The 107947-nt window shown below is 41.6% G+C and overlaps 3 protein-coding genes and 1 long non-coding RNA gene across 7 annotated transcripts; 1 reads left to right on the top strand and 3 right to left on the bottom strand.

Moving 5' to 3' along the window:
• Positions 1-1785: 1785 nt before the first annotated feature.
• On the bottom strand, positions 1786-16668 carry LOC140121737 (amine sulfotransferase-like). Of its 2 annotated transcripts, none has more exons than XM_072141729.1 (7): positions 16650-16668; positions 14533-14708; positions 9913-10121; positions 9498-9624; positions 6124-6218; positions 4162-4342; positions 1786-2314 (listed from the first exon to the last, which is right to left on the bottom strand). In XM_072141729.1, the coding sequence occupies exons 2-7, from the start codon at positions 14690-14692 to the stop codon at positions 2187-2189; spliced, it is 900 nt and encodes a 299-aa protein (XP_071997830.1). In that variant the 5' UTR covers positions 14693-14708; positions 16650-16668; the 3' UTR covers positions 1786-2186. The 2 variants fall into 2 exon arrangements, with proteins under 2 accessions (XP_071997830.1, XP_071997829.1); XM_072141728.1 differs by lacking the exon at positions 16650-16668 and adding an exon at positions 14794-14951.
• A 281-nt stretch (positions 16669-16949) lies between these two features.
• Positions 16950-61424, bottom strand: ZUP1 (zinc finger containing ubiquitin peptidase 1). 2 transcript variants are annotated; one of them, XM_072141725.1, is made up of 10 exons: positions 61190-61424; positions 59167-59801; positions 58713-58814; positions 56423-56532; positions 55479-55647; positions 49442-49630; positions 43614-43782; positions 36347-36501; positions 34755-34975; positions 16950-17252 (listed from the first exon to the last, which is right to left on the bottom strand). In XM_072141725.1, exons 2-10 carry the CDS (start codon positions 59753-59755, stop codon positions 17205-17207), a joined length of 1752 nt encoding a protein of 583 aa, XP_071997826.1. In that variant the 5' UTR covers positions 59756-59801; positions 61190-61424; the 3' UTR covers positions 16950-17204. The 2 variants fall into 2 exon arrangements, with proteins under 2 accessions (XP_071997826.1, XP_071997827.1); XM_072141726.1 differs by lacking the exon at positions 61190-61424 and adding an exon at positions 60907-61093.
• Positions 61425-70803: 9379 nt separating this feature from the next.
• On the bottom strand, positions 70804-96618 carry FAM162B (family with sequence similarity 162 member B). Of its 2 annotated transcripts, XM_072141724.1 has the most exons (6): positions 96425-96482; positions 94563-94625; positions 89034-89106; positions 87247-87355; positions 79174-79282; positions 70806-71548 (listed from the first exon to the last, which is right to left on the bottom strand). In XM_072141724.1, the coding sequence occupies exons 3-6, from the start codon at positions 89104-89106 to the stop codon at positions 71465-71467; spliced, it is 375 nt and encodes a 124-aa protein (XP_071997825.1). In that variant the 5' UTR covers positions 94563-94625; positions 96425-96482; the 3' UTR covers positions 70806-71464. The 2 variants fall into 2 exon arrangements, with proteins under 2 accessions (XP_071997824.1, XP_071997825.1); XM_072141723.1 differs by lacking the exon at positions 94563-94625 and having other exon boundaries at positions 70804-71548; positions 96425-96618.
• On the top strand, positions 96524-99583 carry LOC140121734 (uncharacterized). Its single transcript, XR_011854170.1, has 3 exons — positions 96524-96750; positions 97315-97437; positions 99128-99583. It is a non-coding gene; the product is annotated as an uncharacterized lncRNA (long non-coding RNA).
• The last annotated feature ends 8364 nt before the right edge of the window (positions 99584-107947 follow it).

Genomic DNA, 107947 nt, shown 5'->3' with positions numbered 1-107947 from the left:
AGAAACCCCCAACTTTTTTACTTTAATCCAACAGCAGGTCTTCTTTGGCCATAGCAGGTAGGTTATCCGCATCCGTGAAAGTGACGAATAGAAGACCACCTACAATACTCGAGATGGGCACTTCAAGTACCTTGCTATGCCGTTTGGACTCTGTAATGTACCAGTCGTGCTCCAGGAGTTTGTGAATAACATTTTTCAGAGACTTACATTATACCTGTGTTGTGGTCTATCTAGACGATATCCTGGTGTTCTCCATGGACCTTGAGTCCCATCAGGCCCATGTACAGCAAGATCTCAGGTGCCTAAGGGCCAATTGCCTATTTGCCAAACTCGAAAATTGCCAATTTCACCAGAAGAGTCTTACTTTCCTCAGATACATCATTTCTGACAAGGGACTACAGATGGATCCTACCAAGTTGTGGGACTTCAGTGGCCTCGCTGACTTTGTGCTTTCCAGAGATTCCTTGGCTTCACTAATTACTACCGGCAGTTCATACCACATTTCTGCTACCTCGTGTCTCCCATTGCAGCAGTGTCAAAGAAGAACGCCAATCCTAAACACTGGCCTCCAGCGGCTGAAAAAGCTTTCTCCAAGTTGAAGTCTGCCTTTGCCGGGGCAATTCAAGGCCAAAAGGAAAAAAACCTTGGAAAATGTATTTGCATACTTCCCAGAATTCCCTAGTGGAGCATCTATGGTTTTAAGTCTCTACATGCCTATAAGGTGGCCTTAATTGACAAACTCCCCATAAGGAGAACTCTTACCTTCTGGCCACCAATTTCTATGAGGTAAAAAAGGTCCTCGATATGAAGTTGGTAAGAGAGAATTGGTTCTTTCCAGTGTCGACTGGAAGGGGTTCGGCTTGGAGGAGAGATCTTGGGAGCCTGTGGACAACATCCTGGACCATGCTCTTCTGCAAAGGTTCCTTCAGACCAAAAAGAGAGACTGAAGGGGTGGGGGGTACTGTAACAGGTGCTCCTGTGACCCACGCCCCAGATGAACCCATGTGTTCTCCCTGTGCCCCTCCACACCAACAGCTGCTTCTCTCATCTGTCCTTGGTCCAGCAGCGGGCCCCACGCTTAGGTGATCAAGTCCCAAACTCCTAGGGCGCGAGGGCGCCGTGTCTCTAAGATTTAAAGGCCCAGAGCGCCGATGATTGGCAATGGCCAGCCGCCTTCCTTGTTAAATATCCGGCCCCTTCCTGTGTCCCCTGCCAGATCTTTGTGCCTCGAGCCCTAGAGAAAGCTTGTTCCTTATGCCCTTATGCTTGTATTGTGAATTCTTCTGCTGCCAGCCCTGACCTTCTGCTCTGCCATTGACTTTGATCCTGTGCTGTTTGTTTGACCTCTTGCCTCTTGGCCACCGCCGCGAGCAAAATCATGCCTCTGGAGCGCCCTGGTGGTATTTCACTGCAGCAAGCCCAACCTACTTTGGGGTGGGCTCTGGTGAAAACAGCTTAATAAGTTCACTACACTACCAATCTTATAAATCCACTACACTGCCACTATAATAAGTGTGTTACATTACCACTGTAATAAATTGTCTATACTCCTTGTCCATGTAATACATACCCTACACTGCTACAGTAGTACATCGGTCCAAGAAATTCAGACAGAAAACGGTCTGTGATTCAGGGACCAACCATAGTAGTGCACTGCTGGCTGATAGCTAATAGAAAATCAGTGGCTGACAAACCATTCCCTATTGAATGCCTAATAAAATATGTATTGGATATTGCATACTATATATTGAGTAGATTTGAAAAGTACAAGAATGTGGACATCCATTGTAAACGTAATGCATAATTGCATTTAATTATGATATTAATATTTGGAAGGGCATTTTTCTGGTGTTGTTTTTATGGAGATACAGAATATACAGAATTGTTTATTAGAACACCTTTGGCATATTATATGAAGGCTTTAAGTGAGAGTTCTCTTTATTTTTAATGCGTTCACTCTGATAATGTCATACTGTTAATGAAAGCAGTTTAAAGAAATCATATGTTCCAAGGTAAATAGAGACAAATTAACACATAGATAGTACAGATAATAACCTGCCTACAGTGAGCTAATGCAATCAAACTTACAGAATGCCTATACATCTAACTCTTTCCTACGAATAAGCTTGAACACCTGCATGAAGCTTTATGTATCTGACGGTAACACTTCACGGCCAAATTGATCTCTAGGATGCAATTTCTTTGATGTCCCAGAGAAACCTTACTGGCAAATCTCCCAAATTCTCTTTAAACATTTGATCAATCTTCTCACTTTGTGCCACAGTCAATAGATTTTTCCAGTCTCCAACAGTACCTGGTCAAAAAGATAGGAAAATGCTAAGCCACATTTATGCAAACAAAGTATGGTATAATAAGGGAAATAGTGAAAAGATTACAGTAATAGACTATAACACATTTCTTAAAAATGATATATTGCACTTTAATGTAACAAGAGTGATTTTCTTTCCTTAATAACTATATAAACTTTCTCACAATTTGTTCTGGCATTACTACTACTATTTACTACTATTTCCAATGATGTTCAACTTAGATGCGATCTGCATTTTTCAAACAGTTATGTTGGATCCTGTGAATATGCCATCTATAATGGCAATATATCTTTAACAGTAAACTGAGTGGAAGGTGTCAGTGAAGTGGTTTTAAAGGGTTTGTCCACTTTCAGCTGATAATTGATGTTGTTTGTGTAAGCTATACAATTTTTCTAATTACTTTGTACATCAATTTCTCACTGTTTTCTTGATCTCTGGTTGCTGTCATACAACAAGAGGCTTAGTTATTTACTTCCTGTGGATAAAATGCGGTCATGTTCATGTGATTTAAAACAGAGTAATCAGAGCTGTGTATTTAAATAATATGTTATTCATCTGTTATTACATAAACAATATTTCATGTGGCCACTTAAATAATTGGGGTGATTTATAAAGCCCCATCCCCACCAGTTTCCTGGCTTTTCCATTTTGCACGCCACTTTGGGCATGATGGGGAGAGGGGTGGACAGGGGGCCTATTTACTAAAGTCACCGCCAGAAAACCAGTGGAGACTATAGGTAAAATATCAGTCATGTCAGACCTAGTCTAAACAAGTCCAAACTGGAAGAGATCCCATCCAGATCTAGGAGGAGGCCGGAGCCTCTCTGGAATTTCTAAGACTGGTATTAAAAATGCCAATCTTAATAACTTTCCCCATATAATACATCATCAGTGTAAAAGGGTCCTGTGCAGCAGATGTAGTAAAGTAGTAAAGTAGTCTGTCTTATGAACATGTAGGAATTCTATGTAACTTTCTGTGGTACTCCATTAGACACTGTATGAGGGCCGCATCTACCATGAGACGGGATGAAGATTTTGGACTTGCCTAAAAGCCAGAAAGTCTGTATCATCAGAGAAATCTCTTCAAGGCACTGATGCAAATGTTTGCATCGCTCTGTAAGACGTAACACTCGGCCTGTGTTTAATTAAGACGCTGACTGCGGGTAGGGGGGTGTAGGGGGCTGTATATATATGAAGACAATGGGGGTTGTGTGTATACATATATAAATGCTAAAGGAACTATATGTATGTATGTATGCATATATATATAACAAAATCACTGAGGAGCTTAAATGGTAAGCCACCCTGAACTATGAAATTCAATTGGAGTCACTGGCATAGTAAGTGGGAGATAAAATATAACTTTTAATAGTAATGGTTAAAATCACTCCAATGTGTGAACATATGTTGCTTCTAAGAGCATAGTGTTTCAACTAGTTCACAAAAAGTTTTTTTGGGACTAAGTAGTCCAGTGAGTACACTTCACCTGCATATTTATATGCAGTGCCAGGGTATATGTCTATTTTTGGGGGGCATTAGATTAACCTCCGAAATTCAGTTGGAGACAATCTCGCAACACTGAACTGACATGCCGAGTAGAACGGGCCTTGGAATCAGCCCTGCAGTGTATTGGCCTCTTAGCATAGTTTTGTAATAAAAAAAATAAATAGGGGCACAGTGAGGTATATTAGGGGCCACACAGAATTCCTGAGCATGCAGACTTACTCAGGAAGCACCAGGGCACCTCATTTCTGTTTAAGACCTGTAGTAACTAATTAAGTGCTTATAACGAACTATACTATTTTGTTTTCTATAAACAATAGTCATTTACCTTTACGTAAAAAATCTCCTTTGCTTTGGTCTAAAATATCCCTTGGGAAAAATGTATAATTAGCAAGAGGATCATGTTTCATGTTTTTAAAAGTTGCTTTTTCCACCACAGTATCTATTGCTTTCTCATCAAGATTAACATTCAGAAATTTGCATATTTTGAGGACAGCGGCACGTAAGTCCTAAAATAAAAATAAAAAAATACACAAGTGACAGAGTGGGATATGTGGTTTGGTGCTTGCCATGTTGTACTTTACACATCCAATCCAATCATGCTATCAACATGTATGATGCCACCTATACATTTTCACAAATTGTAAACTTAAATTCTACATCAGATCTCAATTAAAGTTTCAAGTTATGTAATTTGTCAAGAAAACAAGACATTTCAATGATTAGTGAAAACTGTCACCACAATGTACAAACTTGTTACATAGGGCTTTTCCCACACAAGTTACTCATACTTATTTTATTTTCCAGCTGCTCCTTCCATGCTGCAAGTTTATAAATATGCAAATGACACTTAAGAGCAGTAACAGCACCTCTGCTACAATCGCTGGACCCTAGAATCACTGAGGGGGGAAGAAAGGAGTTTTGCTGTTAAAACACAGCCTTGAGGTACTCTTCTAACACCTCATTTGCATATTTAAAAGTGAAGTTTTGCACAGAAGGAGAAGCTGAAAAAAGACATGAAGGGAAAGAATGAACTATACTGCTTCTTGAAGTAAACCCTGAAAAATTGCTTACTAAAGGAAACCTACTGCCACAGGTCTACCTAATAAGGTAGATCTGGTGGTAGGTTCCTGTATTTAGTGGCAGCCCAATACTTTATTTAGTAAAACTTTTAGTGCCTGAAATCTAAATAAAATGTTTGTTATCAATATGCAAATTTTCTTTGGAGGCTATAGGGGCATGGAGTAGCCACGCTGTGGAGCAGGAGCTATGGTTACTCCATGGTCCAGGAGACTCTTCGAATCCCTCCTAAAGGCAGTCTTCAGGGCGCAGCTCGCTGTAGCTGCGCACACTCATTTTCTAAGCCGTAGTTCTGCACATGTGCAGTATCTCCAGCTTCAGAAGCGAGGTTACATTGCTGCAGCTGAGTGCACTCATCCACGAAGCTGGAACCTTTGCACAGAACTCAAGCTGTGCACCTAAGACTTCCTGTAGGACTTATTAAAAGAGGCTACTGGGGCATAGCTCTTGCTCCACGGCGCGGCCACTTTACTTTTTATACACCATATATATTTGTGCATAAGCTGGGCTTTTTAGCATAAAAAATATGCTAAAAAAAACCCAACTCCACTTGTACACGAGTCAATAAAAAAATTTACGTACATATTCTCCTTTCGCTACTCGTCGATGCTCCGTGGGGCTCCTCTTCTTCCTTCTCTCTGTGCCAGCCTGCGCACACAAAGGTGCGGCGGTGTCGCTGCGTGTTACAGCAAAGAGAAGAAAGAAGAGTAGCCATGGGGACGGGAGCATCGGGGAGCCACACCAAGCATTAGGACCACTGGAAGGCGAGTATGTACGTTTATTTTTTTATGTGCTGGGCAAACTGGGGGCTGGCTATATACTACACGGGGGCTGACTGACTGTATACTACACGGGGGCTGGATAGCTATATACTAAAGGGGGCTGTCTATATACTAAAGGGGGTTGGCTATGTACTACAGGAGGCTGGCTGGAAACATACCCTATCATTGCGCCCTTTGGATGCTGTGGAATACTGACAAAGGTCACTTGGAGGATTTCAGCTGCTACAAGCAAAATTTTTCTTTTAATGCACATTCTTTCTTGCACCAAGTGAGTGCATCTATTGATTTGTCTGTCACCATATCCCACATAGAGATTATTACACTAGGGTTTTGCACCCTTGCCTTCCTCTTTTGTCATTTCCCAACTACCTCTTGAGTACATTTGTGCATTCTACCTACTTTAAGTAACAAAAAAAGCTGCAAATTACCTTTTTCATTTCTTCGAATGTTATAAAAAGAATGTTAAAATCTTCTTTATGTGTGTACCACCCCCGAACATGATCAAACCATGAGCCACTAATCACTGTAAAGTAAAATATAATGTAAGAATTTTTTCTGGCAATTCAATTTAATTTAAAAGACAAGTATCTATATACTTTGTAATTTAAAGAAGAGGGTGAGGGGAGCAGCACAATGAAAAAGCGAATTTAAAATTCAAGGTGGGTGCAAGCTTCACAAGGATCCGGATCCAAATCCCAAATATTGTTAATTGATCTATGATGTCACTTCCTGTGGGGGATAAATACCCACCTTGTACTACCACTCATTTATGCTTGAAAATGGCTGCATACAGACAGCCGAAACGTTGCATCTGCCCACTGGCGAAATAAAAACACTGAATTTTCCACGGAGTGCTGCTTCCTTGTCTTGTATCTTCTACTTTGTAATTTAACATTTAAAGCTGTTCCCCCAACTTTTAAAGGGAACCTGTCATCAGAAATTGGCCTAATAGACCACTACCAGTATGTTGTCAAGCAGCTGGACAGCTTTTAGTTCATGTGTCTTTCATGGCCCAGTGTCGTGGCATCATCTCGAAAATCAACTTTGAAGTGAGATGTTAATTGGTTGTATAAAGTCAAGGAGGTGGGGAGTTTAACACTGAAGTCAAGCTTTCCCTGCCTCTGAACACCTCCTCCTATGTGCTTGACAGTATGTGCTGGACTTCTGGAGCTCTTGTCGATGATGTCTCTGGACGCAGGTCCATAATTACAGTGAAGGCGGTGTTCTAAGGCAGGGAAAACTTGACTTCAGTTTTAAACTCTCCACCTCCATGGCTTCTTAAAACCAATTTACATCTTTATTTAAAGTTGATTTTCTGGATGATGCCACCATACCAAGCCATGAAAGAAACATCATCTGGAAGCTGCTTTACAACATTCTGGTAGTGGTTTATTAAGGCAATTTCTGAAGAAAGATTCCCTTTAATGTCATTCTCTATCCAAAATATAGCTGAGGCTGCTAAAATCTTTACAACTGCTTGTTGCTGCAATGATTTGGTGCAGTTTTTGCCATGGTTTGTACATATTGTACAGTAAATTAAAAAAGAACAAAATTTTTCATTGCACATATTATGCTCTGGAAAAAACAGACAAACCATACAATACTTGGTATTTATTTATGCCGATATTCTTCTACATATGTGCTTCTTTATCGAAAACTGTTGTTCACTCAGGCCAACCACTGTCCATATAACTTACGGATATTATAACATAAATTAAAAGGGTATTCCAGGAATAAGCATATTTAATATTCAAATGGCTCATTAAAATACAAGCCAATATGTAATTAGCTGTTATTTAAAATGTTTCTTCTTAGCAGTGTGTAAGGTAAAACCGGACTAAATATACAGGGGGAATGGACAAAAGTGATGTCATTTATTGGGGCTGAATGGACAAAGGGGATGTATTTACATGGTGCTGCTTATTATGAGGCTGGAGGACAGGAGGGATCCAATTACATGGGACTGCATGTTATGAGGCTGGAGGGACAGGAGGGATGTATTTACATGGGAATGCATGTTGGAAGGATTCAGGGAGTGCCTTATTTATTGTATTGTATTTTGGGCAGGTAAATTTGTTTAACTTTGCTTGTTGGTGGATTCAAAGGGGATGTTTTGGATTGAAAAACATATTTGCTTCTTCCCATAAACAGGTAATAAATGGTATGGCAGCTCAAGTACTATAAGTTTTCCACAGCACAAACTGTAGCCAGGTGTGAAATTAGCCATGCCAAATAGAACCTTTTATGGGAGGAGAGTGTGTTTAGTACATGGGGTTGTATGTTAGAGGGGAGAGATGTTTTTGAATGGAGTGGACTGGGTCATGACTTACATGGAGGCAAGCAACATATAGCAGGCTATACTATTATATGGAGAGGAAGGAGCTGTTGCTGAAAACTGAGGGTTCACGGGAGTTGAAGTTACCCGTGATGGCCATCTTGGCAATAACTCCGCCTTCCTTAGAAAACCCATAACATTTTGTGAATCATAAAAGCCAACTATTTAAGCTTAATCTTTTGATTAATGACATTGAGTTTTGTTGTATTTATTTATTCATAGCAATATGAGTTTTTGTATCAGACGTTCATATTCAAAGAATACCCATTTAACTAAGTATGTTGCTAAAAGTGTCATATTGTAGTGGGGGACTCATGGTTACTACTTACACCACTGATCCATAGGATTGGATATCAATATCAGATTGGTTAAAGACACCCACTTACCTGATTCTATACTGCATGAATTACTTTATACTTTTTAGTACTGTAAGCAAATCCAAACATTTCACTGGGTAAGACCTGCACTAATTCACTGATACAGTAATAATTACTATAAATAATGGTAATAAGCCTCTTTTAACCCATACAGGACAGGACTTTTTCATTTTTGCCCTTCTATCTTGATTTGCTCCGCTCCTTAAAAAAACCTAACTTTTTTTTCAGTGTACAGAGCTGGATGAGGACTACTTATCTGCGGGACAAATTGTACTTCCTAGTGTCATTATTTAATATTCCATGTAATGTCTAGGCAGTCCCTGGGTTACGTACAAGTTAGGTTGCTTGGGTTTGTACCTGTAGTTGAATTTGTAGGTAAAAGTCAGAACTGTAGATTTTAGAATTGTAGCTCCAGACACATTTTCTTTTTTCTTCCCTGTGACAATTGGATTTTAAAATTTTTTTGCTGTAATGGGACCAAGGATTATCAATAAAACTTAATTACAGACACCTTCCACTGATCATTGCAGTCTTGGAGCAAAGTAAAGCATCCAGAGAGCTTCACCAGAAGTCACAGTGGACAGAGAGGACGTCTGCAACTAGGGGTCATCTGTAAGTGTGGGTGTCCTCAAGTAGGGGACCGCCTTTACTGGAAAGCTGGAAAATTGACCCAAAAAAAAACCAAAAACCAGTTGTGCTATTTTCTTGTATGCAGTGTTTTTACAGCTTGTACTGTGTACGCCAAATGACACCTCCCCTTTACTCTCTGCGTCAGTACGATTTTATAGGTTATTGGATTTTTGTATTTTTTAAAAACCTAATAACTTTTACATACTTAAGTGTATGGACCTGTGTAAGGTGTTTTTAGACAGCATTGTTATTTACTTCAATTTGGGACCTATATAACATTATGATCACTTTTTATTCAAATACTTATGGACGAAAAAATGGCAAAAAAGTGGCGACATTTCGTCGTAAGATGTTTCAAAACAAGCCCTACAGCACCACACCGTACTATACCACTGGGGTTTGCTGAGGGTATAAAGTAATCCAACAAATCTGCATAACCAGATAGATGCTACTATATTACCTCTTCCTGACATATAGAGGTCTACAAATGTTTCCCAATCAATACTATAATTTAATTTAGGAAACACTTTGTAGAAGTGGTAAAAAGAGACCATGGCATCTTTTGGGTTTTGGCACACATATATTACCTGAAATAAAATAAAAAGAAAACATTATATTGTACAGCAATAGTTCAACAAAATCACTTACTCACTGAAACATGCTGTACTAATAATTGGGGGTCAGTTCATTTACATGATTTAAATGCCAACAGCAGCAAAACCCGCAGTAGAGGTCAGTGTTTCGGGTTTGGTACCTTAACAGCTCTGCTCACCCTAGTCCCGATCAATGGTATATAAACACTATAAAGTAAAAGTCGAGCACCACATAGCAATAGATACAGAATATTATTGTAAAACAATACTTATGTGATATACTTTTCCCATCCTGAACTTTAAATCTTTTGGCATTAGGTAATATGGCAGGTGAGATGAGAAGAGACGAGGAGATGGACGGCTGTTATAGTCGTAATTGCGAATGTTATATTCAATCCATGGCGCTCTTTCCAAATTGTCAATATTTTCTGTTCCATTGCGGTGGCCTTCATTTAATATTAGACTTAAAACTTGCTGTGTCCACACTGTGCCTACAAAATATAATAATAATAATAGCATTATTTAAAAATGTGACCAACTCATTAGATTATGCGCAGATATGTCAAAGTACACACACACATTATATATATATATATATATATGTCTAAGTCCACACAGTGTAAAACAAGCTACTCAATTAGGAGGGGTACAAAAGCCTCTACAGGTCCTGTCTGGGTCCTTATAAATAGTAATGGGAAAAATGCAGACAGCACTCCAGAAGTTCAAATCAAAGTAACAAATTTTAGTAATTTGATGTTGTCCTTTTTCTTGGACCATATGCTTGACACAACATAGAACAATTTACCCTGGTTGATGGATGATGGCTCAACCCCTTCCCTTCCCATGGATTTACATCTCTGCTCTTTATTTTTAAATTTTTTTTGCCAAATTTTTGTTATATCTGTGATGACTGTTTGACAATAAATATTACAATTGATAGCAACTATACTTTCATCTATCCTGTAGGTGCTGAACAAATGTCACAGGATAACCAGTTTTCTCTGGCAAGGGTGGTGCTGTGTTCTTCAAGCACGGCAGGTTTGCTTTGGCATCTGGTGATATCTGGGTGAGGGATGTAACCATGATAGATGTTCCATTTTCTATGGTAAGATCCACTGGTTAGGGATATGATATGTAACCCCGTTATATTTGGTCCAGATATAGCATGCATTATTATATGCTACACCCATCTCCATATAGTGACCATTATTGGTTAAAACACCTTTTAAATGGCACCACATTTTTAAGAGTGGTTAATGTGCCCTTTAGAATTACCGTAGTTACAGTTGATAACTTTGTCCCTGAGTCGATACTGCACCTTTAAGAACAAGTTTATCACTAATGCACACTGGTGTGTTTGTTTGTGTGTGTGTTATTTTATTACATAAATCATACAAAAGCTAAACCATATGCACAAAAAAATTCTGTGAAAATATTTTTTTTACAGATTTGTTATGCAGGGACTAGTTGCATGCAAATTGCCTTTTGGAATCTTATTATAAAATATTGAGTTAAGATATTATGACTGGATATTGACCATAAGACACAGCAAGCAGGTGTAGCTTTTTATGCCTACTATAGATCATGGCAGTTAAACCATAGTTTAAAAGGACACATTACTAGCCCCCTCTTTTATGTGAAATCTCACCTGTTTACCAATAAAAAAACATTTTAAAATAAGCAGGAAAGAGTCATATTTTGCCAGAGATTAGTTACATTTAAAGGCTGCAAGGGGTGTGCAAGTCCAGATGTCTATATATTAGGCTCTATGGTACCTAGAACCATGCTTTAAAGTTAAATTAAAGCTAAAAATATCCTCTTTCACATTGCATCAGGTTTGTGGTTCTGTGAGCTACAATACCATATATATAAATAATATATAAATATATATTATAAAGGCAGTTATCCCTTTCGCAACTAATCAATATAAAATGACATAAAATGGGTCGTGAAGGGGTGTATTGAGAGAGCTCATAGATTATTATATTTTTAATTTGGCGCTGGCTATCGGCCTGCACTGTCCCCAACTGTGAAACCTAATCAGCATTGCGCCATATTGACCATTAATCGGCGCCCCCTGTGACGTTGGAAGTCTCTGATCAGTTGCCATAACATCTGGGAGCCTGTAATAGCCACAAATAGTTGTCATTTGACACTATTTCAGTATATCTATTATAGTGCAGTGCAGTTGTATTGGAAAAGTGACCAGACCCCTGAAGGTTCAGGTACCATATGGTCCAGAAATAATATTAATACTATTAATTCTGGAACAAATTAAAACTACCTTTCCCTAGAACACATATATACATAAAGAAATGAAATCATGTTAGAGCTCTCATAATGGAGTGCAGACTCTGGATATTGTACCCAGATATTAAGAGAGAGGGAGAAACATTGAATACGTTTACTTTGCTCGGCCAGACTCCATATTTGAAGAGCAAATGGTGTATTCAGTCACAAGAAGGTGGTTACGCAGAGAATCCAGCAGCTCGGTGTGTCCTGTCAGACAACTTTGAGGGCAAAAGAATTGTGCTGATTGATAATTCCATGGCACATAAGAGTGGCTTCCCCACCAACAAGACATCTCTGTTATATGGGAATTAATATCCCTACAAAAGAAGAACTGATTGCAAATCGCCCAGAGTTTGCTGACCTGGCAGGACAGGGCCGGCTCCAGGTTTTAGTGGGCCCCTGGGTGACAGAGCCCTAGTGGGCCCCTTTATGGGCCGTCCTCCAGTAGTCAAACTGCCCCCCCTCCTGTATACACACTGCCCCCCCAGTAAGTAATGTGCCCCACACAGCCCCCCAGCAAGTAATGTCCTCACACAGCCCCCATGTTCTCCTCCTTCCCTGGGCCCTGTCATGTCTCCCCCTCACCTCCCTGATGCAGCTCTCTCCGTGTGTGCACTGCTTTCCCCGGCAGGTCATGTGACCATGACATGATCAAAGGTCCTTCAGCCTCTGATGATGCAGCTCATGCCGGGGAAAGCAGTGAATACAAATGTTCTCATCAGGATCTGTGTCCAGAGGAGACAGATCCTAATGAGAGAGGGAAGGAATCTCCCGGGCAACGGGGGCCCGAATGGCCCCTCCAGTACCCCGGGGCCCCGGCGCTTGCCCGGGTTAGCTGGGTGCTGGCGCCGGGCCTGTGGCAGGATATATTGATGCAAACTTTGGGGTTTACCTCTCGGTGGAGGGGCTCACTTGATTCTCTCCTTTTTGTATTCAGTGCAAAAAAAGACTGCTTAGGGGAGACCGTATTACAATGTACAAATAGCTATACAGGCAGTACAAGGATCTCTCCAAAGATCTTTTTATACCTGGACCTCTGACCAGGACAAGGAGGCATTCTCTACGCCTAGAGGAGAGGCGTTTAGATGGGCATCGCCATAGATGGGAATACTTTGATGGACTTGCGTACAGCCTTATATACTATGAGCTGCGCTGCACTTTTGTTGAACTTTTCACGTTCTTGTTGTGGAAAACGGCTTGTACAGGTATTTAAGAAGCTTATGTGCTGCTATTGTGTCATAGAACACAGAAACAGAACAGAGTTAAAAGTCGCAAAAATGGTGCAAAAACGGCAAAGGTCACTAAAATTTGATAATTTGCCTAGCTGAAACTATGATACATGTGCCCGATTGTGTTATCTGGAGTGCAACAAAGCCCATCAGAAAAAAGTGCAACTTCTATTTTTGAGAATTCCATTACATTTGGAATTTCTTTCTGCTTCCCAGTACATGGTGCAGAATAATGAATAAAAATACTAGAAAATGACCTGTCTTGCAGATAAGCACCCATACAGTTTTGTAAAAATAAAAAGGATACGGCTTCTGGAAGGAGCAGAGTGAAAAACAGAAAAGCAAAAGCTGCCAAAAAAGTCTTGAAGGGGTTTAGGAATGTAAGGGTACATTCGCAAGCTGTATGCCCGGCCTGTGCTGGAGAGGAGGAGGTGACCCCTCCTCCTTCCACAGAAAACAGCGGCGCGCGGCCGCACATCCGCAAAAAGATAGATGCTCTATCTTTTTGCGGTGTACGACGCGGACCGCCGCCGGGCCACCATTGCCGTCTATGAGGCCGCATGTACATCCCCCAGACGGCTGTGTGAATGAGCCCTTAACTGGATCTTTATCTGCAGCTCGCATTTCCAGCACTGTCTTTGACTGTATTTTCTGGTTCTGTATCTCTCAGAAAAAGATATTTTTCTTTAATATGACACAAAAAGCATGTTTCAAGGGTTCTATAGAAGCAGAGATAGGGGCGTCTGAAATGTCAATCCCCCTGCAGCCTCTAAACTTGTCTCATCTCAGGCGATAAATAACTTTTCCCTGCTCACATGACTTTATTGGAGATTTTTTAATGTATTTATGCAGGCAAAATTTCACATTTAAGGGGGAATACAAGAAAAGATATTTCAGACCATACTTGGGAGAAGGGTTTGTAGTTTAATGGGGTATAATCTGGTGACAGTATGTTAGTTATGAAGTGCTTGATGTTTCCATAGACATCTTCAGAAATGTTTGTGCGAAAATGAAAGCTGGAAAATGTGAGGGAGCCACCAGTGGCAAAGCTACTGATTGTAAAGCCTGACTGTAATTGTATGTATATGTTATGTGTGAATGTTTGTTGTGTATAGCGGTTACTGGCAGCTGCACTGTTATTCTCTTCTGGGAGGAATATAGTTGTACCTTATCTTACCTTATCTTAAAAGGGTAAAATCCCACCAGGAGTTTTTACCAAGATTAAGATTAACAAATAATAGACTACATGTAAATTTAATAAAACTACTTTAAATACTAAATAAAAGTTACTTTAAATAAAGTGCTAAATAGTGTCTTGAATTATCGTCACTTCATTCATCATTCATTCCTGCAATCACTTCTATTTATTAAACTAACTTACCAGACTTTGGGTAGGTAACCAGAAAAACATCATTTTCCCTAACTTCCATATGTTCTATAGCATCCACAAATTCCGGAGAGGTCAAATCCTTCAGAAAGTATGTGCCTTTATATTTGAATATGAAAGCATTTAATGCTTCCTCCAGCAGTTCTTGAGACATTGCAGCTTCCTGGTGCCTAAAAATATAGAATTTATATAGATGTTCAAAAAAATATCTGCAATAAAAGGTAAGACAGCAGATGTTTGTAAAGAAAGTTTTACCTTCGTCCTAAATTCTGTGGTTCCTTTGCTCAATTAAAATGAGGCTGGTCAAATGAAAACAATGGATTTTATGTCTTTATATAAAAAGGGTACAACCTCAGATTTCTTCAATAAATCTATGTTTTGCCTTTTAACTCAGATTCGGGGAAAACAAAGTACTCAGATGTCAACTGATTACAATACATTTGTCAATTATTAATCACATTAAAGTTAACTTCTTGTGTTTAACAATTTCACTGCCTAAACATAATTTGCTGTTCTGCATTTATATCTTTAGGGCAAGGGCATGTTACTGAACTTTTTACCGATTAGTAAATATGTAATTGTGTAATAGAACTGTGAAAACAGAACATCTAGCAAAAAAATGACCCTTTAGACATGAAAGTAGAAAAAAAATCTGTGAATATGGCAATACAAAGATACATTTTTAATGGTATTGAGACATACCAAACCTTTACAGATTTGGTATCTCTGTGATTATACTGACTAGAGAATAAAGGCTATGGGGTATATTTATCAGGGCCTCTGTGCTACGTCAGTGGCGTAGAAGCCCTGAAATAATCACAAATGTTAGCTTATTGCTAGCTCAGTTTAATTACTGTCTTAGTTCCTATCATTTCCTAGGCTGGTCGACTCTAAGCAGGCACTTCATAATTCCCCTAGTGCTGTGTGCTGACAATGTGCTTAGATTATCAAGGTACAGGTTTACATACACATTCTTTTTATGTGTAAGATACTGATGAATGTTCAGAAGCGAAATGAGAGATGAGACAGATTAGAGATAAGCGATGATGAGATCCAGATTACAATATCAACTCTTCTATCACAGCCATAAGATACACAGTTATGCTATATAACTCTTTCCCCCTTCCCTGGATAAAGACCTTATCTGCCTGCAGCTTTACTCTCCCCAGAATGTGTTGTTGTTTGCCGGCTGGAAGTTAGTGTGTGTCTTTGTGAGTTTTTTTCTGGAATTCAAGGGTGGGGGCTAGAACTAGAGAGCAGAGAGGAGCTCTATGTCTGCCGGCCCTAAACTCAAAAGATCCACTGACAGTTCTAGGGGCAACCAAAATTGTGTACACCAGGACGGAGACAAAGTTGGAATTATTTCTGTGAACTGCTGAATTTGGTTAATAACAGTGAATTAAAGAATGTGTTATTTTGTTATCCTGGGTACTTTTGAAAAACTTGTCTTTGTGGGTGTATGCTTTAACCCCTTAGAGACACAGGGTTTTTTCGCTCATTTGTCGCTCTCCACCTTCAAAAATACATAACTTTTTCCAAATTATACCTCTGCTTTGTGCTTTGGTTCAGTATGATCACGGTGATACCAAATTTATACAGGTTGTATTGTGTTTTAATACATTTTCAAAAATTCAATGAATATGTACAAAAAAGAAAAACATGTTTTGGGCACCTTCTGAACTTTTAGATTTTTAACTTTTTTTTTTTTTTACAATTTTTTTAGACTCTCTAGGGTTCATTAACCCTAGATGGTCTGATCATTCCTACCATATACTGCAATACTGCTGTACTGTATTGCAGTATATGGCATTTTTACACAGTATACATTAGCCTGTCAAAGGCTGTCATGGCAACCGACTGCCTTTTTTTAAATGCCGCCGGCAGTGGCATTGGAAGAGTTAGTAAGCGCGATCGATGCAAGCACCAGCCGTGGGTATTAGAGTTGGGGGTTTGCTGCAATATGTAACAAACCCCACCTGTGTATGAAGAGGGGTCAGCCCGTGAGCCCCCTTCATACACCCCCCGCACCTCTGCGCAGTACAAGTACAGCGTGAGTAAAGGGGTTAAAGGAAATCAACAAATGAATAAACAAAAAAATAATAAACACCTACGATTACTCAACTCCACTCCTCTTCATCTCGGCGCTGATTGTCACTAGTCTTGACGCACCGGGGTCACCTTGAAAAGAAAGTTATAAATAGCATGACCTTGCACAGGGTCAAGATGTCCAGCTCCACAGGCTGCTTATTATGGTTAAGGCTCTGCAGAATCAAATGGTATAATATAAAGATTTATTATGATTATAAAAACAGAAATGAATACACTCAACAATAGATTTTTTTTGGACACTGCAGAAACAATGGAAGTAAATTACAGTGCCAGGCAAAACTGATTTCCAATACAGAAACAAGTTAATTGAAAAAGCTGATTTTAATTATATTACATTTAATTACACATTTGAAAAATAGAAAATAGAAAAAAGTGCTACATTTTTTAAAAATTTTATTCAAACAAGTATACATATATAGGAAAAAATTATAGATATACATAGATAAAAAAAGCTGATGCTTGCCAACAATTATAAAAGGACAAAAACTGTGATGAACCCATCAATAAGGTTGAGGGGGGTATTTCCACTGAGCATTATTGCACAACAATAAGTTTCTTCAAGGAATCCGTTCAGCTCGAAAGACTTTTGACATCTGTAAACGAACCTTTAAATAGAAGAAGTATCACATATTAGATTTGCAGTGTCTCCTATACAAGAACAATGTTACGTGAGGTACCAAATCCTGCAGCCAGTTTTACAGGAATAGAAAAGAATGGCAGTTTTTTTACCCAAAAATAGTGAAAATAAGTCCATTTCAGGCCAACTATAAATGGTGAAACTAAATGTGTATCAGATAAGAAATTCATGGGGAGTCAAAATGTTTATATGTATTATGCGGTTGAGATGATTATGAAAATGATAACAGGGGTTATTCTCTAAAAAAGTACCTGACTTAGTACAGTTATGTGTCAGAAGTCCAAATTAAATGGGTATAGGTAGCATCAGACGAATCCCCTTTGATTACGTAGCACATCAATGTGCCATTCATGTGTGACTTGTGCCAATGGTCATTGGTGCCAGAAAGACCAGGTCAATTTTTAATGCTCTGCTATGTACTTCGTTAAATGATATCTCTGCAAAAGCTTTACATATCATAACAAATTTAACTTGGTTTTTTAAGACTTTTGAGAATTTTGTTTAAATAATTGCATATTTCAAATTTGCCAATAATTGACTACAAATGTGAAAAAATATGATTTGTCATTTTTCCAATTAAAGTGTTTTTGAAAAATTAATAACATTTACCAAACTATGTTTTAAATATGTCCAGCATTATTCCATCACCCTTTCCAGGCTCAGCTACAGATGCAGGGGGTGCATGTACTTCTGCAATTCTGTAAAGTTAAATGTTTCCTGCAGCTTCTTCTATATACTGCCTTCTGCTGACTGTCTGGAGGGGGAGCACACTTAAAAACGCCAATATCTCCTGAACCCCTGCACCTAGAAACAAGATTCCAGTCTCATATTAAACTGGAGAGTTTCCCCTTTCATATGATATATGTGTCTAAAAATGTGTATGGATGTTCAACAGAACCTGAGATATCAACCCTTAAAAGTTACAATCGGCAATAAAAAGCTGTACATAAAAATCTATTTTTCTAGTTCAACTTTAAGGGTAGATATCTCTGGCTCTGTGAAGCACCCATACACAATACAAATATCATATTAAAGAGGAGATTCCCCTGTTTAATTTGACAACACAATTTGAATCGCGTTGCTAGATGCCAGGGTTCATGAGATATAGCCATTTTAATTTGGCTACTGTCATGGCGTAAATTTAGGTACTATCTGCAATCTGTCACAGTGATGCTGCTATAAATGTGTGTGGAGCGGTAGTGAAGGGGTTAAAGGACATTACCAAAACGATCATGGGCCCCCTCTGGCAGGAGCTGCTCTTCTTTAAGATTCTTCTGTTCTTATTTTTTTTAAAAAAAACTTGAAAATTATGCAGCTGAGAGATAAAGGAACCTATTAAAGTATCAAGGGTATCAAGAGTATCAAGTATGGAGGGGCGTAACGGCATGACGTAGGCACGTCGCGCTGCACGAGCCGCCCACCGCCCATCCCCGCTCCCTGCGCTGATCATGCGATGGATGCCGGAGGCTGCTGAACGCTGCTGAACGCCGAGAGCTGACGCCTGGGTGCCCGGGAGGGGAGCATTTCTGACCGGCCGAATCAGCGCCGCATTGGCCCTGCGGTGCCGCGGGGGTCCCGTTGCCTCAGCGCCTAGTTGTCGGCGGCCCAGTCCTGGTTCGGAGGTTTTCCATGAGGACGGAAGTTCGAGCAGTCTAAAGGACGAGTGGGCTCTGCTGCTGCTTGGTACCGGATGCGTCCTGACCCGGAGGAGGCGTTTGGGGGTGGCTGTCGAGGCGGCGTAGCTGGAGCGCTGCTCACGAAGTTGGCATGACCGGCCGCAGAGCTACTGAGAATCCCTGATGCCTGTTCCCTGCCTCTATGTGCCTTGAGAAGACGGAGGTTTGGAGTCGCTCGACCGGATGGGTGATAAGTATCTGGCCCTGTTACCTCCTTTCCCACGTATTAAGCTGCCTACAATTGATATCAACTTTAACTTTCTTCCAATCAATCTAACATGTGCCTCTTGTCAGCTTGCTATTGACCTGATATCTGCTCGCTATTTGCCTGCAACTGTGTCTCCTAAGCTATCCAACTGAATAACAATTACGGGACATTAGCTAAATACTAACTGTGCTTTGAACCTCTCACTAACTCAATGTTGCGCTAGGTGGAGCGGGCGGAATATCGGTTTAACCCGCTATTTGCCATTTTCCATCTATATACGCAGATAACCCGGGTTTTTGCTAACTGTCGGCAATAACTTTGATTTTGGCACTATTATTCACTCTTATGCCTGTTACCCTCCCAATTATGGCTTACTATTGGTCTGTTATCTGACAGCTGCCTGCATCGCTTAATTCATTTAATCTAATATGGTGGACGGTAAAACATTCTGTGGCTACCTCATTTCCCACGTATTAAGCTGCCTACAATTGATACCAACTTTGACTTTCTTCCAATTAACCTAATATGTGCCTCTTGTCAGCTTGCTATTGACCTGATATCTGCTTGCTATTTGTCTGCAACTGTGTCTTCTAAGCTATCCAACTGAATAACAATTACGGGACATTAGCTAAATACTAACTGTGTTCTGAACCTATCACTAACTCAGTGTTGCGCTAGGTGGAGCGGGCGTAATATTGGTTTAACCCGCTATGTGTCATTTTCCATCTACGTACGCAGATAACCCGGGTTTTTGCTAACTGTCGGCAATAACTTTGATTTTGGCACTATTATTCACTCTTATGCCTGTTACCCTCCCAATTATGGCTTACTATTGGTCTGTCATTTGACAGCTGCTCGCATCATTTATTTCATTTAATCTAATATTGTGGACGGTAAAACATTCTGTTGCAAGCTCCGAGATAACAGCTGTGAACTAACCCTATATATTAACTCTTAGTTTGTTGCTTATTGTGCAAATTTTGGGTCTGCGGTTTCTGATTTGTAAGCAAAGTATTTGTGATAAAGGGGTATATATATTGGCTAGTGATTGAAGTCAGCAATGCCTCCTAAAAATGCTTCAAGGAAGTCTGTGGGGGCCTCCTCCCCTAAAGAGAAAGAGAAAGGAGGGGCTAAAGGGGATAATGCTACAAAATTGGATAAATTATGGAAGTCCCCCCCAGTTAAAACACGTACTGGTTTGCTTACGCAGAAAAATTCGGAAAATGAGGGTCAAGACCCTAAGTTACAGGGTTCAAGATCCGCTAGGTTAGAGGGAGAGGAACAGGATGGGGAGGACGCAAATGTCGGTGGAGATAACGCTATGTTAAAAGAGATTTTAGACTCCATAAAAAATTGCAACTTAGCAATATTGGGCCTTACAGATCAGGTGGGAGCTTTGAGAGGTGATGTCTCCCTCTTGAGAGAGGAGTTGAATAGAGTAAGAGACAAACAGAACATTACAGAGGATAAAATGGCCAATATTGAGAAGGAGGTAGGCACTCTCAAAAAAATTACTTCTTTGTTGGAGGTAGAGAATAAGGCCCTAAAAGGGAAAATTGCGGATATGGAGGACCGCTCAAGAAGAGCCAATTTAAGATTAATAGGGATACCAGAAAAAGCTGAGGGAGAGAACCCTGTAAGTTTTATCAAAGAGTGGCTCTTAAAGGTAATGGGGAAGGAGCATCTCTCCCCGAATTTTGATATTGAGCGAGCACATAGAATTCCGGCGGGTCCTCATATCCCGGGGAATACTCCCCGTACCCTTATATGTAAAATCCTACTCTCGAGAGATAGGGATATGATATTGAAACGAGCACGTGAGTTAAAGGAACTGTCAATCCAAGGTGCTAAAGTTGCAATATATCCGGATTTTTCTAAGGACACGCTTCAGAAAAGGAAAAGTTTTCTGGAGGTGAAAAAAAGGCTTAGAGATAAGGGTATCATCTATTCATTGATGTTTCCGGCTAAATTAAAAATTATATTCCAGGGTCAGTCCCAGTTTTTTAATACGCCAGAACAGGCTTCAGACTGGTTAGATTTGAAGGGACTATGAACATATACATATATTTCACTTTATTCTTGCACAGGTCAGCGATAGGGGTGGCGGGGTTGGGTGGGAGCGGATAAGTGGCTGAAGTAGGAAGAGTTCTACCATGGTAGGACAGGACGGGGGGTCAGGGGGGGGAGGGTTGGTTCGATGCTGGGGATGCGGCCTGGTCTTAGGGTGTTCTCTAGTTTTGCCTGCTGTACTCCTTTTTTTTTTTTCCCTATATATATGGGTACTAGGTTTATATCGTGGAATATAAGAGGGCTAAAAGATCGCCTGAAACGTTGTATTATCTTTGACTATATTGTTAAACAATTACCCGCAATCGTGATATTATTGGAGACACATCTGGATAAAGAGTCCTTGGTTTTTGTAGAGAGGAGGTGGGCTAGCCATGTTTACAATTCAGTTTTTTCCTCTTTCTCTAGAGGTGTCTCTATATTAGTACATAAATCAGTTGACTTCCAAGTCTTGGAATCAAGGTGCGACCCAGACGGGAGATACGTATTCCTGTTAGGTATACTAGAGGGTATCAAATGTGTCGTGGCAGGAGTTTATATACCTCCCCCTTTCAGATACGATGTCTTGATAAGCTTATTGCGTTTTTTGGAGAAGGTGGGCGACTGCCCCGTTCTGGTTCTTGGCGACTTCAATGCCGTAATGTCAGACAAGAAAGATCGAACAGGGAAAAGAAACCTGGCAGGTATAGAGGGGGTAGATACACCCTTTGCTAGGTTCTGCCAGGAGGTGGGTTGGAGAGATGTGTGGAGATCTATAAACGGGGAACGTCAGGTATTCTCATGCTATAATCGCTCCCATAATACCCTTTCCCGGATCGACTTAGCCCTGGCCAATGATCTAGCTATTGATCGGGTGAGGAAAATTCGATATGACAATCGCTCTATTTCTGACCATTCCCCAATGGTCCTCGAGCTCTCCGGTCCTGGGAAATCGGTCCGCAGGTTCTGGAAACTAAATGCGCATTGGTTGACTCTGGTGACAGATGAGGATAAAATTAAGGGAGAGATTTGTAGATTTATTTCGGCCAATAGATCCACGGACGACCTGGGGCTTATGTGGGATTCAATGAAATCTTTTCTTAGAGGGATACTAAATTCAGAAATTATATACCTGCGTAAGCAATGGGCCAGACAGGAGAGGACACTTAAAAAGGAGGTGCAAGAAAAAGAAAGGGCTTTTCTGGAGAACGGTTCGAAAGAGCGGCACGATAGTTTTAATAAGGCACAAGAGGAATACAATAGATTAATTGCAAATAAGGCGATGCAGAAATTATTTTTCTTGGATCAGAGGGCACATTGTGAGAGTGGAGCACCTTCAAGGGGACTTCTTCAGAAAGTTAAAAAACAACAAGAGGTAAATAGAATTGCAGCTATTAAAAATGATTTTGGGGGGGTAACGGTTAACATTCAGGAGATCAGAGAAATCTTTTTAAAATTCTTTCAAGGCATCTACTCCTCAGATTTGGCGGTGTCACTAGGGGAGATAAGGCAATTTTTAGATCATATTCAATTCCCATCTCTTTCGGCGGAGAGAGCAGATAGGTTATCGCGCCCGGTAACTAGTATGGAGCTTGAGGAGGCTCTTGTATCCTCCAGACGAAATTCTTCTCCGGGTCTGGACGGGTTGCCGCTGGAAATATATAATAGATTTAGGACTATTCTCCTACCTCTTTTGGTGGAGATTTGGGAATTTGCTCTAAGAAAGGGTAGGCTGCCTGATTCGTGGTACGAGGCAAGTATAGTCTTGATACATAAAAAAAATAAAGACCCTTTGGAAGCAGAATCCTATCGACCGATATCGCTTATCAACGCGGATGCTAAATTGGTGGCAAAATTAATGTCAAATAGATTAAAGGAGTACGCGCCATTACTTATACATGAAGATCAATGTGGTTTCGTTACTGGTCGCCAGAGTAAAACCAATATTAGACGGTTGTTTGCGGGCCTGCAGATGGGCCGGGGGGGGTCCCGCTCCATCCTGTCGTTGGACGCTTCTAAAGCCTTTGACAGGGTGGAGTGGGACTTCCTCTGGGAGGCGCTGTACAGATTTGGGCTCGGTGGCACGTTTGTAGATTGGCTTAGACTATTTTATAGGGCCCCTAGGGTCTGTATTAGGGTGAACGGCGATTATTCGGATTTTTTTACATTGTCTAGGGGTACTAGGCAGGGATGTCCCCTGTCTCCGTTGCTATTTGCGTTGTTTATCGAACCTTTGGCAATTAAGCTTAGGGCAGATAGGGAGATAGAGGGGGGAGGACTTGCTGGGCCTATGGATAAGATTATGTTATACGCTGATGATGTCCTCCTCTGCCTAAAGGACTCTGATATATCTGTGCCGAAAGCCTTGAAGGCTATCCAGGAATTTGGAAGATTTTCAGGTTTTCAAATAAATACCCATAAGTCTATTCTGGTCCCTCTAGACACCGACGTACACCTCAATTATCTGCAGTTTGATCTGAAGGTCTCAACCTCATGTGATTATTTGGGCTTAAAGATCACGCCCAAGGTCGACGACTATGTTACTTTAAATCTTGCCCCCTTGCTAACAAAAATTAAAAACAAGGTTAATACATGGAATACGCTCCCATTAAATCGTGCAGAGAGAGTTGTCCTCACAAAGAGTGTATTGTTACCTCAAATATTGTATATATTATGTAATTCCCCGTGTTGGATAGGCAAGAAATGGTTTGGGTTTATTCGTGCGATTATAAATAAATTACTCTGGGGGAGGAAAAAGGTGCGTATTAAACAAGAAACTTTAATGTTAGATAGGGAAAGGGGCGGTCTTTCGCTCCCTTCCTTCTACCATTACTTTCTGGCGGCACAGGCACAGTTTATTCTGGAAAACAGACAGACTTCTATATTTCATGCGATCACCTCGTGGTTGGGGCGAAGATTTGAGTCTTTGCCTGCACTTTTGGAGTCTGGTCAATTGAAGAGTCTCAATGAAAAAAAATTCCCTCTGACGAGGCTATTGGACTATACATGGAGAGACCTCAGGAGGCTATTCGGTATTAAGGGGGGTTTTAAATTTACGCCTTTGTGGGGAAATCTCAACTTTGTAGAATTATGTAAAATGGAAGATATCGAGTTTTGGGAAAAAAAGGGGATTAAGTCTCTGGAGCAGTTGGGGGAATATGGTTCACTCCCTTCCTTCCAGTTTTGGTGCGATAGGGGTATTCTGGAGGAAAGGGATCTTTTTAGGTATTATCAAATTGCACATGCATTTAGAAAAGAAGCACATCACGATAGGTTTACGCTACACGTAGGGGGTAGTTTCACAGATCTATTAGATCTAGAATTGTCACGACTCAATTTATCTAATATTTATCACCGACTAAGGTCCATCATTGATCAGAATTGCAGTCACGTAAGCCAAGAGAAATGGACAAAGCAGGTCGGCTTTATCACAGCGGCACAATGGCGAGACATTTATAGGAATGTGGTTAGATCAACGATAAATTTAAATCATAGATGTACACAACTTAATATATTATATAGAATTTATTTTTCACCGTATTTAATGTTTAAAGCCGGCTTAAGCGAAAATGCTAACTGTAAGAGGTGCAAGAATCCCCAAGCCGATATTTTACATGTTCTTTGGGACTGTCCGAAGATCAACTCCTATTGGGAGGCGATATTCACGAATTTGGAGGATCAGCTTCAATGTGCGTTTCCCCGTGTCGCCACGTTTGGGATTTTGGGCTTGCTCCCGATATCTTTAGACGATAGATTAAAAAGTGACTTGGCCTTAAAGATTATCTTCCTTGCAAGACTAGTATTAGTCAAACATTGGCTTGATAACAAGTCCCCAACAGTAAATGAATGGAGTAATCTAGTGCATCATATAAAATTGTACGAATGCGCCTACGAGAAACGATATAGGAAAGGCAGCAGACTTAATAAAATCTGGAACCAGTGGAGGCTTTAGAGGTTTATCCTCTACCCCACTGCTTCCTTATTATGACTGTGCAGACATCCCCAGCATCGATAGAGGGTGGAGAGGGAGGGGGAGGGAGAGGGAGAGGGGGAACATATACATTGACATCCTTTGTAATAAATTGATGGCTTGTATTGTCTGGAAGTTAAGGATATGCTGTTAGCTGCAAGATGCTATGTAATGATGCATTGTAATATTGACTTAGGCTGAATGTGAAAAGATGCCATGTATTATATTATTGGAAAAATGAAAAAAATTATTAAAAAAAAAAAAAAAAAAAAAGTATCAATACAATGTCATTCTTATATCAATGTCTTTTTATTCCTTATCCAACCTTTTCATGAACGCTTCACTTAAAATTATATTTATCCGTCATCAAGGGTGCATAATAGGGCACACAGGCTCATAAGTGTGGATGGTCGTGGCATGTCCATCCAACCATTAACATTTTGTAATCTGTCTTTGTATTCTTGGCCCCCCTATTCACCTAATAATCTTGGTTCGTCTCCTGTACAGCCATTCCAGTTCTACTTTGTCCTTTTTTACACTGGTGTCCAAAACTATGTGCTTATCATGAGAATCTATTCCTCTCTTGATACATCCCATCATTTTATTTGCTTTAGAAGCAGACAACTGGTTCTGGTCACTAAAATTAAGTTTACCATCCACCAAGTCTTTTTCAGCTGCAGTTTTACCAAATAATTGGACTGTTTAGAACATAATTGTACTCTTTGTTTCCAAGTGCATAACTTTACATTTATCTACATTAAACCTTTCTCCACCAACTCAAGCTTCTACAAATCTCTCTGTTATCCTATATTATTAGCCTTGGTATTAATTACTTTACACAGCTTAGCAAATGTTACTATTTTGTTCATTAGTGAATAAAATAGTACACAGTGCAAAACACGGAATCATCACATTTTAGTACTAGTACTGATGAAGTCAATGAAGGGTTAAAGGGGTTGTCCAAATTATTTGAAAAAAGACAGGAAATTATACAAACTGATTAAAAATATGATACATATATGAGTTATTTACAAAGAGGCCAGTGATTGCCCATAGCAGCCACACAATGACAAATGGGACTTCATTGCATGTGGACTAACAAGGACTCAAAATGATTGGGCTGCAAGCGAACATTTTTATTACATTTATCATTTTCTACTATTATGACACAGTTTTCTTTCCACTTAACAGCATATTCACACGTAAGGCCACATTCACAGTTTTGTAAATACTCTGCATAAGTTGTATACACTTTCACGGGCCAGATGTGAGCACAGTCTAACACTCATAAAATGTTTAATTCCCCCATTTGTTTTTCTTTCACAACATCAATTTATTGGAATATTATGAAACACGCATTTTACAATCTCGTTTGCCAATGGAAGAAGATCAATAAATAAAAGCCGATTCGACAAAGATCAAATGAGGGTGAATGTCATGTCCTTTATATTCCAGGAGAACTTGTTAATAAATAACTTTGCACATAACAAGTACATTTAAGAAAGTCGAACTATAAAATAAAAAGTGTGTGTATACCTATATCTATCCATAGCCTTGAAACATTGCTGTAGTCTGTTTTGGAACAAAAGAACCGCTGTTTTCATCTGCAACTGGAGTGCTGATATTTCTTGGCTACATCATTAGAAGCCGATTTATCAAGGATACATATTTTATTAACATATACAACAAATATCAATAGTGCGGTCATCACGACACTGAAATCAACCCATAAAAAACAATCCACATATCACATAAGTACATCAATGGTCAATCGTATTTGAAAGTAAATACTAATCAGAATCCTATATTGGCCACTCAAACTGCGAAATTTACAAAGAAACCATTTTTACATATGAATAAAGAGCTAGTGCATATTGATCAAGTATTAGAGCAAAGTGCAATGAAACTCTGAAAATAATTAGCAACATGAAATAGACACAGGTTTTAGTCGGTGGCAATATCAATACAATACTGGATCAGACACTGTATCAATTACATGTATACAAATACAATAAAAGTGCATATCAGAAAGTGTTTAAATATACCAACCCGGCTGCATAGTGAGATGGACACAATTGATGGGGTTTCTGTGGTACATCAATTGTGTCCATCCCACTATGCAGCCCTGTTGGTATATTTAAACACTTTCTGATATGCACTAAGCACTTTTATTGTATTTGTATACATGTAATTGATATATTGTCTGATCCGGTATTGGATTGATTTCAGAGTTTCATTGCACTTTGCTCTAATATTTGATCAATATGCACTAGCTCTTTATTCATATGTAAAAATGGTTTCTTTGTAAGTTCACAGTTTGAGTGGCCAATATAGGATTCTGATTAGCATTTATTTTTAAATATGATTGACCATTGATGCACTTATGTGATATGTGGATTGCTTTTTATGGGTCGATTTTAGTGTTGTGGTGACCGCATATTTGTTGTATATGTTAATAAAATATATTTTTATCTGTATAATACCCTCCTGGACGTTAACCGTTTTATCAGCACATTAACTGTCAAGAGAGATTTATTTTATTTATCTGGAAAAAATATCGGATCAGAGACAAAATACATGTTAATGAATTTAATAGGTTTATGTCCTTTACGGAACATTGTGCTTTGCTGAATTTACAGCATCTGTCTAGTGATGAAAGCAATAGGGCTAGAATCAGTTATAGCGATATAAAGCCTTTAGATGTAAAAAAATCCTAAATTTCTACCCCATTGTTTCCAGAACATCAGATATGAAAGTTTTTCAGACGTTGGTAGAACGAGAATTAAGGGAACTAAAAGAACATGATGTTAAAATTACTAACAATTTGTCTAATAAAGCATGCTGTGCCCTTGATACAGCAGACTATGCATATCAAAGTCAAAAATGCGGATGGGGGGGCGATTGTGATTTTGGACAAAAGTTTATATGAGAAGGAAATTAATAAGATGTTATCTATTAAAGAGGTATACAAACCTATAAGTAAGGATCCAACATCTAAAATAACTGACATAGTGGATCGTCCCGTAAAATAGGGCGTTTCCTTAGGGGACTGTCACAAAGAGAAGCAGATTTTTTTTTTTTATACCAAATACACCCAAACCCCCTATTTTTCATGCCCTCCCAAAGATCCCTAAAGGAGTTTTCCATCCCCCCTTACGCCCAATAGTATTAAGAGTTGACTCATTGACAGAAAGGTTAAGTTCATGGTTAGATTGCTTCCTGCAACCTATAGTTGATCCCAAGTTATTTGCAAGATTCCAAGGCGGTGTTGAATGCTGTATCCAAAATGGGGCAGAATTCACACTATAACTGGTGTGAGAAAGTGAGAGGTGTCATTTGGGAAAACCGCTATCTGTCCTACAGGCAGATGAAATGCATGAGGTAAAAGCCCTGGGTTTGTCTGCAGTAACCCAAGGGTTAATGCAGACATGTGATAAGCAAGAATAGTCTGTTTTGTCTGTGTTGGCCTAGCTAACACAGACACATTTGTAATGTCCGTACTGGGCCTGCTTATTATGGAGTAGGGGTAGGCTGGTAGTGGGACTCCTACTCCACCCGGGCTTCGGTCCTGGGTTTGTGAATTGCCCACAGGTGCGGGTCACAGGCCTCGTTAGGGCCTGATTTAGTCTGCAGGCCAGAAGCAGTAGGTGAGGCCCTACCTGGAGAGCTGAAAGCGAGATTGCATTCTGACAGCAAAGGTAACTGAGGGTCTCCTGTCTTGCTGCTGGCCAAGAGCGGGTGCCAGGCAGCCTGGTACACGGATAGCTAGGGTCCGTCAAATGTATTAGACAGCACCTAGCCGGGCAGGAATTACTTTTGTAACGTTTTTGCATGTGCCTAAGCCGAGGCTGAATTTGTGTTCTGTTTTGCAAGTGTGAATAAAACACTTAAGTTGGACTTTAAACCGGCGTATGTCCCTGCTTCCTGCACTGCTACCAGTCAACTACCAGAGCAATTCCCCCCACTGGTTATCCTGCAACATTTCGGCATTGTATTCTTGTATCCCCCACACCAAGGGTTTATTAGCCTTAGAACATTAATTGAGGAAATATACTGATTTTTCTGAGGATTTGAGACAATTTTTGTTATCAGCTACAGATTTTCTATTATGTTACTTTTTTTTTCTTTTGCTGGAAAATTTTTTAACCAAATACAAGGCTGTCCCATGGGATCGTGTTTTTCCCCGTCATATGCCAACATCTAAGTTTCCTGTTGGGAGAAATTTTTGATGTACAGTGTGAACAACCCTTTCCATGACCATATGTTTTGGTATGGAAGATAAATAGATGACACCTTGATCATCTGGCGAGGGTCCACACTGTACATCAAATCCTTTATAAAATATATTATTACCAATAACTTTAATCTACAGTTCACTCACAATACAGAACGAGTTAATATCCCCTTCCTGGACACACTGTTGACATGGTCCATAGAGGACAATATGGTGAAAACTTCTCTATATCGCAAACCCTCCTCGGGCAATTCCATTTTACATGGTGCCAGGAACCATCCTCCACACGTCAATAGGAATTTCCCATTAGGTGAATATATCTGCACACAACGTGCCTGTAGTGATTAGATGTCTTTCAATACAGAGTGTAATGTCATCAACAAACGCTCAATGTCGAGAGGATATAGTGATCAAACACTTCGATATATATTTATAAGCAGCCTCCAGAAATCGCCTCAGAGGACAAAAAATGTAGCAATGTGAACAAGGTCAAGGACAAGGTTGTCTTTTCCACTACCTTTAGTCAAGACTATTACAATGTGATCAATGTTCTCAAAAGATACTTACCGATCTTATCAGCAGACAATACAGTCCATGAGATTCTCCGCAAAGGATGTGTCTTTGTAGCACGGAGAACCCAGACCATTGGTAATATGATATCTCTGTCTTTATTCTCTAGTAAAGATAGAGTCCACAAAGCCACATGGCTTTGAAAGTGGCTATAGAAAGACTGACACACAGCCCAAAAGGGGAGGGGACAGAACCTACAAGTTACATAATCGCGAGATTTATTGATATTACAATTAGATACTAGATGCCCTAGAGGATTAAATAATCGCACTGACACCATGTATTTATATTGAGATAATGTTATTTTTATATTTAGTGTACAGTCATGGCCATAAGTTTTGAGAATAACACAAATATTATATTTTCACATGATCTGTTGCCCTCAGGCTTTTATGTGTGTTTGTCAAATTTTTTCTGTATCACATACAGAAATACAAGTGCAATCATATTATGAGTAACAAAAGCTTTTATTGAAGTTAGAATGAGTTAATGTAGCAAGTCAATATTTGCAGCGTTGACTCTTCTTCTTCAGGACCTCTGCAATTCTCCCTGGCAGCTCAATCAACTTCTGGACCAAATCCTGACTGATAGCAGTCCATTCTTGCACAATCAACGCTGACATTTTGTCATAATTTGTTGTTTTTTTTTGTCCACAAGTTCTTAATGGGATTAAGATCTGGGGAGTTTCCAGGCCATGGACCCAAAATCTCTATGTTTTTTCCCTGAGCCATTTAGTTATCACCTTTGCTTTATGACAAGGTGCTCCATCATGCTGGAAAATGCATTGTTGATCATTAAACTGCTCTTGGACGGTTGGGAGAAGTTGCTCTTGGAGGACATTCTGCTACCATTCTTTATTCATGGATGTGTTTTTAGGCAAGACTGTGAGAGACTATTCCCTTGGCTGAGAAGCAACCCCACACATGAATGGTTGCAGGATGCTTTACAGTTGGCATTGTGGTATCGCTCACATTGTCTTCTCCGAACAAGCTATTTTCCAGATGTACCAAACAATCGGAAAGGGGATTCGTCAGGGAAAATGACTTTACCCCAGTCCTCAGCAATCCACTCCCGGTACCTTTTGCAGAATATCAGTCTGTCCCTGATGTTTTTTCTGGAGAGAAGTGGTTTCCTTGCTGTCCTCCTTGACACCAGGCCTTGCTCCAAGAGTCTCTGGCTCACAGTGCGTGCAGATGCACTCACACCTGCCTGCTGCCATTCCTGAGCAAGCTCTGCACTTCTGGTAGCCTGATCCCCAAGCTGAAACACTTTTAAGAGACTGTCCTGGTGCTTGCTGGTCCTTTTTGGGTGCACTGGAGCCTTGAATTCCTTGATGATGTGATAGATTGACGACTGAGGTGCAATCTTTCTAGCTGTGATCATCTTCCCTGTTAGGCCAGTTTTGTGCAGTGCAATGATGACTGCACATATTTCTATAGAGATAACCATGGTTAACAGAAGTGAAACAATGATGTCAAGCACCAGCTTCCTTTTAAAGTGTCCAGTGGTGTTGTTCTTAATCATGACAGATTGATCTCCAGCCCTGTCCTCATCAACACCCACACCTGTGTTAATGGAGCAATCACTGAAACGATGTAAGCTGCTCCTTTTAATGCAGGCCTGCAATGAAGTTGAAATGCGTTTTGGGGAAATAGTTGATTTCTAGGAAAATATTGACTTTGCAATTAATTGCTGTTAGGGTGACGCCACACATGGCATTTTTGGTTCGTTTTTAAACATCCGTTTTCAGTCCGTTTTTGGCAGTTTACCATGCATTTGGCTGCTTACAACCTGTTTATCTATTAAGATAATTGGGAAAAACAGACCAAAAACGCCATGTGTGGCATCACCCTTAAGCAGATCACTCTTTATAAAATACTGGAGTATATGCAAATTGCCATTATAAAACCTGATGCAGTAGACTTTGTAAAAATTAACATTTGTATCCTTCTCAAAACTTATGGCCAAGACTGTATTTTGTTTACTCTATATGCCTTTGTCTTCACTATGGTCCGCCTATACGTGGGGTGTTTTACTTTTACCAGGTGATAATTAGTATATATGTGAGCTGCACAAACATAGGTTTGTTAGACCATGAGTAAGGACATGAATTTTCTTTTTGTCCAAAACGCGTAGGTCGTCTAAGTGCTTCTTTCCTGTATTCCATGGATACATATTGGTTTTTAACCTGGCATACTGATGTTTTTAATTTTTGGATGAAATAAAGGAATTCACTTTTTTTTAATATATTCATTGTATACGGTCTACTATTTCCATACCGAAGTTAGCATGGCCATTCTTGGATCTTGGGCACCGTTCACACTGAAGGAGGACGCATGGAGTGAGAAAACCATTCCCATTGTGGTGAGCTGTTGTATCCATTATTTCTTTTTTCTATATTTGGTTTTATGGTTACAATAATGGAAATCATAAAAGGTTCACACTACAGTGATATCATAAAAAAAAGTCATTTCGGTAGAAGGGGGTAATAGTGGTTTCTTAATGTCAAACAATTTATGGAAGCAAAAGCCAACAACAACGTACCCCACAAAAATATCAATGTCATGTGGTCATGAGCACCAATCACAGTTTGACAATGACGTTTTGTTCTCTTCACAGGTTTAGGCTACATTCATGGAACCATTGTGGGGAACCTGTATACGCCGGCATATATATTGCGGGCGTATATATGTTCCCACAGATGTCAATAGGCATAGGCGGTGGTGCTGTACAGTACCGTACATGAAAGAAAGCTAGAACATGTTCCATCTTTTTCTGTCTGTACGGCCATCCGCCGCTATCTCCTATGGAGCGAGGAGGGGGTCACCCCTCCTCCATGCACCGATGTGTTCTCGTATCAGCTACGGCCGTGTGAATGCGGCCTTACTAGCTGTCTGCTGATGCGGCGTCCAACTTTTATTGAAGGACAGCCCCCAGGTCATTTAGATCTGAGACTCTATATGGCAATTCAGCTTATCCCATAGGTTTTCAATGGGATTTAGGTCTGGAGAAAGTGCAGACCACTGGATTTAATGTACTCCATTCTCCAACCAACCCCTTATGATTCAACCTTGATGAGCTGGCGCATTGTCATCCATGAAGATTGCATTAGGCATGTGCTGTTTATGCAGAAGCACAGTGACTTAACTCCTTTGTGACAGAGGGTCATTGCTGCCTTAATGTCCAGGTCAATTTTTTCAGTTCTGTTATGCACGTCTTTAAAAGGGAACCAGTATCCACATTTTCAGAAATACAGATACAAATTGTTTCCCTTACATCCCCATAAATCAACTTTATCTCAAATTACTTGGTATCAGAGGGGGGGTGTGTCCTGCTCGGCAGGCCCCTCACATTTGGTCCTCCCCATGCCTTATAACTCCTTACTATTCAGCAGTTCATGTCATGTGACCAGGGTGATGTCATGATGTCATCTTAGGTCTAATACCATTTGCATAACGTACCCCAGTCTTAAAATTGCAGTCGGAAATATACTCCTTTCGGACAGCAAGTCCGGAGTCTGCAGATTTCTTCTTCTCTACGCTAGTCGCGGGAGCAGAACTGAGCCTCCGGTTGGAGAAGACAGGAGCTGTTTATTACCATTATTATTATGTTCCTCACAGCATCGCCCTAAAGTAGTGCGATGCTGAAAGAAGCAGAGCCGCCACTTCCGCTGGGAGTATAGACCCGGCAGGTTAATCAGAGCTGCTGGGTCTGATCAGAATCCCCAAATACAGTATATTATGGTATAAATAACAATGAATTGCAGAAATGTTTTTAGGGGGCTAGGGATTAAATTAACTGTAGTAGGAGAGGTGGGAATACCCCTTTAAGGGGTTAAAATAACAGGAATTGTACAAACTAGGCACACCAGCCCTTACTTTACCACCAGCAACAGTAATCTGGTGCCAACAGTGGTTAATGCACATCGTTCGCCAACATGTTCAGTGGCCATTGTTTATGCTTACCATGATGCGACTTTCAACAGTGAACATCCAATAATTTTTTAATACTTGGGTGTACAAACCTGTGTAAGGTGTGAGTTTAAAGCAAGCAAAAAAATGTATTGGTACATGTACTGTGGGCATTTAAACAGATAACAACTGCGATTGGTACCAGCACTGAGTACCGAGTGTTTTCAGCATTATGCACAGAACCACGTTCTGTAGGGAGAGCCCATGATCCCTCTCCATAGTCCCTTAAAGGAAACCTACCACTTAGAATGGCAGGGGTAAACTGTAAGTACCGAGCACCAGCTCAGGGTGAGCTGGTGCCGGTACTTACTTTCGTTAGGGTTATAAACCGCGGTATCGCGGTTTTAACACTTTATAAACTTTAGAGCAGAAGACGCTTCGGCGCCTCCATAGGAAATAGCGGAGATGTTTCGCAAGCACGGTCGCGCGCAGCGCCGAAGCCCCTTCTGCTCTAAAGTTTAAAAAGTGTTAAAACTGCGATACCGCGGTTTATAACACTAACGAAAGTAAGTACCGGCACCAGCTCACCCTGAGCTGGTGCTCGGTACTTACAGCTTACCCCTACCATTCTAAATGGTAGGTTTCCTTTAACACCTGCTGACATAATAGTAATGTGGTAAGGGGATAGGGACGCCGACTTGTTGTCCTGTTCTTGAGTGCATGGTTGCACTTTAACGTGTGGTTTTAAATGTTTAGTGTTCTTCTTTATAGGATATGTTTATAAATAAAGATGCTAAAACCAAATATTAACTAAAGCAGACAGTTCAAGAGTGATGTCACTGAAATAATACTTACTGCCTTTTCCTCTGGGGAGAGAATGCCCTCTACTGCCACAATCTGGTACTGCTTATGTTTTAGACCACCTGTATATTTGCGGAGGGGTTTTAGATCGGCAGCATCTAGATTTTTTCTGGTCAATCTCTGCATAGGTTCTGATGGACATCCAGGATCGAATAGCAGTAAACAGTAGGATTGATTTTTGCGCTCTTCTATTCCCACAATTGTGCGACTGTGGCCTGCATTAAAACCACAAAAACAATACAGAGATTGTTAATATTTGCCACATGCATATCAGGTCAATTTGTGGAGATACAGCCTGAAAAGTTAAACAGCTATCAACAGGGTACCGTCTCAGCGGTACTAGCAATGGCTGATATTTGCATGCAAGACAACCCTGCAACAAACAGACAGAATTGTTAATGGCTAAATTACACCGTTGTGTCAGTCTTTTTCTTTCATTTTTCGCTCACCTCCTTCAAAAATCTATAACCTTTACATTTTTCCCATGATAAAAAAATGTGAGTAGGCTTCTTTTCTGTGTAAAAAATTGTACTTCTTAGTGGCAGGATTTATGATTCCATGCCGTGCACTGGGAAGCTGGAAAAAAATTCCAAATGTGGAGAAATTGGCAATAAATGCATTTGTTCCATTTTCTTTAAATGTCTTAAAATTGGCGTTTCGTACAGTTCAGCGCCATTTTCCATTTTGGGGGTCACAATCTGAAATAATCATTATAATTTGATGTATCAGGCATTTTGGGACGCGAGGATACCCAACATGTTTATTCCTTTTTAAAATGGTTATAGACAAAAGGGCTGATTTGAATTTTTAGGTTTTTTAAACATTTTTTTTTTTCACTATTTTTTTAGACCCTCCAGGGTACTTTAACCCTAGACAGTCTGATTGTTCCCATTATGTGGCATTATGAATAAATGAATACAATGTGCCACTGAACAAATCTGCAGATACCATACAGCCTTCAGTGTTACAAAGACCTGAGGCTGTCATGGCAATTGATTGCCGCTCCCCGACGACAAACAAAGATTGGTGTTTGCATGATGAAGGATCACGCCACCCCCCATGAGAACTCTTTATACATGCTTAACAGCTCTATGCCATAATAGAACAGCATGGAGCATTAATAGGTTAATGGTGTCCATATTCTTTAGAAGTGTATTGATCAATCCAGCCGATTTAATCGCATCTGGAGACCTCCAAAATCTTAATGACACATCTAAAGTGTATCGTAACTTAAAGAGAACCGGTCAGCATAAATTGACCTAATAAACCACTACCAATGTGTTGTAGATGACTTTAAAATCATGCAGATCAGGTTTTGTCATGGCCCAGTGTTGTGACATCATCCTGAAAATCAACTTTTAAGAGAGATGTAAATTAGTTGTAAAAAGTCACAGCGGCTGAGAGCTCAGTACTGAAGTCATGCTTTTCTCACCACAGAAAGTCTCCTCTGCTGCGATTGAAATCAAGACTTGGGGAGCGCAGGTTGGTGATGTCCTTGGATCCAGGCCCAGCAATTACAATAAAAACCATTTTACATGTCAATTTAAAGTTCATTTTCTAAAGCACTTCACAGAGCTTTAGATTACCTTGGTGCTGAAAATAAATGGCAGGTTTTGAGGAGCACACAACCTTGCCTTCAACGCCTCTCGTATCAGATGCATAATAATTGAGAACCCATTCAAACAAGAGAGGATGCGTTCCCGATGGATTACTTGGTTTGTGAAAGTCGAGAATCCGACACCTGCAAAAGAGATTTTAAAATAAACATGAATGCACTTTGTGGCAGAATATTATTTTGCTGTCAAGGGTGTATTTGTCTAAAATAAAAAAAATACTTACTCTGTACTTTCTCTGCTCTGACTCCCAGTTCTGAGCACCTGAATGTTGAAAGGGTCATGATTAAATTCCCTTGTCCAACAGAAAAACCAAAGACTGCCTAAGTGTTAGAACAAGGAGCCAGAGCAGTGCACTGTATATACTGTATATACTTGTGTACTTATACACGAGTCAATAAAAAAAAACCCAAACTTACCGTATATACTCGCGTATAAGCCGACCCGAGTATAAGCCGAGACCCCTAATTTTACCACCAAAAACTGGGAAAAACTACTGACTTGAGTATTAGCCGAGGTTGGGAAATACATTGGTCAACCCTCCCCCCCAGTAGTATACAGCCTGCCAGCCCCCATGTAGTATACAGCCTGCCAGCCCCCATGTAGTATACAGCCTGCCAGCCCCATGTAGTATACAGCCTGCCAGCCCCCATGTAGTATACAGCCTGCCAGCCCCCATGTAGTATACAGCCTGCCAGCCCCCATGTAGTATACAGCCTGCCAGCCCCCATGTAGTATACAGCCTGTCAGCCCCCATGTAGTATACAGCCTGTCAGCCCCCATGTAGTATACAGCCTGCCAGCCCCCATGTAGTATACAGCCTGCCAGCCCCCATGTAGTATACAGCCTGCCAGCCCCCATGTAGTATACAGCCTGCCAGCCCCCATGTAGTATACAGCCTGTCAGCCCCCATGTAGTATACAGCCTGTCAGCCCCCATGTAGTATACAGCCTGTCAGCCCCCATGTAGTATACAGCCTGTCAGCCCCCATGTAGTATACAGCCTGTCAGCCCCCATGTAGTATACAGCCTGTCAGCCCCCATGTAGTATACAGCCTGTCAGCCCCCATGTAGTATACAGCAGCCCCCATGTAGTATACAGCCATCATCCATGTAATATACAGCAGCCCCTATAGTATACAGCCTGCCAGCCCCCATGTAGTATACAGCAAGCCCCTAGTAGTATACAGCAAGCCCCTAGTAGTATACAGCAAGCCCCTAGTAGTATACAGCAAGCCCCTAGTAGTATAAAGCAAGCCCCTAGTAGTATAAAGCAAGCCCCTAGTAGTATAAAGCAAGCCCCTAGTAGTATAAAGCAAGCCCCTAGTAGTATACAGCCAGCCTCTCCCCACAGCCCTTAAAAAAATAAACTTATATACTCACCCTCCGATGTCAGCGCAGCTCCCCGATGTCAGCGTGTTCAGTCTTCTTTCTTCTCCGCGGCTCCTCTTCTTTCTCATTGCTTCTGTCATGGACACGGCCATGTTTTCTTTGTGGCCGTGCATACTGTGACGTCAGCAGCGGCTGTGTCATAGTATGCGCCCGCTGGAAGAAAACATGGCCGCATCCATGAAAGAAGCAAGAAGAAAGAAGAGGAGCCGCAGAGAAGAAAGAAGACGGAACACGCTGACATCAGGGAGCCGCGCTGACATCGGAGGGTGAGAATATAAGTTTATTTTTTTTAAGTGGGTACCGTATTTTCTGGACTATAAGACGCACTTTTTTCCCCCAGAAGATGGGGAAAAAACAGTGGTGCATCTTATAGTCCGGATGTAGCTGCAGGAGGGAATGGAGGGCACCCGGCTGCGCTCTGCCAGCTAATGCTGGCAGTAAGCGCAGCCCTTCACAGTGAAGCGCAGCGGCTGTGCTGAGTGCCGCTGCGCTCCTCTCCTCCTCTCAGCGCTCCGCTGCTGGAGGGAATGGATGGCAGCACCCATGCGCTCTGCTGTCCACAGGGCACCGATATACAGGGGCTTTGTGGCAGAGCATGAGCGCAGCAGTGGAGAGAGAGGGGGAGGAGAAAGGCACGGACTCTGTGGCCAATCCCCGCTCGGCTTGTAAGTAGCCCAGGAGGTTCAGAGGGGAGAGAGAACATGAAGGCTGCTGGCAACTTGAGAAGAGGAACCTATACAGAGCTGTGTGCAGTGTCTGACCTGTAACTTCTCACAGGATCAGATAAGTGTTAGTGCTCCCTTCCCCCGGGTCTCTGCTCTCACACTCTTAACCCCTTGTTGCCTCGTATGTAGTGGCTGCTGTCTTGTAAAGGTACTTTATCCCACAGACCAAGCTCTTGTGGCCATTGTACAAGGACTGTCATCTCCTGTGTCCCCTCCTCATAGATTGTAAGCTCTTGTGGCCATTGTACAAGGACTGTCATCTCCTGTGTCCCCTCCTCATAGATTGTAAGCTCTTGTGGCCATTGTACAAGGACTGTCATCTCCTGTGTCCTCCTCCTCATAGACTGTAAGCTCTTGTGGCTATTGTACAAGGACTGTCACCTCCTATGTCCCCTCCTCCTTATAGATTGTAAGCTCTTGTGGCCATTGTACAAGGACTGTCATCTTCTGTGTCCCCTCCTCCTCATAGATTGTAAGCTCTTGTGGCCATCGTACAAGCACTGTCATCTCCGGTGTCCCCTCCTCCTCATAGATTGTTAGCTCTTGTGACCATTGTACAAGCATTGTCACCTCCTGTGTACCCTCCTTCTTATAGATTGTAAGCTCTTGTGGCCATTGTACAAGCACTGTTTTCTCCTGTGTCCCCTCTTCCTCATAGATTGTAAGCTCTTGTGACCATTGTACAAGCATTGTCATCTCCTGTGTCCCCTCCTCCTTCTCATAGATTGTCAGCTCTTGTGGCCATTGTACAAGCACTGTCCCCTCCTGTGTCCCCTCCTCCTCATAGATTGTAAGCTCTTGTGACCATTGTACAAGCATTGTCACCTCCTGTGTCCCCTCCCCATAGATTGTAAGCTCTTGTGACCATTGTCACATATACTCATACCTATGCAGCCCTGGTAACTCTTGAGACCCCTGACTACGTGTCAACATAATTCTATCTAAAGATAGGTGCCCGGGAGAAGCCCGGGAGAAGAGGAGGGGGTGACCACTGCTTGCCCCTGCCCCTCTCCAAAGAGAAACATGGCTGCACTGCACCGCCCAGTTACTTTACTGTTACTTTATTAAATATTTTAGCATACTATTTGGGGAAAAAAACATTTTTTCTTATTTCTCCTCTAAAACCTATGTGCGTCTTATGGTCCAGTGCGTCTTATAGTCCGAAAAATACGGTAATTTTTTTTTAAATAGACTTGGGGTGGAACCCGATCCTCAGCACAGTTCCTGGCGGCTCCTCTTCTCTCTCCTCTAGCTGGCAGAGTCGAGTCCGTGTGATCTCCCAGTCAGCGCACACTATGATGCAGCAGTGTCGCCGCTGATGACGTCATCAGCGGCGACACCACCACATCATAGTGTGCGCCCGCCAGCAGATCGCACGGACGCAACTCTGCCGGCTATTACAGCAAAGAGAAGAAAGAAGAAAAGTCAGGTCGAGCATTGGGGGTGAGCGAGTATCGCCGGAGGGTGAGTATTAAGTTTTTTTTTAAATTTAATGTGCTTGCCATACAGGGGGCTGGCTGGCTGTATACTACGGGGGGCTGGCTGGCTGTATACTACGGGGGGCTGGCTGTATACTACGGGGGGCTGGCTGGCTGTATACTACGGGGGGCTGGCTGGCTGTATACTACGGGGGGCTGGCTGGCTGTATACTACGGGGGGCTGGCTGGCTGTATACTACGGGGGGCTGGCTGGCTGTATACTACGGGGGGCTGGCTGGCTGTATACTACAGGAGACTGGCTGGCTGTATACTACAGGAGGCTGGCTGGCTGTATACTACAGGAGGCTGGCTGGCTGTATACTACAGGAGGCTGGCTGGCTGTATACTACAGGGGGCTGGCTGGCTGTATACTACAGGGGGCTGGCTGTATACTACAGGGGGCTGGCTGGCTGTATACACCCTCAGCTTATACTCGAGTCAATAGGTTTTCCCAGTTTTTGGCGGTAAAATTAGGGGTCTCGGGTCCTTTAAAAACTGTATGGAAAATTTAAGGCAGGAACAAAGACTGCAAGTTTTTTTTCCTCTTCCTGGTACCTGTGGGCCGATGCTACACAAACAATTTTTGTAGAAGCTGCAGAGGCAACATCATACAGGAAACAAGAGAGAAAAGTTTGTCTTTTATTTATGCCTTTAGTCTTAACTTGTACCTGACTGCCCAACTACGAAAGAAGTCAGAAGGCGCAGGTCTCGTGTCTGCAGCGACATCTTTCAACGCATCGCTGATCACAGGCCAAAAGAGGACTCATCCCCATGAGCAAGACGCGTCGCCTTAGCAACAATGTTGGCACCTGGTGAAGATGATCCCCGGAGCGCAGAAAGCGCCGGTAGGAGAGAGTATTAATTTTTTAATTTTGTTTGGCTGTGCTGCATACCTATATACTGCTGGGGCTACCTATATGCTGCTGGGGCATTTCCTGAAAGCCAGACCTGTGGAGGGTGGGGGTTGTGTGGGAATGGAATAGGGAAGTAGTCCTGGTCGAGGGATTCTTTTTTGCATAAGGGGGACTAGACCTTTGCCTTGTGAGATCTGGGGGAGCTTGCTGTGAGAGAATGGGGTAGCAGATATTAAAGGGGGCAACCTGAGTTTCATAGTAGTTATATTCTAGTACATAGGACAGGTAATATAGTAGTCATATTGTTGTATTTAGGGGGCTGTATTATAGTAGTTATATTGTTGTACATAGCGGCAATATCATAGTAGGGGGCAGAATTTCAGTTTTTTTATCTCAGGCAGTGAAAGGCAAGAATCGGCTCTGTGCAGCAGATAATAATTAAAGGGGTATTCCAGGAATAAGCATAATTCACATACAAGTGGGCACTCAAAATATAAGCTAATGTGTAATTAGTTGTTATTTAAAATGTTTCTCCCCTTAGCAGAAAATGCTGGTGACATAGACTGTAATGAAGAATTAAAATGTTACTGGCCTTTTAATCAGTCCGTTAATTTCCTCCGCGTGGTCCGTTGGGGAGCAGACACAGGATACAAGATGGCCGCTGGTCACATGTCCACATCACATGTTCTCCAGCTGCCTGGGCAGGTCATGTGATCAGCACTACATTTGGCTGTAGTCGGTTGGTTGCAGAGCATCCAGTATGGCCGGTGTTGTGGTGATGGCAGTTACACATCATTACTATGGTAACAGAGCAGGACAGTCTGTTACATCATCACTGGGAGCAAAGCACAAGAGGGAGGAGGAGTTACTGAGAACTAAAGGATCATGGAACTTGTAGTTTCCAGTGGCGGCCATCTTAGTGATAACTCCACCTACTTTAGAGAGGCCATAAATTTTGTAAATCATAAAATCAAACTATTTAAGCTCCTTTTTGTGACTAATGACATTGAGTATTGTTGTATTCATTTATTTATATCATCATGGGGTTTTGTGTCAGACGTTCATATTCCCGGAATACCCCTTTAAGAATACCTGGCTGCCAGTTATTTACAATTACCAGCTGCATGAGTTCAATTTCCATCATTATTAATATCATCTTCCTTGTGCCCTGTATGGTAGTCTACTCCGAGGTCTATGTTACCTATTGTACAAATGCAGTATTATGCACTAGTGGTTTGTGGAGGGAACTTGCACTGTACTGTGGTTTTTGGTAATCGTGCGGTCCCCTGAAGAGTAGCTGTATGACAATGCGGCCCTTAGACCAAGAAGATTTTGCACCGTTGCATTAAAACAGTGATATATAAACAGACAACTTGATGTAAATAAGATGTCATGTCAGTTAGATGTTTAACATGTCTGATGAAGAGAACAAGTATTCTCGAAAGCTCACCATCAAATATGTTCAGCCTCAAAAAGGTACCACCTGATTTCTTCTGCTTTCTAGGTCTAGCATGGTAGAACTTTACTAGTTAGTTTTTCTACTTATTTCAAAAAATAGCCAAAAAAATCTTATTTTTCACATTTGTAGTCATTTATTGGCTAATCTTATATAGAAAAAAAAACATTTAAATTAATAAAACTATCCTATCCATTAAAGTAAAATGCTATGTAAAGCTTTTCCAAAGAACCAACATTTAACCACTTCCCGCTGCAGCCCTTTTTCGTTTTCACTCCCCACCTTCAAAAATCTATAACTTTTAAATTTTTCCATGTACAGAGCTGTGTGATGGCTTGTTTTCTGCATAACAAATTGGATTTCAAAATTGTGATATTTAATATTCCATGCCATGTACTGGGAAGCGGGAGAAAAAATCCAAATGTTTTCATATATTTACAGGGAAGGTGAAAGGCTCAACTGTCAAATCATCATTTAGAACAGACGGATAATAAGCATATTTTTATCAAGCAACAATTTTATCTGGAAAGGAAGCAGACGGGCTGTCTATTGGGGAGAATGGCAGAGTTTAGGAAGGGTATAGTAACTATGCACATAGTACATAGAACTTTTACAGGAATTTTGAAAATCAACTTGAACAAATCTACCCTAATGCTGATTCTTTAGATAGCCCTGCCAGCTGTCCCAGTTGGGGACATACCAATAGTAGAAGTATTTGGGGATAAGAGTAACCTGGCAAGTGGAGGACTATGTGGATGTGAATTTTCAGCCTCTGTTGGTAAATTTTAGGGATAGAATTCTAGTGTGGAATAAGCTGCCTTTCTCAGCTCTTAATCAGAAATCTGATTAAAATGATACCGATGCCCCACTTGTTATACATTCTAGTTTTTAATAAATATAGATACATGACATGGGGGGTGGGAATAATCAAAATTAGCTTGCAATGTTTAGCATAACAAATTTTGATTAAACTAAGCGGTACAATATTTGTTGAGACATTCCCTTTAGAGCAAGTCTGGGTAACAGAGGCCGTCAGGGAACTTGGTGATCTTGCAAGTCATAAGTTATTGATAATGTGTCATTTACAAGCTACATTCTATTCAATATGTCCTGGGTCTTTATTGGGCCTGAAAAATTGCTACCCTATCCAGCATTTCAACATATAGCTTATGTATCAGAAACAATGAGAGAGACCATTTTCTTTCCACTTTCCTTGTCCCTATTGATAAGAAGGAACTGCATATTTCAAGTACTGCAAATACCGCTGTGTATTTAAAGCATTCCATATACTAAAACTAAATAAAAAGTACACATGATGGGATGTGATGTTACTTACTTTAACCTCAGTGATGTTAAAAGGCAGTATATTTCACATGCACCAATCCAAGCCCTGGTACCCTGCAATTTACCATTGAAATGTGAGGCACCTTGAGGATCAAAACCTTCTTTCCAAGCATCTTCAATCATTGATTGAATCTTAGGGATACAGGGGATGTACCTGCAATCTAAAAGAACAGTAAACATATCATTAAAATAAACTCATCTCCTGAATACCGTATATACTTGTGTAGAAGCGGAGTTTTTCAGCACAAAAAATGTGCTGAAAAAAACTCACCTCGGCTTATACGAGTCAAGTAAAAATGGAAGAAAAAAAAAAAAAAAAAAACGTAATACTCACCCTCCGGTGTCCGGATTGTGGGCGCAAGTCCCGATCTTGAGCGCGGGTCCCGGTGGCTCCTCTTCTCTCTTCTTTAGCCGGCATATTGCGTCCATGCGATCTGCCAACAGTCGCACACTAAGATGTGGCGGTGTCCCACTGTTGACGTTATCAGCAGCGACACTGCCGCATCATAGTGCGCGTCCGCCGGCAGATCGCATGGATGTGTATACATTCGGTGGTTTACACTTAGCGTATATGCAACACCCTCGCCGATGCAATGGCGAGGTAGTGCTTGCGAATACGTCCCACCTGTAGGTAACACCACATTACACTACATGGTCCTTATAGGATCAAGGGGAAATTGCAGTGGTTAATCCTGCCTGGCAAGGCAGAGGTTAAGTATTTTGTATAATGCAAGATGCTATTGACCAATGTCTGTGTTACATCCTGTCACTGTGCACTGAGAGGTAATTGGAGGAGCAGCCACCACCTGACCAAAGGGAGGTAATAAAACCCCCTAGCCCAGAATGTTCTAGAGGAGACTCTCCCCAGAGGAGAAAGAGAGAAATCTCTCTCAGGAGAGAGACCGGTCCTAGTCAGGCCCTCTGGGTCTGCAGGACGTAAGCAGAGAGTAGTTAGCTGAGCAGCAGCTCAGAGACTCTAGCATACCAGACCAGTGCAGGAAGAGCCTAGCCCCTGCCTGAAGTGGAAGATTAGACTAGAGCTAGTGTAGTGAGGAAAGGGGTATCATCCTACCTTCAAGGGTGATACCTGAAGAGATCCAGGACCGAGCTGAAGCATCCTCTAGGACACAGCTGCCTCCCAGCCTGCCCTATACATCCAGGCTGGTGAACTACATCCTGTGGCTCCCTCCAAATACCTCTCCAGTACTCCACCTGTTAAAGACACGTTTTCTGCAGTTCCTGCCGGTTGCAATAAACGAACTGTAAGTTGTTTTCTTCAACTTCTGTCTCCGTCTGGTCCCTGCTACTACAACTACCATCATCACCGGCACCCTGTCCATCACCCAGAGACTCACACTCGGGACACTAAGGGGTTGCCCCAGGGAGATCCGCTATAGCAGCCTCTCCCTCATCTTTTCTTGCCAACACCACCCTGCTGGAGACCTGCCAGGCTGTAGGACAGCCCTCCGGTTCCCCCGTACCAAGCACCGTGACAATAGCGTGCTTAGGCCGCAACCGCCAGCCACTCCGGTACCGCGGGCCCCGGCTGTCTCCAGGCCTCACCTCAAGGGCTAGGCCCCGGTGGGGGATGTTGCAAGTGGCGTCACGAACAGGATCTTTACTTCTGTGCCTTATCCTGGCACTAAAGACTGTACTTTATTAAGAAAAAGACTGTGCTGCCTAACCCTGCTGCCATCCGGGTTTAGGCCCAAGTACTTGTGTGTTTCTGGACTGAACTGTGTTATACTGCTGCCACGTGCTGTCGAGCGCCGCTCCAGCACTCAAGAGGTTAATCCCTGCAAGAACTGTACCAGCTCTGCTACATCCGGTGCTGCCGCGCCTGAAGATTTTTACCTCAGAAACTGTGGCGCAGCAAGTATTTCCAGCCCGCCAAAACTTTCACTGGCGGGAAACCCAGAGACATCGCTAAGCTCCGCCCCCTGCGCATGGCGCGAATCCTGCCTCAGCGCGCTGTGGCGCAGCAGAAAATTCAGCCCGCCACAGCTCCTGGCGGGAAAGACTCTAGCTCCGCCCTCTGGTGCGAAACTCTCCCGCGCTGCAACGCCAGTGAGAGCCCACGAGGTACCTCAGAGTCAGCGCAGCCGCCATCCAGCATCAGAGAGGTTAATCGGCCATCTTGGATTTCTCCACGTGCTGTCTCCTGTCCTGCCGACATACCACACAGCCTTCGAGGTGAAGAACCAAGTGTCGCATGGCCTGCCCACAAGCCTCGGGCACCTTCCTCTGCTGCACCGCTTACTGCTGTCTCCCGTACGCAGTCTCCAATGGCGGATTCTCCACAGCGGCTGCCTCCTCCGATTCCGGACCTCCTGAGGACCACCGCGGATGTGAGTACCATGGCCCCCAGGGCCTATATCACAGTGACTGTTACTATATCTCCCTTAGCCCCGGCTGGGGTACAGTCCGGCCTCCCTGCAGAGGGTCAACATCTCCCCATAGGAGGCCCGGCTACAAAAGGGACTCTCTTAAAGGGGCCTGACCCCTTATCTAATGCTGCTGACCGTCCTGCAGAGTATCCAGGACCACCTGCTAAGAGGCCCAGGCTGTCCGGTGAGAACGCCCTGCCAGCTACAGAGGTTACCACCGCCAGCGCAACAGCGCCCCCAAGAGCTACAGGTCAGTCCAGGAACAACAATCCTTCAGCTGTCAGCAATGGAGAAGTTACAGCTCCTGCGGTCATCATCATGCGCTTCACAGCGCCCCCAGCTACAGAAGGTCAGCCAGAGAAGTGCCTGTCTCCTTCCTTTGCTGAGATGCCTGCCACCGCAGATGACCTCCCTGCTGTTCCAGCTCCAGCTTCTGGGTGTTCCATGTCAGCAGTTCCAGTGTCTACCACCAGATGTCTTCAGGTGACGGATTTCGACACTGCTTTCTTCACCCAGGCTGATGATGTCCCTGCTGCAGTTCCTGCTCCCATGCCTGCAGCCATTGCTCTTGAGCAGCAAGATTAACCCCTGAAGGGCTGTAGCCCACTTCAGGTACTGCACTATGTACATATTGTGTATTTATTTCTGTCCTTTCCCCAAAGAGCCAGAGACTTTCCTGAGACTCTTACCCTTATTTATCTCAGTCAAGAGATTATGTGCTATGATAGCACCCTTCCTCTGCCACAGCAGAGATGTCATCAAAGGACTCTGTCCCTCTCCAAATAGAGGAGACCCTTTGCTTCTTCATTGCACTTTTCCCCACATCAAGGGCTGTACCCAGAAGATGGACTTTGTCAGTAGAGACCTTCTGAGAGACTTTTTGCCAACCTCCAGGAAAAGTTGCAATGTAATTTATTATCATTTTGCACTTAATGCCTTCCTTTTTAGGTATGGACATTCTGTTTGCACTTTTTATGCCTTTTCTTTGCAGGAAAAGAGACATTTGCTACCGTGCTACTCTGAGTAGCCTATCTATCTGTAACGTTATGTTATAAGATGTGTACCCATTGGGCTCCTAAGCCAATGTGATTTTTGCCAAATATTTGCACACTGTCATATCTGCCAGTAGTCTGCATTAACCTTTTCATAGGCTTTTCAGGTTGTAGTGTGGCTGTGTCGGACCGTCTTTTTTGTGTAAAACACTGACCGCTACCTGATCCCTCAAACTGAGGTTTGCACATGGGGGTAGTCCGTAAACTGCGGGTCCTAAGGGGACCGGGGGTGTTACACAGTTAGCACCTGGATGCCACTCATACATGGGTAAGGTTGTCAGTCAGGAGGTACTCGTGTCGCATATGCTAACGCAATGCAGATAGACACCATATAATTGCCGCCAGGGAAGAAGCGTTGATCAAACAAATATACAGGCCTTGGTGCAAGGAGTGGATTACAGGACATGACACCACACCTTTCCTACTGTACAGTTCGGTTTAATGGCGTCAGCGACCAACTGTCATACAGCTATATTTTTGTCTTAGTCCGACACCAACCCAGGTGCCTGTCTCCAGGACCATGGGCGGTTTGTCCCTACACCTCACACAGCCTGCACTTCCTAGAAGTGCCCTTAGCCCCCTCTGTGCCCCAAAACATCTATAGTCGAGCCGAGGGCGGCTCTTTCAATTGCCCCCGGGGTATGCAACACCCTCGCCGATGCAATGGCGAGGTAGTGCTTGCGAATACGTCCCACCTGTAGGTAACACCACATTACACTACATGGTCCTTATAGGATCAAGGGGAAATTGCAGTGGTTAATCCTGCCTGGCAAGGCAGAGGTTAAGTATTTTGTATAATGCAAGATGCTATTGACCAATGTCTGTGTTACATCCTGTCACTGTGCACTGAGAGGTAATTGGAGGAGCAGCCACCACCTGACCAAAGGGAGGTAATAAAACCCCCTAGCCCAGAATGTTCTAGAGGAGACTCTCCCCAGAGGAGAAAGAGAGAAATCTCTCTCAGGAGAGAGACCGGTCCTAGTCAGGCCCTCTGGGTCTGCAGGACGTAAGCAGAGAGTAGTTAGCTGAGCAGCAGCTCAGAGACTCTAGCATACCAGACCAGTGCAGGAAGAGCCTAGCCCCTGCCTGAAGTGGAAGATTAGACTAGAGCTAGTGTAGTGAGGAAAGGGGTATCATCCTACCTTCAAGGGTGATACCTGAAGAGATCCAGGACCGAGCTGAAGCATCCTCTAGGACACAGCTGCCTCCCAGCCTGCCCTATACATCCAGGCTGGTGAACTACATCCTGTGGCTCCCTCCAAATACCTCTCCAGTACTCCACCTGTTAAAGACACGTTTTCTGCAGTTCCTGCCGGTTGCAATAAACGAACTGTAAGTTGTTTTCTTCAACTTCTGTCTCCGTCTGGTCCCTGCTACTACAACTACCATCATCACCGGCACCCTGTCCATCACCCAGAGACTCACACTCGGGACACTAAGGGGTTGCCCCAGGGAGATCCGCTATAGCAGCCTCTCCCTCATCTTTTCTTGCCAACACCACCCTGCTGGAGACCTGCCAGGCTGTAGGACAGCCCTCCGGTTCCCCCGTACCAAGCACCGTGACAATAGCGTGCTTAGGCCGCAACCGCCAGCCACTCCGGTACCGCGGGCCCCGGCTGTCTCCAGGCCTCACCTCAAGGGCTAGGCCCCGGTGGGGGATGTTGCATATACAAATAACGTGATGCGATCCTGGCTTAAATACCTTTCTGGGGTTGTCATCTGTAATTTGGCATGGCTGGCTGTTTCCATTAATTTAAAACACATCAAAATCAAGCACAATAAACCAAGGACAATTACACATCACATATCAAGGCACCGTGACTCTGTAATATTCTTATATTAGTTACCCATGGCTTCCTTCCTTCTAAAATAACATGTGGAAAATTGGGCTAATAAGCCAGAAGGGTTCTGGGGGCGTTACTGGTACTTATCTGTGCTCCAGCTTCATGGGCTGTTACACTATGCAATGAGCACTCCCCCTTCCCACTGTGTGCTTAAACTTCCTGTGCAGTGAGATTACATTAGGCTGAGCTGGGGGAAGTGCTGATGAACGCTCCAGTATCGTGTTATATATATGCTGGCTGCTGTAAGCAGACCATGACTATGGGCTTGTCATTTTTAAAAGCTGGAGAAGCGTAGGTATTTGTACTGAACATGTATCCCTGCACTTTTTAAAATGAATCAATAAAAATTGTAAATCTTTTACTAACTTGGAATGCTGCAAACTTCTTTTTTGCTGCACCAACATTTCAGACCACCCAAACAAAGACCCCCTCCACAAACGTCTACACTCAAATGCACAGATACATATGGACTACACCAATGTTGATTAATAGAATTCAATAATATCATGATACTTAATAGGTTATATGTTAAAATACCTTGTAAGAAGTGTTTGTATGTGTCGTTGAACAAAACAGAAGAAAGTAACATTTGAAAATTGCGAAAGCCACAGCCCCATCCTTTATCTCCAGCAGAATTACTAAAGTGATCCAAGGGACAGCAGAGCCAGACACGACGCACTTCTGGGCCACCGGTGTTATAATAGTGACGTAAAGCTTCCAGAACACCTTGAACGAAGATCAGAGAGATAGAGATCAGAAGTCTGTACATTTACTATCAAGCATGTGTACAAATGCTGTTCTTTTTGTAGGTGGAATATACACTTTGAGCCCAATTCATACTTCAAATGACACTAAATACCTGGTAAAGACAAGTGGCTCTACAAAACATGAATAAAAATGAGCTAGTCACCATGAAAAAAACAGTGTGATCTGAAAGCAGCATGTCATAGAGCAGGAGGTGCTTTTATTGATAGAAGTTATTCGAAATGTTTTTCAATAACACTATATAATACACACATTGTACATAAATTGAATATTTTAGGTCCAAATAATGGAGGGAGATATCTGGAAAAAAGTGTTCCTTTTCAAATGTAACCTGTAGTTCCAAATCACTAAAGTAAGCTAGCTTTATCGGAACCTTCTAGGTTCCTAACTGTTAAAAGTGCCATCGGAAGAGTGTTTTTTTGCGTTTGTTTTTTTTCTCCCTTCCTTCCCTAAGCCATAACTTTTTTTATTTTTCCCTATATAGAAATATGTGAGGACTTGTTATCTGGGGGCCAAATTATACTTTTTAGTGGCACCATTAAATATTCCATTCAATGAACTGGGGGAAGAAAATGGACAAAAAAAAACATATTTGAGAAATTTTTTCATTGGATTTGTATTTACAGCTTTGCCGTGTGCTGCAATTGATACCCCCTGTCATAAAAGGTCTTATATTAAGTGTGTAGAAATATTGAAACACATGGCAATAGGCCAAGTGTCCAGGCAGGATTTTATGACATCCTGAAGTTTTTACAGCCTGTTAGACTGACTGGTCTGTGCAGACCCCAAAGAACACTTCACCTCTCCTCCCCCTGCATTAGGACTGGGAAACAAAGAAACTGTTCGAGTATTTGTGGACTCTCCCCCTCATTAACACTGTCCAATCATGAGAAACAATTTTAACTAATTAAATCAATGGGGAGCTTCTAAAACCTGAACCAAATAGAAACTGTATAAATCATTGTGAGATGCAGGTAAACAGGGTTCTCTCTATGGAGGCTGCTGAACAGGCTGGGATGTTCCATATTACTCCCACCTCCAGGGAATCAGGATTTACCTTAATCAGGAATTAAAGTTGTTGTTATTTTTGCCATTTTTATTTTATAACTGTTTTGCCGTTTTGAGAGTCATTTTATTTTGTATTTCTTTTGTTTTTAAAATCTTTTTGGATACACTGAACGCCTTTTGTAAAGATTTCACTTTAATTTTGGTCCCTGTATGCTCTGTGAACTCAGAGCCTTGTAAAGTGTGGTTAGCTGTGTGACTGCTAGAAAGCTGAGCATGCATGTCTAGTGGTGTGACAAGGTGACTGCTTGAGAAGCAAGAGCGGATGCAGAGTGGGATACTTATTGGTCCCAGTATAAATGCATATACTCAAGTATAATCCAAGTTTTTCAGCAATTTGCTAAAAAACCCTGACTCGGCTTATACTTGAGTCTAATAAATAAATTAAAAAAAAATTAAAAAAAAGGTCCTCTTCTGTCCAATGGCTCACTGACAGCACAGCTTGAGCGACGGCACCGCACGGAGAGAGGGAGCCGGAACATCGTTGGACAGAAGAGGACCTTCCGGGGGGCATCGGAAGGCGAGTACACTTTTATTTTTCCTTATAGGCTGGGCAGGGGCTATATACTGAATGAGGGGCTGCAGACTGTATACTGGGGGGTAGGGGGCTACAGGCTGTATACTGGGATGCAGGGGCCTGCAGACTGCATACTTGGGGCAGAGGGCTGCAGGCTGCATACTGGGACCAATGCATTTCCTACCCTTGGATTATACTCGAGTTTACGTTTTTTTTTCCATTTTGTGTTAAAATTAGGTACCTCGGCTTATACTCGAGTATATATGGTAAGTGGAAGCAGTGGATTAATTGGAGCGTGAATCTGTATGAGTTCTGATTTGCGGTCATCTTTCGCTCAGGACACAAATTGAGCATAAGTTTGAGTAGGCTAAATTAACCCGTACAGTCGCACCCCAAGTCACGTGACGAGGCAGCACCTTCCTCGCTGTGCCACCCCCCTAAATTCCAAATATTTTACCAAATTCTGAGGCCAATATCTTTCATACTTCAGTTCATGGACCTGTGTAAGACCATTTTTTGCAGGATGCAATGACGTTTTCATTTTTATCATTTTGGAACTTAAGGACTGTTTACATTTTTGAATTTAAAAAATTGATTATAGATAAGAAAAATGGCACAAAAGTGGCGATTCAGACATTTAGGGTGTTATTTTCCTATACAGTGTTCTCTGCTGGGAATAATCTTTTTTATATTTTGATGGAATTTTGGGACATGGTGATACCCAACATGTTTTATTTTTTTTATTTTTTTTATTCATATATATATTGTAATATGTGGGTTTTTCCTTCTATCTGCTCTAACTAAGAGTCGTTCCTTGAAAATGCAGAGTCCAAACTTGGAGAAAGGCTTATGTCCATCTGCTGGCAAGCTATGTCAGTGTCATGTTATATTTATCTCAGTCTTGACTTTAATATTCAAATATAACACCAGCTAACCTCCACACACCATGAACACCTGCGGTCAGTGTTAACTGCTTAAATAGAAAATATTTAAGTTTGTTACCCAATTTGTTCTGTGTGTGCCAGTAACGCATAAGTGGTGGTAACCTTCTTTGTGGGTACATGGCAGGGCATCGAAGAGAAAGAGCGCAATTCAGAGCGGATATATATAGCACTTTGCGGAAATATTCGGCCCCCTTAAACTTTTTTTTAACTTTTGCCACATTTCAGACTTCAAACAAAGATATAAAATTGTTATTTTGGGTGAAGAATCAAGTAGGACACAATTGTGAAGCGGAACAAAATTTATTGTATATTCTAAACTTTTGTAAAAAATAATAAACTGAAAAGTGGTGCATGCAATATTATTCAGCCGCTTTAATTTCAGTGCCGCAAACTCACTAAAGAAGTTCAGTGAGGATCTCTGAATGATCCAATGTTGTACTAAAAGACTGATGATGATAAATATAATCCACCTGTGTGTAATCAATTCTCCGTATAAATACACCTGCTCTGTCGTAGTTTCAGGGTTCTGCATCATGAAGACCAAGGAACACACCAGGCAGGTCCGTGATACTGTTGTGAAGAAGTTCAAAGCCGGATTTGGATACAAAAAGATTTCACAAACTTTTAAGAGTCACTGTAAAGGTTTTTTTTTCCCTCAAATCAAAAGCTCTTGGGATGTAAAACATCTTTGCCTATTATCTTTGTTACCTACTGTATATGCAGCAGTTTCTTATCTATACCCCTCAGATTACCTCATTGCTGCAATTGCTGCTTTCTCTCTCTCTCTGCTGATAAGCCCTGTGAATCTGTACTTTGTTTATAGTTTATCAGTGTGTTTCATGGGAAGGGAGGGGCTGCTGCTCCCTGCTCACAAAAAAAGTAAGTCATGGAACAGAGCTCTCTCTGTGTATGTGGCAGAACTGGATGTGTACAGAACAGTGGATACAGATGTCTCCTGCACAGAATAGTCAGGTACAACATCTCCCCTGTTCCCCCATCAGTCCCTCCATCCATGTCTAAAATCAATATCATTAATATATATCTATAATATCAATTCCACATAGTTCCTGTATATCCCTTTCATGTATTTTGTTTACATATAGTTAATGCACATTTTTATATCCATATACTCATTATCCATCACTCTCAAGCTCTTAACACACGTGCTGGCGGAATCATAGCATAAGCGTATGCACAGAGTGCGAGCTACATCAGAACTGGCGTCTCTCTCCCAGGCGACATCGGGCTGGTGGGGACAGCAGTACTGCGCTTGCACCTACTTCAGGAGTGAGCCCTCCCCGATAACTAAAGGGTAAATAATCTGATGCACTGTAACATCCTGTTACCTTTGAACTCTAATGCGCTTTGTCCTCAGCACCAGTTATGCAATCATTCCTCTGTCTGCCTTTTTAACCATTTATGTATTGTTACCGTATTGCTTCCAATATTATGAATTTATATGAATGCTCTATATTTATTTATATATTTATTTTAATTATCGGATATATTCTTCACATGCTTGTAAATTAGATTGATTTGTAAATACACTTTCTGTTTATTTCATTATGTGCATTCATATGAACATTAGTACGCTTTTATTACAGATTATATACAATCTACCATATTGGTACATACCAATATGGTAGATTTCCATGATGAAGTCACCTTGATTTCACACCCTGGCTGCCACGGGTGTTTTGTTTCCATTTGACAGGTCTGATATTATCCACATATATGTCTACTATATTTGTTGCTGGTTCACTTGAACGGTTTTTCTTTACAGGGCACTAGTCCATTCATTGTGGTTATAAACCCTAGTTATATCTGTGTTGTCTTGCAAATAACAAACACCTTTTTCACTTTGGCAGTCAGGGTGGTTTTGAGGTGAATACATCATATTCACCCCATTGAATCTAGAGCGTACTTTGTTACACTTTAAGGGTTTTTAACTGTATTGTTTGGTCAATGTCATTGCTTGTATGTGTAATAATAAAGCTTGTTGAACAAGTTGGATTATTTAGATTGTTATGACATCTTTTCTTGCTTACGCTTTACATTTGGTTTAGTGTCTTAAATCAGTAGCAATACCATTGAAGTGCAGAACTCAGGTTTCTGTTTGTTAATATTGGTACATACTGATAATTGCTGCTCTTGTGGGGTATATTTGTTCTAAATAATTTTTAACATAATCTCCTAATTTTTTAAAATATTTTGTTATTTATTGATTTTTGGACTGACATATTAATCCTCAACTTTTTGTGATTATCCTTGTATTTTCCCTTGAGAAAGAGGTACTTTGCCCCGAAAGGCGTTGTGAAAGTAAGATCTTTTTAATAAAAGTTCTGAAAGTCAATTTCCTGCGCCATTCAATTAGACAACCTTCCGATACTCTACTGTGTAGCACATAGCAGAAGTAGTACTCTGGAGAATACAACCTTCTTTTAAGGTTTGAACCTAGTTCTTTAAAATTATTCTTAAAGCTCCACCACCTACCAACTATTGTGTCATTGGTTCCTAAATGGACCACGACACTTGATTGATCCCATGCTCCTCCCAGTAATTTATCCACCATGTCCACCACATGCCAAACCCTCGCATCAGGGAGACTGTACACTTGGTTTACCTGCACTACCACTCCCCCTACTACTAGTGGGTCTTCTCCCCCAGCTGATACAGAGAGCAGCACTAGCGGATCCTGCTCTCTGACATGGACACCCTTGCATTATAGCACAATTTTGATATTCTGCCTAGGTGTTCAGAAGCAAGAGTGGTCTTTGTTTTCGTGAACCACTTTCTGCCTCCTCTATTTACAGTAGCCAAGCCACCTACCCAGTACTCCTGGCTTTCTTCTCTACCTTCCACCTCAATATCGGATGCAGCTTGTTGGAGCAAACACCTATCATCTGACTGGGGTATTCTTACTACTGTCAACTCACTGATTAAGGTTGCGTAGCGCATACTATACCACTACCCCCCCTGCTCACTAAGCCTCTCTACAGTGCATTTCATTAGGGTTGTAGCCCCAGCTCATCAGGGAGTATAGTGGCATAAAGTCTTGTAGCTTTGTAATATTACAGTGGTCCAACAGACTTTGGAGGGCAGCAAGAGGAGATCTAGAAAACCATAAGGAATTAATAGAGAAAATGTATTGGAAAATTGACATAATTTTCCTTACAAAAACTGAACAATATCTGTGTTGGATAACAAGTCCTTCTAGAGAAGATTAACTCTGTACCACTAATTTGTGCAAAAAGAAATATAACAACAATATAAAAGTACAAACCTGAAGTCTTTGTTCTACCGTCATCTACACCTGTAGCTAAAGATTCCATCATTTCTGCTTTGTGCATGTGAAATTCCATAGGATGCATTCGTCCTCTTGCAACTGCCCTTTCTAAATTTTGCACAGACTGCTGTCGATATCCTCCTGAATGGTCTAGGCCAAACTGTCTCTGATCATAGAAGAAATACAATTATATTATAGGATCATCCATGGTATAATATATATAATACACAACTAGATGTTACCATTCCAAAACAACTGTGTCTGTACTCAGTCTGGTAGTGGAAGCAATGACTGAACAAACTGTGTGAAGTTATTAATACCTTTTGATGGAGATTTATAACTAGGACTCAAAACAGTCCATTTAATTTGCAAGGTGACTTTCGTATTTAACCCTTTCATGGCTCCCCGGTACCGGAATAAGAGCAGGAACCAAGACACACCAGTCTCTTAGAAAATGCAAAACCTCCCTGTTTATTAGCGCGCAGCCGCATATATAAAACACATAAAATCATCAGCATAGGGGCGGGAAGAGGTGATAAAATACTGCAATGTTATATCGAATATCTCCCCAGAAAATCGCTTTCCCAAAACATGCAGGTGAACCTTACATATTATTCCTCACACCGAGCACTGTCTCCAGGGAGAAGGAATGTTTATACTAGTTGCCCTTGTGTTAGCTCTATATAAGTCACAACATGGCCTACACGCAGAGAAACTGAAGTAAAGAGAAGGTAGCTAATAAAGACACAGTAATTTCTAAACACTTTCACACAAAATGAAGTCTCCAGTTATTTAGATGGCTGTGCACACGTCAACAGCATCCCTGGCTAAGACTAAAATGTCAGCTCGGTCCAAAAGCGGCGTCTTGTAGAGGAATATATCTCTCACACAAAAAAAAAAAAAAAAAAAAAAGACAACATATTTTTAAGGAACCAGAGTACCTGTAATTTCTGGAATTCAACTTTTTCTCTTTCCGAATCTTCTGCCCTTCTCAGTTTATCTTCTTCAGCCTGTAGCTGTATGGCCAATACTGAGTCACTAGTCAATTTGGCTGTGAAAGCAAATGTCAGTATCATCATGTAGCCTTTCAACTATGGGTAAAAATGCAGAATGTATATTATTTATATAGTAGTTATCAATGAATTGGTAAGTTTATTAATACTCAGCCAAAGAGGCACCATGTATATTGAGTTCATATTTGCACACGGCGTACACTACGCCTGGGCAATGATCGGCTGGAGAAAGGGAGGGGGGAGCACTGCTCACTCCTCCCCTCTCCATATGGAGGAGTGCAGGTAGGCCATAGATGAGGGGAAAAGATCCCAAATTCCATAACACACCAAGAGCCCTTCAGGCTCATTAGCATAATTTGAACATTGATTTTTAGAAAGAAGGAGGCCGTGGATAACAAATATAAAAAGATTACCACAGTCACAGTGCCTGGATCTATGATTAAGTGTTCCTAGTTTATCATGCTTTATTTAAACGCAAGATTTTTCCTTTAAACTTTTACTCTGGCTGCTCTTCTACTGTTTGACTGTGTCCGCACATGTGACTCCTACCCTTTGCTAGCGCTCCTCGGCAATAGAGGCAATAGAGGGGGTCTATATACCATTTATATACATACTGGCCACATACTATGTATGTATTAAACACAAAGGGAAATTTACTACCTTATGTCACCTGCAGTAGCTGGAGAGGAATTAGTGCATTACTGTCACCCACTATTACTCAAGAATGGTCTCTATGTACCAATAAAAGAAGCATTGAAGAAAGGGTTAATATGTTGTATGTCAGATCAAATGATGACCAAGATCTTTTTTATGACTTAATGTTGCATTGCCTATTTATTTGAGCCTTCTGATTAGTAACACTGATTTCAGCATTAGATTTGAAGTATTTTACTACTAAAAGTCCTATATAGCTGTTGGACTACATTCCTTATGTATGTTGTGCATTGTCAACTTTTATTGTATGAAAAGTGCTTGTGCAATCAGTGATTAGTGATGAGAGTCATAAAAAAATCCACCCTTTTTGTTGTGTAGTATAGGTTCGTAGCGATGACTTTAATTACTGTGCTATGTCTTCTTAGAGGTAGAGTATAATTGTATTTTTAGTGGCATAAGAAGCTTGAGTAAAATCTAAAATTTGATTTGATGCATTATAAAGCAAACATACCTTGAGAATGATGTAGCTACACTGATGCAGAAACATATGTTGCTTAATCCTTGAGCTGAGTGGTTTTGATGATAAAACAATCATAAAATTATGATATTAAAGCTGTGTCACTCCTTTGCCTGGGCTCAGTGCTTTTCCTAGCACATTAGTTATGCACTGCTCACAAGATGATGTAATCACGGTTTTGTGCCTGAAGGCAGAATAATCAATTGCTGCACCATTCCCCAGGTGCCATGTATGAGTGATCCATCTCAGGTCAATTAGTCATGTCTCGACTAAGCTCCATGTGTAATGTGTTTATGAAGGCAGCCAGCCTCACACAGCTTTCCAAAGGTCCTGAATTTTATAATAGTTTTTTCAGCAAAACCACTCAACTCAGGGATTAAACAAGTTATGATTCTGCTTCAGTGTAGCTACAGCTGTATCAAGGTATGTTTGGTTCATAATGCATCAAATCAAATGCTAGGTTTCCTTTAAAGAAGAGCCTATCCAGCCAGAGTAGTCACACACCAGTATGTCAGTGTGCTTGGTTTACCATCCTGGTGGTAGATGCCCTTTAAGTGTAAATTATCACTTGGTGTAACTAAGAGAGGCAGGGCCCCATAGAAAACTTCTGAATAGACTCCTTTTCCCCTTACAAATATACATAATACACATCACATATACACACATACAGTGTATAAAGACATACAGCATATATAGACAGTATAGATTCAGTATATGCACATCACAGCTACACACAGGATATATATACATTATATACATAATATGATGTACAATGTGCAGCATAATATGTACTGTATATAATGGTGCACATCCTCCATTCTTTAGTGTCGGGTCAGATGACGAGCCTATAGCAGCTGCTACCACTGTAGTTTTGCTCATCACATGGAGTTTCTTAGTGTTTTCTGCTCTGATACACATAACTCAAGTGCAGTAAAACCTAAGAAGAATGATCATAGGATTATGAGAGTGTGTATAAGTATGTAGCTGTGGCCCCAGAGATGGATAGCTGCACATGATGCTATTTTTTTTTAATATAAAATAAAGTACCTGTGTTTTCTTCCAAGTGCAGATTCACATGTTCTTGTAAAATATAACCATTGACACAAACCAGACAGCACATGGGGCATTCAAACTGCAGTCGTGCATTTTCTAATGGAGACAAATGTATCGAAATTAGGTTACATCACAAAATGTTGCGCATCTAAAAAATTCATTTTCTGCAGGATGTTGTTTTTCTCTGATATATAATTTCTGAGAAAATTATAGACTTCTGAATAAGAGGGGTGGGGTGTAACATACTGTGTTATCCTAAACTGATCCAAGTGCACTACTAAGACATTTACTGATTTGGATGGACCTTTTTAACTACTGAAAATATGTTTTTATGGGGTGGTTATTTGCATTTTTATTTCCCAGCAGAGCATGCATTGCATATACATGCCTTTAATTGCAAACTCCCTATCATTTTAACTCTAACACATATTATACTTAGAACATTCACCTTTATTGGGCGAGGCTAAGAGATCTGCATGTTCTATTCCTACATGAAGCTCAAGTTTTTCTACAGAGTCCTTTGCTTCTCCACAAAAGGGGCAGTCCACAACTAGGCTTTCACTGGCATCCAGAGCTGCTCCTGATGCTTTAGGTGGGGTAATGTTTTCCGCTACAAAAGTGCTGTTATTTTTGCTGTCTATCGATTCTAAAATTGTACAGAGAGGCGCAGCCGTTCTAGGAACCTCCTCCTCTTTATAGCTGCTCTGCATTTTATTCATATTCGGTTCTACTTCTTGAGGAACCTTGATTTCTTCAGGAGTCATCTCTTGGTTTCCTGTGCCAGGCTCCTTGTCTGGTGTATTATTGGAGCTGCAGGTGGAGAAGGCTGTACCTTCACTGACCTCTTCATCACTGCTCCATGGTTCCAAGGCATCTGCGTGAGCCGTATGAATGTGATAGTTAAGTTCATCGTATGTGAGACCAGCAACTGTACAGAAAGGACAGCAGCAGTCTTGTTCCATGTGCGCCACAAGTAAATGGCTTTTCATGTCATCCTCACAGGACACTTCCTGTGTACATATGTCACACACCAGCATTATGGGGATACTCTTCAGGTCCACAATTTGGTACAAAATCCTGAACCTGTTAAAAGATAATACACAGAAAATAAAAATGCTGTAAATGGTAGAGGTCAACAGAACCCAACGCAAAAATAGAAGTATAAAAGTTTCCTGAATACTCTGGGATTTGCCCATCCCTGACATTTCTAAAAAAGTTATGCCAATTATAACACCGAGTAATACAAATTACTCAATATGTTCCCCTCTAAAAGAATCACGTTTTCATGGGGTTCTTTGTTTAGTATCCATGGCCAAAATGTCTAGATTCGGCTGTGGCTTTTAGCTGTGATTCCTGCTGAAGTTGGCCCAGATTTTCCCTTGTGGAGTACAAAGCTTTTTCCAATCATATGCTATGGTCGGAAAATTATTAATAACATAGAGCACTTCATCTCCAATGGGCAGAGTAACAAATGCCCATACAGACTACCCACTGTGACCTCTGGTGATGCTCTCTGAAAGCTGGTAATATACTGAACTTAACGGTCAACTCTAAGGCCTCTTGTCCATGAGCAAGAGCAGTCAGTGAAAATCACTCTGTGTACTGAAGGGATCTCCTGACCCCGAACCTCTTAATTAATTCAGCACTCCAGTGATCAGATTCTGGTTGAGAGATCCCTCCAGTGCACAGCGCGATTTTCACTGACTGCACTCGCTCATGGGCAAACGTTATCAAAGACAAATCCAAAATTTTGAAAATCCAATCATCCTTGGGGCAAACTTCTGATCCAATTACCATACAAATTCAACTTAAGACCAAACTACAGAAGCTACTTTGAACTTGGGAATGCCTATAGTACAATATCCCAGCGATTCCACTGGGAATTACAAGAAGTTCTACGGGGTACAGATTTTTAGACATCTGAAAATAAAAGGCGACCTATCACTTTAGAAGCCTATTCCATGTAAGCCGGAAATTACATCCCACATGAAGGAAAGCCTGGATTTATCTCCTGAAGAAAGGCTGTACTTTTCACCCAGTAAAATATGAAGTATGAATATAATTTTATCTATTTGACCATCCATCTGTTTTTACAATGTGAAGTATAGTCTTGTTATTATTATCAACAAGCCATTATCGTAGTTCTCTAGTTCATAGCCAGTTCCTACCAAAAGCAAGAACATCTTACTGCAGAGGATGAAGAAACCCGGCTTTTCCTCCATTCTTCTGCTGGGATTATGTGGAGGATTCTATGTATACGATGTATACAGAGGATCTATCTTGTACACAAGTGCATGAGACAGATTCCACTCAGCTCGGAATAGAGACTGCTTGGGATAGCTGCCATGTAATATTCTGCATGTCCATCACTCCACACACACTGCACAGTGTAGCCGCATGCACTTTATAGTTTTCAATGATTTCGTCCGTCCCCCAGTCTTACTTAGCCTTCTACCACCGTGCCCACCTACCTGCCCTCATGCCAGTACACAGAGCTGTGGAACAGCCCTTCAAATGCTCAGTTTCTATTTCCCACTCTGAGCCCAGTTACAGCTGGAACAAGCTCCGCCACACGTGACGTAGTATTCCGGAGCCAGTGTACGGAACCCCCTTCCTAGTGAGCCTACACTGCGGCCGTACAGCAGAGGACGACCCGCCCACCCTAGTGACGCATAATTTCTTAGCCCGCGTACGGAACCTTTGCTAAACAGTCAGATTGGGTGTGCTGTGATTGGATGGTTTCTCTTTAATGGAGACCTATCGCTAGTAGACGAAGAAGGGGCGGCGCTTCACATATGACGTGATAGGAGGCAGTGATGCTGTGTATATTTTTAACTGGGGCTATATATTAGGCTGTCTGAAGGGAGAGCAGTGACGTGTCTTACATGGGGCTGTGCTGAATGCTGCTGCAACGCCCCATGTGCTGTATTAACCCTTTCAGGACCTTGCCCTTTTTTGTTTTTTCTTTTTCACTCCCCATGATCAAAAATCCATAACTTTTTTATTTTCCCATGTCCAGAGCTGTGTGACAACTTGTTTTCTGCGTAACAAATTACACTTCATAGAGATGGTATTTATTATTCCATGCCGTGTACTGGGAAGGGGGAAAAAAATTCCAAATGCAGTGAAATTGGAAAAAAAAAACATTTGTGACATTTTCTTGTGGGCTTGGATATTACGGATTTCACTGTATGCCCCAAATGACATGTCCACTTTATTCTTTGGGTTGGTCCGATTACGGGGATACCAAATTTATATAGGTTTTATGTTTTCATACATTTAAAAAAATTAAAACCTCCTGTACAAAATTTTTTTGGGGGATTTTGCCATCTGGCGCTAATAACTTTTTTATTCTTTGGTGTACGGAGCTGTGGGGGTGTCGTTTTTTGCGGATTTTGATGACGTTTTCAATGCTTTTATTTTTAGGACTGTACGACCTTTTGATCACTTTTTATAGAATTTTTTCTATTTTTCATAATGGCAAAAAAATGCCATTTGCGACTTCGAGCGCTATTTTCCTTTACGGGGTTATACGCAGTGAAATATCAATTATATTTTGATAGATCGGGCACATTGGTGATACCTAATGTGTTTATGATTTTTACTGTTTATTTATATTTATATCAGGCTGTCATGACAACAGATCGCCGCTCCCCGATGAAGTCACGGGGAGCGATGATCGGAGCCAAGATGGCGGCGCCCACGATCGAAGGGTTAACACCTGCGATCAGTGGTAGCACCAATCGCGGGTGATAGCGACGGGCATTCGCTTCATTATTAAGGTTATGTCTTATTGCGCTATGGGGTTAAGAGCCTTGTACACTTCAATTATCGCTAAGGCCAGGGCCGCATTATAGGCGGGGGTCCCAGGGCTCGCGCCCCGGGGCCCCCACCATCTAGCCCCCTGCAGGGGGCCTCCACCAGCAGACAATGTCTGCCGACACGGACATTGAGTTACAGCGGGGTCGGGTCCCCATAGTTTGATTTGCATCCGCGCCGATGCTTCCTGACACTCAGCTGTGAGCTGCCTGTCACTCTCTGAGAGCGATGCGCTGCGGCGACTCTGCAAAGCATCGCTCTCACTCACAATATTCGATACAGCCGACGAGTCATATGTATGGCCACTCGCTCCCTTCATAGTACAGTCTGCTGTGAGTGACTGTAGCTCTGAATGCTGCCTGCAGTGTATTTCTCCCTTCTAGCAGTAGAGGACTGGTGATTGTATTCACCGAACCTGGCCTGCATGTTAGCTACGCAGGTTGCGCTATATACGTTTATTTGCGCGACCTGTGTAGCGTGGAGGAGTGTCGGCACTTACAATGTGTTGCGCTCCGGAGCGCGGGCCCGGCTGCAGGCTGAATGGCAGAACGCTGCCTGGACCCCATGGAGACTTACAGCGTGGGGAAGGCCAGAGGTGAGAGCAGCTTTAAAAGCAGCAGGGTAATGTATTGAATAACCTCTGCTGCCCAATTGTTTATGTTATCTCTCTGTGAGACTTGAAGTGTATGTGGGGGAGGGGGCACTGCTGGGGAAGGTGAGGGACTCACTATTTGTAATTAAAACTACAGTAGATTATTAGGAGGGCTGGGACACTAATTATTCAAATACTAATTAAAGTGAGCACTTTATTGTTATTGTGGGATACTATTAGGTTGGCACTAGATCTATTGTTAATCTTAACGACCAGGCCCTTTTTCATTTTCTTGAATTCCATTTTTCACTCCCCAACTTAAAAATCTATAACTTTTTTTTATTTTTCCACGTAAAGACCTCTGTGATGGTTTGTTTTCTGCATAACAAATTGCACTTCATAATGATGGTATTTACGGTATTATTCCATGTCGTGTACTGGGAAGCGGGAAAAAATTCCAAATGCAGTAAAATTGGTGAAAAAACGCATTCATGCCTTTTTTTATTTGGCTTGGTTTTTAAGGCTTTCACTGTGCACCCCAAATGACTAATTTCCTTTATTCTTTGGCTCAGTACGATCACGGGAATACCGAATTTATTGTGTTTATTGTCTTTTAATACATTTAAAAAATTACAAACCTTCTGTACAAAAAGAAAGTTCTCTGTTTCGCTATATTCTGGTGCTAATACATTTTTCTTACTTTGGTATGTGGAGATATGTGAGATGTGAATTTTTGCGGGATGATGTTTTCTTTGCTACCATTTTGGGGACTGTATGACCTTCTGAAGACTTGACTTTTCATACAGTTGGGCACTATTTTGCGTCACTGGGTTCAACACCGAGATTAACCATTATTATATTTTGATAGATCAGACATTTTGAGATACAGGGATAACTAACACTTTAATGGTTTTTACTGTTTATTTTTATATTAGTTCTAGTATTATATTATACTATAATAGTTCAGTATTATAGTAGTTATATTCTTATCCTGTACATAGGGGGCAGTATTATAGTAGTTATATTCTTGTACATAGGGGGCAGTATTATAGTAGTTATATTCTTGTACATAGGGGGCAGTATTATAGTAGTTATATTCTTGTACATAGGGGGCAGTATTATAGTAGTTATATTCTTGTACATAGGGGGCAGTATTATAGTAGTTATACTCTTGTACATAGGCAGTATTATAGTAGTTATATTCTTGTACATAGGGGTATTGTTATAGTAGTTATATTCTTGTACATAGGGGGCAGTATTATAGTAGTTATATTCTTGTATATTCTTGTACATAGGGGCAGTATTATAGTAGTTATATTCTTGTACATAGGAGGCAGTATTATAGTAGTTATATTCTTGCACATAGGGGGCAGTATTATAGTAGTTATATTCTTGTACATAGGGGGCAGTATTATAGTAGTTATATTCTTGTACATAGGGGCAGTATTATAGTAGTTATATTCTTGTTCATATAGGGCAGTATTATAGTAGTTATATTCTTGTACATAGGGGCAGTATTATAGTAGTTATATTCTTGTTCATATAGGGCAGTATTATAGTAGTTATACTCTTGTACATAGGGGGCAGTATTATAGTAGTTATATTCTTATAAATAGGAGCAGTATTATAGTAGTTATATTCATGTACATAGGGGGCAGTATTATAGTAGTTATATTCTTGTATATTCTTGTACATAGGGGCAGTATTATAGTAGTTATATTCTTGTACATAGGGGGCAGTATTATAGTAGTTATATTCTTGCACATAGGGGGCAGTATTATAGTAGTTATATTCTTGTACATAGGGGGCAGTAATATAGTAGTTATATTCTTGTACATAGGGGCAGTATTATAGTAGTTATATTCTTGTTCATATAGGGCAGTATTATAGTAGTTATATTCTTGTACATAGGGGCAGTATTATAGTAGTTATATTCTTGTTCATATAGGGCAGTATTATAGTAGTTATATTCTTGTACATAGGAGGCAGTATTATAGTAGTTATACTCTTGTACATAGGGGGCAGTATTATAGTAGTTATACTCTTGTACATAGGGGGCAGTATTATAGTAGTTATATTCTTATAAATAGGAGCAGTATTATAGTAGTTATATTCATGTACATAGGGGGCAGTATTATAGTAGTTATATTCTTGTACAATTTTGTATGCGTTTGTACACAAATCCCAGAAACGCATATCAATGTCTAGTAAAAATTTAAATCATTGTCTAAGTCGGGGGCCTCCACCAGATTTTGTGCCCAGGGGCCCCCACCAACCTTAATCCGGCCCTGGCTAAGGCTACATTCACACGACCGTGTGTCCGCCATGCCGTAGCATGGTGGCGCCCAGGAGAGGAGGAGGGGTTGAGCGCTCACCCCTGCCCCTCCCCATAGCGATGTACAGGCAGTCCCGGGTTACATACAAGATAAGTTCTGTAGGTTTGTTCTTAAGTTGAGTTTGTATGTTAGTCGGAACCGTATACTTTATCATTGTAATCCCAGCCAAATTTTTTTTGGTCTCTGTGACAATTGGATTTTAAAAATGTTGGATTGTCATTAGAACCAGGATTAACAATAAAGCTTCATTGTAGACACCTGTGATAACAGTTATAGCTATTTATTGTAGCCTAAGGCTATAGTACAGCAAATTACCAATATCCAGAGGGCCGTTTGTAACTAGGGGTCATATGCAAGTCAGGTGTTCTTAAGTAGGGGACCGCGTGTATTGTGGGAAAGGACATGGATATTGTGAGATAGGACAACGGCTACGGAATGGTGCAGAACACGTATGGTGCCATGCGGCCATTGCAGTCTATACTCTAAGAAAATATGAAGTTACCTTTTATAATATATCCATTGCCCTTAAAGGGAACCTGTCACCAGGTACCTCATTTTCAGCCCATGACACCTGCAGTGCAAATCTGCCTTCTCTGAGCATTTGCATTACAATTTAATGGTGTGTTGTAACTTACCCTGCACCCTGATGGAATCATCTGTGCAGTCCCAGGGGCTGGGCTTTGCATGCATTTAAAGGACACCTGTCATCAGGTCTGTGTCACTTGTCCTGTCACCACTACCTGTTGGAGCAGCTCTCAAGGATTCCATCCCAACCTTTATCTAGTCAATTCATACATTAATCATTGCAAAATCATCTTTTCTTTATTATGTAGATGAGGCTGGTCACATGGTCAGAGGCAGTGATGTCACCCCTGTTCCCCCTCCCCCTTCTCCCCGTGCTCATGTCTGTGTAATGTATAGTAATGCATTGCTAGTGTTTGTGCTTTATCTGCTGACTTGTTGCATTCTCCTGATACACAGAGACACAGACATCAGCTACACATGTACCTGACATGTCCTGCTATAACATGGCTGCATCCTGGAGCTGTTGTATCTCTCCTATACACACACACAGGCTGCAGGGCGTGTGGCCACCAGTACCAGGAAGCACATGGAGGAGCCATTGCACCATTATACAGGCTGTCAGTCATGTGTATAGGAGTATCTCATACACACAGGCTGCAGGGGGCACCAGCACCAGGAAGGGCATGGAGGAGCCATTAAACCATTATACCTCACATCATTATACAGACTGTCAGTCAAGCACTGGAGGTGTGGCTGTGCCTCCCACTCATGAATAAGCCGGACAGTTTGAATATGATAATGACTCATCGGACATCTCACAGGTCATTTGCATAAAGCTTTAGGACCTCATTGCTTAGGGTTACAGGCATGTAGAGGGACAATGAAGGAATAGAGGAGCAATGCTTTCTAATGGCATTTTATGAAAATATATTTAGATTAGGGGGTTATTTTGCCTGACGGGTTCTCTTTAAAAAAAACAACATCTGACTTGTCTGTGCTGCAGACTCCTCAGTAACATCTGTTACTATAAAGGAACACAGAGCTAGGGGCTGAGAGCGGAGGATTGAGCAGCACAACAACCCCTGAGACTAAACAGAGTATTTCGTCAGGAAGCCAGGAAAGTTAAAACACACAATTAAAATGTAATGCAAATGCTTAAAGAAAGCACCTTGGCTGGCGGGAACACAGGCACAGACCGCGGCACAAGACATCAGGAGCGAAGGCGGTGAGTACATGTTTATATTTTTTGAAAAGCCAGCCCAGTCCGGTTAGTATCCATTAGGAATCAGTACTTTGAACACCATAATTTTTCTGTCCAGTAAATGGAAGAAAAACAAATGACTGTCTAACACATGACAACGGATGACATTAAGAATTGCATTAACTTAAACGGGATTTATAACGGATCCATTCACTTTCATTTTCTCATTTTCTAAAAGGGAACCTGTCGCCAGGAGACCCATTTTTAGCACTCCCCCAGTCCCCACAGAGCATAGTTAATTCGCTGCCAAAGTGTTTTTGTATAAAACATTGGTTTTACAGAAAAAAAGATATGTTATATTGTACCTTTCATTAGCATCTGCTGTGTGACTAGGCAGTTGCCAAATGGGAGGGGCTGGAAAGGAGCAGTCCCCCCCCACCCTTGGGGAACAGCTACTCCATGTGACCTTTTCAAATATATGAAAACACCCATCACTTGGCTTAGTGACGCCCCCTGCTCCTCTACAGCCAATCCCGAGTGTGGGGAGTTATTCATATATTTGAAAAGGTCACATGTTTCCCAAGGGTGGGGGGGAACTGCTCCTTTCCAGCCCCTCCCATTGGGCAACTGCCTAGTCACACAGCAGATGCTAATGACAGGTACAATATAACATATCTTTTTTTCTGCAAAACCAATTTTTATACAAAAACACTTTGGCAGTGTATGTACTATGCTCTGTGGGGACTGGGGAAGTGCTAAAAATGGGTCTCCTGGTGACAGGTTCCCTTTAAGCAAAAGCTTGAAACTGAAATCTGAACAGCAGTGTGTTTCGAACCTAACAAGTTGTATTTGATAATTGTAAATCCAGCTCTGCCTTGAAGTCCCTGATTGCAGTTGATACTAGACTCCCTGTGGCTAAAAAGCACCAGAAGAGAACAGAAGAGACTTCTGACATCTGTTTTTAGTTAGCCTTGCAACAGGACACAAGGCCTGTTACCGTTATTTCATTAAAGTTCTGGAATAAAGAAACTGTGAGTTGATATTCTGCATTTTGTGATAACTGGCTGCCACTAACACCAAGGGCTGACTTTAGCGCGATTAGCGGGCACCATAGCTGTTCCTCCACTCACACGACAGGCTGAATTGCAGGAGTGTGACCAGGAAGGGAGGAACGTCACATGTTCCTCCTGTCTAGGGGGTTGGCCATGGACGTGTAGTGACGGTATGAAGACAGTAGATGAAGACTCCTCCAAATGACCAAGGAGGATCAGGACAATGCTTGGAAATTCCATAGGAAGCTATTTTTTTTATTTCCTGCACCAAACCCCCATAGCATAAGTTGATTAAAGTGGCCAACCCTTTTAATTACACTTTAGGACCCAGACAAGATTTGTCAGAGAAACCTTGGTTTGGTACCCGATAATAGCATTGGGTAAAGCAGAATTATTTCAGATGCCTTCAAAATCTCAGGACTTAAGCTATATGAGAACCTGGTCAGATCACATTACACCATTGATTTTAAGTGTAGCAACACTAAATTTGCTACGGGGTGCTAGAGAATGGGGTACTCAGGCAATTGAAGATGCTTGCATCATTGCAACTATTTTCTGTGAAGAATTATGAGTTTTTATAAAAACTCACAAATGTGGCTCACTGAGAGAGCGTTGAAGTTCATATAGCAAATGAACATCCATCTCTCAGTCTCCAAAAACTCTAAATTACTGGGTTATGCAAATGGCCATTGTCAGTTTTTCGAGACCCCATCACCACCTTGAAGATTGGCCAAAAAACCCTAGGTCTCGCAGCTGTGAGTAACTTTCAGCTGTTCTTTTTTTATCCCTTTTTATTTTTATAACTCTGTGTATGTATTTTGAGTATTTTCTTTGCAATTCTTGTTTCTGACACTTGTATTTTTTATGTTTTCACTGCACACCCGTGTATTTAATTATTTAAGTCTCTGCATGTCGTCTTAAAGAATTCAAGTTTCCAAGAAAGGGTGTTACCAATATCTATTTTAAGTAATCATATAGCTAATTGTGTAATCCATGATTTGGGATTTCTAAATTGTTGAGGGAATTGTGCAGAGAGGACCCTATTTGCTTTTTTATTATAATTTAATGAAAAAATTATGGGTGGTGGCAGCTATGGTTTTAGCTAAAAATTTGATTGAGTGTCAGTGCTAAGAGAGTAGAATTTAGTGTAAAGGTGCCATCTTGTGTAGGTGGGCGGGGCTTTAAATGCTATATTGCGAGGCTCTCTAGGGTAATCACACCCCAAGACACGTGAAATTGGGGGTTTGTCACAGTTATTGTTACCTTTGCACCTAGTCATTCGCCAACCTTGAGCTGACCATCAGCTTCTGTTTGTTTCCCATTAACAATGCTTGGTTCTGGGTTTATATTAAAGAGCTTATAATTGACCTTTTGGGCTGTCATTAAAGGGATTTTTGAGGAATATAAACCCCCCAATGGGCCTGGTAGGGGAAAAAAATACAATCTTACCATCAAAATCAAGGATGATAAACCAGAGGCACTCATAGATCCGGGCACTGTGACTGTGCTTATCTTTTTATATTTGTTATCCATGACCTCATTCCTTCTAAAATAAACTTTATAAAATGATGCACTTAAGCCTGAAGAGCTCTGGGGTGCTACCAGTGCCCCTGCATGCTCTGTCTGACAAGCTGTTCACTGGTTAGGGGTATGGCTTAGGGGGCGAATCGCCACCATTTTGTCCCTCTTTCTCTTCCGGAAATGTTGGGAGGTATGTTTACATGTTCTGCGGAATTGTGAAACAAAACTGAACTTTAATTCATAATAATGGCAGTTTTACCTTGTGCACAAGTGTATGTCCACAGTATACAGCCTGCAGTCCCTACCCCCCCCCCAAAATATATAGGCCGCAGCTCCTGCCCCTCAGTATATAGCCCACAGTCCCTGCCTCCCAGGATATAGCCCGCAGCCCCCTGTCCCCCAGGATACAGCCTGCAGCCCCGTGCCCCCCAGGATACAGCCTGCAGCCCCGTGCCCCCCAGGATACAGCCCCCTGCAACCCCCAGGATACAGCCCCCTGCAACCCCCAGGATACAGCCCGCAGCCCCCTGCAACCCCCAGGATACAGCCCGCAGCCCCCTGCAACCCCCAGGATACAGCCTGCAGCCCCCTGCAACCCCCAGGATACAGCCTGCAACCCCCAGGATACAGCCTGCAGCTCCCTGCAACCCCCAGGATACAGCCCCTGCCCAGCCTATAAGAAAAAAAAAGTGTACCCACCTTCCGACGCCCCCTGGGCGGTCCTCTATAGCAGGAAAGTGGATTGTACAAATAGTTTTATCTGCAGGCAGGGTTTTATAGAGCAGGTGGAGCTGTGCAGATTGTACATAGTGTCCTATCTGTAGGCAGCATGTTATAGAGGAGCAGAAGCTAAGCAGCTTGTACATAGTGTTCTCTCTGCAGGCAGCATGTTACAGAGCAGGATGAAGGGAGGCTGTTGGACATTTTTTGTTAGTGGAGGTTTCTGCCTACTGATGCCTCAATAAATTTTATTTTATTGGTATCTATTTTTGAAATTTACCAGTAGATGCTGCATTTCCCACCCTAGACATATACTCGAGTTAATACGTTTTCCCAGTTTTTTTATGTAGAATTTGTTTAATCGGCTTAAAGTGGGTCGGCTTATGCTCGAGTATATATGGTTCATTATTTCTGAAAAAAAATCATACAAGTGATCATACATTGTTCATACATTCTTCAGTGTACATATACTAGAATTATTTTAAGAAGTTTCTGAATATTAAAATGAAGGGTTATTCCCATCTGGACATTTACATTTAATTTAATGCATTTGCCATATGTAAACATTTATTCAATTGGATATTAAAAAAAATGTTCCTGTGTGAAGATAATTTCTCATAAATGTAGTAATGTTGTCCCTTAGAAAAAAGATAGCTTCCTCGGATACGACCACCGCACTCTCTGGCAGCGCAATTGAGTCCTGCCTGACCACCTGGCTTCAGCAATCATTACCACAGGATGGCTGGGGGACATGCAGTAACTCCCGGACACAGGTGGCTGTATCCAAGGACACAGTCTTATTTCTGAGGGACCATATGACTACATTAATGAGAAATTATCTTCACACAGGTAAATTTTTTTTAATAACATCTAATTGAAGAAATGTTTATATATGGCAGATTAATGAAACTGAATGTGAATGCCCTGATGATAAAACCCCTTTAAGCTGTACTACACATCTCAAGATCTCTTCCACTTATTCAAGGCTTATTTTCATTTTCTTGTCGCCACTTTTCTTTCTTTGCTAGGTTCAGACTGGTTAGTGACTCATGACGTGAAGCAGCCTGCAGAGAGAATAAATAGAAGCACTTCATAAATGAGGCTTACCAATATTACTACAGAAATGTTGCCATTTGTAAACAAAAAATAAAAGAAAGACATACATGAAGGACAAATATTGAAAATTTGCATTATGAGGTACTTATACTCATACTTTTGATGTTGATGCCATTTTTCCTTTTTTTGCATTACAATTTAGACTCCTTTTCTGCATAGCAAATTGTGCATTCTAGTGTCCCTATTTTTATATTTGTGGCAACTGAACTGGGAAGCATTTGTGCTACTTTCCTATGGCCTTTTTGTATTCTTTTACATCTTCTAGTGTGGATTCCAAATGACACCTCCCCTTTATTCTTAGGGTCACAACAATCACAGATCACAAATATACATTGCTTTTATTATGTTTTAATACATTTAAAAAAATCTATACCTATATATTTTTCATGTACCGTATATTCCGGCGTATAAGACGACTTTTGAAGACAGAAAAATCTTCTGTCTTCTCTGGGGTCGTCTTATACGCCGGTAATCCCGACCGCCCGCCGTGTATTCACGGCGGCAGTCGGGTCGCGCTGCATGGAGAGGGCTCACGGGCTGAGCCCTCTCCATAGCCGGTAAATCTTTGCTGCATATTGCAGCAAAGGCTTACCGGTAACACCCGCGATCGGTGCTAGCACAGCGGCAGCCTCAAAAAGATAGCGGCGCATGGGTGCCGCCATCTTACCTGGGATCGCCACTCCCCGTGACGTCATCGGGGGCGGTGATCAGTCTCCATGGTAGCCTCAGGTCTTCCGAAGACCCGAGGCTATTTCATTTTAACCCCTTCATTACAATGTGCTGATAGCACATTGTAATGAATGAGGAAAATTCCCATATACTGCCATACTGTAGTATGGCAGTATATGGTAGGATCGATCAGACAACCTAGGGCAGTGATGGCTAACCTATGGCACTGGTGCCAGAGGTGGCACTCAGAGCCCTTTCTGTGGGCACTCAGGCCATCACCAGAGATGACTCCAGGTATCTTCCTGCAGTCACAGACAGCCCGGGACTTGCTGTGCACAGAGCTATTTTAGAGTGACAGCTCTACCTGGGACTATTTTCTGCTTTATTGGTGTCCTCAGGGTGCTGGTATCAATGAAAACTGTGACAGAGAAGGGAGTATAAATCACAAATTAAATTTCTGTGTTGGCACTTTGCGATAAATAAGCGGGTCTTTGTTGAAGTTTGGGCACTTGTTCTCTAAAAGGTTTGCCATCCCTGACCTAGGGTTAAAGTACCCTAGGGAGTCTGAAAAATAGTATAAATAAAAATTTAAAAAAGTTAAAAAAAAAAAAATTATAATAAAAAACCCTAAAATTTCAAATCACCCCCCTTTCCCTAGAACTGACATAAATATAAATAAACAGTAAAAATCATAAATACATCAGGTATCGACGCATCCAAAAATGCCCGGTCTATCAAAATATGATAACGGTTTTTCAATGCGTTTAACCCCGTAACGGAAAATAGCGCCCAAAGTCGAAAATGGCACTTTTTTGCCATTTTGAAAAATATAAAAAAATCTATAAAAAGTGATCAAAAGGTCGTACAGTCCTAAAAATGATATCATTGAAAATATTATCAAATTTCGCAAAAAATGACACCATCCACAGCTCCGTACACCAAAGTATAAAAAAGTTATTAGCACCAGAAGTTGGCAAAATCAAAAAAATAATTTTTGTACAGGAGGTTTTCATTTTTGTAAATGTATGAAAACATTATAAAACCTATACAAATTTGGTATCCCCGTAATCGTACCGACCCAAAGAATAAAGTAGACATGTAATTTGGGGCGCTCAGTGAAAGATGTAATATCCAAGCCCACAAGAAAATGGCGCAAATGCTTTTTTTCACCATTTTCATTGCATTTGGAATTTTTTTCCTGCTTCTGAGTACATGGCATGGAATATTTAATAAAATAAAAATTTAAGGTACAGTATGGTAACATTTACAGTAAAATGGACGATGGTAATGTTGTTGTTGTATGCCTTATGTTTATGAGCGACAGTTTTCCTGCTATATACCTGCATTTAAATTAAAAAAAGGACCATGTTAAATTCAAATCAGTTTTTTTTTTTAAATTTTTACCGGTGTTTTGTATGCGTTGGAAAAGGGGTAGTCTTATACGGCGAATATATCTTAAACTCTATATTTTAAACAGGAAAGTAGGGGGGTCGTCTTATACACCAGGTCGTCTTATACGCCGGAATATACGGTAGGTAAAGAGAAGTGATTTGAAGTTTTATTTTTTTTAAGATTTTTTTCTTACGCCACCTTGGGTACTTGAACTGAAGAGGCCCTCATTGCTTATATTATATTATGCAATACAACTTCATTTATAGTACATTGTGAATTTGTTGCATCTGAATTAGACCCTGCTGGAGAAAGAATCTAATTCAGATCATACCACAACAGGCCAGCGAGTTTCAGAGAGCACCTTTGCTGGTTTTAGAGGTGTGTGAATAGATCTCACCAGCTCTGTATGCATAGGTCTCAGTACCTTGATGTACTATACCATCACATGTCATTAAGCGGTTATATAATCTGACTAAGGCCGCGGTCACACGATCCGCTAGGCGTCCGTTCATAACGCGACGCTAGCGCACAGGGGGCGGTCCTCGGCCCGACCGCACATGCGTTAACAGGGAAACGCATGCGATTGATAAGCCGATCGCATGCGTTTCCCTGTTAACGCATGTGCGTTCGGCCCGAGGACCGCCCCCTGTGCGCTAGCGTCGCGTTATGAACGGACGCCTAGCGGATCGTGTGACCGCGGCCTAAGCCCTCCTAGATTAGGAGTCTGCTGCATCAGTAGACACCTGCCCTTGACTGCTGTGATCAGCACTGGAATCAATCGTGCAAGTTCACCTGCTGTGGTCGAATGTTTACAACCCCACTGGATAGGCACTGCCATGTTGGCACACATTAGCGCCCTTGTAACATCATCAGAGGGTCTAAAAATAGTAATTTAAAAAAACCTGAAAGTTCAAAGAACTGATAGTAAACAAAATAAATGTTAAACAGTTTAGGTATGGCTGCATGACAAAATATGAAAAAAAAAACCCATTTTTTTCTGGCATTGAATCCTGTAAGGGAAGATAGCGCACAAAATTTCTGAAATGACACTTTTTTCCATTTTGAAACGCATAAAAATTTTGTAAATAGTGATCAAAAGGTCATATAGTCCCCAAAATGATAGCAATGAAAATGTAAGCTCATTTTAAAAAAATGACACCTTACAGAGTTCTGTACACTGAAGCATAAAAAGGTTAATAGTGTCAGAAGATGGCTAAACAAAGAAAATTTTTTTTTCATACATAAAGTTTTCATTTTTAAAAAATGTATTAAAACACAAAAAAACCTTTGGTATCCCTGTTATTGTACTTACCAAAAGAAAAAAAGAGACATGTCATTTAGAGTGCACAGTGAAAGTCATAAGAAATCACAGTAAAATTCCCCCCCCCCCCACTTCCCAGTATACGGCATGGATAATTAAAAATAGTCAATACAAAGCACAATTTTTTACACAGAAAACAAGTCCTCAGACAGCTCTGAAAACAAAAAATAAAAAAGTTACAGATTTTAAGGTGAGGAGAGTAAAAATTGACTACACAAAAAAGGGCCAAGTACGGTAGTTAAATTGTTTATATAGAGTATAGAAAAAAATTGAGACATATACACAGGGCCGGATTAAGGTTGGTGGGGGCCCCTGGGCGCAAAATCTGGTGGAGGCCCCCACTGTGTGCAGCGTGCATACACGTCTTCCTGCTCACTATCCACGCAGTAACACTGCTACATACAGCCGCCTGATCCCCAGTAATACATCTATATACAGCCGCCTCGCCCCCAGTAACACAGCTACATACAGCCGCCTGATCCCCAGTAATACATCTATATACAGCCGCCTCATCCCAAGTAACACAGTTACATACAGCCGCCTCATCCGTAGTAACACAGCTACATACAGCCGCTTCATCCATAGTAACACATCTACATACAGCCGCCTCACCCCCAGTAACACAGCTACATACAGCCGCCTAACCCCCAGTAACACAGCTAAATACAGACGCAACGCCCCCAGTAACACAACTACATACAGCCGCTTCACCCCGAGTAACACAGCTACATACAGCCGCATCACCCCGAGTAACACAGCTACATACAGCCGCCTCACCCCCAGTAACACAGCTAAGTACAGCCGCATCACCCCCCAGTAACACAGCTACATACAGCTGCATCACCCCCAGTAACACACCTACATACAGCCGCCTCACCCCCAGTAACACAGCTAAATACAGACGCAACGCCCCCAGTAACACACCTACATACAGCCGCATCACCCCCAGTAACACAGCTTCATACTGCCGCCTCGCCCCCAGAAACACAGCTACATACAGCCGCCTCGCCCCCAGTAACACAGCTACATACAGCCGCATCACCAGTAACACAGCTACATACAGCCGCCTCATCCCCAGTAACACAGCTACATACAGCCGCCTCGCCCCCAGTAACACAGCTACATACAGCTGCCTCACCCCCAGTAACACAGCTAAATACAGACGCAACGCCCCCAGTAACACAGCTACATACAGCCGCCTCACCCCGAGTAACACAGCTACATACAGCCGCATCACCCCCAGTAACACACCTACATACAGCCGCATCACCCCCAGTAACACAGCTACATACAGCCGCATCACCCCCAGTAACACAGCTACATACAGCCGCCTCGCCCCCAGTAACACAGCTAAATACAGCCACCTCGCCCCCAGTAACAGACCTACATACAGCCGCCTCACCCCCAGTAACACAGCTTCATACAGCCGCCTCGCCCCCAGAAACACAGCTACATACAGCCGCCTCGCCCCCAGTAACACAGCTACATACAGCCGCATCACCAGTAACACAGCTACATACAGCCGCCTCATCCCCAGTAACACAGCTACATACAGCCGCCTCGCCCCTAGTAACACAGCTACATTACAGACGCCACACCAGTAACACAGCTACATACAGCCGCCTCGCTCACAGTAACACAGCTACATACAGCCGCCTCGCCCCCAGTAACACAGCTACATATGGCCCCCTCACCCCCAGTAACACAGCTACATACAGCCGCCTCACCCCCAGTATTACAGCTACATACAGCCGCCTCGCCCCCAGTAACACACCTACATACAGCCTTCTCATCCTCAGTAACACCGCTACATACACATGCCTCTCCAGTAACACAGCTACATACAGCCGCCTCACCCCCCAGTAACACAGCTACACACAGTCGCCTCATCCCCAGTAACACAGCTACATACAGCCGCATCACCAGTAACACAGCTACATACAGCCGCCTCATCCCCAGTAACGCAGCTACATACAGCCGCCTCGCCCCCAGTAACACAGCTACATTACAGACGCCTCACCAGTAACACAGCTACATACAGCCGCCTCACTCACAGTAACACAGCTACATACAGCCGCCTCGCCCCCAGTAACACAGCTACATACGGCCCCCTCACCCCCAGTAACACAGCTACATACAGCCGCCTCACCCCCAGTATTACAGCTACATACAGCCGCCTCTCCCCCAGTAACACACCTACATACAGCCGCCTCATCCCCAGTAGCACCGCTACATACACATGCCTCTCCAGTAACACAGCTACATACAGCCGCCTCACCCCCCAGTAACACAGCTACACACAGCCGCCTCATCCCCAGTAACACAGCTACATACAGCCGCTTCGCCCCCAGTAACACACCTACATACAGCCGCCTCGCCCCCAGTAACACACCTACATACAGCCGCCTCATCCCCAGTAACACCGCTACATACACATGCCTCTCCAGTAACACAGCTACATACAGCCGCCTCACCCCCCAGTAACACCGCTACATACACATGCCTCTCCAGTAACACAGCTACATACAGCCACCTCATCCCCAGTAACACTGCTACATACACATGCCTCTCCAGTAACACACCTACATACAGCCGCCTCGCCCCCAATATACACACATACAGCAAATACACACACATTCAGTATATACAGCATTTTCACAGACATACGGGAAATACACACACATTCAGTATACGGAGCATATACATACATACCATATACACAGCATATAAACATAAACATACATCATATATATATATATATATTTAAATCTGCACATATATAGGCTTATATAAATATATGCGTGTATAAAAACAGTAAATGCATATATATACAGTATATACATATACAGACAGTAGATGCATATATACACATATACACAGTATATACAGATACAGACAGTAGATGCATGTATACACATATACACAGTATATACACATATACACAGTAGATGCATATATACACATATACACAGTATATACAAATATAGACAGTAGATGCATATATACACATATACACAGTATATACATATATAGACAGTAGATGCATATATACACATATACACAGTATATACATATATAGACAGTAGATGCATATATACACATTTACACAGTATATACACATATACACAGTAGATGCATATATACACATTTACACAGTAGATGCATATATAGACATATACACAGTATATACATATATAGACAGTAGATGCATATATACACATATACACAGTATATACATATATAGACAGTAGATGCATATATAGACATATACACAGTATATACATATATAGACAGTAGATGCATATATACACATATACACAGTAGATGCATATATACACAGTAGATGCATATATACACATATACACAGTAGATGCATATATACACAGTATATACATATATATACAGTAGATGCATATAAACACAGTATATAAATATATAGACAGTAGATGCATATATACACACAGTATATACTGACGTGGGCACAAAAACACATACATTTAACCATTCAGAGTTTTGATAAATCCACCCCAGGGATTTGTACATACAAAAATATTTGTAGCATTTACATTTTCCTAATGGGAGGGAGTCTATCACTTCATTTATCATATAAAACTAATCCCAGTATGTTGTCAGAACAGTATGTCAGTAAGTCAGAAGAGTACATTCTATAATTGTATCCGCAGCCATATTTTTTTTTTGTCTCTGTGACAATTGGATTTTACAAATATTGGGTTGTCATAAGAACCAGGATTAACAATAAAGCTTAATTGCAGACACCTTTAATAACTGTTACAGATGTTTATTGTAGCCTAAGGCTAAAGTACAGTAAATTACCAACATCCAGAGGTCCGTTTGTAACTAGGGGTCGTCTGTAAGTCGGTGTTTTTAAGTAGGGAACCACCTGTATACAGGACAAACTTTTGGATCACCAAGCTTTGCAAAAAAAAAAGTGCTAACATAAGGAATATTACAATTTTATCATCAACCAACAGATGGCACTTGACATCCTCCAATTTTACAGATGGTTCAGGTAAAGCAGATATGTGACGTCTATTAGTGCTTAGTGATCTTTATATCTTATAATGTTGACTTGTTTACTGTGGGATTGTGCAGTGGCTAACAATAGTGCGATGGAGCTGTGCATCTAGATAAGATACGTTCCAGAAATGAACAACCTTTCAGCTGACTTACCTTTTTACCGGATGCAATCACAGCAAAGCAGGCTACGACAGTGATTGCTATCATAATGTAACATGCTTGAATGCGTGCCTTGTTCCGAGCTCGGACCAGCATTTCCAACCTGAAATAGAAATGGAGCAGTGAAAGAAACATTTCCCCTTGGTTAAATGTTTTGTTTACTTGTTTTTGCCTTGGTTTAATAGATTTATTATGATAAAAGGTCAGGATAGTCATTTGAGACAATGAAGTAGGTAAAAAGTTACAGAAGAGGAAGAAAAACTTATAGGCAAATATTGCCCCATTAAAATGGCAATTTTATTATCACGTGCTTTTTACAAGCTTTTTTCAAGTTTTATGCTTCAGGATACTTTATTGACTTAATGATCAGTCAAAAATCCATTTTTCTTCATTTCTGGAAGTGTAAGCAGCTGTGAAAATATAAGCACAGCTGCTTACATTTCCAGAAATGAAGAAGACAAATCAGCCAAATGCATGGTAAACATGGAAAAACGCATGCATTTTAAAATGCACAAACCCTTCAACCCCTTAGCGCTCAGTGCCGTACCAGTATGGCGCGGGCTCCCGCTATAAGCTCTCAGTGCTGGGCCGTTGCTGGTTCGCCTCTGCACCGGAGCTGAGTCGGCATCAGGAGTCATGGGGTGTGAGCGGTACCAGGGGTCTCTGGCCCTTGATGGCGCTCCAAGCCCCTCCCTCCTGCGCGCCCCATCTTCAGGGGATGCCAATTGTTCCTAGGGCAGCCTGTCTGCAGGCAGTGACTGTAAGATGGCATCTACAATGTCATCTCAAAGGCACAGTGTCAGCCTGTGCATGTGCATAGGCTGACACAGCTAATACCCTGCAATACTTCAGTATTGCAGAGTATTATCAGGAACAAGCAATCAGATGATTGCTTGTTTATGTCCCATGGTGGAAGAATTAAAAATGTAAAAAAAATGTTATTAAATGAAAAATAAATTAATAAAAATGTGCATAAGCCCCAAAACATGTAAAGAGACATATAATGCACACAGCAACCCGTAGAATAAGAATAAATAATTATTGAATCCGCACGATGAACATCATCGTTCATGAACATGAAACATGAAAACTGTTAAAAACCCACCCAAAAATATGATTTTTACCTATTTATTCCCACAAAAAAATGCAATAAAAATGGATAAAAAAAACATATATATTCCAGAATGATACTGTTGCAAAATACAACATGTCCTGCAAAAAACAAGCCATCAGCCAGCTCTGTAGCAAAAAAAAGTAAAAATGTTATGCCACATGAAAAAATGATAGATTTTTTTCCCCACGTTGGGGTTTTATTTGGCAAATTTAGTAAAACATAAGAAAAAATATTCAACCACGGTATCCCTGTAATCATATGGACCCATAGAATAAACATAACATGATTATTAGGCTATATGGTGAACACCAAAAAAAAATAGAAAAAATCCAGTACGGAATTGATGCTTTTCTTTTTCTTCTTCCTGACCTCCAAAAAGTTCATAAATTTTCAACAATAGGGGATACCAACCCCAAAATGTAAAAAAAAATGCCATGACATGTCCCCAATAAAGCTAAAAACTTAAATCCTGGCAGCTGCAGGGCGCTCCTTCCCTTCTGCGTCTCGCTGTGCACCCATAGAACAAGTGACGGCGACATGTGGGGGGTCTCTGTACTTGGGAGAAATTGCATAACAAATTGTAAGGTGGGTTTTCTCTTTTTATCTATTGCAAATGCGTAAATTTTAGGGGTAAATGAACGTTTAACTGACAGAATTTGACCATTCTAAATTTCACCTCCATTTTGATTTAATTACTGTGAAGATCTCAAGGGGTTAACAATCTTCCTAAAAGCTGTTTCTGATAGTTTGAGGGGTGCAGATTTGAAAATGAGTGGATTATATAGGTGGTTTTGATGCTAAATAATTAAAATTTCATTCAAAACAGTATTTATCCACAAAATAGTCAATTCTGAAAATATGGAAAAGCGGTAATTGATTTGTAAGCCGAGTGACATCAACATAAATTATACGAACATTTTAAAAAATTTGTAAAATGTTAAGTAGACAAATAGGAAATGTTATTCAGGAACTTATTTAGGTGGTATTTATCTTTCTGCCTGAAAACGCGATGATTTCGAATTTCGAAAATGGCAAATTTATTTAAAAATTTATCATTTTTCCTTTGTAAATAAACACAAAACTTATCAGCCAAAATTTACCACTAAAATGAAGTACAACATGTGGGGAAAAACAGTCTGAGAATCGCTTTGATAAGTTACAGTGTTCAAAAGTTATAACCATATAAAGCGACGCAAGTCAGAATCCAAAAAATGGGTCTGAGCCTTAAGCTGTAAAATGGCTGCGTCCTTAAGGGGTTAAAGCATGCTCTGTACCATTTGCTGTAAGGCTCTCTTCCCAAGCATTATGAGAAATGGAAAAATTTACAGAATTTGTTGTCCTCCTGTGCAATGAAAGTTGTCATGTTAACCTCGTCTCCTAAGAAGCCGTGCCACTGAGCAAGTCATATAACAATATCTGTGATTTTAAATAGATTATTTCCGTTACTGGAAACTAAGTGAGGAGCTTTGGCTTAAGAACAAAGATTCATGTCAAAATAGTTGATTTGCTAAGATGAGCACAAGCTTTTATGTGAAGAGAAGATGTAGATTTTGGCGAGATTAGAATGCAGACACCACTACTAATTGTAAGTGAAAACAGCATGTCTCAATGATTGAGAAGATAGTCCCAAGGAACAAAACAGAAACTTAAATCTGCTGAGCCCAAATGCAGAATATGTCCAAGGCCAACGGACTACAATGTATTATTAATAATTAGTATTCATATAATTAGTATATCACATGTCTGTTAAGGGAGTATGACGAGGGGTCATTGGCTGGACCTTCTCCATACAAGCATGTTGCAGCAGATACCCATCGGTAACACCTGTGGTCGGTCCCAGCACCGATCGCGGCTATCTACCCTTTGACTCCCACCGATTTGATCGATGGTCCCTGTGACATCATTGGGATCCCAAAAGTATGGATCTATAAAAATATAAAAACGGTTATTTTTGAAGTTAACACTGTAACGGAAAATCCGAAAAAAAAAAGTTTTTATAAAAAGTGATCAAAGGGTCATACAGTCCTTAATTTGGTAGCAATGAAAAGGTCAGGTTATCTTACACAAAATGACACCCTACACCGCTCTGTACACTGACAATGGAGAATTTTATTTTTTTCTATGCACAATAGGTTTTAATTTTTTAAAAATGTATTAAAACATAATAAAACCTATATACATTTGGTATCCTTGTGATCATACCAACCGAAAGAATAAAATAAAGGTGTCAGTGAAAGTCTTAAAAACTGAGCCCACCATAAGTTAGAACAAAACATAGATTTACATTTTTTCCATGTGTTTAGGCATTAAAGGAAACCTACCACTTGAAGTGGCAGGTTTCTGATGGAAATACCGAGCACCAGCTCAGGGTGAGCTGGTGCCAGAGCTTATTTTAGTTAGTGTTTTAAACCGCGGTATCGCGGTTTAAAACACTTTTTAAACTTTATAGCCGGCGCAGGCAGGTACGCGCTCGGCGCTTACCATGCACGCGGCTCTCATTCACTTCCTATGTAGCCGCGCGCACGGTAAGCGCCGAGCGCGTACCTGCCTGCGCCGGCTATAACATTTAAAAAGTGTTTTAAACCGCGATACCGCGGTTTAAAACACTAACTAAAATAAGCTCCGGCACCAGCTCACCCTGAGCTGGTGCCCGGTATTTCCATCGGAAACCTGCCACTACAAGTGGTAGGTTTCCTTTAATGGTTTGCACAATTGATGTTCATAGTTTTCTGCAAACTAAAAGATTTTTTTTAGAAAACTGGCATTTTCCTTACATTAATTGTCTTCAGCTTTGAACAACCTTACTTTTTTACATTTCAAACAGCCCTATTGGCTGGGCATGAAGAATGTCACAAGATCAGCTGATTTTCAAGGTAATTCTTGTGGGTAATATTGTATCAAAACCAGTATCCTATATGTTTCTATTTAGGGCTACCCCTGATTATTTCTAGCCACTGGATCAAATTGGTTTCATGAAAAGCACAATTACAGGCAGTCCCCTACTTAAGAACACCTGACTTACAGTCGACCCCTAGTTACAAACAGACCTGAATGTTGTTAATTTACTGCACGTTAGCCTTAGGCTATAATAATCAGCTATAACAGATATCACAGGTGTCTGTAATGAAGCTTTATTGTTAATCCTGGTTTTTATGACAACCCAACATTTTTAAAATCCAATTGTCACAAAGACCAAAAAAAATTAGGCTGAGATTACAATGATAAAGTATACGGTTCCGACTTACATACAGATGCAACTTTGTGTTTTTCATACAAATCTATCCTTCTGAAGGATAGTGACAGAAGTCAAAGGATCAGCACATTTTGCATTTACCCACAGCCATTCTGGAAGCATCAGAAACCAGCCTCAATCAGATAGTTGCTGAATTGCCATATTCATTGTATACATTTACTTTGGGGGGCTTTATATAATTATATGGGAGGTGGATTAAACTAAGGGAGGGTCTGTTTATGGGGTACTGTATATATTAAAAACAAAACCAAATCGGCCCCTACACTCCTTCACAGATCGTATATGCCTCTCCAACTGTGTACTCAGAAAAACCAAAAAGAACCATACAGCTTACTTACCATACAGCGATGTTCTGTTGACGCGCCTATGTGCCGCGCGCGTGCATGGGGAAGTGCACAGCCACGGGACGCGTCTCCATGGTGGCGTCTCTGCGATCATGTGATCTGGGGTGGCGCTCCCTGGTGACGGGTTTTCCGGTGCGCGACCTCAGGGCACGCATGCGTCACGTGGTGTGCGCGTCTGAAAGCAGAGACGCCGCGGGTAAATATAAAATGCTAGACACAGCACTAAGTCATAACCTCCTGATGAAGCATTAGTGCGAAACGCGCGTCAGGGTGTACCCTTTGGCCTTCCCCTGATCTGCCCAGTGTCAGCTCATCATGTTTGCGGGTAAGTGTGCAATAGCAATATGAATTTCCGAATACTGGATGGTACCTCCAGTTTGTGTATAGTTTACTCTTTACTGCACTATTGCCACTTTATCCCCTTGCTCTGGTCTCACATTTGACTGAATTGTTAAGGCTATATTCACACTGCTGTTGCCTGCCCGTACCGTACCGTAGCGGGCAACGGCAGTGCACGGGGAGAGGAGGAGGAGGTGAGCGCTCCCAGGTACGGTGCCGCACGTGTGCTGCACCATACCGCTCCCGTAGGGCGCCGTGCACCCGTTGCCGTCTATGGAGGACGTATATCGGCCGTATATACGTCGGCCGTATATACGTCCTCCATACTTTAGTGTGAATGTAGCCTAATACTGTTAAACATACTATTAGGACCCTGGGCTAATAGGGGTGGCCACTGGTCTCCTGTGCTGCCCTATCTTTCATCTGGGGCTACTTGTGTCCCCCATATACTGTATTTATACTTTCCCATTTGAGGGATATACATGTTGAATTTGTGTATTTGCTTTCAATAAAGAGTATTATTTTATACAAATAATTGTTTTTTGCCACTCTGGTTCTTTTTGGTTTTACTGTATATATTAACCTGTGGTGTGTATATGGGGTCATGTATATAATTTTACTTTGGGGGGTACTGTATATAAAGGCTGGATTTTAATGAAACTAGGGGTTGGCTATATATGGGAGCTGTGTATAGTTTAATTGGTTGGGGTTTCTATTGAGGCCTTTAAATTTGAGGGGGGCTTTAAATGGGTTTTCCCATGAAAGAAAATTCTCAAATTGCAATCCCCTAGTGATGTTAACACAATAAAGATCATTTTTAACCCTTTACTTCACAATCTACTCAGTGTTATTGCTGTTTTAGCTCCTATCACTCCCTAGGCCGCTCAGTGCAAAATTCCAGGGTGTGAAGGGGGACTCTCTAAGCAGACACATTATAATTCCTCTAGTTTTGTGGGGTGACACTGTGGTTTATATACACTTTCATCTGGCTTTTAAACATTGATTTATTATTCTGACACGTAGAGAGAGATCAGAAATGATGAGATCCATTAATAACAGTGAATTTGAGAATGTGTTGTTTTGTTATCCATATACATATAATAAACTTGACTTCGTGGGAATACCTCTTTAATTAAATTAATTTGAAGGTGCTATATAAATTCATTTATTAGGGTGGTGCTGTATTATAATTAATAATTCCTTTTATTTATACAGCGCACACAGATTAGGCAGCGCTGCACAGAGCTTGCCAAATCAGTCCCTGTCCCCATTGGGCTCACAATCTAAACAACCTACGCACTTACCAGTATGTTTTGGAGTATGGGAGGAAATAGGAGGACCCAGAGGAAACCCACACAAACACGGAGAGAACATACAAACTCTTTGCAGATGTTGACCTTTATAAAATAAATAGGGGGCTGTAAAGTAATGAGAATATTACAAGGGCTGTATATAACTAATTTGGAGGTGTCTATATAAAATCAAAATTTACATACAGGGCTGTATGTAAATAAATAATCACAAGGTGGCACAATATGTCACACAGGCTGCGTTCACATGACACTTTTGCATTTTGTTTTGGAAGGCATTGCAAATACATTGAGCAAAATTAATTCCAAGAGTTTTTTAAATGTTTTCATCAGGCAGTAAAAGGGCTCATTCTTGCTCCAAGCATGATATATCACTATGATGCTTGGAGTCTGGTCAACCGAAATTTGTTTGGTCCATTAAATCTGGCCATCAAACTGTCTAGGATTCACAGACTGGTCATCACTAAGTTCGGTTGTTTGGTCTTATCACTGGGAGCAAAGCATAAGAGGGAAGAGCTGTTACTAAGAACTGAGGGATCATGGGACCTATAGTTGAAGATGGGGGCCATCTTGGAGATAATTCTGCATACTTTAGAAAGTCCATAAAATGTAGTGGATCAGAAAAGCAATTAAGCTCCATTTTGTGATTACTGAAATTGAGTTTTGTATTCACTTATTTATAGTATTATGTAGCATTATGGATTTTTGTATCAGACGTTCATATCTCTTTAAGCGTTGATGATGGTAAATGTTATTTAATTTTTGTCTCCTTTTTTTAAAATAATATATATTTATGTATATTTTAATTTGAAAATGGTATGTGATGCCAGTGTAAATACTGATCAGGTTTCATGACCCCTACAAATTTAAGGGGACTTAGTTATATAGTGTCAGGCTTCGAGGTTGTGGATCCTCTGGACGATGACACCAGCCACAACCTGGGACCGGAGTCTAAGTGGTACCCGGTATTCACCAGAGCCCGCCGCAAAGCAGGTTGGTCTTGCTGCGGTGTGGTACCACCAGGTCGTTCCACAGGCGTGACTTGTCCGCAATGGCAGCCAAGGTCGAGGTGCAATCTCATAGTCGGGGACAGGCAGGAGGTCAGGACGGGCAGCTCAGGATCAGAGTTAGAGACGTAGCAATAGGTCAAGGCAGGCGGCAAAGGAGCGAAGTCAAAAGCAGAACCATGGTCACAACGGGAATTCACATAAACAGCACACGGCATAAACAAAGCTTTCTCCAAGGCACAGGGCACAAAGATCCGGCAGGGATCACAGGAAGAGGCAGGAATAAATAGATTACCTGAAATGGCCAGCGCCAATTAGTGGCGCGCTGGCACTTTAAATCTGCAGAAGTTGGTGCGCGCGCGCCCTAGGAGCCGGGGATGCATGCGCACAGCCGAGGACGAAGGAGCAGCCGGAACTGAAGAGGCCAGGGCAGGAGCCGGGACCTGTAAGTTGCGCTTGCGGCGCGCAGGCGAGGGGCGAGAGGCACGGGTGAACACGCGATCCGCGAAATGGATTGCGGGACCACCCGTGACATATAGAATATAGTGCGTTTCATCAATCAACCATTGTGGTATTCATAACTAACTTGCAATACTCATCAAAGTGCCTCCTGTTACTTTGCCATGTATAAATAATTTCTGCAATGCATATACTAAGTAACTGTGTCTTATAAGTAAGGTTATTATATTCAGATTCTTACGGAATTGTTGGTGGAATATCCTCTTCTGATTTGTATCTTCCAGTCCATCTAAGTATCTTTTTATCAAAAGGATTTGGTGTGTAGCGAGGTATGTTACTTTTTATTTCATCTATGGATGAGAAGATATTAACATAAGTAGAGGTTTGGTAATATGTTTGCTAATTTTACAATATCTTTGTAAATTTTAACAGCCTAAAAATTGTCTTAAATGGTAAAACTGCCTAAAAAATGTCTAATACCTTCAGTAAATGTGGCACAGGGCATTTCAGGGGCAAATTACCCCAGTTTCCTGGCATAGACTGATACATCTTCCCCTGTGTGTCACCTGACCTAATTTACATAGTATTGCAGATCAACATATTTTCTGGGTACTTTCTATTAAAAGCAATTTGGTATCACCAGTAATTTAACAAAATTGTACTTTCTGTCGAAATAAAAAGTTTATCAAAACCTTCCTGAAGTAAACAAGCACCTGAAGGATTTTAAGACTTTGGGGAAAAAATGTCACATCCAATGAAGCCTAGATGGAATTCTTTGACCTCAATTAGAAGCATCAAGTCTGGAGGAAACCAGGCACTGCTCATTGCCAACCCAATGCTATCCCTATGGTGAAACATTGTGATTGGGTTATTTTTCAGCAGTTGGGATAAGGAGAAAAAAAAAGTTGAAAAGAGAAAAGTTTGAGATATTCTTAATGTAATCTTGATTTCACCTCATGTTCCTAAGTACACAGCAAAGGCAAAACTAAAGTGGCTTAAGAGAACTTTGTGAATATCCCAAAGTGATCAAGCCAGACCCTTAACTCAAAACTAATCAAACTTTTGTGGAGAGACAATAAAGTTTTTAAAGACTACTTCCTACCCAACCTGACAGAGCTTATGAGGATCTGCAGAGAAAAATGGCAGAAAATACTAAAATCCAGGTTACCTTGTTGTGACATCATACTAAAGAGGATGGAAGCTGTAATTACTGCCAAACTTTGTGCTAAAACTTCATCTGCTGAGGGAGAGGTAAAGTGTTGTGGGAAGAGGAGGGAGGGTGAGACAGTGTAACAGCCTGTGAAGCCAGTGTACAGAGGGTTTCTGGTAGAACACTTCAGACTCTATCATTATTGTAAAAATTGATTTTAGAAAGGTCATTGATACAAAGAAGCTTTAAATGAGCCTGAGGGTCTCTGGGCTCAATTAACAGATATGGAACCTGGAGCTGCTCGTTCAAGCACTGATTAATCTGGTGCAGTATTAGACTAGCAAGTCATACTTTGTATCTCTTATTAGTTGGTCTAGTTTGCCGTGACACAATACTACATTTTCTGGGACCCGGACTGAATTTTTTGGCACACAGTTATTTTCTGATGTGGCCACAGCCCATTTTACAGTGGAATGTACCCTTTTCGGAGGAGATGTTAGACAGCCTAAAAATGCCTAAAACCTTCAGTAAATGTGGTGCAGGGCATTGCAGGTGCAAATTACTTCAGTTTTCTGGTGTAGACAAATTGATACGTCTCCACCATTGTGTGACCTGACTTAATTCACCTAGTGTTGTAGATCAAAAGATTTTCTGGATACAGTCTATTAAAATTGATTTGGTCTCAAACCAATTATACAACAAAATATCAAGTAAAAACAAGTACTTATAGTATAGATAAACAATATTAGACAACATAATTTATTAAATGCAATCTAAATAATATATCATTATCTCTTCAATAACAGACTTTTGATGTTGTTTACTAATATTGTTGACTATTTTTTAGTATATATTATCTCACTGTTAGTGATGCTTACCTCTAGTATTGAAGTTGGTAGAATAGAGAGCCGGCATCATCTCCCACAGTCTAGTTGGTTGTAAAGCTACCATCTGATGAGTAAATTCATACATCGTTTTGGATGTTAAGCATTTCTTCATTGACATTATGGTGAACATAGTTCTGTTTGATGAACTATTTGATTTTTCTTAATCCCTGGATGCAGTTTACTGGTATAATGGATAAAAGCCAGGGTTTTTTTTATACTGGAGAAGCGTCACTGTTGTACAGCCCACCCTCTTCTCTCTGATTTTCTGAGAACTGAATCCTGAGAACTAAAGGGACTTTGTTTTTTTTGTATTTTGTATTTCTTACATACAGGGACACAGTTTCTGATACAATATAATACAACAATAAATCATTTTACACCAGGAATATCACAACAAAGTCCAAAACTTTTTTTATATTTAATGTATGCTTACAGCGAATTCCAAATGTATTTATTGAACTTTTTCTCCTTTTTATAAATATATTTTATTGATATTTTATATGATATATTTTATTTGTGATGTGTGAAAAATATATTATGTGCTTTTGCAAATGATTAAACTGAAGTGTTGTGTGCATATGTATTCAGCCACCTTTTCAATGTAATGAGATTCTGCAAATATATTGGGGTATATCTCTACCAGTTTTGCACATCTAGAGGCTGGAATATTTGCCCATTTCATAGTTTCATAGTTTATACGGTTGTAAAAAGACACTTGTCCATCAAGTTCAACCAAGGAAGGGTAGGGATTGGATGAGGAAGGGATTTAGGGGAAACAATCCTATATAGCATAACAATCAATGTTATTTAGGTGTAAAAAGGCATCTAGACCCTTCTTGAAGCTCTCCGCTGTCCCTGCTGTGACCAGCGCCTGAGGCAGGCTATTCCACAGATTGACAGTTCTCATAGTAAAAAAGCCCTGTCGCCTCCGGTGATTAAACCTTGGTTTCTCCAAACGGAGACAGTGCCCCCTCGTCTTTTGATTTGATTTAATCTGGAACAACTTATCACCATATTTTTTGTATGGACCATTCATATATTTATATAAATTAATCATGTCCCCTCGTAGTCGTCTCTTTTCCAGACTAAATAAATCTAGTTGTTTTAATCTTTCCTCATAACTAAGACCGTCCATACCCCTTATCAGTTTTGTGGCTCTACGTTGAACCCTCTCCAGCTCCAGGGCATCCTTTTTATGGACCGGTGCCCAGAACTGGACAGCATATTCCAGGTGTGGCCGAACCAGTGCCTTGTATAGTGGTAATATTACATCCCTATCACGAGAGTCCATTCCACTTTTGATACATGACATGATCCTACTAGCTTTAGAGGCAGCTGATTGACATTGCATGCTGTTATTCAATTTATGATCTACTAATACCCCCAGGTCTTTCTCAACAAGGGACTCTCCCAGATTTACTCCCCCAAGGACATATTTTGCCTTTGGATTATCGGCCCCCAGGTGCATAACATTACATTTATCCACATTAAACCTCATTTGCCAAGTGGATGACCAAACATTCAGTTTGTCCAAGTCACCCTGCAGCCTATGAACATCCTCCATAGACTGTATTACACTACACAGTTTGGTGTCATCTGCAAAAATAGACACAGTGCTATTAATTCCTACCTCTATATCATTAATAAATATATTAAATAGTAGTGGGCCAAGCACAGAACCCTGAGGTACACCACTCATAACTGGTGACCATTCCGAGTAGCAATCATTGACCACAACTCTCTGGATACGATCCTTCAGCCAGTTTTCAATCCAATTGCAAATGATTTCTGTCAAACCAATAGCCCTAATTTTACCCATCAGGCGTCTATGAAGGACAGTGTCAAATGCCTTTGCAAAGTCCAAGAACACAATATCCACAGCTGCTCCTCCATCCAGGCACCTGCTCACCTCTTCATAGAAGCAGATAAGGTTAGTTTGACAACTTCTATTCTTAGTAAACCCATGCTGGCTATCACTTATTATTCTATTTGATGTCACATACTCCAGTATGTAGTCTTTTACTAACCCTTCCAACACTTTCCCCACAATGGAAGTTAAGCTTACAGGCCTGTAATTGCCTGGCGAAGTTCTAGAGCCCTTTTTATATATTGGCACCACATTTGCCTTGCGCCAGTCACTTGGCACCACACCAGACATTACGGAATCCCTGAAGATTTTAGACAGTGGTACAGCAATAACAGAACTGAGTTCTTTAAGAATTCTGGGGTGTAACCCATCTGGTCCAGGAGCTTTGTACACATTGATTTTATTGAGCTTAGATTGGATAATGCCTACATTCAGCCAGTCTACTATATTACAGGGTGCATGACCCGAATTGGCACCACCCAAGTCAGAAGTTCTCTCTTCTATTGTATAAACAGAGCTAAAAAAACTATTAAGTATCTCCACCTTTTCTTGGTCTCCAGTCACCGATGCCCCATTTTCAGAATAAAGGGGTCCAACCTGTTGTGACCCATTTTTTTTTGCATTGATATACCTAAAAAATTTCTTGGGATTTGTTTTGCTATCTTTAGCCACCTGTCTTTCATTTTGTATTTTGGCTGATTTGATTTCCTTTTTACAGATTTTGGTAAGTTTTTTGTAAGTATTGAAAGCCTCAGGTGACCCGTCAGATTTATATTTTGTAAATGCCCTCTTTTTCTCATTAATTGCCCTTTTAACTGTAGCTGTAAGCCACGAGGGGTGTAATCTAGCCCGTCTATACTTGTTACCTATTGGAATAAATTTAGAAGTATAAAAACCCAGGATAGATTTGAATTTCTCCCATTTAACATTAGTATCACCATGTGACAGTATCTGATCTCAGTCTATATTCTGTATTGCAGCCCTGAATTTTTGGAAATTAGCCCTCTTAAAATTCAAAGTTTTCGATTTTCCCAACTGTTTCTGCTTTTTAAAGTTTAAGAGGAAAATAATTATATTATGATCGCTGTTCCCAAGGGGTTCCCGGATACTGACATTTTAGACAATCTCCGCATTGTTAGAAATCACAAGGTCCAACAATGCGTCACCTCTTGTGGGATCTTCTACAAGCTGCACCATAAAATTATCCTGAAGAATGTTCATAAAATGTCTCCCCTTCACAGATGAAGACGAGCCCTGACCCCAATTTATATTTGGAAAGTTAAAGTCTCCCATTATCACTACGGTCCCCTCCTGTGCAGCCCGCTCCATCTGTTTATATAGGTGACCCTCTATTTCCTCAGATGTTAGGGGGTCTATAAATTACACCAAAAATAATTTTCTCAAAGCTCTCTTGGCTTTGAATTTCAACCCACAAAGTTTCAAAGTGGCCAAACTACAACCAAATCCCACTTATTTTTTGTTAAGTGTCAACACTGCAATTTAAGCAATGACTTATTGCTTCTAGCTTGTAGCAGCGTCCTGAGGACACAAATACTATTGAAACAAGAATGAGTAGAAATTTTGATTTATATTATAGCTTCCTTTCATGGTCAAGCAGAACAGGAAACTACTGTAATAGAAGCTCCAATGATAATCCAACACTGTCCACATGACATTGCTCCTCCTGCCTCGAGCCAAGTATGGGATACTTTGAGCCCCACAGAGGGCTTTGAGTGCCATCTCTGACACCTGTACCATAGACACTGACACTGCCAGGGCCGCATCTGCCATGAGGCGAGATGAAAAACTCGCTTCAGGCGGCAGAATGCGGGTCCCTGTAAAGGGACGGCGAAATTCGCCGCTCTAAAGTGGGCGATTCGGGTGTACATTAACGCCCGAATCGCCCACCAGCTAAATAAATCGCGCCTGTCTCTTTAAGACACAGGCGCGATTTATATGCGGAGCGACGCAGCGCCTTTCCGGCAGCTGCGTCGCTCCGTTCTAAGCAGTGACACAGGCGTCATGACGTCACGCCGCCTGTGTCACTGTGCGGAGCCGCGGCTCACAGGAGAGCTGCGTGAAGACGGGAGCCGTGCCGAGGGAGCAGCTGCCTGCCGGTGAGTATGATTTTTATTATTTTTCATGTATTTAATTAATTAAATGTGGCTAATAATTAATACTGGGGGGGGGGCGCTATATATATCATATGGGGCCAGAATTATTTTATACTGGGGGGGGGGGGAGATGGAATGCTATGTATTTTATTTGGGGCTATAATTATTTTATACTGGGGGGGGGTGGATGATGGAATGCTATGTATTTTATTTGGGGCTATAATTATTTTATACTGGGGGGGGGGTGCAATATATATTTATATTATTTGGGGCTATACCGTAATTATTTTATACTGGGGGGGATGCAATATATATATATATATTATTTGGGGCTATGATTGTTTTATACTGGGGGGATGCTATAGATATTATATGGGGCCAGAATTATTTTATACTAGGGGTGGGGGGGTTCTGTATATTTTATTTGGGGATTTGGGGCTATAATTATTTTATACTGGGGGGGGACGCTATATATATTATTTGGGGCTATAATTATTTTATACTGGGGGGATGCTATATATATATTATTTGGGGCTATAATTATTTTATACTGGGGGGGATGCTATATATTATTTGGGGCTATAATTATTTTATACTGGGGGGATGCTATATATTATTTGGGGTTATAATTATTTTATACGGGGGGGATTCTATAGATATTATTTGGGGCTATAATTATTTTATACTGGGGGGATGCTATAGATATTATTTGGGGCTATAATTATTTCATACTGGGGGGACGCTATATATATTATTTGGGGCTATAATTATTTTACACTGGGGGGATGCTATAGATATTATTTGGGGCTATAATTATTTTATACTGGGGGGGGGGATGCTATAGATATTATTTGGGGCTATAATTATTTTATACTGGGGGGGATTCAGTATATATTATATGGGGCCAGAATCATTTTATACTGGTGGGTGCTGTATATATTATATATCACTATATCACTAAGCTGGGGGGATGTATATGGGATACAGTATATTACTTAGCTGGGGGGGGCTGAATATCGGGTACAGTATATTACTTAGCTGCAGGGGCTGTATATGGGATACAGTATATTACTAAGCTGGGGGGCTGTATATGGGATACAGTACATTACTAAGCTGGGGGGGGCTGTATATGGGGTACAGTCAGGGTCGGACTGGGGGACCAAGGGCCCACCAGTGAAATTGATTTTGGGGGCCCACCTACTGCTACATAGGAATACTGACGTTAAATACTTGAGTGTAAGCCCAGTTTTTCAGCAAAAAGAATGTGCTCTTACTCACGTCAAGAAAAAAAACAACAAAATGGGGGTCATTTACTAAAGGCCTGATTCGCGTTTTCCCGACGTGTTACCCGAATATTTCTGATTTGCGCTGATTTCCACTGAATTGCCCCGGGATTTTGGCGCACGCGATCGCATTGTGGCGCATCGGCGCTGGCATGCACGCGACGGAAATTGGGGGGTGTGGCCGAACAAAAACCCGACGGATTCGGAAAAACCGCCGCATTTAAAAAAAAAAATCTGTTGCGGAGCTTGTGCTTACCTTCACTCAGCCCGGTTCGGTGAACTCCAGCACGTTCCGAAGCTTTTCAGAGCAGCACGCCACCTGGTGGACAACGGAGGAACTACCTTAATGAATCTCGGCCGGACCCAAATCCAGCGCCGAGAACGCGCCGCTGGATCGCGAATGGACTGGGTAAGTAAATCTGCCCCATTGTGTACTCACTTTCCGACAGGTCCTCTTCTATCGATTGATGTTCCGGATTCAGTACTGTGTCTCCGTGCGGTGCCGTCACTAGTGTCATGACGTTAGCTGCTTGCTGACATTTGTGTGTGTGCGCTGCCATTGGCACACGCTATGATGTCAGTGAACAGCTGACGTCATGACGCAAGCGGCCTTATCGGACAAGGGAACTGGAGGCGAAGCATCAATGGAGAGAAGAGGACCTGCCAGAGAGGGGGGTGGGTCGGAAAGTGAGTACACATTTTGTTTGTTCTTATACACTGGACATTCATCAGGGAGGGTCTTCAGGGTATATACTGAGGGCAGGGGCTACAGGGTATATACTGAGGGCAGGGGCTACAGGGTATATACTGAGGGCAGGGGCTACAGGGTATATACTGAGGGCAGGGGCTACAGGATATATACTGAGGGCAGGGGCTACAGGGTATATACTGAGGGCAGGGGCTACAGGGTATATACTGAGGGCAGGGGTTACAGGGTATATACTGAGGGCAGGGGCTACAGGGTATATACTGAGGGCAGGGGCTACAGGGTATATACTGAGGGCAGGGGCTACAGGGTATATACTGAGGGCAGGGGCTACAGGGTATATACTGAGGGCAGGGGCTAAAGATAATATATTCTGGGGGCAGGGGCTACAGGGTATATACTTGGGGCAGCGGCTACAGGTTAATACTGGGGGCAGGGGCTACAGGCTATATACTGGGGGCAGAGGCTGCAGGCTAAACACTGGGGACAGGGGGCTGCAGGCTATATACTGGGGGCAGGGCCTGCTAGCTATATACTGGGAGGGGCAGGGGCTGCAGGCTATATACTGAGGGTCTGGGGCTGCAGGCTTTATACTGGGGGTCTGGGGCTGCAGGCTATATACTGGGGGGCAGGGGTTGCAGGCTATATACTGGGGGCAGGGCCTGCTAGCTATATACTGGGAGGGGCAGGGGCTGCAGGCTATATACTGGGGGGCAGGGGTTGCAGGCGCTATAATAAAAAATTGTGGGTCTCTCTCATTTTCCCCGTTATTGTGGTCTTTCTCTTCTCCCCTCTCTAATTATGGGCTCTTTTGTATATACCCCTCTTTTTATTGTGGAATCGCTTTGTCCATCCCTCATTAGGTAGCCCCCTCATCTCCCCCTATCTTATTGTGAGCCCCCTGGTTTCTCCCCCTCTTTTTCTGACCTGCTCTTCTGACCTGCTCTTCTGGCCTGCTCTTATTATGGGCCCCCTTTCATCTCCCTCTCATGTTGTAGCCCCCTCATCTGCCCCCTCTTATTGTGCGCCCCCTGGTATCTCCCCTTCTCACTGTGGACCCCCTGATCTTCTGTACCCCCTTTCTCACCCCCACCCCCTTATGGCCCCTCTACTTCCCTCCTCTAAATATTGTCCCCTTGTACCTCCCCTTCTTATTGTGGGGCCCCTGGTATCTCCTTTTATTTACCCCTCTTTTTCTGACCCCTGCACAACTCCACCTCTCATTGTGGGCCCCCCATCTTCTGGGCCCCCTCTAATTTTAGCCTTTTTTATGGCCCCTCTCATCTCCCTCTTTTTAATGGGGCCCCCACTTATCTCCCCATAATTTTGTGGGACCCCCCTTATCTCCCCACTCATAGTGTGGCCCCCTCTCCTCTTTGTAACATAAGTTAAATAAAACAAACACCACATACCTCACGTTTCCAGGTTCCCCAGCAGCTCCTCATCTTCTGTGCTGCTGTGTACATCAGGCCGGCAGGTGATGACGTCATCATATCGCGCCTGCTGACCTGCTATACACAGCAACAGAGAGGCACAATGATGATGTGGAAAGCTCACAGCTCTCTGCATCATCATTGCTTTCCACTCCATCGGGCACAGTTGAAGTCCCGAACCTGGAAAAGGGGGCGGAGCCAGCGCGGTTAGGGGGCGGAGTCAGCGCGGCTAGGGGGCGGAGCCAGAAGGTGTCAGGGCCCACCGGGGCTTTCACCGGCACCCCGGCGGTTCAGTCCGACGCTGGGTACAGTATATTACTAAGCTGGGGGGCTGTATATGGGATACAGTATATTACTAAGCTGGGGGGCTGTATATGGGATACAGTACATTACTAAGCTGGGGGGGGGGCTGTATATGGGGTACAGTATATTACTAAGCTGGGGGGCTGTATATGGGATACAGTATATTACTAAGCTGGGAGGGCTGTATATGGGATACAGTATATTACTAAGCCTGGGGGTTGTATATGGGATACAGTATATTACTAAGCTGGGGAGCTGTATATGGGGTACAGTATATTACTAAGCTGGGGGGATGTATATGGGGTACAGTATATTACTAAGCTGGGGGGGGGCTGTATATCGGGTACAGTATATTACTTAGCTGCAGGGGCTGTATATGGGATATAGTATATTACTAAGCTGGGGGGCTGTATATGTGGGGCAAGATTTTATCCCTGTATAATGAAGGGATGTGTTATATGTGGGGTAGCGTGCGGTCAGTTGTGTTGTGAGGGGTATATATTATTTAGGAGCACAGTGTTGTTATCCAGGAGACTTTATACTGTAAGTGACTGTGGTATTTTTAGGAACGCCGGGTGGAGATGCTGCACGGAGCTGAAGATATCTGGCCGTGAATTCAGCAGTGATACGTAATAGATTGGAGAACCTGGAATAAAGTCCTACTGATGGAAGAGATTGTCATCTATAAGGTACTAGATGCCACTAATGACTCTCAGATCATGTAGCCAGTCACACAGTGTCAGGGAGCTGTCTGTAGGGTTGTTAATTGTTAGTAAAGTTTAAGGATTTACTTAACAGGGAGCGGGGGGGGGGGGCAGCATTTTAATATTCGCCTCAGGCAGCAAATATGCTAGAATCGGCCCTGGACACTGCTCCATATGATATAGATCTGGATTGAAACATTTTAACACATAAATATGCTTTGATTTAAATCAATCAGTTGTAGGTTTTGTTATTTATATAATTTGACTTTTAAACCACAAATGTCAAGTTTTATTTTATCAAACTAGAGCACAATGTTCCAGTTAATAATAAAATAATAATTCTTCATTTATATAGTGCACACAGATTCTCCAATGCTGCACACAGCTTGCCAAATTGGTCCCTGTCCCCAATAGGTCTCACAATCTAATCAACCTATCAGTATGTTTTTGGAGTGTGGGAGGAAACTGGAGGACCTGGAGGAAACCCATGCAAACACAAAGGAAACATACAAACTCTTTGCAGATGTTGACCTGGGTGCAAGGCTGTAGTGCTACCCACTCAGCCACTGTTCTGCCCATAAGATGCTTATTATGTCTTTATTCATATTACTCTTCCATAAAGACTAGATTTGTGAAGTACATTACTTAAAGACTCTTCCATCTGAGCTGTGTATCCCATACAAACTGTTGGGGAGACTCTTTTTTGTGAGTTATATAAACCATCTCGATTCTCATCCCTCTACCTGCAACCATTATGGAAAGAGAAGTGGGCAGGTTTACAGGAGGGAGGAATATCCTCAACTACAGATTTTAAAGGCACATATGCAGAAAAACCCTATGATATGGTTAGATGACTGCCAGGAAAGCATCAAATTAATGCTAGTGATCAATTGGCTGTGCAAATAAGCCCCTGGTATGTTTATATAACACAATAACAGGTTGTGACTGGAAAACCCCCTTTCATGGGAAAATCCACTGTACAAAAATGCTTCCTGCATTGTATTTTTAGAATTAAGCTGGATTGGTATGTTGGTAAACACCTTAAAATATGCAAATAATGCAGGTGCTGCAATTCTTTAATGACTGCCAACTAATCCGTTTGTAATGCATACTTACTACATTCACTTCCTTATTACCTAATTACTAGGCTGATACTTAGAACACCCTCATGTGTAAGCATTAGTGCTGTACAAATGCGAGAAGACTCTGTGTTCACAATATTGCTTATCCTAGAAATGACATACTTACAAACTTCCCTGTGTATAATATGAACGTTTACACTGCTATCCTCAATAGACCTTGATGATTAACCACCCCAGAAAATGAACAGCCTGATAGAGAATAAGTATCTGATGCCGAGGCTACTCTGTTTCCGATTGGAATTAAACACTTGGTGTATATCTACTTTTAATTACTTCTTTCAATCTCATATCTCTCATTATAGTACTAGGGCAGTGGTGGCGAATCTATGGCACGGGTGCCAGATTTCTGTGGGCACTCAGACCATTGCCCCTGGACAGAGTTCACCAAATATGACCAAATCCACAAAACCTTTCTGCAGTGCCAGGCAACTTAAGAGATGCTGCTCTAAGTGCTATTTTAAAGTGACACTTCATTGGCTGTTTGGAACTGTGGGAAAAGTGAGGTTTTGATAGAACTGCATTATCTTTTGTAGCTCATCCTGCTGGACCCACCATTCTTCCTGTACAGAGAGACCCTGGAGAGGAGCTTTGATGAGAGTCTGAATTTGCCCTCCATCTTTCAACTTAGTGGCTTCAGGGGGCCGATACGATTAAAAGATGTGGAAGAACAGGAAGCAATAAGTTACTTGTTAAAAACCCATGTTGGCACTTCACGTTAAATAAGTGGATTTAGCTTGTAGTTTGGGCACTCTATCTCCTAAAGGTTCGCCATCACTGTACTGGGGTCTTACTTCTGGCAATGTTCAGGCACTTTACAGTATATGTGATCTTAACAGGTATACATATTTTACTTTATGTTACTTGCATAATGGTTATATCTTCTGATCTTTATCTTTCCACCACTTTTGAGAGGAATAATTTGTATTTGCTTTCTCCTTCTGTAATTTAATTTTAATAGAAAAGGATAAGCAGTTTTCTGGGGTTTATATATCAGACTTTTTTGCCCTCATGGGAACAGGAATTAACAATAAAACTTCTTTTTTTTGAACATTAGTTTTTATTGATTTTCAAGGAGTAATGATACATACATTAACAATAAAACTTCATTACAGACACCTTGCAGCTGATCATTGCAGCCTGGGACTAACGTAAAGCGAACAGAGAGTTTCACCAGAGGTCACAGCGGTCAGAGAGGTCCGTCTGTAACTAGGGGTCGTCTGTAAGTCGGGTGTCCTTAAGTCGGGGGCTACTTGTACTGGGTTTTTGGTTATAGAAAGCAAAAATATTTATGATTCACAAAGTGTACACAAATCATGTTACAACATGTCCTCTGTTTCTTTGCCTCAGGTAGAATTGGATTTAGACTTGTTTCATTGAAAATACAGGATAAAAGTCCTCAGTTAGTATATTTTCACGTACCATATATTATTTATATGAAAAGATAAAAAAAAAATCAACCATACTGTATGAAGAATGATACTATTCTGTAGCACAAGGTAAAGTAGATCATTTTAACCGCTGACTTTACAATGTTACTCAGTTTTATTGCTTTTTTAGCTCCTATCACCCCCTAGGCTGCTCAGTGCATAATACCAGGGTGGTGGCAGGGACACTCTAAGCAGACACATTATAATTAGAGATGAGCGAGTATACTCGGCCGAGCTTGATGCTCGTTCGAGTATTAGCGTACTCGAAACAGTCCGTTGCTCGGACGAGTATTTCGCCTGCTCGAGATTGAGCTTTTACTTAAGAAAACACAGTGAAGAAGAGTGACACCATTCTGCACTCGTGTCTTCTGATAAGTTAGCAGATGTATGGAAACATCTGCACCGTCTGCACTTGTGTCTTCTGATAAGTTTATTTGTGTATTTCACTGAAGAACACATTGCAGATGTTTCCGTACATCTGCTAACTTATCAGAAGACACGAGTGCATAACGGTGTTCTTCACAATAGTATGTGAAGAACAATATGTGTTAAAAAGGACCTGTCACCCATAATTTCGGCACTAGGAGCTGCTTACTAAACTAAGCAGCTCCTAGTGCTTGAACAAATGCCACAGTGTTAGAAGGATAGCGTTACCGGAAACAATGTAATCGTCGGATCACTCGCAAAGCTGTCCAATGTATTTATGAGGGGGCGGGGTTGTGGCGTGGTTAGGGTTGACTCGCGGCAGTCACCACCAGCCTATGGAGCGAGCGGGACGGTCCGGGGAAGAGGCAGTGCCTCGGACCGCCCCCTCATGAATACATCTTTGCGAGCGGTCTGACGATTACACTGTACCCCGCCGCAGTGTTAGATAGCATTACCGGAGGTTTCCAGTAACACTATGCTTCTAACACTGCAGCATTTTTTCAAGCACTAGGAGCTGCATACTTACGGGAGACAGGTCCTCTTTAAAAAATATATATATATATATATATATATATAGACTCACCGGCCACTTTATTAGGTACACCTGTCCAACTGCTCGTTAACACTTAATTTCTAATCAGCCAATCACATGGCGGCAACTCACTGCATTTAGGCATGTAGATATGGTCAAGACAATCTCCAGCAGTTCAAACCGAGCATCAGTATGGGGAAGAAAGGTGATTTGAGTGCCTTTGAACGTGGCATGGTTGTTGGTGGTCTGAGTATTTCAGAAACTGCTGATCTACTGGGATTTTCACGCACAACCATCTCTAGGGTTTACAGAGAATGGTCCGAAAAAGAAAAAACATCCAATGAGCGGCAGTTCTGTGGGCGGAAATGCCTTGTTGATGCCAAAGGTCAGAGGAGAATGGGCAGACTGGTAGAAAGGCAACAGTGACTCAAATCGCCACCTGTTACAACCAAGGTAGGCAGAAGAGCATCTCTGAACGCACAGTACGTCCAACTTTGAGGCAGATGGGCTACAGCAGCAGAAGACCACACCGGGTGCTACTCCTTTCAGCTAAGAACAGGAAACTGAGGCTACAATTTGCACAAGCTCATCGAAATTGGACAGTAGAAGATTGGAAAAACGTTGCCTGGTCTGATGAGTCTCGATTTCTGCTGCGACATTCGGATGGTAGGGTCAGAATTTGGCGTCAACAACATGAAAGCATGGATCCATCCTGCCTTGTATCAACGGTTCAGGCTGGTGGTGGTGGTGTCATGGTGTGGGGAATATTTTCTTGGCACTCTTTGGGCCCCTTGGTACCAATTGAGCATCGTTGCAACGCCACAGCCTACCTGAGTATTGTTGCTGACCATGTCCATCCCTTTATGACCACAATGTACCCAACATCTGATGGCTACTTTCAGCAGGATAATGTGCCATGTCATAAAGCTGGAATCATCTCAGACTGGTTTCTTGAACATGACAATGAGTTCACTGTACTTAAATGGCCTCCACAGTCAACAGATCTCAATCCAATAGAGCATCTTTGGGATGTGGTGGAACGGGAGATACGCATCATGGAAGTGCAGCCGACAAATCTGCGGCAACTGTGTAATGCCATCATGTCAATATGGACCAAAATCTCTGAGGAATGCATCCAGCACCTTGTTGAATCTATGCCACGAAGAATTGAGGCAGTTCTGAAGGCAAAAGGGGGTCCAACCCGTTACTAGCATGGTGTACCTAATAAAGTGGCCGGTGAGTGAATATATATAATATATATATAATATACACTCACCGGCCACTAGAGATGGTTGTGGCCCTAGAGATGGTTGTGCGTGAAAATCCCAGTAGATCAGCAGTTTCTGAAATACTCAGAACACCCCTTCTGGCACCAACAACCATGCCACGTTCAAAGGCACTCAAATAACCTTTCTTCCCCATACTGATGCTCGGTTTGAACTGCAGGAGATTGTCTTGACCATGTCTACATGCCTAAATGCACTGAGTTGCACCATGTGATTGGCTGATTAGAAATTAAGTGTTAACGAGCAGTTGGACAGGTGTACCTAATAAAGTGGGCGGTGAGTGTATATATAAATATATATATATACTATCTGCACAGGTCATGTGCAAATAGGACTTATATAGCCGTATGGCAGTCGTGAAAGAATTAACAAATATCTTTTAAGGCTTGGAGAATAAAGGAATATGCTTGAAAGCCTCAGGTAGTATAAAAAAAACCAATACCTAACTAATTTATAATTCAATATAAGGCCAGCTGCACACAAACATGTTCTGCCCATGGAATCGGACATTTGTGCTTAAAAGGAACCTGTCACCACAACCCCTATTTTTCACCACACACATGTTTTAAAAGGCCATAACATGACATTTGCATTTTGCCATGTTTGTGAGTAGTATATCTTTACTATAATCCTATAGTGTATTTTCCCTGTCTCCCTGCTAAGCTCTCACGCTAAGTAGCGGTAGTAGTAAAAATCAAATGGACGTCTCGTTCTGGATCTTTTTCCCAGCCCACACGCTCAATTCCCTCCTTTTGATGTCACAGATGGGTGGCAGCTAGGAATCAGGAACCTGCTTCTTAGTTGTCGCCCATGTGTGACATCATAGGCAAGGGCATTGAGCATGTGTGCTGGGGAAAAGATCCAGAACCAGACCTCCATTTGATTTTGAATTCCTGCCCCAGGACCCCAGTGTGGGAGCTTGGCAGGGAGCCAGGTAAAATACAGTATGTGATTATAGCGAAACTATAATCAAAAACATGACAAAAGCAACTATGCACATAATTCAATGCCAATAAATATAAATAATAATACAGTATAGTATCTTATAAACAAGAGGTAATCTCAAGAACAAGGAAATGTATCTTTTAAATGTTTTTTTTCAACCAAGTCACACTTCATTTTAGCTTAGCTACTCCCACTCGTTAGATATATATTCGCCCCCAAGAAAATATTTAATTTTGAAAATATAAGTATATAAATATAAGTTATCACAAAATCTTACAGCCTTTATTGAAAACAGAGCTATATACACATATAGTCCGGACAAACTCTTAAATACATTGCTTTCTTTCGGCCAGAGCTGCGAGGTCTATTGGATCTGGCAAAGAGATCTCCTTTTCATGAACTTCATTTGGGACTGCAGATGGCTAAGTCCTCTACACACAGTTTAAGCTTTTTTACTACAAATTTAATGTGTTTATAGAATTACCGTATATACCGGCGTATAAGACGACTTTTGAAGACTGAAAAATCTTCAGGCTGGTCTGGGGTCGTCTTATACGCCGGTAAAGTTTCTTCTCACCTTTTCCGCGATCCACTGAAGCTCCACTGCTACGCTCCGGCCGCCCGTGACAGCTCCGTGGGTGCCGGCGTTGCAGAGAATATGACGTTGGCACGCGGCTAACCTCATATTCTGTGAGCCGCCAGCGCTCAATGAGCTGTCACCGCCGGCCGGAGTGTAGCAGCGGAGCTTCGGTGGATCGCGGGAAAGGTGAGAAGCTGTTTTATTATTAGTGTGCCAAGCAGGCTGGCTATATAGAGGGGGAGGCGGCAGGATGCAAACTGGGGGGGGCGGCATTCTGCACAATTGGGGGGCCACCAGACTGTATAATAGCTGGCTGTATACTGGGGGTACAGGCTGGCAGTATACTAGGGGGGGCAGCTATTTACAGGGGGACTGGCTGTATACTGGGGGTGCAGGCTGGCAATATACAGGGGGAGCTGGCTGTTGGAAAAGGGGTAGTCTTATACGGCGAATATATCTTAAACTCTATATTTTTAACAGGAAAGTAGGGGGGTCGTCTTATACACCAGGTCGTCTTATACGCCGGAATATACGGTAATTGCGGTTGGGTAACAATTTTAAAATAAAACCCTGAGCTGGTCCTTTTACCATCAATAGTTTTTCCTCCCGTGATACTTGAAATGTTGAATAAGTTAAACAAATATATGAAAAGAAAATAATTCAACTTCCACACAGATTTTGTCCTATCATTATTGTATTTTCCTCCTTGAAATAGGCATTTATTGGATTTAAGGTATTGTAATTCTCCCAGTCAACTCAAGTACTTGAGATTTACTTTGTTGACAAAATAAAAGCCTGTTTAATGTGACGATATTCAGTTCACGAGCATTTTAGTTTGCATAAAGTTCATGTCAACATTCCAAATTGTTTCCATAACAATTATGGTCAATGGGACATCAATATTGTTTCCTATTATGTATTTATTATTTTCTTTCTTGTATTAGAGTCTTTGTTCCACTTAAATATAACTAAAAGAAAAACTCAGCAGAATATTACATTTTTCAATATTGTTATTTGAAAATGTTTTGACAGATTAATTAAAGTGAACTTTTCTTATAGAAACTTCTAGATAATTTTTTTTTTGCACAAACTAGAATGTACCACATTTAATGAGAAGTCTATACCTGTCAAATAATTCCAACATTCTTTTTTTTTTTTTTTTAAAGACTGGTCTTTGACATACATCTGCCCATTTTTATATGAGAGATAAAATGTTAAAATGCTAGATGATAATTAACATCCCCATCTAGATACTTATAATTATTAAGGGGGCTGCCTTTCACGGTAGCAAAAGGAGGCATTGTTTTCCATTTAACACCTTGGAAAACGTAAGCTGTACGGTGGCCGAGGGATAAGCACTTCTGCCTTGCAGCACTGAAGTCCTGGGTCCCACCCAGAGTCAACATCTGCAATGAGTTTGTATGTTCTCTCCGTATTTGCGTGGGTTTCCTCCAGGTTCTCCGGTTTCCTCTCACACCCCACTTGTTTAGATTGTGAGCCACATGGGGACAGAGACAAATCTGTCAAGCTCTTTGTGCTATATAAATAAAGAATTATTGTTATTTATTATTATCTCCCCTAATGGATTTGTCTAAAATACCTCTATAGGCAATTAGAATAATCGGTAGGGTAATAACTGAAGTTTAATGCAGTTGTGTATACCTTATTGAATTGTGAAGAATCCAAATACTTAAAATACTTTGGAGGTCCATTTGATAGCAATTTATTTTTGTTGCCTGTGTCTATATAGTTGTGAATTGATCACAATTAGATGAAATTAAAGAGAACACTAGTTCAGTCTAAAATGCTCTGACCAACCATAAGCAGAAGTCTGTCTTCTGCTTTAGAGATATCAAACCTGATTCTCTTCTAGACTTCCTGCAACTATTCAACACATTCCAAAAATACAAGTTTTGTATGAGTTTGAACTGGTTCATACACACTAAATCTCAAAGTTAAAAATATAATTTTTTTTATTGAAAGTAATCTAAAAACCTCATTACAACGTTTGTAAATAACCACAAGAAAATATTTGATAATTCCCAAAGGTCCATATGATTTATCACCATGACACTAAACAGTTCATTTACATACAGCGCATCAAAATGTGCAAATCGCTGTATCTTACAAAAAAGTGCTGAAGCAAGTGCAAAGATTGTCTTCTGATGCATATCAGCTTGTCATTTTAAAGTGCAAATGTGTAATTACCACAACCCATGGTTAAAGAGTATAAAAATGTGACAAGGTAATTTTTCCAAATAATCTGTTATATCTATTATTCTAAATTCACTTACCCATGGTGTGTAGTGTATGTAGATGAAGTACCTCGTATTAGTGTTATGGTGATGAATCATATGGATCTTTGGGAATTATCGAATATTTTCTTGTGGTTATTTACAAATGTTGTAATGAGGTTTTTAGATTACTTTCAAAATCCACACAATCTTTCACACCCCAACTTATCCACCACGGACAAGACCAAAGAGCTGTCGAAGGACACCAAAGACAAAATTTTAAACTTGCCCAGGGCTTGCATGGGCTACAGGAAAAGCACCTTTGTGAGAAGACAACTGTTATAAGAAAGTGGAATAACTACTAGATGACAAACAATTTTCCTCGGTCTGGGGCTTCTTGCAAGATCTCACCTCGTGCAATAAGGACGGTTCTGAGAAAGGTCAGAAATCAGCCGAGAACTACACAAGAGGACCTGGTCAATGACCTAAAACCAGATTGGAACACCGTCTCAGAGATTACCATTAGTAACACATTACGACATCATGGATTAAACTGATGGAGGACTTGCAAGGTCCCCTTGCTCATGCCAGTACAAGTCCATGCCTGTTTGAGGTTCCCCACTGAGGCATGAGAAAAGGCCATGTGATCAACTTGATAGGTTTGGAGGAAGAAAAAGGATGAATACAACCCAAAGAACCAAACCAATCCCAAACAGGAAGCGTGGGGGTGGAAACATCATACTTTGAGGATGGTTTTCTGCAAAGGGGGACAGGGCAACTGCACTGTATTGAAGTGAAGATGGATCGGGTCATGTATAGCAAGATTTTGGAAAAAAAACTCCTCTCAGAAAGAGCATTGAAGATGGGTCTTCCAGAAGGGCAATGACTGAAAACACATAGCCAGGGCAACTTAACCATTTCAAGGTCCTAGAGTGGTCTAGCCAGTCTTCAGAACTGAACCCAACCCATTTTTGGAGGGAGCCAAAACTCAATGTTGCCCAGTGACAGCCTCGAAACCTGAAAGATCTGGAGAAGATCTGTATGGAGGACTGAGCCAAAATCCCTGCTGCAGTGTGTGCAAACTTGGTAAAGAAATACCTGAAAACATCTGACCTCTGTAATTTGTTTCTGTACCAAATATTATGTTCTGTTTTTCTATGGTAACAAGTACTTATTTCATGCAAAATGAATGCTAGTTCATTATTTAAAATATATACAATGTGGTTTTATGGATTTTTTAAGATTCTGTCTCTCACAGTTGATGTGTACCTACGATAAAAATAACCGTATACCAGTGTATAAGCCGAATTTCTCAGCACAAAAAATGAAAAAATAATCTTCCATACTCACCTTTAGATGCTCCCGGCAGCTCATCTTGCTTCTTTTCTCCACTTGTAACAGCGTGGGCAGAGACGCGCCTATGCACTCTGCCCACCAGCTCACAGTATGACGCGGCGGTGTCAGTGCTGCTGATGTCATATTGTGGGCTGGCAAGAGGAGCCATGGGGGGCATCCCTCAGGGCTGCAGGGCATTTCTTTAATATTGGGACTGCATGGCATTTCCTTAATAGAGGAGCCTGCAGGGCATTTCCTTAAAAGGGGGACTGCAGAGTATTTCTTTAATAGGGGGCTCCAGGGGATTTTATTATTAGGGGAGCTGTCGGTCATTACATTATTTGGGGGGCTGCATTGGGCATTTCATAATTAAGGGGACTGTTCCACAGCATTTCATTATTAGGAGGACTGTTCCACAGCATTTCATTACTAGGGGGACTGCTGGAGGGTATTTTATTACTAAGGGGGCTGCTGCAGGACATTTAATTACTAGGGGGACTTGCTGCAGGGTATTTAATTACTAGGGGGACTGCTGCAGGGCATTTTACTCCTAGGGGGACTGCTTCAGGGCATTTTACTACTAAAGGG

The sequence above is a fragment of the Engystomops pustulosus genome, chromosome 3, assembly GCF_040894005.1.
Source record: "Engystomops pustulosus chromosome 3, aEngPut4.maternal, whole genome shotgun sequence".
In the NCBI taxonomy this organism is placed as follows: Eukaryota; Metazoa; Chordata; class Amphibia; order Anura; family Leptodactylidae; genus Engystomops; species Engystomops pustulosus.
Note: the sequence above shows the minus strand (reverse complement) of the source record. Positions and strands in the feature narration are given on the sequence as shown.

What these genes read in the sequence shown, in the direction of transcription:
- FAM162B (XM_072141723.1), bottom strand. Translation starts at nt 96,505, where the DNA reads ATGATGACGTCATCACCTGCCGGCCTGATGTACACAGCAGCACAGAAG. An exon ending in TACCAACTTCAATACTAGAG is followed by an intron (nt 87,356 to 89,033) that starts GTAAGCATCACT and finishes TCTCATCCATAG; the next exon opens with ATGAAATAAAAAGTAACATA. An exon ending in TGATTGCATCCGGTAAAAAG is followed by an intron (nt 71,549 to 79,173) that starts GTAAGTCAGCTG and finishes TTCTCTCTGCAG; the next exon opens with GCTGCTTCACGTCATGAGTC.
- LOC140121737 (XM_072141729.1), bottom strand. Translation starts at nt 14,692, where the DNA reads ATGTCTCAAGAACTGCTGGAGGAAGCATTAAATGCTTTCATATTCAAA. An exon ending in GGTTACCTACCCAAAGTCTG is followed by an intron (nt 10,122 to 14,532) that starts GTAAGTTAGTTT and finishes TATATTTTGTAG; the next exon opens with GCACAGTGTGGACACAGCAA. An exon ending in TAAAGTTCAGGATGGGAAAA is followed by an intron (nt 9,625 to 9,912) that starts GTATATCACATA and finishes ATTTTATTTCAG; the next exon opens with GTAATATATGTGTGCCAAAA.
- ZUP1 (XM_072141725.1), bottom strand. Translation starts at nt 59,755, where the DNA reads ATGCTGGTGTGTGACATATGTACACAGGAAGTGTCCTGTGAGGATGAC. An exon ending in TTAACATCACTGAGGTTAAA is followed by an intron (nt 36,502 to 43,613) that starts GTAAGTAACATC and finishes TCTCTTTTGCAG; the next exon opens with GTGTCGGATTCTCGACTTTC. An exon ending in CATTTATTTTCAGCACCAAG is followed by an intron (nt 34,976 to 36,346) that starts GTAATCTAAAGC and finishes GTTTTAATGCAG; the next exon opens with GCCACAGTCGCACAATTGTG.